Here is a 144,179-nt window from a genome sequence, read left to right as displayed (position 1 = left end):
GGGTTAAGCAAACAAGATTTAATAGGAGAAAGAAGCGGGCAATAAATGAACGTAATTTGTATGCCTAATGTCCTCATGGCTTAATGGTATAAAACAGACTGCAATTAAAGAATACGATTAGAGATCATTATGCCTGTAAAATCATTCTTTTCACAATCTCTATGGAAGTATATCATGGATTGCTTGATTATGAGCACTTATAAAAGAGATTTCTAGAAGTAAAGGTGCTATTTTTTTTACACCTCCTGGACTGTGAAATCCAAATAACCATTTAAAGCATTGGTATACAGCTTCAGTGATTAGGCAGATACTCTGTTTTGTTGAACTGAAGGATGGATGATCTAGAACAGATAATGATATTAACACAGTAATATTGGCTTTTAACCTTTGTTTTAGCGGGAATCTGAACATGTTGGCTAACATGCCTGAAGTGGTTTTTGGGGTGTGGTTGTCCTTTTAGCAAAACGGATAACAAGACAATGAAGAGGTTGGTTGGTGTTTGTGTAGACTCCTTTGAGGCAGGGGGTGTGGAGGATTGTTGTCAAACAATTGTAGGAGGGAAAGGGCTGACATTCCTCTCTGACTGTTAAAAATGGATGTAAACTGTAATCAAAGGTCTATTGTCTGGCCAGTTTTTCCTGCTGAGTGCCGTTCTGCTGGTCATTCAGGCCTGAAACTGCCCTCCAGCTCAAAACAGGGTGGAAGTCCTTTCCACCCCTAATAGCCACATTTCTACATGTTGTTACTAGCAGCATAGTACATTTGCCAGTTGCATAGCTGTCGCTTCAGTCATGCTAATCCCCGCATTGCTAGCAGTTACTTGGAGCCTGACTGTAGTTTGCTTCATCTTCCCCACTGTTTGATATACTCAGAGGAAGTTTTTCCAGTTCTTCTTAAGCACCACAATCCCTCTTCATTGGGCAATTAGACAATTACTTACATCTTTTGTAGGAGTGTAGTGAATCTTATTTTCTATTCCTCGCGTATTCGCAATGCTGTAGTGCCGCATAGCGGAAGAAGCGGAATGAAATTCTGAGCTCTCATACCCCTACTCTTCAGTATTGTTTTTTTCCATAGACCTGCAGTGGCACTATTTATCTATTCGCTTAAACAATCTGGCGACCCTACTTGCTATGCAGCGCCAGCCCAGACACTGCTGCAGATCAGTGGCAAGATTTGCAGGACGTATAAGATTTGCAGCCAGCTACGCAGTACAATAAAAGCCCCCAGGGAAGGGATGCAGCAGGCACCAGCCAGTCCTTAAAGAGTAGTCCAATGATGCCATGCAGTTATCCCTGGGGGGGGGGGTGTTTTATGTATCCTTACATCTAAGCAGAACTACAGATGTACCTAGCAATTAAGGGGATGTGTCTTTAGATTTGTGATCCTATGTTGAGTCACCCACTATATAACTGCCCTCAGGAATTCCAATAGCGTATCTTGCACATCTAGAGATGGGAAACCTTGTTGGGTTGGAGGTCCTGGAAGGGACTGCACTGATGGGTTGCAATGCTGGATGCATAGCTGCTAATGTTTAATTAGGACTTTTTCTGTCTGCAAACTTTTACTCTTCAAGAGTATTTTAGCTTCATGATTACATACACATACTCCAGATAGAAGCAAGTACAGTATTTAATCATGTGCCCTTCTTCAGGGCAGCCCCGCTATTGCCTGTGTGCAGTGCCTCTCTTGCGTATAAAGAAGTACTCATTTAACTAGTTAACTCTCTTTTTGTGTGTTGATGCATTCTGCAGCTTCTCGTCCCTCTCAATGATTGGTCTGGTCTTGTTGCTATGGATACTGTTCTCCTAGTCCGGGAGGGGGTATTTGCTATTCTAAGCACGGAGTGACTGAGCTGAAGCTGGAAAGGGAGGGTGAAAAATGAAGAATCTAGCCATTGAACAGAGGCATCCTGGGTCTCTGAAGAGACCCATTGTCCAAATATGCTGCAATTTTTGTGCTCTCTTTGCAGTCCCTCTAAAATGTCTTTATTTACAAGCCCGTCACACCGTGCGGTGTAATAGGAAGCCACAACAGGGCAAGCTGCTGCTCGCTGGCTCTCTAGTGTACGCTCTTTGTGAGCAGCTGTCAGCTCTCCATTTTCAGGTGCACTTGTAATGTGTCCCTAGCCAATTATGAGAGAGGCAGCTATGCGCATAGAAGCAGTGGCAGGCCATAGAATAAGGGTCCTTTTACCACTACACAGACACTCTGGATACAATTGGCTGACTCGTGCCTTATGTTTCAACACCTTGTCATTTTTAACTCTTTCAAGGGCTTTGGAAAACTGTGCCCTGTATCTGCCCCCTCTTTTAGTAAATAGGCATTATTATATAAAACTGATGATGCACCAAACTGGTGGTTGTTATTCATGGACGGCTGTATTGTATGGTTAAAATGTTGGTATTGGTCACAGGAGAACGACATAATGTTACAGTGTTATGGCCACCTTTACATTCAATGTGCTGCTTGTACTAAATGTATAGATTTTGATTATCTCGCTTATAGTGGAGCATTGATCAGCAAGTATAAATGTATGAATAAACTCTGGTATTTTAATATAGCATAACACTTTAATGTACACGGTTAATTGCTGGTACCATGGCACTTGGCCAACTCTAATCCTCAGGATATAAACAGTAAGCATATTGTACTTGTAAGGGGACTTAAAAGCTTACTTGTCAGGATAGAAAGCAATTAATTGGCTGTACTAAGGAACCACAGGAAGTGTGCCCTAATGACTTCCAGTCTGTGCACAATGCAATATTTAATGCCTTTCAATAAAGATCAATTTGGAGTCTACAGGAATTTTTCTATGACAATGACAGTCCTTGAAATGACTTCACAGGCCGTCAAACTTCTGCATCTAACAACGCTGAATTTCTTTTCAGGGTCTCCTTATTATGATAATGTCCGGCCTCTGTGCTACAGTGACTCTGATGCAGTACTACTCTGTTTTGACATCAGTCGGCCAGAGAGTCTGGATAGTGCTATGAAGAAGGTGAGCCCCTTTTGTTTTCGTTGCAAATGGAAGTAGTAGAACAAAGTGTAGAATAACATTGCAGTGTGTGTGTGTGGCCAAAAAAGGCACATTAAGCCTAGGCCATTTGTAAATATATATATGTCAATTCAAAGGCACTGTATAGGGAAGTTATGCCTTGTCTTCTGACTCAATGTTACTGTTTTCCTTGCAGTGGAAATCAGAGATCACAGACTATTGCCCCAACACAAGAATACTCCTGATTGGATGCAAAACAGACTTACGCACTGACCTCAGCACAATCATGGAACTATCAAACCAGAAACAAGCACCAGTATCTTATGAGCAGGTATGAACCCATATTCTTTTAATCCAATAACGTGACCATGTTTTTTAAAGGAGACTTCAAAAGCTTCAAAAATAATATGGGTGGCAATATACTACATTATGTACTATTCTATCCCAGAGCAAATGTTAGGGGTCATCATAAATTATCAAGACATTAGCAGAACGTGAGGTTACATCTTTCATTGATGCTACAGGGCTGATTATTAACCAGTTCTGCAGCAAAATACAGATATTTCAGTGCTGCCTTGTAATTTGAATCTACGTTCATTACTAAGCAGCCTTATATTGTGTATTATATTGTATACATACTATGAGTAGATTCCTTAACTGACAACAGCCCAGAGCATGTGTCATGAATCAGCAGAAAAGAAGTTAAGGAGCTACTGGAGGCAAAAATATTCAGTACTTAAATGGCAGTTTTGGCCTTGGGCTGACACAGAAGCCTCAAAATATTGGTAGCATTTTTAGCCTAATTATTTGTTGAGCTTTAGTTCTCCTTTAAGCCAGCATGCAAGAAGCATATAGTTATAAACGCTGTAGCATTTGAAATGTTGAAATCTGATTAACTCTTTCTGTTTTCCTTCGAATCCTAGGGCTGTGCTGTTGCAAAGCAGTTGGGTGCAGAAAATTACCTTGAGTGCTCCGCCTTCACATCAGAAAAAAGTGTGCACAGTATATTCCGGGCAGCATCTTCCTTATGTGTGAACAAAGCTTCTCCAGCCAGTCGCAAGAGCCCAGTCCGGAGCCTATCTAAGAGACTGCTAAATTTGCCAAGCCGTTCTGAGATAATTTCTTCCACCTTCAAGAAAGAGAAGGCCAAAAGCTGCTGTTTGATGTAGGGCTCTCGTATATATGAGAAGCACATGGACATTTGTATCAGACTTTGGACATTGTCTTGCACTCTGTTATCACCACTGAAAGAAATGCAGGATGGGCCTGGAGGTGATGATTCTGACACAAGTAGCCTCACCTCCAGGACGATCTAAGCACCTGGGCCAAGAGAGTGACGGAAAAGTCGGATTTGCACAAAGAATGATTGCACAGGAAGACAAAAGTTTAAAGCAGAAAGGTGTGCGGCAAAAAATAGGGATGTTTTTTTTTTCTTTTTAGCAACCACAAAAGAAGCTGCTTTAATACCCCTTCCCATACCTTGGTTAAGTCCCCAGACTTGCTGGGGCAAATCATTACAGTGTTAACCCTGCGGTACTTGTCCCTGTACAATACTGTATAGGATGCAGTTCCAGGAGAAACTAATAAGGCAAGTGGTTCCTTCCTGCGCTGCGAATACTATAAATTATTATATTTTCTAATCAACAGTAAACCTGTATGTGCTTGATCTGTGATACTAAATTTATTTATTGAAAATATATGGTGAAAAACATCTGACCGGTTTCTTTCACAGTCTCTTAATTTGTATTAAGAGTTTTTAAGACTTTGCCAGGGATCCCTGCCCTGCGTGTACACTGATGCACTTTGGCATTGCAGATCTTGGTATCTGTAAGACTCATTCTTCCATACTGTATACTTGATGGCAGTTATCCTGCTGAGTTATGTAAAATGATGTGTGTGTGTATATATCAATCCTTGTTATAGTTTAGTGATGACTGCATCAGGAGGTCAGAATCTCTAGTATGTGGAGCTGATGACATGCCCTAGACCGTAACTGGCAAACTAGTTTTAAGGTTGCTCTGTAGGTGCAATAAACTGAAGCTGAACTTTAATCTTCCCTTTAACCATGTTCTGTCTTTTATTGTCTGAAGGTTGCATACTCAGGAAGTGGCTAACCAGAGCCCATTTACTTTTGGTGTCATATTTACATTTTTATTTGATGTTAAGGCTAAATGAACTTCGTAACTGACTGAACTTTGTGTGCCTCAGAAGTACATGGGCACTGCATTTCTAACATCTAAGGTAACCAGTGGTGTAACTAAAACGCATCAGGCCCACCCTGCAAAAAATATCTTTGGAGGGGCTTAGTGCACCCTGTGCCTCTTGAGGGCACTAAACACCTCGTGGCCCCCCACACACACACAGCTGCTTGTGCCTGCCCACCACTGCTTGATTGTGGTGGGTGGTGAAATTTAAAGTAGGAGGAAGGACTACTATACAGTAGACCCCATGGCCCGCATCCCCCTGCCCCCACCAAGACTACAGGGTCTGTTGTAGTTATCCACTGTAAACAGTGATTTACTATTCTATGGTAACCATTCTGCAACTTAGTTCTAAGGTATTAACAATGGTTGTAATGTATTGCATGGATGTAAACGTACAAACATATTAATTCTTTTAAACAAACTTTTGCAAATTTTGCAACTTTAATTTCATTATTCCCCCCCTAGACTTATTATTTACAGCTGTTGTCAAGGTGACCATATGTATGGTGTTGAGGATGTGCTACTAGGCTCTAATTAGACAGACTGCCATAGCCACCAAAAGGCCACTATATTCTTGAAAAATTGTCAGAATACTTGGGATCTGGGGTTTTCTGAATAATTTCTGTAATCTTCATACCTTAAGTCTTCTAGAAAATCATATAAACATTAAATAAACCAAATAGGTTGGTTCTGCTTCTAATAAGGATTCATTATATCTTAGTTTGGGTCAAGTACAAGCTACTGTTTTATTATTGCAGAGAAAAAGGAAATCCTTTTTTTTTTTTTTAAATGGAGTCTATGGGAGATGGCCTTTCTGTAATTCAGAGGTTTCTGGTGAATGGGTTTCCAGATAATGGATCCCATACCTGTAGGTTCTATAACTTGGTACAGGGAATGAGGCACCTGAACTTGCTTCTGCTATATATTATGCAATTTATAGTCCTGTTTAGCTGGCTGCACCCTTAATGACGTTCCACTACACCACACCTCTAATTAGCTTTTACTAATGCAGAGGTTTCCCAATTCCGGGACAGTGAATGCTTATTTGCATTTCTGGATACTGGAGTGTGATTCACCATCTTTTCAACTGTATCAGTAACTTTCTTGTGAACTAAAGCCCATGTCACAGAAGGTATTTACTCTGCCTGTGTATCTCTGCCAAGGGAGAAAGTGCCACTCCTCCACCTTCTGCCCCTGCACCAGTGTGTATTGATAGACATGGAATTAACCATAGCCCGGACTGATATATTTAAATTTGCACAGAAACATGCTCGGTCTGTGAATTGACAAACTGATGCTGTGCCTTAGTGATGTGCGGGCTGGCCCAAAACCTGCAGCTACCGCAAAAAAATCTTCAGGTCATGGGCAGGTTTGAGTAGAGCACTCCCACTCTCCCTGCCCACATCCTCACACTGCTGGCTTCCATTACCTGAATTTAGGAACGTGTGCCTGGTTCGGGTTGGGAGGGATCGGGTTGGGGTCCGATGCTGGTCGAGGGAAGCTCACTCACAACCACAAATAATTAAAAATTAAAACCTATGGCAATAAGAATATCGCTGTCTACTTAAAGTTAATTTAAAGGTGAACAACCGCTTTAAATCTGTTTGTTATTGATAATTATTGATTATTTTCAGTGCTGGTATTTAAAGGAACAGTTCAGTATAAAAATGGGGTAAATAGGCTGTGCAAAATGGAAAATGTTTCTAATATAGATAGTTAGACAAACTAGCTGGAGTGAATGGATGTGTAACAGAACACTACTTCCTGTTTTTCAGCTCTCCAACTCTGAATTAGTCACATGGGATATAACTGTTCAGTAAATTTGCAATTGATCCTCCGCATTCAGCTCAGATTCAAAGGCAACAGTTATTGCCCATGTGCCCCCCCCTCAAATCACTGATTTGTTACTGCCTGGTAACCAATTAGTGGAAACCAAGAGAGCTGCAAAGCAGGAAGCAGTGTTCTGACTATTGTGTTAGACATCCAGTCACTCCAGCCTTTATACATTACAATATTCGGCTAACTAACTATATTAGAAACATTTTTTATTTTGCACAGCCTATCTATTTATCTTCTATTGTAATTGGGGAGTATAGTTTTCACCAGCATTGGCTGGGGTCTGGTTCAATCTTACAGCTTCTAAGAATTTGCTTCTCTAAATTAAAGGTGCCTATGCACAGGCAGATCTAAGCTGCAATGGGCTCCTTCAGACTGAGGGGACCCACTGACAGGCCTGTCCAGCTTATATATGACTGAAAATTATAAGGGTGGTGGTAGATGGGGCTACTAGGGGAGATGTCGCCCCAAACTATCTGGTAGGCTGTGTAGAACCCCATTGCAAAACATTTTTGGAGGAGCCCAGCTAGCACTTTTACTACCTGCCACCCTCCTTCTCATATCTCTGGCTCTCCACTGCTTGCGGTGTGACCAGAGAGAGGGGAGTTTCTTTAAAGCTATAGAGGAAGAAGAACTTCTGTCTTGGCCTCCTCGACTGAGGGGTCTGCTACCTCTATAGTTGAAGGAATTGTTCAGTGTAAAAATAAAAACTGGGTAATTAAATAGGCTGTGCAAAATAAAAAAATGTTTCTAATATAGTTAGTTAGCCAAAAATGTAATGTATAAAAGCTGGAGTGATTTGATGTATAACAAGTCAGTCAGAACACTACTTCCTGCTTTTCAGCTCTCTTGGTTTACATTGACTGGTTACCCTGGCTACCAGGCAGTAACCAATCAGTGACTTGAGGGGGGGGGGCACATGGGTCATATCTGTTGCTTTTGAATCTGAGCTAAATGCTGAGGATCAATTGCAAACTCGCTGAACAGAAATGTACCATGTGGCCCCCCTTCAAGTCGCTGACTAGCTCAGAGTTATAGAGCTGAAAAGCAGGAAGTTGGATTCTGGCTGTTTTATTAGACATCTGTTCACTCCAGCCTTTATACATTACATTTTTGGCTAACTAACTATATTAGAAACATTTTTTATTTTGCACAGCCTATTTATTTACACCGTTTTTATTTTCACACTGAACTATTCCTTTAAGCTGGCCATAGATGCAAAGATCCGATCGTACGAATCATTGTACGACCGGACATTCCCATCTTGCGACCTGCCACTAACCATTACGATCAAATAAAGTACAAAAGAACAAAAGTTATGTCCGAACAAAGCTGGTGACAGTCTCCCACTGAAAATCGTATGATCGGCAATACACGCAGAGATATTATCGGCAGCCGACAAATCTTTTAACCTGTCCAATCGACAAATGACCGATCTCCGCCTGATGAAAAATGTTGCGACTCTCCACACGTTCCGAAAATCGTACGAATCCTTGATTCAAATGATCAGATCTTTACGTCTATGGCCAGCTTTACGCCTTGAACCAATGTAGAATAGGATGGAGCACACAATCCGCAGACTCTTGAGTGTCACTTGAAAAAGGATCCACGTGATCCAAAACATGTTGCAACTTAATAAAGTCCTTTGCAGCAGAGTCTGCGGATTGTGTGCTCCATCCTATTCTACGTTGGTTCAAGGTGTAACATTGGTCTGCTGGTGTGGCCTAATTGGAGTGAGAGCCCTAAAAACAGGTGAAAGGCAATTGAACAAATTCTTGGATTTATTCACCTCTATAGTTACACCACTGCAGGTGACCGTTATCAGCTCTGCATGCATGGCAGCACTGAATAGTTACAGTGAACAGCCCATTCTGTAAAATTCCTTTTATGTGATGGCTGTGATATGTATAGTGATTAAGTAGAAGAATTGCATCTGCACTGGGGGATAGCACAGGCTCGTCAGCCTTTTTACCTTTGACTTAGTCTAACCAATAAGTCAGTATATATATATATATATATATATATATATATATACTCTTCCAAAGCAGAGACAGCACTCTCAGGGCTTAGAAAGATATAAATAGATATAAAGAATTTCGGCTGTGACACAGTGTTTTTGGAATAAATTATATTTTGGAATATATATATATATATATATATATATATATATATATATATATATATATATATATATAAACCAAGTATTGTACAAAAAACCGCACTCTCAGGTCTTCTCAAGGGTGTAAAAAAAGAAAATATTTATTTCGACGTTTCGGCTTCTATACTGAAGCCTTTCTCAAGTGGAGTGCACAGTGCAAATAACAGTCAGTATTTAAACACAAAATGGCGCCAAGCCCCACAGTGTGACGTCATAGCATCATGTGGGCGTCACCCAGTGAGTATGTATAAGTATTGCATATTAAAACAGCGTTCCCCCTATAAGGCTGTACTCATAATGTCCAGCTTCTAAGGAAAGAATGTTCCCACACTAGGAAGATCCAACACGGAGTTCTGCAGCAAGTGGTGCAAGATATTAAACAAATGTTCATCTGACCTATTACATTTAGTAATTGAATTTGTGGGTACTGAGTTGAAACAAACCCAGAAGGACATTGTAGAATTTGAGACACACCATTTGCTGCAAATCTCCCAGGACAAATCTGTGGATTGGATCAAGAATATAGATACCAACCTCAATAAATACAAACAGGATCTGATTTCGTTTAAGGAGAGAAAACTGTTGACAGTTAAAGAGGATTACAAACACAAAAGAGTGTATAGGTGGCTCTTAGGACTATCTGACGATAAGAGAAAGAGACCTTCACATAGGTACAAACCGATTTCCCTTTCTACTGTTGACAGTTCAGGAGACTCCACTGACTCTGACCCAGGCCTACAGAGGCCCTCTACACAGTCTTTTTTAGGGGACACCCCGACTCAATCCACTACACCCACTGGGATAGAGAGGGGAAGCATAAAAAAAACCAGGAGGGGAGGCAAGAAACACAGAAGGCAAATCACCAAGAAGGGGGAGGAGCAAGACGTAATAGTGAACTTATCCCAACATCAACTAACCATGGGGGAAGCCAGATTATTAAACAGAGGGTTAAAATTTGTCCCCACAAATTACTCCAAACCTTTCGAAGTGTATAAAGACATTCATAAATTCAGGAGACAACTCAAATTACGAGACTTTTTCAAGGACAATGTCGCCGTAGGATCTCCAACATTTAAGGGGAAAAGCACTTTTGAACCCCCCAATACAGCCCCAGCCATCTCTATCTTCTCCCAATTATTGAGTAATGATTCTAAGGAAATACACCAAAAAAAGAAAAAAATTTTCCGAATTTATCCAATGAGGAGAGGGGGGCTTTAATAACTTTGAAAGAAGACAATGAATTGGTCATAAGACAGGCAGATAAGGGGGGAGCGATAGTCCTGTTGGACAAGGAATACTATATGAATGAGTTGAAAGGGCAGTTATCAGACACTAACACCTATATCCCTCTAAAAAGAGACCCCACGATGGGATATAAAAAAAGTTTGGACTCTCTAATTAAGATGGCTTTCGCTGCAGGATGGATTGACACCAATACGAATAATCTTTTGATAACTGAATATCCAAAAATTCCATTCATTTACACTCTACCTAAGATCCACAAATCCTTGTCTACACCCCCAGGTCGTCCCATTATCTCAGCAATAGGCTCCCTTTTCCAACCTGTGGCCCAATACTTGGATTTTTACCTCCAGCCTTTAGTACAGAACATGGGTTCCTATGTGAAAGATACAACACATTTATTAACTTTACTAAGGGAGGTAAGTGTCCCAGTGGATTGCCTTCTAGTGACAATGGATGTCTCAAGCCTGTATACGGTCATTCCACACAGCAACGGCCTGGAGGTATGTAGAGAGGCCTTACAGAACTCACATCAGGGACCACCACCCATTGAATTTTTAATTGCTTTACTGGATCTGCCATTGACACATAACTATTTCTCCTTCAATGACTCGTTTTTCCTACAAGTGTCCGGGACAGCTATGGGCTCAAATGTAGCTCCTTCCTTTGCTAATTTGTTCATGCAAGCATATGAGAACCAACACCTACTACCTTTGGTTGGGGATAAGATTGTGCTATATAAACGCTACATTGACGATTTACTATTACTGTGGCAGGGAACTGAAGTTGAACTTATTGATTTCCATAGGGCTCTTAACAGCTTGGATTCTCCCATAAAGCTGACCATGACGTATGACAGATGTAAGATTGACTATCTTGAGCATTTCCACACAGGACAACAAGTTTTGTACCACTTTGTTTAAAAAACCTACAGATAGGAATAGCCTTATTCAAGCACAGTCCCATCATCCACCACACATGTCCCGGGGGGTTCTCTATTCCCAATTTCTGAGGGTTATCAGAAACAACTCCGACCGGGCGTTGGCAGAACTACAACTCACCACTTTAGCAGGACAGTTTGCTTCCAGAGGTTATCCTGAGGCCCTCATCAACCAAAAGTTAGAGAGAGCTCGCCTTCACAGTCAAGATGATCTATTACAGAAACAGGTTAAGACACCTAAGGAGGGTTTGGATTCCATTTTTCTGACAGAGTGGACAGATGCCAGTCCACAAATCAGGAGGGCTTTGAAGGACCGCTGGGAAGTTATTAACACTGAAGCGGATCTACCCTTTTATGGAAAAGAGGCACCTATGGTAGCCTTCAGAAGAGGACGCAACCTAAGCGATATGCTAGTGGTAAAAAATTTCAGCAGGGGGGACCGTAAAGGAGGCACTTGGCTGAACCGCCCTCTAAAACCTGGTTGTTACAAATGTGTGAACTGCTTGACCTGTGGAGGAATGTCACAGGGCACCTTCTTCACACACCCAAGAACAGGGACAAAGTACAAAATTAAACATAGAGTAACCTGCACATCTGACCATATTGTATATATGGCTTGGTGCCCATGTGGACTCCATTATGTGGGTAAAGCTGCCACAACTTATCGGGAACGAATGAACAACCATCGCAGCGCAATTAGAAGCGCACTAACTACAGGAAAGGCGGAACAACCGGTTCCTAGACATTGGCTCAAAATGAAACACACAGTTCCGCAGTTTAGGCACATGATAATAGATCATGTGCCTATTCCCAAGAGAGGAGGCAACAGGGATCTCCTGTTACTGCAGAGAGAGAGCATGTGGATCTTTACTTTGGACACATTGGCCCCGAGAGGATTGAATGAGACTCTTCCTATGTCCCCTTTTTATTGAGAAAGGGTTAATATGATTGATGGACTTTCCTTGTTGAACACACTGACTGTCTAAACATACTATCTATTGGCGTTGGTACTTCACTTCCTTTGAACACGATGTTGCTGATGACAAATATGTGGACTATCTTTTTGCAACATTATGTCGAAATGAGGAGATGTTGCAGATATAACATATGGAACAATGTATTACTTGAACTATGTGAGCTGTTAATATAAGGTTTCTTTGTTTTTATTTTTTTCACAGAATCTGATCAAATGAGCTACAGTACATAGTTGCTATGTTCTGACCCCAGGGAGACACGGAATGAGTGTCAGTGTTGATTGACAGGCCTTAGGCAGGTAAGACGTATCCCACAGCTGGACACCCCGCAGAACCTTTGCATGTTTAATATACAACAGCCCCACAGAGCCAGCAACGATGGGTAAGGTTGCCGCTCCTCTCCCTGGTCTCATTGCATCTGACTGTCCATTGCCGAAAATAATATGCCACACTATGACTGAGCTAACTTCGCCCACCCAAATGATCATGCGTTAGGGGATAGGCAGAGTGTGATGTATTCCCACCCTAGCTTCAATCCCCAGGCGTGAGAGGGTATGTATAGGCGAGTAACAACAGTGTCTGGAGCAACCTGTATAAACAGGGCTCACAGATGTTGCGTGCAGGCGCTACCCGGCACCGGAAAGGAGGCGGATCGAGACGCGGAGATCCATTGGGAGATCGGCACACACCGAGAGTAGGTGTAAGTCTGGCGGGGTTCAGAGTTGCGGTAGGGGGTGCCCGGCGGTGAGGTGGATCACGCCTCCGTCCGCGAAGGCGATACAGAGCGCACTCCTTCTGTCACTCTCGTTTCTCTAGGGTAAGTGATGATCAGCACGTAGCGCACTTGGGCCACTTAGAGTGAACTCCTTCTGCACTGGGAATATTATGAGCCTTAATGCACTTGGATACTAATGTTTTTAAGCCACTAATTTCTCTCCTTAGAAGCTGGACATTATGAGTACAGCCTTATAGGGGGAATGCTGTTTTAATATGCAATACTTATACATACTCACTGGGTGACGCCCACATGATGCTATGACGTCACACTGTGGGGCTTGGCACCATTTTGTGTTTAAATACTGACTGTTATTTGCACTGTGCACTCCACTTGAGAAAGGCTTCAGTATAGAAGCCGAAACGTCGAAATAAATATTTTCTTTTTTTACACCCTTGAGAAGACCTGAGAGTGCGGTTTTTTGTACAATACTTGGTTTACATAATTTTTGAACACTGCACCCAGGCAGCTGCTTTTGCTTACATGAGTGCGCCAGTTTTGTGAATATATATATATATCTACATACATATATTTATCAGTGACCCGTAGAATACACACCCCATACCTGTCATTCTTCCTCATTGCACAGGATACATTGTCATTCTCCTTCATTGCATAGGATACATTTAATAAGGGAGAGGTTTACTGCTGTGAAACATATTTCTGCGGATCACATCAGGAATAACTGTATAATTAAATCAGCTTGAAAGTGCAACAATGTGTAAAGTTCTATTTAAGTAATGCAGATGCTCCCTTGGATCTGCCAGCACTTTTATCTTTTTATTATTTATTCCATGTAAACCTTTGCTTCTAATACCATTTTCTTTTAGAAGCTTTTAAAAAAAATCTTTATTGTGAATTTATTGTGTAATGAAGGTAAGGGTGGAGTGATGCTGTACATACAAACCCCCTCTTGGGAGACTTTACAGCAGAGTACGTTTTATGGGTTATTAGCTGTCATAACCATATTTTCCCTATATTTAAGCAGAATTGTAGTGAGGTCCAAACCCTGAAAGCTGGGAGCAGTGTTCCTGAACTAATTCAAGAGCTGAATGTAATATTTATTTTTCCTGGAGCTCATATATGAATAAGCTGCACCCACTGATAAAAGCTATATTATGAGGCAGGGGTGTCGGACTTGCAGAATTTCTGCTGTAATGAGCTACAAATGCCAAAATTCTCTGCCACACACGTTAGAAGGGCTGTCATTCGTACTTTAAAAGTGCATTGGGGGAAACACACAGACTGTACACTGAACAATACACAAGGCTGGGTGTTTTTATTAGTATTATACTCAAACATAAATCATCTTAAAAAATATTAATTCAATTTGAAACTTGCAGGAATCATTTTATATCCAAGCCCTTTCAAAAATAGGACATCTAAAACATTTTCAGGAATATTGTCGCCATAGTAACCAAAATAAATAGTTTACCAGAAATGATGTCTAGTTTTCAACATGATAGTTGAACAGAGGATAACAATGATAAAGATGATACATTTAGGGGTTTATTTATCAAAGTCTGAATTTATCTCAATATTTTCTGCTACAAACTCTGATCAAATCCACTCTGTCTTTTTGCGCTTATTTATTATTACATTTTCCAGAAAATTTGCTTAACAGGAAAAATATTATTTTCACGATTTTTCCGGATTTTTCATCCAATCTTAGCGATTTTTTCAGATTTTTCACCCGAAAACTCAGATTTTCTCTCGAAAGCTTGGGGTATTGCAGGAAACCCAGTGAACATCAAAAAAAATCAATGGGACTTCTCCCATTTACTTATATGCAACCTCGATAGGTCTGAGATTCTGGATTTTCAGATTCTGACTTTTCATCCTCGGGGTTTAATAAATTCCGAAAAAATTGGTGATTTTTTAAAAGTCCGATTTTATTTAAAAAAAAATTGGATTTGGAATATAGTAAATAACCCCCTTATTTAATGAGCTAAGATGCTCTTGCCATTCCATCTCTCTGTACTGCCTTCATTTTAAAAAGAAAACTATGAAATTACAGGAGAATGAGGATGTATGTTAAATAATTTATGCATGCACAAACCTGAGGACAAGATTAAAATGGTTTGTCATACCAGATCTGTTTCTAAATAGGCTGTACTAAACAAAACAAATGTAAGATAAATATTTTTCCAGTATTCTTTAGGGATGCTGTTTTTCAGTGGCCCCCACCAATAAATAATGCATAAAACAGTATATTTGCCTGAATTCCCTGACTGAATGCATTATATTGCTGTAACAGCCAAGGGAATGATGGGGGGGGGGGATATTTGAAGCTCTGTGTAAAATAATAAAGTAAATGGACTATCCTCCTACTCACTGAGAAGCACACCACAAGCTATCTATGTGCTCTGTACTTTTATGCACTCTTAATTCATCCTTTATGCTACTATACATACATTATTACTTATCAATAAATTCACATGTTACAACTGACTTTTTTCAGGCTGTGCAAAGAATATTATAAAATGTATCCCAAATTATTTTTTAAATTTGAAAAAAGCAAGTTGTAATTTAAAACAGCCTACATAGTGTCTGTCTGCAGTTTGCATAATGAAATTAATTTAATGTTGGGTAAAGGAAGTGAGCCAAGAGAGATGTAGATTAGGCCAGTCTAGAAGAGAAAATGATTCTGTGGTGTCTGGACAGGTAGAGAATCACTAGGGCACATTGCTTCAAGGGAGTCATTAGACTAGGGCTAAACTGCAGTAATGACTACCCCCAATTTAATTTCCTTCAGAGCTTACTCTTCGTTACTGTAGTGTGTAATTAGGTCAGCAGATGGTTTTGGGAGCTTTTGAGCATCCAACAGGTAAAGCTTCACTGGGACAGCAATTCCATTTGTGACAAATCACATTAGTGAGTGACTGAAATTGTAGTTGTATTATAAGCTAAAGGGCACCTATTACTTAAAAAAATGCCCACTGTTGAGAGCTCTTGCCCCTGCAACGGGTGGGGGCACCTGCAGACGGACATTTTGAGGACATGTATCCTCATAATAAGTGAGTGTACCAACTAGCACATTATATTCATGTGTTTGACGTCAATTGCTTAGTGCATCCACTGATTCAAAGCCATGTTACATGCATTTGCATAATGAGCAAGCTAGAGCTGGAGCGTGGGCCAGAGGGCATAATAGGGGACTTTTCCTAGAAAAATAGGAGTATCCAGAGTAAGGGCTTTGTTAGCAGTGATAGGTGCCCTTTATTTGCCTTGGCCACCATTGATATGCATAAAGATACTGTGTGTTCTTAAACTTCAGACTGAGTTAGATAATTTTTAGTTAAACTACTTTTTTGCAATATTTAGGGCAATGGTGCATTGGGTAGTTATGGGCATGTTGAGTTTTTCAAAGGCCCAAACATGTGCAACAATGCTGATACATGTCAGTCCACCATCTACAACCCCTCCATTCACCCCCTCCCTGCTTCCTCCCCCCATAGTGCATTATTTAAAAAGTGTCCCTGAATGTCACAGTGACCTATCCATACAGAGTTGCACAGTGGCGCTCATGGGCTCCATCTTCGGTATCTTCAGCTCCTCTTCTTTCCTTCCCAATTTATAGAGCTTTCTGGCACATGTGCAGTAGGTGCAAATAACAGACTGGCTTCAACTGCACATGTGTGAAAAAGTTCAGTGTTGGTGGTACCTTAGCGAAGGAATCAAAATATACAGAAGATGTTGCCCATGTAATTTAAGGGTACCTGTGGGGCGACAGGGATGATCACCGATTATTCTTCCTTCGTGCACCAATCTGTAAATGACATGCATTTTGGTTTTGATGCAAGTGATGCGTCTGATGTTATCAGGTTTGGCACGAGATTCAAATATTAAAAGGGGCTGAGGGCAATAATACACTGCCAGATGTAGGTCTATTTTCAATTGTTCCTGGGTGTGATACCTAGTCTGTTCATGACTTAGCTTGTCCCTGATCATTTCTAGTCTGCTGCCTGTCCTTTGCCCATTTACTGACCATTCTGTTGGATCCTGTTCTGTACTGCAATACTGTTGGTTCTGATCCGGCCTGTGACCTCAACTATACTCTTGTCTCCCGATTTTGTACTGCACTGCCTGATATTTATCGACTCGGCCTGTCCCATGACCATGTTGTTCCCTGTTCTTCCTGTAAACATTTGGTTCCCTTGCCTGCCCAGAACTCTCTCCCTGGTCCTCTCACTATAGGACCCGGAGGCATCCGAGTAGCGGAGGGCTCCTCCTGAAGTGAAAGGTGGTTGTTATAGGCGGAAGTGTGAGCCGAGGCCTGGACCTTGGGGTTTGTTCTGGGTTTGGGATACCATTCGTAACAGCTACACTGCATGTATAGGTCAGTGTTACATCCAGGGACACTTTAAATAATGAACTATGTGGGGTGGAAGCAGGGAGGGGAGGGCAATGGAGGGTAGTGGATGGGCGATTTGGCTTTTTGGGGTTTTAGTTCTCCTTTGAGGCAGAGACACTCCAGCCATGGGGCAGGTTGAGAAACTTGATTCAGGTGCAGTGCCCAGAGTGGCAAAAAGCTGCTCCTAACTTTATGGGCAATGACAGACATGGAGATTAGTCACCCCCGTTAGAGGACATTTATTGTGAGTGGGTTTACTCTAGAGGAACCTTCGCAAAACTGAAGCAACAGCAGAGATTTACATTATTGCTGGTGGGAAAGCATTTGAAGGTGATTAGTCATCTGTGCTAGAGGAGATTTATTGATTAGTGATGCAGTCCCTCCTCACCCCTGTTGGGGGCAAAAAAACTCTGGTGATTGAGGTGGGGTAAGGCTGTCCCACGGTTGGGGGGGGGGGTCAGAACCACCCATGGGCACATGTAACATTTCTAAGCAGGCAGAAATACATCTAAGACTTCTCTGCATCACCTAACATTCTGAGGAATGGATAATGCACATCTGGAGGTTTCTAGGTCAAAGTGATTTCCATTCATCTGAATGACAGATGCCACAAATTAGAATGAGACATGTTTGTCTGATTTTATGATACTGCTGGCATGGATAAGGTGATCAATGACAAGTTATTTTCAATCCGTTATTTTCAATACAAAGAAATTTATAGGCATTTTGCCACCATCGCAAAAGGTAAGGCAACAAAACACACAGTAACCGTTACCCTTGAGAGTGTTTTTTGATGATTTTAAGTAACTCTAAATTCACTGTCATCTACACTTAACAAACATGGAGCAGGGCATCGTTTTTCTGTTTGTTTAGGAGGAGAACAAAGCCTTAGTTAAGGACAATTAGACGTTTTATTGTGGGTAGATCAGAGCATGACAGAGCAGATAAATAGACACTATTTAAAACTGAAAGGGAAAACAAAGCAGCCATATTGTGATGGGGAAACTTATTACTGCCATTATAATCCTTGTACAAAGCAAGCAAGCAACAACGAAATTGGGAGAATTGTGTTTGCATGTGTATAAACAAATGAACAACAATCCAATGACCTTGCTCGTTACTTCTAAAACTCTTGATTCACGGTATTTTCCTGGGTTGTGAAAAGTACTAAAGAATCTAAGGGTAGTGTCACAAGGGAGATTTTGGGATAGCTGAACCCATTGCAACTTATAGTATTGCAAACACATAATGCCCAGTATCTACTTAGCTCTTGTGAGAATTACCTTTTTTGTATGTTTTTTTTAAAAATTCTTAGGTTAGTGTAGGGGTTCTTATATATATAAAAAAATGCTTAGGTTAGTGTAGGGATTCTTAACCTGGGCCCAAAATGAGTCCCAATACTGTTTAGAGTGGGTCCCATTGATAATCTACAAATAATATGAATGTCTTGCTTACAATAGAGAAAAGTAGTAAAAATTTTAAATCAGCTATTGGGTGCAAAACACCATTCCCTGGCTTCATTTTGATCTTGATCTTGAGAGAAAGGTTAAAGAATGCTGGTATAGAAACATTTGTTTAGATCTCTCCAAATCAGAACTCTGCAAATGGAAATGGCTACAGTACAGCGGTTGAAGGGGTTGTGATATTCTCAAAACCGGATTTGTGGCGAGGCTACAAAGGCCCTGGTCTAGGGCAGCAGAATATTAGGGGCGGCATGCTGCCCAGCTTAGCTCCCCAGCGTTCCGGTGCTGGCGCACATGCGCGCTCGCACCAGAGGGGGTTAAGGGGCGACCGATAGGACCATGCGGACTCTGGGCACCCGCCCACTAAATCCGGTGCTGGATATTCTGAGACAATTTGCAATTAATTTTCATTTTTTATTATGTGCGTTTTTTGAGTTATTTCATTTTTTATTCAACAGCTCTTCAGTTTGCAGTTTCTGCAATCTGGTTGTTAGCATCCAAATTACCCTGGCAATCATGCATTGATATGCCTAAGAGACTGAAATATGAATAGGAGAGGGTCTAAATAGAAAGATGAGTAATAAAAAGTAATGTTAACTTAAAGGTGAACCACCCCTTTAAAAAGCAGAAGGTGGATTTCATGGGTCAGCCTATCTGTAACCAGTTATTTGGGCTGGTTCACTTTAGTTGATACTTCCCATAATGGAGTGAAACTCCCTGACTTCTTTACAGTCCCTTGTTCCTAAAGCACCGTGAACCCCTCTTATCACAATGAAACTTACTATGTTGTATAATCTATCTAAAGACAATATATACTGTAGATTCATTTATATTATCATGCTGATCATGTGTTGTGTTTGAAAATGCGTCACCAATGTATTTTAGTGATTACACCATATATCTGCTCTGGGCTAATTGTTCTTAATGAGGTGCTCCCTTTCCTTTCTTTGAACAGTCATTATGATGGTATTATTAATCAAATATAAAAAAGGCATTGGTTTAGTGCTAATACTAAACAGGGGGGAGGCATGAATATTGTAGGATATTAAAATAAGTCACTTGGTTAATATATTCATAATTTGAAGGAATTAATACCCAAGCAATAGCTTGCTTTTAATTATTAATAGTGGTAGAATATTGCCAAATTTTACTATTTCTTTGAAACAGAATTGTAGTCTGTTTTTTTGTTTAAAGGTCTGATGAAATGTTCTATAGATGTGAATACACCAGGGATCAGCAACCTTTACTATCAAAAGAGCCATTTTGCCTCCTCTTCCACTAAAGAAAAATAGTCTGGAGTCGCAAAACATAACACAGCTTACTTATAAAAGTTTTAACCTTTTTTTTTATTTTAACTGTTACAACAACAGAATACAACAAACAGAAGTGCAGTGTGTATGTGTAGGCCTACTTTGAAAGAAATTAAACACTGAATAGCCCAATTAAATGCTAGAGTTCTCATCTGTTGCATGTGACTTCTGTTTCGGAAGCTCCATGCTGATCTTCCCTTATGTCTTGTGTGTGATGGCGGTAAGGACCATGATCATCTTGCTGTTGCTCGGTCACTCCTGAGAAGTCTATACAGCCCTTACACCTGCTGGCGGCTTCCTAAGTGTGCGACTGTGGTAACATAACCATTAGCTTACTGAAGTCGCACACTCAAGCAGATGCGAGGGCTGTAGATGACAAGGCAAAGCCGCAAGACAGAGCCGCAGCAAGTAGGATGAAGAGCCGCATGAGGCTCCGGAGCCGCGGGTTGCCTACCCCTGGAATACACCAATTCATATATAGGTATGGGACCTATTATCCAGAATGTTCAAGATCTGGGATCTTTCAGCAATATGGATCTTCGTACGTTAAGTCTACTATAAAATCATGTAAACATTAAATAAACCATTCCCTAACAGAACGGAGAAATGATGCCTAACATCAAGACCTTTTTTCAGTTGCAAAATGTTTTTAACTTGTACATAATTTGTCTTAAGTTATTTAGAACCATTATAGGCAGTGGCGGAACTACTGGGGGTGCAGGAGGTGCGATCGCACCAGGGTCCGCCCCCCCCCTCAGGCCCACCAGTGGTTCGCACTGACACGAATCAGCTGTGGAGGGGGATGGCTGTATGGCCTGCACCGAGGCCCCGGATCCCCTTGTTATGGTACTGATTGTAGGAGCTACAATAAATGTATCAAAGATGGTAGAATTCAGGAAATAACTAGGTACCACATAGAACACAGAAGAGAGCAACTATTCACTTCAGAGTTTTCTCACACTTGATTGAATCTCTCCTGCTGAGCATGCATTCTCTAACAATGAGTGATTTATCCAGCTATTAGGGTAAAGAAAAAGAAGAGCAGGCACATTAGGGGGTCTGTAGTGTGCTAATGCCCTTCTTGTTTCCCAGCTGAATCTGCTTCTGTCTCTGCATATAATCTTTATTAGCACTTGCAACTTCAAATGTCAGTGTGATCTAGCAACATCTGAATGACTAGGAATTCCGTTAACATTGCACAAATACAGTATTAGTTTCTTATTGTAGGCATCACCTGGGACTGGTATCACTTTCAAATTACCATTGTCTGTGCTAGAATCTCAACAAAAGGCCAAATATGGAAGTTGATAATGAATAATCCAAAGAAATGAGTGTCAGCAGAGCTTGTCCGTCTGAATGAAAGCATATCCCAAGAAGCGTTTACCTGTCAAAACTGATCAAATGTGTGAATCGCTTCACAGGCAGCCTAATACGTTGACACTACCCAAGATTTCCTGTGTACTTTAGATTGTTTATTCTTTAACATTTGTCTGTTACAAATAAAGTATTGTATGTTTGTTATACATTTTTGTAAGTACTGCATAACTTGTGGGCACTATGGTGATGATAGCGTGTATGACAGCAAAAAATGCCCAGTGGTTTTTGCATATAGCATGCTACTCATTGGATACTAAAGCTGCATGAGATAGGATTACTGCACAGTGGGTGCATTTGTATAATGCTGCTTATATATGTAGTGCTGTACATTTTAAAATACATTAATAGTACACAGGCCCAGATCGGGGGGGGGGGGTCGGGGGGACAGTGGAGGATGCCAGCCAGAGCGTCCTGTCCCCTTGTGTGCAAGCAATCCTGAAGAGGAGTGATGGGACAATTGATGATACAGAGGGGGCACCCAGACATGAAATCGGGCCTATCAATGAAAATGAGTAGGCAGTCATGCAACAGTGACTGTGAGGCGCACGCACATCTAGCAGGTGTCTGCAAACAAGACTGCCTTCTCGTTTTTCAATGGTAGGCAATCGAGACTAGGAGAAAAGGCAGGGGGGCTAAGCAGAAGAGACGGCCAAGGCCCGTGAAGGTTTTGCGTGCTGCTGAAATGAACAAGGTATGTAGGTGAATTCATTATGCTGAGAGCAACTCAAAACTGGCTCATAAAAAATAATTATTTGCAATTTGAAAAATACTTGTATTCACTCCCCAAAGGCAAAGGGAGATTATAATTTTTGACCACACATCAACTTTAAGGATAGATTTATTAAACATTTCACATCAGTTTTTTTTTGGATACAAAGATACCCAAGAAAAATCCTCAAGTTGAGTGACATTCCAATACGCTTCTATTGAATGAATTTACTAGCCATTGTGAGACAATTTGGGTAAGGGCACATCTGGAGATCCGGGGAGATTTAGTCACCTGGCACTAATTGCCTCATCTTTGGGGTGACTAATCTCCCCGAACGGCTACCCCGTCTTCCACCAGCTATAATGAAAAATCACCTGTGGCATGGCACACATGATGCTTCCTATTCCGAAGTTGCCTGAAGTTTCCTCGTTAGGCAACTTCAGGTGACTTCGGAAAATGAATCGCCGCGTGTGCCATGCCACAGGCGATTTTTCATTATAGCCGGCAGAAGAAAGGGCGAAACCGTTCAGAGAGATTAGTCACCCCCCCAGGGGCTCGGGGCCAACCGAGCCTGCAGCCTTAGGGGCCCCCACACTGTCCCCCAGGCCCCCCAGCCACAAACTACTCTATGCCACCGATACCTCCTCCACCCCCTCTGCATGCGCGCGCACACGCGGTGGTAGGTAGAAGTCGGAGAAAGTGCAGGAGCGGGTCCGGGGCCCCCAGCCAATACCTCCTATACCCCTTTGCATGCACACACGCGCACATGCACGCTGGTGAGTTTCTTTTTCCAGAAAAGGAAGTGCAGCAGCAGGTCTGGGGGCCCCAGCTGCAAACGATCAAGTGCCGAAATACCTCGTGTACCCTCACCGCATGTGCACGCTTGCAAATTTTTTATGCAGAAGAGGGAGTGCAGGAGCGGGACTGGGCTGGCGGGCCCAAAAGTGCCTGGTCCCAGTCCGACCCGGTGTCCTGCCGGCCCAGTCCGACCCTGTAAGCAGCATTAAAAAACACTGATCTGTGTGTATTTCTTCTTCATGATGGTCTGTGTGCTGCCCCAGAGATCACTTGGCCAGAAATACTACAACTGTAACAGGAAAAAGTGTGGAAGCAAAAGACAGAACTCTGTCTGTTAATTGGCTCATGTGACCTAACATGTACCCAAAGATTCATACTACCAAAAATTTTGAAAATTTACATGAAACGGGCTTTTACATATGAACTGGTTTATGCAATATGTTTTTATAGAGGCCTACGTTGTTCAGGGTGTAGTTTTCCTTTAAATTATGATCTGTGACAATGCTAGGGTTGACACTAGTCCGGTGGCACCAGTCTGGTTTTGAAATAAAACAGTCTGTCCAGTTCAAAGCCTCCTAACCATTTTATAAAGTTTTAAAAACTGGGCAAAATCTTGCGAGCCCCTATAACATCATAAACATTCTTCTTTGTATGGATTTTAATGTTGACAAAGGTGGCAGCCCTAGACAGGGTTGAGCTAGGAGCAGGTATTGGGGGCAAAATTTGTGTGTTTGCTTCCATTGTTAGTAATTGCAGGCACTTCAAATGCATCACTCTTTAGTACCAGGAATATAACCACAGTTCAGTGACATACGTTTGCATACAGCTCCCCCTAGTGACAAATATGACAAACACAGCTTTACAGGTAAAATGCCTTGATGCTTGTGCTTGAAGTACATATTTGCTACATAGATTTTCATAGACACGATTAAAGTAATAAAATGCATGAAAGCTTTTGTAATTTTTGTAGAAGCTTACTGAACTTGTGTATCAAGCAAAGAAGTGTGCCAGGCAGGCCTGGACTGGCAATCTGTGGGTTCTGGCAAATGCCAGAGGGGATGCCATTAGGTCCCATAGAAAGTCAGTATTTAGTGGGCTGGTGGGGGCTGTTTGGGCCTCTATGTGGGCTGATTGGGCCTCTGTGTACCTGAAATGCCAGGGCTTATTTTAATTCTCAGTCCGGACCTGGTGCCAGGGGAAAATTCCACTGACCACCAATGAACTGACGATCTAAAATGACTAATGTGCTACTAAGTCAATTACTTATTATAGTAACATCATCATCTCCTACATGAACTTTTCAGCAGAGGAATGTCTGGTTATTGGTCTCCACAGCAACATCATTGGGCCCCTAAACTTTGGAAACAAGAGATTTTCCTTGAATATATATTGCAGTTGTTTATCAGTTCCACAGGGCCCCCTATACTTTATAGTTCCTGGGCTCCCCAAAGTTGCAGGGTCTGTTCCCCTTATAGTTTCATCCCTGCCTTTCAGATAAATTATGTTGATGGTGAGTTTATATCATAGTAGCTGTGGCTGAGAAAATACATCCAACAGAAAAAGCTGGCGACCTGCTAGTGGATCATTTGTGTAGCATACCCAAGGGTGTGGCCAAAAAGGTTGGTACTGTGTGCTTATGTTCATGGGGGGCCCCATATAAATAACTTGTGTGGGACCCAAAAGTTTCTGATGGTGGCCCTGCATAATAAGGCTGGAAGTATAGCCCCATACTAATCACTGCATATGCTTCACACTGTAGCAGACTTTTTTTTTAATATTCATATGACATGGCAGTGTATGAGTTGGCATTAAACTTGTCAAATATATTCAATTTTCAGGTGGCTAGGGTTAGGGCCTGTGTGTGTAAGAGGAAAGCGCACAGAGATAGGATACCATCTTGTATCTGCATTTATAGTAGCATATCTGGAGGAAAACTAACTTCTGCTACATTGTTTCAAGAGTCATACCAACGGTGTAACGTGACTCAGCCAGCCCGACTGAAATTAATATATTTGGTGCACTCACCACCAGCAATGACCTGTTACCCTCAGTCGCCACCTACCACCTAACAGAGTGACTACCTGAATCATTTGATGACAGTTTTCTGAACTGAACTAACGGGTGTGCTTGTGAATCCGGCAATTGTCACTTGAATAAGCGATCATCAACTTTTTTTTAGTGACTGTCACTTGATACGTTGGTCCAGGTAGATGTCATTATAATGAATGATGGATGATTCTAAGTGTTGCCACCTGGCCGGTATTTTACCGTCCTGGCTGGTAAAAATTATGGTTGATCCCAATGTTATTAATAGGGAAAAAAGGTAAATATATAGGAAGGAAACACTATGTTTTCCACCTGCATTTCTGTGAAATTACTCAGCATTAGAGAAAAAAATACCCTGAACTCCCCCCTTTTACCACTGCCCTTAGGATGTGTCAGTAGCAGGTAAAAAAAGCAAAAAGCGGAGCACTGAGGAGAATGTATTTAGTAGACATAAAAACTCCAATTACAGCAGCAAAGTATGGACCCTGGCTGCCCGCCACTTTCGTGGCTCCCTGCCACTTCATCAGAAGCTGTCAGCAGCTCACCTCCACCTTCCTTGAAAACATATAGACACACCCACATTAGTTATTAACCCCATACTGAGTTAATCACGTTATAAACTTACTCACCAAACATTGATAAGGTAAACTGATGGAGTGTATCTCCATAGGAAAGCAAGTACTCCCACCTTAAACAACAATGTAATTGATATCATCTGTAACTCGATGTGTCTTGGAATCTATTAACTGTGTAATCAAAAACCTGACACCTTACCAATCATATATCATTATATATAAATTAATAAATAAAAAACCACTGCAATATGTGTATTCCCTATCAACCCTTATTAACAACACCTCAACTGATTCTCCCAAAGTCCAATTAACACTTGAATTAAAGTGTCAGTAAATAATACAGGAACTTAAGCAACACACAGAGACCCCCCTATACATTCAGGTAACAAACTTTTTATTACAAATTATCCTGAAGAGAATCCACCCAGGGTCAGGCTGGGCTGTTGGGACATTGGGACCAGCCTGCTCCCTGATCAGACTCATCCTTAGAGTTAAGTAGGATTGCCACCTTTTCTGGAAAAAAATACCAAAAATTTCTATATTCTTGCTTTTTTTTTCTATTAATAACATTGGCATCAAGCATAATTTTTACCGGCCAGGTGGCAACCCTAGAGTTAAGAAGGAAGGAGATCGGCGCTGAGAAACATAATGCAGCCCCTTGGTATCACAGCCCCAGTGCATACCTCCCTCCCAACTGTCCCGTTTTTAGAGGGACAGTCCCTCTTTTGACAGCTCAACCCGCAGTCCCTCATTTGTACTGGAAAGGCAGAGAGCCCAGAACAGCCACAGCAGAAGATAAGATACTTTTGTAACAATTTCTAGATAAGCAATTGTAACAATATAAGATAACAGGTCCCTTGGGAAAAGTTAAGCTGGCCATAGACGCAAAGATCTGATTGTACGAATTGAGGATTCGTACGATTTTCGAACCGTGTGTGGAGAGTCCCGTCATTTTTCGTCCGGCGGAGATCGGTCGTTTGGTCGATCGGACAGGTTAGAAAATTTCTGTCGGCTGCCGATACTATCTCTGCGTGTATTGCCGATCGTACGATTTTCAGTGGGAGACTGTCACTAGCTTTGGTTGGACATAGATATCGTACGATTGCTGTCAGGGGCAGAACATTGCTGATCTGTTCTTTTACTAATCTGACTGGTAAGACTTTGATCTGAATGGTTAGTGGCGGGTCGGGAGATGGGAAAGTCCGTTCGTACGATGATTCGTACGATCGGATCTTTGCATCTATGGCCAGTTTAATACTCACAGCTTAAAGGAAAACTATACCCCCCAAACAATGTAGGTCTCTCTGAAAAGATACTGAGTAAAACAGCTCATGTGTAAAACCCTGCTTCATGTAAATGAACCATTATCATAATAATATACTTTATTAGTAGTATGTGCCATTGGGTAATCATAAATAGAAAATTGCCATTTTAAAAAATAAGGGCCGCCCCCTGAGATCGTAAGATTCACTGTGCACACATACCAACCACATGTAAGGTCACACGAGCCAATTAACAGACAGAGTTCTGCCTTTTGCTTCCACACTTCTTCGTTACAGTTAGTGTTCGTTACTGGTCAGGCAGCTTTTTTGTTCTTTTTTTTATTTCCAAAATGTTTGGAGGTATGCCAGTGTGACCCCAATGCCCCAGTCCGATGCTGAATTCAAGGAGATATATACCTAGGGTTTGCACTAGGGTTGCCACCCGGCCGGTATTTTACCAACCTAGCCGGTAAAATACCTGTCAAGGCCGGGACCGGTATTACAAATTTACCGGCATTGTAGTTGCCGGTAAATTTGTAAAACTCTTTAAAAAAGCCCTTGGCCCGCCCTCAATTCATTTAGAACTTACCCTTTTTTTGCCCCTTTTGTGGAATGGAACGCCCCTTTTGTTCCCGCCCCCACTGGCAGGTAAAAACTTTTAGAAAAGGTGGCAACCCTAGTTGCCACCTGGCTGGTAAAAATGATATAGGGAAAAAAGATAAATATATAGGAAGACCATTATTTTAAGGTGGCAACCCTATATATACCCAAGTTCTTGGACAGGCTAACGTTCACTTCTTGTATTGGTTGGTTGTGGTTACTTTGTGTGTAATTCTGTATGTTCAGTGTATAAACTCATTTATTGTAAAACAGCACTATGGAATATGTTGGCATTTTATAAATACATAATAAAAATAACAATATAAAATTGGCCACAGCTAAGAGGCATCCTGCACTGTACACCTCATGGGCCCTTATAATAATAATAGATGAAAGCAGAGTTAGCTAGCGCCATCTTGCGTTACAACACCACAGCATTTCGGGAAATGTAGTTTATTTTCCCCAAGCGCACAGCAGCACTTCCGGGAATGTAGTTTCTGCGTCATGACGCACACTTCTTTTCGTGTTCGTTCCCAGAATGCCAAGGAAATCGCTTAGCAAACATGGCGACGAATAAGTAACGTTGTGGAGTGAGTTGTTGCAGGCTAAGAAGGTGCGGCGCTGCATGTATGGAGTCGGTGTTTGTAGGCTTGTTTGTGTGCGGCTTTATTGTCCATAGGGCTACAGTACCCTGTGTGCTGCTGTGCTACTGCTGACATTGCCTTATACACCAATAAACATAATGACTCCCGTCCCTAGGGAAACACGGCAGGACCTGTATCACGATTCGTCGCTGTGGAAGTGCATTGCATTAAATCTGCAGAATCTGAAATAAAATCTTTTTTTTTTTTTCTATGTGTATTTAAATCCCACTGAAGGCCCTGGGGCTCTCCCCCCCCCCCCCCCCCATGCCTCCATATCATTTGAAGCGACTGATATCTTGCACTTGTAATATATCTTCCATGAAGTTGACTTGCTGAAGTCTTAGGCAGCACATTGGAATAGGCAGTTGAGTTGGTATGTTGATAGACCACAAAGATTCTGGGTTTGTTTCCAGTATTCATCATTTCACTGCTTTGGCAGCATGTCTTTAATGAGTACTTTTGTAGAATGAGAAACATCTTATTAAAAGGTAAAGCTGGGAATGTGGTTTAGAGGAACCTTTCATTTGTGTTGGCTGATCGTATTCTTTTCTGTTCTACAGATCTGCTTACTTAACATATTGAGGCTGTGAAGAAGAGACATTGCCTGTATAAAAGACATTCGCTAAAAGTAAGTGTTTATGTTCTTACCTTATGTATATTGCATAAAATATTCATTAATATGAAGCTGTCTGCTGGTTTATGGGCTGCACTCCATGTACCACAATCTGGTATGACCTGCTCCTCTCTCCAGATTTGTTACTGTTTGTTACCTGCCCTCAACAATTAACTGATGAACTGTACAATCTGTGGCCTCAGATCTTCTTGCAATAACCTTTCCAAACCTTCGACCTTAAAATCTGATGTCACCTATTTGATAAGCACATATTCAAAGAAGTATTCGCTGAAACTGCTTGATAAAAACTCAGTTGCCTTGACACTTACATTAGGCACAATTTTATTTTTATGTTGGTATCACCTTTAAAGCAGATGAAAGTTTGTTACCGGCTTTCCTCTTTGCTGAAAAACACATGGGGCCAGGATTCTATTCCATTGAGCACTCTTAATCTCTGAACTGTTAATGCCCCCCAACCTGTTTCTCACCATTGTTTGTGATTATGTTCAGATGGCAGGAGAACTGACCGATAAAAGAGACCGTGATGGGTCTCCATCTAAGGAGCGTAAGCGTTCCCGTTCTAGATCTGCTGAGAGGGATCGTGAAAGGAAATCGTCACCCTCCAAAGACAGAAAAAGACATCGCTCTCGAGAAAGGAGAAGATCTCGAAGTCGCTCCCGCTCCAAATCAAATGAAAGGTGGGCGACTTTGCAGAAGTTTTGTTTCCATGCGACATCATGCATTTCGGAACTGACTGTTAAAAGTTGGACAGTACAGGTATGGGACCTAATATCCAGAATGCATCAGACCTGGGTTTTTATGGATAACATATCTTTCCGTAATTTGGATCTTCAGGCTTTCAGTCTAGTCTACATTAATAAACCCAATAGGCTGCTTTTGCCACCGATAAAGATTAATTATGTCTTAGTTTGGATCAAGGACAAAGTATTGTTTTATAATTACTGAGAAAAATGAAATCATATTTAAAAAATTGCACTATTTGGATAAAATGCAGTCTATGGGAGACGGCCTTTCTGTAATTCAGAGCTTTCTGGATAACAGGTTTCCAGGTAACAGATACCATACCTGTATTTGAATAAAAAGTATGTTTAAAAAATAAATGCTGCTCAAGGGCAGTAGACAGTACCTCTCATTAGGCTGACCTTGTAATTGGTCTGTATTTGCCAGTGTTAAAGGGGAACTATTGCGAAAATGTAAATGTAATATCAGCTTCCTCATACTGAAGTAAGACAATCTCTAAATACAATCATTTAAAAATTCTGCATTGTTTCTGAAATAATCAAGTTCATATTCACTATTCCTCTCTCAGCATTTGTTTCTCTTCATTCTGTCTTCATGCTGCAGTTGTAATAATCCAATACATTTTATAGGGTGGGGGGCTCCCTTTCCTAGCAGATGAATTAGAGCTTCCTCAAATAACTGATTCAAGTACAAACAAAATCTAACAAAATAACTGCCTTCTGCACAAATTCTGCATTTAGACAGACATGATCTCTGGTGATTTTAATAGAGTGAGCTCTAAAACATCTAGGCAAAAGAAGCCCCCCCTATAAGATATATTGGATCATTCATCTGACACCCAATTTCTGAATGAAGACAGAATGAGGAGAAACAGATGCTGAGAGAGGGATAGTGAAGATAAACTTGATTATTTCAGAAATGGTACAGAATTTTTAAATGATTGTTTTTAGAAAGTTTCTTATTTCAGTATGCTGAAGCTAATATTACATTTTCATTTTTGCGATAGTTCCCCTTTAAAGTTATATCCATTGAAAATGCTCACTGATGTATTTTCAGAGATTACATTGAGGTCAGAGCTATCAAAAGGTTAGCCTATGAAGAGTTATTTGCAGGGCACTTTGTCCATCCTCGAAAAATTGCACATGCAACTAAACGTTAATGGGCACCCACATCTAAAAATGTTTTCCCCCCACTGGAGGTGCTGGCTAACAGAACTCGCCCATTATGTTGATGTGTGTGTTGTAGTTCGGTTGGTGTGCCCTAATTCTATTTACATGCATGTTAACATTGCTTGTTTTATTATGCCACTGATAGGGACAGAAGACAGAAAGATCGAAAGAAGGATCGGGAAAGGGAGAAAGATACCCACAGAAGAGACAAAGAAAGAAAGCGTTCAAGGTAAAGTCAAAATGTTTTTCATAGTTTTTTATTTTTCTTTGATCTTTACCATTGTCCAACCTACTGCATTTTCCATTTCAGGAGTGTGTCCCCTAACAGAGGGAAAGAAAGCAAAGTGAAAACGGAGATAAAAAAAGAAGTGGAGGAAGAAGACCAAACAGACAAGAAGCCAAAGGCAAGATATTATTATAGTTTGTGGTGAAATAGCATCTGTGTATGTTTGTTTATAAGATAATAAACCTAGTGCAAATTGTGTTCCAATATACTTTATATGTTCCATTTCCTGGGCATGAATTGCAATGTATCCCACATGTATGTGGGATGTTAATTGTAGAATAACAGTATAAATGCATTTTGCTTTGCACCACTAAATGATGTGTGACAATATTGGAACATCCTATATACTAACCGAAGGCCTATCTATGTCCCGAGTGGAGGGGAGGCAGATGCGCACGCAACTTCGGTTAGGATCTATGAGATGCGCGCGCAACTTCAGCCGAAAGACATAGATGCGGCCTTCGATTAGCAGATGTGCTGGAAGGTTAGGATCAGAACAGGTTAGGATCGGGGAGGCAGATGCGCTGGAAGGTTAGGATCTAGGGAGGCAGATGCGCTCACCGTCTCCTTCTGCCTCCCGCCGCCTCTTCTTTCCTGCTCACTCAGGCGGCGACCGCTGGAAGGTTAGGATCTAGGGAGGCAGATGCGCTCACCGTCACACTAGGGGAACCGGTTGCGTACCTGCACGAAAGTCTGTATAAGCGTCGGCCATCTTGCTACTCCTCTGCGACTTTGTCATCCGCCCACTGCCAAATCCGCCCACTAAAGTCTGTATAAGCGTCGGCCATCTTGCTACTCCTCTGCGCGTTTGTCATCCGCCCACTAAAGTCTGTATAAGCATCGGCCATCTTGCTACTCCTTTGCAAGTTTGTCTAATGGCGGCGCTAGCGTCACTCTAGGAGGGGAACCGGTTGCGTACCTGCACGAAAGTCTGTATAAGCGTCGGCCATCTTGCTACTCCTCTGCGACTTTGTCATCCGCCCACTGCCAAATCCGCCCACTAAAGTCTGTATAAGCGTCGGCCATCTTGCTACTCCTCTGCGAGTTTGTCATCCGCCCACTAAAGTCTGTATAAGCGTCGGCCATCTTGCTACTCCTTTGCAAGTTTGTCTAATGGCGGCGCTAGCGTCACTCTAGGAGGGGAACCGGTTGCGTACCTGCGTGGGTGGCCATTTTTAGCAAAACGGGCTATATTATCTCCAAAAAATATTGATGTTGACATGATAAACAACCAAGTGATTGCATTACTTCCTGGACAAAGCTGTGTCTTTCTGAGTACTGACTGTATTGATTCTGAAGACGAAAGTGAGAAACTTAACTTCCCATTAGAATATTTAAACACTATCAACAATGCTGGATTACCACAACACAATCTTATACTCAAAGTAGGAACAATAGTCATGCTGTTAAGAAACCTTAAGGGTAGGGGCACACGGCGCGATTTCGCCGCGATTCTGCGCTAAGCGAGTTGTCGCTGCGTTTTTTAAGCCGAAATAGCTTTGCTAACTTTGGCGCTGGCGTCAATGCAAATCGCGGCAAAATCGCTGCGCTAATTCACACGCGGCGATTCGTTTTCTATTGTCGTCCGAAGTTGCCTCGCTGAGCGTTTCCGGGCGACAGTAGAAAAAGAATCGCCGCGTGTGAATTAGCGCAGCGATTTCGCCGCGATTTGCATTGACGCCAGCGCCAAAGTTAGCAAAGCTATTTCGGCTTAAAAAACGCAGCGACAACTCGCCCAGCGCAGAATCGCGGCGAAATCGCGCCGTGTGCCCCTACCCTAACACTAAGCAAGGTTTATGTAACGGTACACGGTTGGTTGTGAAGAGCATGAGACAAAATGTTATCAAGGCAGAAGTGCTTACAGGATCCCATAGCGGTGATACTGTTTTGATTCCCAGAATTGACCTTACCAGTTCTGACCAGGAATTACCTTTTAAACTTAAACGACGACAATTCCCCATTAAGGCTGCATTTGCCATGACAATCAACAAATCACAAGGACAAACATTGGATAAAGTCGGCATTTACCTATCTGAGCCTGTGTTTGGTCATGGTCAACTTTATGTTGCATTTTCAAGAGTGCAGCGTTCATCTGATGTTAAAGTCAAGATTTTAAGTACAGCTCACCAGGGAGAACTCATTCAAGGACAGGAGAACATTTTCACAAAAAATGTTGTTTATAAAGAAATTTTTCAGTAACACTTTACTACCAATAAACTCAAAATTTAAGAATTCTAATAGCAGATAGGTAATAACAAGCAATAGGCACAGATTCACTCTACATCCCCACAAATTAGCGTCGCCAGTTGCTGCCTGGGGATGCAGAGTGAATCAGCACCCATCGCATTTTGCTGCCTCACTGTTGTTACCATTCTTTCATTAACGATTCTTTAGAGAATCGGGGGTTTACTGGTTGTTAATAACATATGGCTACTTATGATAAGATCAGGTAATTTAAAGGTACAGTAACACCAAAAAATTTAACGTACTGCATTGGTAACATGTGTGTTTGCTTTTTGAAATTCTACAACAGTTTATATAAACAAGCTGTTGTGTAACCATGGGGGCAGCCAGTCAAAGCTAAAAAAGGAGAAAAGGCACAGGATACACAGCAGATAACAGATAATTTATTTAGTATACAATGGGGTTCTGTAAAACTTATCTTTTATCTACTATGTATCCTAGGTTTCTATGGCTTCCCACATGGCTACACAGCAGCTTGTTTATATAAATTATAGTTGTGTTTCTGAAGCAAACACACCAGTTTTACCAGTGCAGGGTAGCAGTACATTATATTGTCATTCCTTTAAATGGCTTCCATTTGTTGGTGTTACTGTTCCTTTAACGTTTATGAAAAAATATGAAGAGATGTAAAAAAAAAAGTTGGATCAAAATTTATAGACAAATTGATTTGCCTTGAGGAAATGCTTTGTCCTAGTGGCCTTCAGTCAATTTTGATATCTAAAGACTTCATTCCTGTGCTGCTAGGCTTTTCAATCAAAAAGTTTTAATGCATAATAGCCAGTGTAGTGTTTTCTTGACCAAAAGATAAGGTGCACACTGGGAACTTTTGCTTAATTTAAAAAATCTATTTTATTAAATACATCTTAAAACAGGTCAACGTTTCGGTCTGTTCTGAGACCTTTATCAGTACAATTAACACTCACCCAACCCTGTATCGCCCCTTGGGAGATGTTATGCGCAGTTCCACCCATCCCAGGGGTTAAACCAGACACCACCTGAACCACATAAAAAGAAAAGGAAGAAACCTGCTCAATACAAAATTGTCATTATATACATTGTAGCTAAATCATATGATAGATATTACACACAGAAAAATGTTACAATTCGAACAAAAAAAATTAACAATGTAACCTTTATCTTTGCTTCAAAAAACATAGAAAAGAGCAGTGCTCATTAAGCCCTGCTGGTGCTAAGGTGTTCAGCTTTTTGATCCAGAATACTTCTCGCTGCAGCAGCATTTTAGATCTATCTCCCCCTCTCCTAGGAGGGGGGATACGGTCAATTGCAATATATAGTAGAGTGGGTAATCTATGACCAATTAAAAAAAAATGGTTAGCCATCGGTTTATTCGTGAGGCCATCACGGAATGCTGTGCTTATTGCGGACAGATGTCCATCCATTCACAAACGTAAAGGTAGACCGGTTTTGCCAACATATGATAACATCCTTGATCATCCTTGAAAAAGGTCCAAATGTGGACCGAAACGTTGGTTTGATACCATGACAATAAAAAGAATTTTATATATATATATATATATATATATATATATATATATATATATATATATATATATATATATATATATATTAGTGTCATATATTGGATGGCACACTGCTTCCAAATTACCCCCGGTTGCACGGTTAAACATTAGTATATGTCCATAGAAAAGAACCAGCAACTACAGGGTATTGTTGAAAGATCAAAAAAGTGTATTAAAGAAAAGCATGTACAGCCAACGTCCGAAACGTTGGATACACGAGTGATGCTTAATAAAATTTTTCAATTTTGTGGAGTGTGGGTCCATTCAGAAGGCTTTATATTATACTTGACCACCCAATATTAACAAACTCTTGTTATAGTCTGCATTTTGTTCATCTATATGTTGTAATGGTTTCATAGGTTTGTACATATTTCTGTATATATAAAACTGATGAACTGGTCAGCTGGAAAATGTGTGGTGCTTTATTATCTTATCTTTACAGACACGTTCTGACTGGAAAATGCTGTAATGCAAGTGTAATTGCTTTTTATTTACCAATTAGAAAATATAACAGTAGTAATAGTTTGACTCTGTTTTGCAGGTGAATCCTTTGTCACTGGAGGAACTGCTAGCAAAGAAGAAAAAGGAGGAGGAGGCAGAGTCCAAGGTATGAATTTCAGGGATACTTTTCAAGAATCAAATTATTTGATGTCTGCTCCTGAATACCAGGTTGCTTAAAAAAAAAAAACAATTTTTGAAAGCTATTTTAGGGGAGATAGATATTATGGGACAATGATGCAATGTCGCCCTACAATTTTTTTTCCTTTTTTATAGTTACATAGTTAAATTGGGTTGAAAAAAGACAAAGTCCATCAAGTTCAACCCCTCCAATTGAAAACCCAGCATCCATACACACACCCCTCCCTACTTTTAATTAAATTCTATATACCCATACCTATACTAACTATAGAGATTAGTATCACAAAAGTCTTTGATATTATGTCTGTCCAAAAAATCATCCAAGCCATTCTTAAAGGCATTAACTGAATCAGCCATCACAACATCACCCGGCAGTGCATTCCACAACCTCACTGTCCTGACTGTGAAGAACCCCCTACGTTGCTTCAAATGAAAGTTCTTTTCTTCTAGTCTAAAAGGATGGCCTCTGGTACGGTGATGTATTGTATACTTATTGCTATTCTTGCTGATCTCTGACTGGTATTGTAAGTGATCTCCCAACAATGCCCCAATTTATGTTGCTGTCTTGGATAAAGTTGTATATAAATTAGCGCCTTATGGGGCCCCTATACCTGCTCCTCCCCCTTCAGCAGCAGTAGTTACTCCCCTGTTCTCTAGAAGAAAAGCATACTTAAATTCTGTTTAATTTGATCTTTTTCCAGCAATAACAAGTCTATCACAAAAATCATTGGAGCTGTAGCGTAGCAATTTATTGGATGCAAATCCTTCTCTAGTTCAAGTAGTGTTTACCAGTGTTACGTTTCCCTTATATAACACATTTCAGGGTCCCTCAGTAAACATTTAGGACCCACACAACCCACACAAATCTAACTTGGAAGATTATTTTTCTTTTACAATATATTAAAATGATGCACAGCTCAACGCATCTGCCGTGTCATCTATACTTCCAGGCTTGCAGTATCTGTAATTATAACTTGGTTAAATAAGAAGGAAAGCTACGGGGGCATTTTATTGCCAATAGATTAGCTGCAATAGTGCAAGCTAGAATGCTATATTTATTCTGTAGATGTTTTACCATACCTGAGTTAAAAGCTCTAGAAGCTCTCTCTGTTTTTTGTTTAGGATAGCAGTTGCAGTATTGGCTTGGTGTGACATCACTTCCTGCCTGAGTCTCTCCCTGCTCACTTATAGCTCTGGGCTCAAATTACAGCAGAGAAGGGAGGGGGGAGGAGCAAACTGAGCATGCTCACGCCCGGGGCAAGGAGGTTTAAGCTGAAGGCAGGAAGTCTGATACAGAAGCCCATGTGTACACAATAGAATTAAAGAAATCCTGTGTTTCTTTTGACAGCGGACTCAGAGCAGCATTACTGAGGGTTTACTGGTATATTTATATAGACCTTTCTGATAAGGCTTACTTAGTTTTAACCTTTCCTTCTCCTTTAAAACACTGTAGAAAACCTAAGCTAGTCACACACGATAGTCAACTTGCACTGTGTATATTTTCCCTTGTATTTAGACCTAATATGAAAGATTTGAAGCTTAAACTGTGTGTGAAGGTAGATGAAGATCAAAATCACACCCAAGATCCCCTTGTTGGCTATACAGATTTTATCCTAATGATTAAGACAGAGGTCTGACCTCAATCAGTACTTAATGAACTTAATCCATCATCTTTCTCCTTTTCTTCATCCTTTTGAAATCAAGGTAGATGAAGATGTCAAATATTTTATAGCATCGGGCAGCCACGTATGAGACGCTCCATTATATGCCATAAAAAAAGATATTGCATGTTTTACTACTTTTTATACTTTAATTTTATACACTATTATTCTGTTCCTATATTATACTATTAAATTTTGTTAACTTAAATGTCTTTTTTTGTGTTTCATCATTTTTATTGGGTTTTCCAAAACATAAAAGATTTACATTTTAACAGAGAATGTTAAGTACGATAAAATTACATTAATGCATATACCATGCAGTTTATAACACACGAGTATATTATAATTTTATAAATATAGGCACGAAAACTACATTATAAGGCTAATGAGCCAATAAACCCCTAAAGTAATGATAAATAACCAGACCAACATAAAACTAAACCTCGCATGGTGGATTTACAACATCAAAAAGTTTTATAATGACACCAAGTCATTAATGTTGTCAAAAATATATATATATATTTTTTTTTTGCTCAAGTCAAGTATATTGATAAACAATGTACAAACAGTGATACATCATAAAGTACACAGGTATTACATAATACAGGAGACATATCAATAAGTACATGTCTTGTAATACATTGAGGATCATTGGTAGCAGACTAAAGGTGGCCATACACGGACCGATAAAAGCGGCCGACAGACCAAGTCGGCAGCTTATTGGCCCGTGTATGGGGCCCCCCGATGGGTTTCCCCGATCGAGATCTGGCCGCAAGTCGGCCAGATCTCGATCGGATGGGACAAAAAATCCCGTCGGATCGCGGCCGCATCTGTTCGTTGTACACAGTACAGTATTACACCCTGTTGTGCTGAACTGTACATTTACTGTATTTAACATACTGTAGTGCACACTTACATCTTTGCAATGTCAAAGTGGTATATCCTGGTACCGTACTTTTACAGCACGTTAACTGTACATACACTGTACATCACAAGTACCGGACAAAAAAATCTGATATTTTGCATTGCTTTGTCATTTTTTTTGCCTGCTAAACTGCTCAATTTGTTTTTGCCACTTGTACAAATTGTCAAAAAGAGATTCATTACTTTCTACAGTGGAGAGGTAATTTCAGAGTGTAACAATTGCTGACAGCGCTTCAGAACTAGTGGGAATATGGATTTCCTCATCTTCTACTGGCTCAGTGGTCTCATCATCATCTTGATCTGTTTCATTAATGGGATCATTCAGGATTTCATCAGTTTTACAGACATCAAAAGATGGAATGTCGTTGTCAACTGCAACAAAGTTGCTGAATGTTGTTCCTGTTTGCAATTGCTCCCAGGCATCATTCAATTCATCATTCTCTTCTTCCAGGTTGTCTTCATCCGTCTCTTCAGTTTCACCATGAAAGCCAGCTTTCTGGAAGCAGTTAACAATGGTAGATTGCTTAATCTGATTCCACGCTTGTGCAGTGTAGTGCAAAGCATCAAGCACATTTATTTTCAGTTGTTTGGGATCTTGGCCACTCTCAAGCTCACTCAAGGCCCTATTCACAAGACTTCTGTAGTAGGATTTAAAAGCATGGATTATGCCTAAATCTAGTGGTTGTAGCTGACTAGTACCGTTAGTGGGGAAGAATACCAATTTGACATTGCGAAGACAAACATTAAAGGAACAGTAACGTCAAAAAATAAGTGTTTTAAAGTAATTAAAATATAATGCAGTATTGCCCTGCACTGGTGAAACTGCTGTGTTAACTTCAGAAACAATACTATTGTTTATATAAATAAGCTGCTGTGTAGCACTGGGTGCAGCCTTTTAAAGGAGAAAAGGCTCCGGTTACACATCAGATAGCAAATAAGCTCTGTTTGTCTAATGGTGTTATCTGTTATCCATTAGTTAACCTGTGCCATATAGCCGTTTTTCAATTTCCACCATTGCTCCACAGCAGCTTGTTTATATGAACTATAGTAGTGTTTCTGAAGCAAACAGATCAGTTTTATCAGTGCAGGGCAACACTACATGATATTTTCATTACTTTAAAGCACTTTCCTTCACAAATGCTGCATGACACTGGCAACATTAGATCTCCACCCCAAGAGCATACATTGCACATACTGTACTGTTCAGCAGTGACACAGAGGCACCCCATAAAATTGACTTAAAAACATGATTGTCACACCCTGCCACCCCTACACCCAAGAGCATGTACTCTAAAACACAACTTTATGTGTGAGATCTGAAGAGGATGTTGAGATGTGGCAGAGCCAATGAGCAATCTTTGGCCACCTCCGGCCCGACCCCCCCTAGACCACTTGCATGGGCCTCTGACCACCTGCAGGTTTCCTGTCCCCCAGACTCCCCCTCTGCCATCTGCAGGCCCCCGCCACAATTTCCCCTGAGCTCTCTTCCCCCCGCCAGCGTGTATCTTCTTCAATGTGCGTTACTTCCTCATGTGGTGCCGGCGAGGGGGGTCAGGAAGGAGCAAGACTTTTTCAACAGCGAGTGGTTCCGGGTCGGCGGGGCCCACAAGGGATCCCAATTCCCCCCCCCCGTCACACGCACGCTTCCAGACCCCACTCCTACAATCCACAAGATAGTAACCCTTTTTGATTTCCCCTCTGGAGAATTCCCACCATCAGAGAGACATCTAGTCTGATAGGATGTAGTTTGTTTTGCCTGACCAAGGCTGACCTTAGTTGCTGGTATACTAGGCATTGTGCATTGGGTAATTTGTGCTGGGCTTTTAGTTCCACAAAGGAGTTAGGTGATTCATCCACCCATACGTCTGCAATAGTTTGTACCCCATTTTTGAGCCAGCATTTAGGAGGTATTATGTGGGCCATGTAGGGAAACCTTGCATTGTTCCACAGTGGCATTTGAGGATCATGGTGAGTATAGGCAATTAACACATGGACCTTGTCCAAGGCCCGCCTATGCATTAGAAGGATAGGATTTAGGGGTTTTTCAGTTGTCCCAAATATAACATCCCAAGGAAAGTTAGATGAAGGCGTCAATGCCTTCCAAAGCTTATATATAGGGGTGGGTAGTGATTCTGATGAATTAGAGTGAATAAGGGCATAAGCTGGGCAGCTAAATAGTAGTGAAGCATATTGGGGAGGGCAAGCCCCCTCTCCTATTGGTCTCATAAGTGTATCCTGGCTCAACCTAGGTCTGGATTTACCCCATATAAAGTTTCGAAGTAAACTGTTCATGGTGTCAAAGGTTTTCTTGGGAACCCAGGTGGCAGAGTGCCATAATTGGTATAGAAGTTTGGGCATAGCGAGCATTTTAATGAGCTATATCCTACCCAGGGGTAAGCGCTCCCAAGTTCTGTTTTTCTCTCTTAAACATTTATCTGCTTCTCTACGTTACATTTGCTATACTGCTGTAGGTTCTTGGTTATTTCTATTCCCAAATATGTCAATTTCTCAACTATGGGCATAGCTCATGTTACCTCCTGATGGTCAAAACTGATTTAGAGAGAGAGAATGTCCCCTGTCCCCTAAATACACAAGTGTATCGTCAGCATAGAGCTGTAGCTTTTCCTCCAAACTGTTGATTTTAAACCACTTGATTTTATTAGACTGCAGCACTGCTTGTGCAGAGGGTTCAATTACCAGGGCAAATAACAAAGGGGACAGAGGACAGCCCTGCCGTGTACTACATGCCAAAGGGAATGAGCTTGTTACTGTAGAATTGATCCTCAGTGAAGTCCTGGGGGAGTGATATTACAGCTTGACCAGATTTTGGAACATTGGGCCTATACCAAAGTGGGTAAATGTTTTCCACAAGAAGTGCCATTCAACAGTATCGAAGACCTTAGCAATGTCTAATGCGGAGTGAGATGGGCCTATACGACTCACATAATAATTGGTATTTGCTGGCTTTGATAGTAAAGCTATCGCTGATTCATAAATCAAGTCAGGTAAGGCCTTGTTGAAGGTTTGTAGGAGTTGTGGGGACAGCATGGTGACATGCCTTTTATAAACCTCAATTGGTATCCCATCTGCACCTGGGGCCTTCCCATTGGGAAAGGACTCGATTGCCTCAGTGATTTCCTCTATGGTGATGTAACTGTCTAGGAACTCCCTATATTGGAGAGGCAGCTTGGGGGTAACTAGTCCTGCTAGGAAAGTATCTATTTCTGCTGTGGGCTTTAATAGTTTTTAAGAGTACAAATCGGTGTAAAATTGGAACAAGATATTTTCAACTCCCTCAGCTTCAGTAATAATGTTAAAACTTTGTTCCTTTAGTGCAGCTATTGTTGGTGGGGTATTAAATCGCTTAGCATTTTGCCCGCTCTTTCCCCCTGTCGTACACCTGCGCTTTAGAGAACAGATGTTTGTTTTGAACCATTTGTGCCATATATGAGTTGTCTCCCATGCGGTTCCTCCTGGGCGCAGCTCTGTGAGATCACGCCAGCGTCAGACGCGTTGCCGGTGTCGAATTGGTCGTCAGCCCCTCAGTGTCGTATTGGATGCCAGTGTGAGGACGCCGACGTCACTGCGTCCGTTTTTGGCGCCAAAGGAGGCCTATAAAAGACGCTGGAGCACTGCTGACTTTGCCCTACAATAGGTTCCACTTAGTGAGTTCCTGGGTGCGCTATATTACTTCTGCTATTGATCCTGATCTTGACCTTGCCTGTTTAACCTTTTTGCCTGGACCTGACTTCGCCTGGACTGGTACTGTTTTGTGTATGAGAAGCGCAACAGAGGAATAATTTGTGTATGCTGCGTGGTATGCCCACCCAGGGCTTTTTGAGAGCAATGACTTTTCCCCCAGTTAGGTGGGTTTCCCACATTTTTTCTTTTAAGATAATCAAGTACCAGTTGCCTCTTTATCGGGCAATTGAGGCCTCTTACGTTCCAACTGATAAGTCTCGTAGCCATTTTACAGCTTTTGTGGTATAGCGTTTTTGGTATAGCATTTATGTACAATGGGCACATTACCAATTTGCAACTTTCTCTTGAGCAGTGTTATAGGTAGAACATTAACCTTAAACAGTCCCGTCAAAACATTGCCTCCCTTTCCACCCTTCCCCAACTTGGGGTAGAATTCATCCCTTAATTAAACTTGAAGTGTCTGGTGGTGGCTGTTAGGTCAGGCCCAAACCAGGCTGTGAACAAATAAGTCTGTGCTGGAACCTTTTACTTTGACCCCCCTCTCTGGCCCATAATGTGCTGGGATATTTTAAGAGTCAAGCCATCTTGATGCGTCTTGTGGCACTGTTAAGAACTGCGTTGCCCCGTTCAGGGTGATCCTCAGGCGTGCAGGATACAACATGGCATAGACCATCTTGGCTGCTCTCAGACGTTTCTTAACCTCCACGAATTTGGCGTGCTGTCACTGCACTTCCGCAGAATAATCCGCATTGATGGAGAGCACAGCCGCCTGGTGTTGTAGTGTGTCCCGGGTGCGTGCAGAATGGAATACCTGTCTTGTGCATTCAGCAGCCTGGCAATGAAAGGTCTCGGCTGAGCTCCAGGAGGTGCAGGCCTGGTCGGAATCCTATGGGCCCTTTCCATTGCAAAGATAGAGGAGAGCTTTGCACAATCAAACATTTCTGCCAGCCACTGCTCAATAAATTGCTCGGGCTTATCCCCTTCAGCTTTTTCAGGCAATCCGACAAAGCGCAGGTTGTTGTGTCGGAGGCGATTCTCCAGGGCATCCATCTTCGCAGTGTTACTGGTTACCAGACGCTGCATCTCCTGCAACCGTCCAGGCAGCAGTGCACATGTGTCCTCCAAGCCACTGACCCGTTGCTCGACTGCAGCGGTCCGCTCCCTCAGTCTTTGCAGGTCGTGCTTGATAATAGAGAGGTCAATCTTAATTTCGTCCATCTTGGCACTGATGAGGCTTGTGCAGGTATCTTTAAAGGGATCCTGTCATAGGAAAACTTGTTTTTTTCAAAATGCACCAGTTAATAGTGCTACTCCAGCAGACTTCTGCACTGAAATCCATTTCTCAAAAGAGCAAACAGATTTTTTTTATATTCAATTTTAAAATCTGAAATGGGGCTAGACATTTTGTCAATTTCCCAGCTGTCCCTGTCATGTGACTTGTGCCTGCACTTTAGGAGAGAAATTCTTTCTGGCAGGCTGCTGTTTTTCCTTCTCAATGTAACTTATGTAATGTGTCTCAGTGAGACATGGGTTTTTACTATTGAGTGTTGTTCTTAGATCTACCAGGCAGCTGTTATCTTGTGTTAGGGAGCTGCTATCTGGTTACCTTCCCATTGTTCTTTTGTTTGGCTGCTGGGGGGGAAAGGGAGGGGGTGATATCACTCCAAATTGCAGTACAGCAGTAAAGAGTGATTGAAGTTTATCAGAGCACAAGTCACATGACTTGGGGGCAGCTGGGAAATTGACAATATGTCTAGCCCCATGTCAGATTTCAAAATAGAATATAAAAAAATCGGTTTGCTCTTTTGAGAAATGGATTTCAGTGCAGAATTCTGCTGGATCAGCACTATTAACGGATTCATTGTCGAAAGTTTTTTTTTCCCATGACAGTATCCCTTTAATCTCTCTGATTTCTTTAAGGATTTCTTGCAGTGTCAGCTTGGGTGCTCCACGGATGGCGAGGGAGGGCTGCTGGATGAGGCCCATGAGTCATCTTGCTTGTCTTTGCGGGCATATTTTTCTAGCCTGTTGGCCGTCATCGTGGTTCTCTTTTGAGCTTTTAGCTGCCCCATTAGTCCCCCATTAGTCCCCCATTAGTCCCCACTGAGGTAGTTGCTGCCAATCCAGTGCTTCTGAGGCCGTTTTGATCGACTGTAATCGATCTAGAATCAGAATTATCTCGGCCCAAAGAGAGGAGCTCCTGACTACATGTCTGTTCGCATTGAGCTATAGGCCACGCCAAAAATAAAATATTTAAATCTGTAACAGCTCAAAAATTTTAGATTTATACCTAGAGGCTACCCTATCAAAATAAAGAGACCAATTGTCCATAAACCTGAGTTTAGGATATGGTTCTTCAGATTTAATTTTCATTGTGCTAGAGGGGGAAACTCTAAAATCCAGAATATAAATCGGGCCTTTTTAGTAGACGCCATAAAGTGTAAAATGAAGTTGAATTGGGGTTAGATTTGCAATATTTACACAATGAAAAAAAGGGGGGGCAATGTTTAAAAGGGCGTAAACTGGAGATAAAACTATATTTTTTTTCAACTTTGAGCTGATAAAGTCTCTTATTTTTTAACTTAAATGTCTTGACTTGCAGCCAAAATTCCTTTCCAAAGCAGAGAGGGAGGCTGAGGCCCTGAAGCGCAGACAGATGCAGGTGGAAGAGAAGCAGAACATATTAGAAGAGGAACGGAAGAAGAGGAAACAGTTCCAAGAAACTGGGAGGAGAATGCTTGGTATGAATATATTTTCACTTTCTCTTGCCTAGATTGGGGTACAAAGGTACCATGGGAATAAATATCCTGTTGTAGAGAAATGGACACTACAAGTTTCTTCTCCTTTTATAGTATATATATCTTTTACTGACTTCCTTCACAACTCCAGTTTATATAGAAAAAGGTTGGATTCTTGGTTCTTGGGAAGCAAGAATTTAACTGGTAGCTTTATAACCCCGCATTTTTAATGTGGTGAAGGTACTTCTTTATGAGTGCTGTCCAAAATTTTTCATGTAGTGGACCTTTTGTCATACTTCATCAATGGAAGGCTTAAGTATTATCGCTACAGAAAGCCAGTGAGATAATACAGTAAATTCAACCTTGTTGTTTGTACTGCATAAATATCAACGTCTTATGAAAAAAACCTATATAGGGTTAAAAAAAATATATATATGGATTTAATGTTTTTTTAATGATCTCTGCTGAATAACCTAATTTATTATTTGGCAGAGGATCCACAGGAGAGGGAACGTCGAGAGCGCAGAGAAAGGATAGAGAGAGAGAACAATGGTAATGAAGACAATGAGGGTAGAGTAAAAGTTCGTGAGGAAAAAGATAAAACCAAGGAACTGCAAGCGATAAAGGTAATGTTTGAAATAGTGACTAAAGCAAAAGCGTTTAAAATCTTCATCTAACTGATCACTGCTACTGTTGCCAGATCTCTGAGGTTGCGTTATATAGGTCACAGTGGAATATATTAGTGCTGTGTAGTTCAGAGCTTTGCATTGGGGTCTTGGGGAGATTCCCTGAGGCTAAGACCAGATGGAGCAGAAATCAGCCTGCTGAAATCTGCAGGCTGATTTCAGCCCCCTGACCACTAGCTGAATCTTCTTGTCTGCCCGTGTCTGGAAGCCTTGTGTCCGCTCCGGTGCAAAGAGACTCTACAGATTTCAGCTTGAAATGCAAAGTCTAGCATTTCTTCATCGGAGCCGACACATCTTATATGTTTCAGACAAATTTGAGTAACATTTAACATCATGCTATCAGCAAACTTATCGGCAAACTTAATTTATCTGTTTTTACAGGAGCGGTATCTGGGAGGTTTAAAAAAGCGACGGCGAACTCGCCATCTAAATGACAGAAAATTTGTGTTTGAATGGGATGCCTCAGAAGATACTTCCATTGATTATAATCCACTGTAAGTAACAGAGCAATGTTTTATTACACACTGAATCCTTTTCTATTTACATATATATATTTTTTAAATAATTACATGGATTTTGTTGAACTGCAGGAAATCCTACCCCACTTGCATCATCCTCAAGGTTTTTTTTCTCATGACTTTTCTTTTCTACAACAAATCGCAAACTCCTGCATCTACTGAAAGGTCTACTGATACTCTTATCAGTCAATGAGTTTATGAAGGCACCTTAAGCCGAATTATCATACCTCTGGGCGAATTAATTAAATGATCAGATGTCCTGTTGCGTCAAGCAGTCACATTTTATTTGACTGCTTATTACTGAAAGTGATGAAGTCTACTGCATTTTTTGCTTGGCTTGATCAGCCTCTCTGAAACTGCATACCAATATATCTTTAAGGAGTTCTTGCATAGTGGAAAGATAATTTTCAGAAGCCTAGGAAAAAACTTAAGCTGCTTCCCAAGGTCTAGTGATTATATGTTACGCATGCAGCTAATCTTGCAACTGTGGTGTATTATTGAAAGATTGTGGGTTAATGGTGGGTTTTCCTTATATCCTTTTCTTTTGCTAAGCATAACAATTACCAACATACTTGGTTATTTGGCATCCTAATTGAATAATATCCAGACACATTTACATGACATTTGAATGTGTTGATGTAAAACAGTCTTTCAAAAAAAATGTTATTAGTATTAACTACATCTGTCCAAATGAAACATATGTCAGTCAGTAACTGTATTGACAAAGGTTTAACCAGAATTACTGGCTGGCTATGGGTCAATGTAGTTGAATTGTTAGATTCAGAGGTAAGATGACAAAAATTAATGTAATTGCAATTTATGCCTTATGTATATCTCTTAAATATCATTAATCTCTTGTAGTGCTGCTCATTTGGGACTGTATACTAACCAGAGCTAGCACCAGTGTAATTGCCACTTTTCCTTGGAGTGCTCTATTAGACACTGCTGAAGTTATATCATAGTTGATCATAGAGCTGTTAGTTGGGTTCATTTATAAACAGTGGGCAAATTTGCGCCTGGGCCCATAAAAAAGGTTTTTGCAGCTGGATGGCCTCAAATCTTGAACTATATCTTGTCTCAGGTACAAAGAACGACACCACGTCCAGCTTCTTGGACGCGGCTTCATTGCTGGCATAGATCTTAAGCAACAGAAGCGTGAACAGTCCCAATTCTATGGAGACCTCATGGAGAAAAGACGGACATTGGAAGAAAAGGAACAGGAAGAGTAAGTGACGTTGATAATTAAGTTGGTCACAAGATGCTGATTCATTTGCCTTTAGGGGGGCTCTTAGTGAGATCTGGCAAAAGATTAAATATATATATGAGACATTGTGACGTTGGTCATAATATGCTGATTCAGTTTCCTTAAAGGAAAACTATACCCCCAAAATGAATAATTAAGCAACAGATAGTTTATATCAAATTAAGTGGCATATTAAAGAATCTTAGCAAACTGGTATGTATATACCCGAGTATAAGCCGAGTTTTTCAGCATCCAAAATGTGCTGAAAAAGTCTACCTCGGCTTATACTCGGGTCAGCGGTACCCGACCGGAGTAGCTGAGATTCCAGTCACTTTTAGTCATTCCTATACCAACAGTACACTTGGGGAGAGACTGCAATATCCCACAATGCCCTCTGTTGGTTATATGAAAGAATAACAGTGCGCCCTCTGTTGGTTATATGAAAGAATAACAGTGACTGCAATATCACACAGCGCCATCTGTTGGTTATATGAAAGAATAACAGTGACTGCAATATCACACAGCGCCATCTGTTGGTTGTATGAAAGAATAACAGTGCGCCCTCTGTTGGTTATATGAAAGATTAACAGTGACTGCAATATCACACAGCGCCATCTGTTGGTTGTATGAAAGAATAACAGTGCGCCCTCTGTTGGTTATATTAAAGAATAACAGTGACTGCAATATCACACAGCACCCTCTGTTGGTTATATGAAAGAATAACAGTGCGCCCTCTGTTGGTTATATGGAAGAATAACAGTGACTGCAATATCACACAGTGCCCTCTGTTGGTTATATGAAAGATTAACAGTGACTGCAATATCACACAGCGCCCTCTGTTGGTTATATGAAAGAATAACAGTGACTGCAATATTACAAAGCGCCCTCTGTTGGTTATACGAAAGAATAACAGTGACTGCAATATCACACAGCGCCCTCTGTTGGTTATACGAAAGATTAACATTGATGGCAATATCAAACAGCACCCTCTGCACATGGTAGTGGGACAGTGGGACAATGCACACAGTAATCCGTAATGCACACAGTAATCTCTGTCACCATCAACTTTGCAAAGAAGTCCGGTTGATCACTGGGGCGGTTGCTTTGGCAGAATGTGCGCTGCTGGGAGACAGGGCTGTAGTTGTGTCTAGGCTTATACTAGAGTTAATAAGTTTTCCCAGTTTTCGTAGGTAAAATTAGGTACCTCGGCTTATACTCGGGTCGGCTTATTCTCGAGTATATACGGTATGTTAATAAAAATCGCCTTTTTACAACTCTTGCCTTGAACCACCATTTCGTGATGGTCTGTGTGCTGCCTCAGAGATCACCTCACCAGAAATACTACAACTCTAACTGTAACATGAAGAAGTGTGGAAGCAAAAGAAACAACTGTCTGTTTATTGGCTCTTGTGACCTGACATGTATAGTTTGCTTGGTTTGTTTGTGTGCTCCATAGGGGTGTGCCTTATATTTTAAAATGTATGATTACCCAATGGCACGTACAACTTAAAAAGTATATTATTACGAAAATGGTTTATTTTCATGAAGCAAGGTTTTACACATGAGCTGTTTTATGCAGTGTATTTTTATAGAGACTTACATTGTTCATTGGATATAGTTTTCCTTTTAGGGGGGGTATTAGTGATTTCTCACTCAGCTGCATTCACTTAGCTATAGCTGAATGAGTGCAGTGTCACCCAGGTAACAACCATTTCAGCAATTAAATGGTAAGGGGGTAGAAATAACTGATTCTGTCTTTATTCAGGATATAGTTATAAATAAACAGACGGCTAATGTAGAATCTTTTCTGCTGTTTGAGTTTTATTGTCCCTTCATACCCGACATGTTTCATGGTTTCCCCCTCAAGTTCGTATACTTGAGAAAGGGGGAAACTCCACAACATGTCATGTATGAAGGCACAATAAAACTTAAACAGCAGAGAAGATTCTTCATTAGCCGTCTGTTTATTTACTACTATATCCCGACACTGATTTTAGATGGGGTGGTGGTACCATTTTTAAATTTAACAGACGATAAGCAAGGTTTTTTTTTATTCTCATGGCAATATCTTCAGATGCCAGACGGCTACACAAAATTACCCTAATTTGGTATCTGTGTTTAAATTGCATCTCTATTGCTTCAGTTGTTCAAGGCGCAGTTTTTTAAATCTCATTTGACCTCTCACACTTTGGCCCAATAGGTTTGTCCTTGTTTATTTTGACACACTTTGCCCTGTACTGAATTCTACTTTCCTGTACTACTTTCCTAGGCATTTGATCATTTATAGCTGGATCCTTCATGTCATGCTATAACCTAAAATGGAGTTTAATTTGTTGTACTGAATGATGTCCTATCTGGGTTTTACCCACATACTCTTGGGGTACCTGGTCTCAAGAACATAATGCAAAAACCACAACAACAAATAAGACCACTTGCAACTTACCTTCTGATATCTACACCTTAGTAAAAGTTAATTTTTTCAGGTGATCAGCACCTTTAATAAAAAAAAGTGTAATGTAAGCAGCTTTTCAGTGTGTATTATATCACATTTAAAGCAATAGAATAAGTGTAAATGTAATTGCTTTTGAAGCAGTATCTATATGGTTGATCATATTAACTGGAGTGCTGCTGACTCCTGAGACCGTGATTAAAAACCTGGATGAAAACTGACTATATTTTATCAAGAATCCAAACCAGAGAACAGAAAGAGATAAACAAATATTGCTTTCAGTGGCAATTACATGTACACATAGCGTTAAAACCATAGAAAATGTTAATTACTTTATAATGGAATTTTTCTTTAAGGTTGTTTTCGTTCAGTTAAGGAGATCCCCTTTAATTTCATTATTAAGTTCACAATCTGAGTGAGTGTTATTGTTTGTTTTTACAAGAGTGTAATCATGTTTTTTTTTTTTAAGCTATAATTAGGTTCCGTTGATTGTAGGCTTTGGAACACAGTGCCAGCATCGTAGTTCGAGTTCCTTGTCAGAAAGCTGCAGGCGATTGAAGAGTTAAATATCCCATGTGTTTTTATAATACAAACGTGCTTTCTTCCTTCGGTGTGAGCTTGACTGTGTGGAGGAGAACTTGCCTGGCCTATGAGCGAGATTGAATGCATTTTTTTGCATTGCTAACTACGCTTTTCACAGCAGCTCCATCTGCACTCTGTTTTCAAACTCTCCCTCTTCCCACTCATTACTGGCGTGCAAAGCACAATTCCTTTGTAATTCATAGATTTATAGACATCTCAACCAGGGCAGCAGCAAAAGTAGAATGTGTGTTGGTTACTTGCAATTTAATGAGGCTGAGCTGATGTTCTTCCCTAGGCATATACTTTCATCTTTATCTAGGTTCTTCCTCTATCTCTCTCTACTATGCACGCAGCATATTGTTGTTACCAAGCAGCAGTGATATTTGCTCTGCTCAGGAGACAGTGGGCTTCTTCAAATGATATTAACTCCTCAGTGACCAGTTAGCTCATTGCCTTCAACAAACAGCTTCAATAATATGTTTAGGTTGTATCATCACTGCATCGGGCTATAACATTTGTTTCTACACATTTATTTTAATTCCGCAAGAAACGGTTCCTGTATATGTTCCCAGTGACTAGGTTCTACTGACTTTCATTTTAACAGGCTAGATATATATTTGTGTGATTAAGAATTTACCCCACTGGTAGCTTTAGTGGCAAACTGGTTGTTGACACCCAGCAGCAACATGAATTCGATGTTTTAGAAAGATGTGTATTGCTTATACATTGAGTTAATTTTGCCAAAATGGAATAAACCATTTTGACTTATCTCAGGGTAAGGCTTCGCAAGGTAAGAAAAAAAGAAGCCAAGCAGCGCTGGGATGATAGGCACTGGTCTCAGAAGAAGCTTGATGAAATGACGGACAGGGACTGGCGTATATTCAGAGAAGATTACAGCATCACCACAAAAGGTGGCAAGATCCCCAATCCAATCCGCTCTTGGGTTGACTCAATTCTTCCTCCACATATACTGGAAGTAATTGACAAATGTGGCTATAAGGTGAGTACTGTAGGTGCTGGCGTGTGAGGAACTGGTTATATAGCTCTTCCATGCTGCAGCATTTAATAACATATATACAAAGAAGGCGTATGAATTCGATAAATAAAACTGTTAAGAAAATAATGTCAGTATTCGAATGCAAGAAAATGGAAAAACACACTCTTATTGGCTTCTTGTGCAGTATGAATGGTCAATAAACAATATAATCCTACACAGGGTACATTGGGGTTGTTTGTTGTGAGTATTACCCGCTAACCTGAGCATACCTTGTTATTCCCATTTATAGGAGCCAACTCCTATCCAGAGACAAGCCATCCCAATTGGTTTGCAGAACCGGGATATTATCGGTGTGGCCGAAACCGGTAGTGGTAAAACTGCTGCCTTCCTAATTCCTCTGTTGGTCTGGATTACAACTCTCCCCAAAATAGACAGGTAAATTATCTTGCTTTGAAAATGTTTTCCTTGGTGAAAGAAGGGACATTGAATATTTATAGCGAGTGCCCTGCATGTTATACTACAGTGGTTTGAAAAACTATTTGCCCCCTTCCTGATTTCTTATTCTTTTGCATGTTTGTCACACTTAAATGTTTCTGCTCATCAAAAACCATTAACTATTAGTCAAAGATAACATAATTGAACACAAAATGCAGTTTTTAAATGAAGGTTTACGTTATTAAGGGAGAAAAAAAACTCCAAATCTACATGGGCCTGTGTGAAAAAGTGATTGCCCCCCTTGTTAAAAAATAACTTAACTGTGGTTTATCACACCTGAGTTCAATTTGAAAGGTTATAAAGCCATTTCTAAAGCTTTGGGACTCCAGCGAACCACAGTGAGAGCCATTATCCACAAATGGCAAAAACATGGAACAGTGGTGAACCTTCCCAGGAGTGGCCGGCCGACCAAAATTACCCCAAGAGCGCAGAGACAACTCATCCGAGAGGCCACAAAAGACCCCAGGACAACATCTAAAGAACTGCAGGCCTCACTTGCCTCAATTAAGGTCAGTGTTCACGACTCCACCATAAGAAAGAGACTGGGCAAAAACGGCCTGCATGGCAGATTTCCAAGGTGCAAACCACTTTTAAGCAAAAAGAACATTAAGGCTCGTCTCAATTTTGCTAAAAAACATCTCAATGGTTGCCAAGACTTTTGGGAAAATACCTTGTGGACCGACGAGACAAAAGTTGAACTTTTTGGAAGGTGCGCGTCCCGTTACATCTGGCGTAAAAGTAACACAGCATTTCAGAAAAAGAACATCATACCAACAGTAAAATATGGTGGTGGTAGTGTGATGGTCTGGGGTTGTTTTGCTGCTTCAGGACCTGGAAGACTTGCTGTGATAGATGGAACCATGAATTCTACTGTCTACCAAAAAATCCTGAAGGAGAATGTCCGGCCATCTGTTTGTCAACTCAAGCTGAAGCGATCTTGGGTGCTGCAGCAGGACAATGACCCAAAACACACCAGCAAATCCACCTCTGAATGGCTGAAGAAAAACAAAATGAAGACTTTGGAGTGGCCTAGTCAAAGTCCTGACCTGAATCCTATTGAGATGTTGTGGCATGACCTTAAAAAGGCGGTTCATGATAGAAACCCCTCAAATAAAGCTGAATTACAACAATTCTGCAAAGATGAGTGGGCCAAAATTCCTCCAGAGCGCTGTAAAAGACTCGTTGCAAGTTATCGCAAACGCTTGATTGCAGTTATTGCTGCTAAGGGTGGCCCAACCAGTTATTAGGTTCAGGGGGCAATTACTTTTTCACACAGGTTTGGATTTCTTTTCTCCCTAAATAATAAAAACCCTCATTTAAAAACTGCATTTTGTGTTTACTTGTGTTATCTTTGACTAATAGTTAAATGTGTTTGATGATCAGAAACATTTTGTGTGACAAACATGCAAAAGAATAAGAAATCAGGAAGGGGGAATAACAATACTGCCATAGTTTTATGGACTCCTCTTTGAGGGCTTTTTAAACTGTATGTATGCATCATTTTATTAAGCAATATGAGGATAATGAAACGTTTTCACTTTACAACTTCCTATTCTGCAGAGTCGTTGTTTGTAGACGAGAATGGGATATTATATGTGACTACACATAAGCCTTCTTCCAGCATGGGGGCACTATAACATGGAAGAATTTTGTCACCATTCGTACTTTTGACATGTTCTGTAATTCATGAATGTGCCAGTATCACTTTAATAATGGAGCAACAACCCAAAATGTGACTGTGGATTCTATTTTAGTTGAAACCCTAGGCATACTGCTTGTGTGAGTCACATACTGCAACCCATCGAGCACATTTTTAGGGCAATTCCACTAAATCTGGACAAACTGTCTGACCAGCACACTCTGCGTGCTCAGTTTTACAATGGGAGTGCCTTATTATTGTTATTATTTATTTTTATCTCTAACACCCATTCTTCAGTATTGTTCTTGTGTGGTAGGCTATAGAATAGTGAGATCAGTGTCTGTGCTTCCAGGATTGAAGAATCCGACCAAGGACCTTATGCCATTATTCTGGCTCCAACAAGAGAGTTGGCTCAACAGATTGAGGAGGAGACCATCAAGTTTGGAAAACCACTTGGAATCCGGACAGTCGCTGTTATTGGTGGTATCTCTCGTGAGGATCAGGGATTCCGCCTGAGAATGGGCTGTGAGGTATGGCTCATATCTTTAACATTTACCCGGGATGTTTTTATTACAGTGATATTCCATTAAAATGACAGAATTACAGAATAAATTATATGGGCCAGTTTGCACAAGTTTACAATCTAAATGGTAATTTGCTTGTCCTATTTCATTCTGGAATCCCTTGTTGTTTGTTGGGTGCTTATATCTGGGCTTTTAGTCTGTGTATTGGTCTATGTACATATAGTAAGTTTAGCTGTCGAGTGGACTTGTGCACGGTGCTCTTGTCCATGTTCTTCTCTCTCTGTACTATGTATAGTGCTAGCCACTAACACATGATTATTTATTCCTCTGAAAGATTGTAATTGCCACTCCTGGGCGCCTCATAGATGTACTCGAAAATCGCTACTTGGTTCTTAGTCGCTGTACTTATGTGGTACTCGACGAGGCTGACCGTATGATTGACATGGGTTTTGAGCCTGATGTCCAGAAGATTCTAGAATACATGCCAGTGACAAACCAGAAGCCCGATACTGATGAGGCCGAAGATCCAGAGAAAATGACTGCCAACTTTGAATCTGGAAAACACAAATACAGACAGGTATTGTAGAAGAGTGTAAAGCTGGCCATAGACTCAAAGATCCGCACGTTTGGCAACATCGCCAAACGAGCGGATCTTTCCCCGATATGCCACTAACGGCATGGCTATATCGGGGGTAATTCGAACGTTCGGCCGTATGGTTGAATGATCGAATTACGATACGCCAAGGGGCTCCGACGGGTCGGTCGGGTAAAAATCAAACCTTCCCGATCGATATCGTGGCCAGATATCAATCGGGAAGACCCATCGGAAGCCCCCATACACAGGCAGACAAAACGACTGATATCGGCAGCTTTATCTGCCCGTGTATGGCCACCTTAAGGCAGTAAGAGAAATTTTGGATTTGTATATCTTTAAAGGGGACCCCTCACCCAAAAAAAAATTCCAAATTCTATTTTATCATGTTAGTCAAGCAAAATTAACTTTAATTACACTATAAATTTTTTTAACTTGTTTCCTTCGGTCTGGGAATTCATTATTATGTGGGGAGAGCAGTGACATCTAGGAAGTGCTGAATGGAAAGTGAAAGCAATTGCCTGCCCTGTTTCTATGCCTAAGCCCTAAGGCATAGAGGAGGGGCAGGCAATATTTGATTGACAGCTGAGATTTTACTACAGCTATGAACGCTTTAATACATTTCATGTTTAATTTGAAAAGGACTTTTATTATACAGCTTTTTATGTCTGGGTGATAGGTCCCCTTGAACCAAAAAAAAAAATTTATTTACATCAAAAATGTAAAATAGATTTGTTTTTGGGAATAAATGTGATTTTTAATAGAGACACACTAAAAAGATTACAGTAGTGTTTATACGCCTATAAAAGAATCCTTTAGTATAAATCTGTAACAAACTCTGAATGTGCCATGAAACGATGATTAAATGGAAATGGTATGTTGATTAGAACATAACCTGTCACTGCATTCATTTGAATTTTCAATTGGCTTTCTTTCTGCCTTAGACTGTCATGTTTACAGCGACAATGCCACCGGCTGTAGAGCGTTTGGCAAGAAGTTATCTACGTAGACCTGCAGTGGTGTATATTGGCTCTGCTGGTAAACCTCATGAGAGAGTAGAACAGAAGGTGTTCCTCACATCAGAAGCAGAGAAGAGGTAAGCAGATGTGTTACGAAGTTGTGTTGGTAAATTTGTGAGTAATGTATAAAATAGCTAATAAATGATTACAAATGACTATACATTGTGTGTATGACAGTGGCTTTTGCTTTACTAAGAGTAAATTGTATGCAGCTGTCCTCATTCAAAGTTATGTACCAGCTTGTTATATTGGATTTTTGTTTTTTCCTTTTTAGGAAGAAATTGCTGGCCATCCTGGAGAAAGGATTTGATCCACCAATCATTATCTTTGTCAACCAGAAGAAGGGATGTGATGTACTGGCAAAGTCTCTGGAGAAAATGGGGGTATGTAAAATGCAACAGTCTCCCATATGTTGTGCAGTCTTTCAGTCAAGGTATTTGCTTGCCAGAATGAGGGTGAAACCAGGTCTAACTCTTTGCTTGTAGTGAGCAATTTTTTTTTTTTTTTGAAGTGGTGGTTCACCTTGAAACAACTAGTTGGTTTCAGATTGTTCACCAGAAATAATGACTTTTTCCAATGACTTTCTATTTTCTATGTGTGACCGTTTTTCTAATATTGAAGTGTCATTTCTCATCTTCTGAAAGCAGCTCTGGGAGGGGGGTCGCCGACCCTGTAAACTGTTCTAAATTGATACATTTAGTTAATACATTTCTTATCTTTGTCCCTGCTGAGCAGAATCCCTGGTTTTCATTAAAGGCAGTTGTTAGAATTAATACAATAGTTGCTAATACTCCAGAGATGCTGCTGAGAAATGGATCCACTAAATGTTTCAAAATTGTAACAATTTAGAGTCTGCACCTGAATTACTGAGCTCTCAGACTGAAACACCAGAGACACAAACATTCAACTTTAAACTTAGATTTTGGAAAAACAGTAAAAAATAAATAATGGAAAGTAATTGAAAAAAGTCTTTATCTCTGGGGAACAATCTGAAAACAACTTAATTGAAAATAATGTTGGAAGGTGAACAACCCCTTGAAATGAATGAAATAAGTACTACTAGGATTGTTTGTTAACTCTATTGTTTATTTATTACAGTACAATGCTTGTACCTTGCATGGTGGCAAAGGCCAAGAACAAAGAGAGTTTGCATTGTCCAACCTTAAAGCTGGAGCCAAGGATATACTGGTTGCCACTGACGTTGCTGGGCGTGGTATTGATATTCAGGATGTGTCTATGGTTGTGAATTATGACATGGCCAAGAATATTGAAGGTAAGCCTCATACCAACCTGTTTCTGTTTTATTTTAAGACTTTATACATATGATACATATGCAATTTTTATAGGATACAGAATTAGGTCTTCTTTTTTATTCAGAGCGCTGTGTTTTGATATTCATTTGATGCCTTGCCATTCTCTAGAGCAGGGGTAGGCAACCCGCGGCTCCGGAGCCTCATGCGGCTCTTCATCCTACTTGCTGCGGCTCTGTCTTGCGGCTTTGCCTTGTCATCTATAGCCCTCACATCTGCTTGAGTGTGCGACTTCGGTAAGCTAACGGTTATGTTACCACAGTCGCACACTTAGGAAGCCGCCAGCAGGTGTAAGGGCTGTATAGACTTCTCAGGAGTGACCGAGCCACAGCAAGATGATCATGGTCCTTACCGCCATCACACACAAGACATAAGGGAAGATCAGCATGGAGCTTCAGAAACAGAAGTCAAATGCAACAGATGAGAACTTTAGCATTTAATTGGGCTATTCAGTGTTTAATTTCTTTCAAAGTAGGCCTACACATACACACTGCACTTCTGTTTGTTGTATTCTGTTGTTGTAACAGTTAAAATAAAAAAAAGGTTAAAACTTTTATAAGTTTTATAAGATGTGTTATGTTTTGGGGCTCCAGACTATTTTTCTTTAGTGGAAGAGGAGGCAAAATGGCTCTTTTGATAGTAAAGGTTGCTGACCCCTGCTCTAGAGCTTCTGACAAAAATACAGATACTGCTAAGCCAAAATTACGTTGTTATGCTATCTGTATTCCTCACATGTCCGGTATGTGGTTAGAACTTTCTTAATGACTTACCATAAGTTTTGCCAAAGATATGAGCCAGTGACTATAATCCGGAGCAATGCTTGTCAAGCTACCAGAATAGATATTGGGTTGAAAGCCATACCAGAAATGCTAAATGTATCAGTGTCCCTTTATCTAGGAATGTTGTTTATCCCTTGCATATGAGTTTTTTAAACTTATCTTGATCGTTGCTGATTCCTGACTGCGTTTGTATGACATGTTTTTAGTTCTGATCTTAACCGCAATCATCTTCTTTGCAGATTATATCCATCGTATAGGAAGAACCGGAAGAGCGGGTAAGAGTGGTGTTGCCATCACTTTCCTGACCAAAGAAGATTCCTCCGTGTTCTATGACCTCAAGCAGGCCATTCTTGAAAGCCCAGTGTCATCCTGTCCACCTGAACTGGCCAACCACCCTGATGCTCAACATAAGCCTGGCACAATTCTCACTAAGAAGAGGAGAGAGGAGACTATCTTTGCTTAACTCTGCCCCCTGGGTCTTTCTGATTAAAGTCTGAGTGATTAAGAATCTGCTGCAGTTTCTAATATTGCCCCCTGGTAGCAATTTAGAAAAAACAGTGTATCCATCTAGATGACTTGATGATCACAGACTTCAGAGTTCTGTGGGTATTTAATTCTGGTATCAGAATACAAATGTTTTTTCGGGATACAGGGATCTTCCTACATTCAGAATGTGACTTGTGTTTTGAAATATGGAAATTTACAAGATCCACTAAGCAGATTGTTTGGTGTTTAGAATAGCCACTAAGCAAATGTCCCTGACAACAGTCTAGCCTTTGATTTCTTTGTGCACACTGTTATACTGCTTTATTGGGAGCCTTCCTTTGCTTCTTCAGAACGGTCATTACATGTAGTATAGGAACACCTCATAGCACTGCTACTGTGATGTGCCTCACTGTTTTATAATGTGTGTTCTGCTTTCCAGTCATGGGGCAGGGCATAAGTGGTTTACCCTGAGGGTTAAACTCGTTATTTTTGTTTCTTTTTACCTGTTTTGGAGAAGTCTTAATCCCTGGGAATTTGTCCTTGGTTTAAACTTGTTTTCAGGTGTAAAAATGTAGAGAAGTTGCACTTGCAATTGTGCAGGCTGTGGGTTGTAATTTGCAAGAAACACTTGTCTTGCCTCACTTTAGTAACTTTAACCGTAGAGTGAAACGTGAACATTGTTCTGATGACATTCACCCAGTACATACACTGCAGATGGAAAAGCCCCCCTGCATTATCCATGCTCCCACCTTGTTTTTTATAAGGTGATTGCATTGCATTGAACTGTTATGAAGATGCTACTTGATGACATGACTATGGTTTTGGTATCAGAACTGGTAAGATACTTGCAAAGCAGTATGTCCAGATCTACTGAAATGTTGATGCCTAAGCCTTCCCATCTGTGTGCCTGTGTGCTGTAAGTGTGCCACAAATGGGCAGTTATTTAAAGGGATACTGTCATGGGAAAAAATTTTTTTTTCAAAATGAATCAGTTAATAGTGCTGCTCCAGCAGAATTCTGCACTGAAATCCATTTCTCAAAAGAGCAAACAGATTTTTTTATATTCAATTTTGAAATCTGACACGGGGCTAGACATTTTGTCAATTTCCCAGCTGCCCCATGTCATGTGACTTGTGCCTGCACTTCAGGAGAGTAATGCTTTTTGGCAGGCTGCTGTTTCTCCTTCTCAATGTAACTGAAGGAGTCTCAGTGGGACATGGGTTTTTACGATTGAGTGTTGTTCTTAGATCTACCAGGCAGCTGTTATCTTGTGTTAGGGAGCTGTTATCTGGTTACCTTCCCATTGTTCTTTTGTTTGGCTGCTGGGGGGAAAAGGGAGGGGGTGATAATCACTCCAACTTGCAGTACAGCAGTAAAGAGTGATTGAAGTTTATCAGAGCACAAGTCACATGACATGGGGCAGCTGGGAAATTGACAAAATGTCTAGCCCCATGTCAGATTTCAAAATTGAATATAAAAAAATCTGTTTGCTCTTTTGAGAAATGGATTTCAGTGCAGAATTCTGCTGGAGCAGCACTATTAACTGATTCATTTTGAAAAAAATTTTTTTTCCCATGACAGTATCCCTTTAAGGGGAACTTATACACCCACATTTTACAAATACAAATATGTAGGATGTAACAGTCAATTAGAATGTTGATGATTTTGAAGTTATTTGCAAATATAATGGGTATTGAAAGAATGATCTAACTTTATTTCCCCCTCCTCTGCTTGCCCTTCTTTCATTGAAACATTATAAAACATTATATCAGGAGTCGACTCTCCTTCAGACATGACTTCAGAGCCCACAGTGCATGTAAAGTTACAGACTCCTGAGAAAGAGGAGAAATGTGAAAGAGTTCGGTCTTTGTTAGAGCAGATTTCAAATGCATTAGATCTGCAGTGTGGCAAACAGAGAAGTGAATAGGAAAGGGCATTTTTCTCATTATGCAAAACAAACACCTGCTTTTTGGGTGGAGATCCCATTGTTTTTTTTGTTTTGTTTTTTAATAATTGCCCATTTCCCTCCCCTGGCAGCAATGAGTAGATAGCTGTACAGATGTTCAGTTTTCAGTTGGTCTTCATTATTTATTTTTGATATTGTTTGCTTTCCATTTCTGCCTCTTTCCAGCTTTCAAATGGGGTTACTGACAAGGGCAGCCATGATACTATTGCTCTGCGAGGCTTCAATGTTATTGTTACTTTTTAATGCTTCTGTTTGTATTCGGACCCTCTCTAATTCATCTTTCTCATGTCCTTCCTCAGTCTCTCATTTAAACCATCCTCGTTTAGAGCCTATGAGTAAGTACCCACGTTAGACCGTTTTCTACTATGTCCTAATAAATAATTTAGCATTTTTTAATAAACTTGTCTGTTTTTGGAGGGACTCACAACTATTGTTGCAATTTCATCCTCGTTTAGACCCTGCAATCAGATAGCTGCTGAAAATACCAAACCACAGAGCCGATGCTAAATAACTGGGGGGAAAAAACGTCAAAAAAGTGAAGGCAAATTGCAGACTTTTAATTGCTGGTCAGTCTCATAATATCAATGTCTACATCAGGCTAAAATGTAATTTAAAGGTGAACTACCCCTTTAATATTTGCTTTCTAACCAGCAGCCTTCTTGCTAAACTACAATTTCACAAATTCTGCAGGGGCTCCATAGTTGTTAAGTACATTTAGTAATGTACCCCCATTGTAAATTACTGTATATAGTTAGAAGTTGCCATATAAAGGCGAGTGCCACTAGCTAGCTTATTATGATATTATTTATAGGTTATTTATTATTATTTATTACTTTAACTTTACCCTTGCAGTAGCTATGGTATTGTATAGCAGCAGTTTATTTTCAGAGAAGTGTGTGGAACGTACTTGCACGTGCCCAACTGAAACTTGAAAATCGGACAAGTTGAAAAAAATCTGATTGGCTGATGAATCATATCTGCCAGTGCAGCTCTCTTTCACTTCTTGCTGCTCTGATCATTACAAAGATGACCATGCTGTGTCCCTGAGAGCCGAACTGGTGGAGACCATACAGGGTCACTGTGTATGACCATTTTTAAAGGGGTTGTTCGCCTTAGTTAACTTTTAGTATGATGTAGAGAGGGATATTCTGAGACAATTTGCAATTTTTTTTTATAGCTTTTTTTCAGCAGCTCTCCGTTTGCATTTTCAGCAATATGATTGCTAGGGTTCAAATTCCCCTAGCAAACATACATTGATTTGAATAGAAGACTGGAATATGAATAGGTGAGGCCCTGAATAGAAAGATGAGCAATAAAAAGTAGCAATAATAATCAACGTGTAGCCTTACAGAGCATTTGTTTTTTAGATGGGGTCAGTGACCCCCATTTGAAAGCTGAAAAGAGTCAGAAGGCAGATAACCAACCCTTAAGGAATATCACTATCCTGAAATTGGTGTATATTCACACTTACAACTGTGCTGATTAGCTTGAGGTGTGCAGGTTTTGTGCCTCAACCAGTTATAGCGCAATAACTCTACATTAAAGGCCCAGTAATGTCAATAGTTTTTTCTTTTTTATATTTAATAGTTGTGTCTGTTTGATCACCTATAAATAATGTATTTTTGGCAACAAACGTCCTGTCTTATATGAGAGGCTGTTATTCTATAACAGTCCTGTATAGAGCCATGGCATTTAACCCCTGTCTAATTTCCAGTGCAAGAACAAAACCCATTTCATTATATATAACTTCTCTGCTGTGTTAACATGAGCTTTCGCCCAGTTCAGATTAAAAGACTATCCCCAAGGCCTCACAGCAGTGTATTTATATAAACTATAGTTTGATACAAAAACACGTTTGCCCATGCCGCGTAACAGCACAATATATTTATATGCAAATAATACACTTTTTTTGGTGTTCTGGTCCTTTAACATGAGTCAGTCCTTACAGTATTAGTGCTCTTCGTGCTTAAACACCCTGTTCCTAGAAACAAGAAAACCACCATATTCCATGTTTATTCTCTGGGATTGGTGCTTCTAAACAGTGTAAAAAAACAGAAGGCAAATGGCGTGTGCTAGAAAGGGGCAATTTGTGTGTAAGTGCTGAATAACAGATGATTTTGTATCTCACTGTGCAAGTATTCTGCATTATTATTGCTATCAAACTCCTGGCTCAGCTTTAACTACTCATACACTAACAGTGCTCTTCATTTTGCAGGTATAGAGTTGCTTTTGCTTGGCCTTTATTGATCTTTGTGCAGTCGGAATCAGCAGTGGATAGAAAGTGGCATTTATACTGTGAGTTCTACCTGGTTGTAAATACTTTTATTTTTTTTAACAAATGTATTTGTGTGTTTTCTTCCTTTCCATTGCAAAGTGCTGCTGATTAGAAATAAACCAGATGGGAGTGAGTGGAACTTGTGGTTATTTCCGGCGACTGATATATTTTCCCTTTTATTCACCAGTTACACCTTCATCACTGTGTCACACGCTAGAAACAAACACCACAATGAGTCTTTAAGTAACAGGCAAACATGAAAACATCTTTATTAGTTAGAAATCACATACAAGTAACCTGTATTCCCTGTAAACTAGGCGCAAGCTTGTTATAATACTGAGCAACAAGGCCGCACAGATGGTTTGTATCAGGACAACAGCCTTTTCTTTGTAATAAATCCAAAAATCAGCCCCCCACCGGATCAAACACTTCAAACCCCCCGTCTGTGCCAGCGTTCTTGTAACAAGTTATCTACTGGACCATGTGAACCCCAAAGGGACCACCATTTTCAAGTACTAAATGATAATCCTTCTGACAGTTGCTTTTTTTTAATAATTTTTCTAATGTTTAAAATTCCAAAATGAATTCAGTTTGGTTTTTTTTGTCTTTTTTTCCAATGGCAGCTCAGTACACCGAATCAGTTTGATTCATTAGTTGATACATTGCACAGCAGCTTGTGACTGTACCCAGCATGCTCCCAGAGCAACTGTTAACTGATATCTTGTTTCATTCAGTTGGTTGGAAAGCACCAGTGATTGGATCTGCAGGGAGTAAAGAGAAGCTCACATCTTTCGCTTCCGAAGTAGAATGGGCCCACTCACATGGTGCAGATGAAATATATAGTTTGAGTTGATCAACTTTCAACCCCCCCCCTTGTCACATACATGACTTGATGGCTGGGCAGCATGGCAACATTTGGTAAACTCCCTGACACATCTGGGTACACATGACCAGCTTAAAGGGATATTGTCATGGGAAAACATGTTGTTTTTTTTTTCAAAACGCATCAGTTAATAGTGCTGCTCCAGCAGAATTCTTCACTGAAATCCATTTATCAAAAGAGCAAACAGATTTTTTTACATTTCATTTTGAAATCTGTAATGGGGCTAAACATATGGTCAGTTTCCCAGCTGCCTCCAGTCATGTGACTTGTGCTCTGATAAACTTCAGTCACTCTTTACTGCTGTATTGCAAATTGGAGTGATATCACCCCCCTTCCACCCCAGCAGCCTAACAACGGAACAATGGGGAGGTAACCAGATAACAGCTCCCTAACACAACATAACAGCTGCCTGGTAGATCTAAGAAAAGCACTCAGTACTAATATCCAAGTTCCACTGCGACACATTGTTACATTGAGTAGGAGAAACAACAGCCTGCCAGAAAGCAGTTCCATCCTAAAGTTCTGGCTCTTTCTGAAACCATGTAATTTTAGAATCGTAAAAATCAAGAACAGGTGGTGTAGGAGAAGGAAGCAGTTTAGTGGGAGGCATAGTGTGCTAATCAGCATGGTCACTCCAACCCATTCCCTAAGGACAGAGACACAGGCAGATATGGGTAGATAGTCGGCTGGCGACAAATCTCCTCTTCTTCAAGGGTGACTAATCTCCCCAAACTGCATTCCTGACGGCTAGATTGAAAAATGATGGCACTAGGAGCGCTTTGTTTTCTGAAGTCGTCCGGAATTTCCTCGTGAGGCAACTTTTGGTGACTTCGAAAAAGGAAGCGATCCGAATGCCATCCTGCCGGCAATTTTCATTCTAGCCGGCGGGAAGGAAGTTCAGGGATATTAGTCGCCCTGAAGAAGAGGAGATTTGTCGCCTGGCGACTAGTCTCCACAATTGCCGTGTGTGTCTGCCCTAAAGGGTAGATTATACTCATTAAAGGAACAGTAACGTCAAAAAATAAGTGTTTCAAAGTAATGAAAATATAATGTAGTGTAGCCCTGCACTGGTAAAACTGCTGTATTTGCTAAAGAAACACTACTATTGTTTATATAAACAAGCTGCTGTGTAGCAATGGGGGCAGCCATTCAAAGGAGAAAAGGCTCAGGTTACATAGCAAATAAGCTCTGTCTGTCTAATGGTGTTATCTGTTATCCATTAGTTATCCTGTGCCATATAGCCCTTTTTCAATTTCCACCATTGCTTCCCAGCAGCTCGTTTATATAAACTATAGTAGTGTTTCTGAAGCAAACAGATCCGTTTTACCAGTGCAGGGCAACACTACATGATATTTTCATTACTTTAAAACACTTTAGTTTTTTGGTGTTACTGTTCCTTTAATATTATGAGTCCAGTTATCAGTTACATATAATTGCCTATAGCATGTGCCAAAGGATTAAGCAGAACATGAGGGCCCAGATGAGGTTGTATATAAACTGTATATTTAATGAGAACTAAGGTACATAGCAAGGGAACCGGGAGGTCAGACAGAATGATTTGGCATAATCGTGTGCCAATGTTCTTCAGTTAATCTTAATGGCACACATCTCATAGGAAAACTAATCAAGCTTATTTTATTTTTGGAACTCAACCAGGTGCCAAAGTATTCTTCCAAAAATCTCTTGGCATAATGATGACTATAAAAAAAATTAAACTGGCTGTTTTTTTTTTTTGTTATGTATATTTTTTTGTACAGAATTAACCACAAATGTCAAAATCTGCTGCACTAACCATAAAGTGTCACAGTTCCCATAGACTCTATGATTGCACTTTGATCTGTGCCATGCAGTGTGATTACTGATATATGGGACTATGAACAAAAACAAAGTGCTGGCACTGCAAGGGTTAACATGCACACCTGTCAGTATTGAATTGTCGACTAAAGCTGTTATTTATGGCAAATATAGTAAAAGAGTAAATAAAGGGTTTTGGGTGATCTATATAAACATTGATGGACTGAATATTGGACTGTGGAGCTCCACTGGGGTTATGGGAAAGGCTGTTGCCGTAGAGGTGGTTTTTCAGCTGGCCTTATTCCTGAGTCGCATGATAAAGTGCAGTGAGGTTACAGGCAGATTTCTGAGGTAAGGGCCTCACATCTGGATTTATAATTAAGTGATTCCTTATGAGACACTTGCCTAGCTCTCTGATTGAGACAAGTAGCAGCCATTTATGATTGTGTCTTGTTCAAAGTTTAACCCTGCCAGTAGGTTATGGGCTCTTTGTAACACTTGCACACGACAACGCACCTACAGTAGCAGCCACGATTAAATAGTTCAGCCAGCTGAAACACAGCACTGGAGAACAGCGGTCTAGACACATGCTCTTGCATTTGTAGGCAACATGGTTTTTCAAACAAGATGCCTATCTGCACCACTTCTTACCCCTGAAATAAAGGAGAAAGAAATATGGCATCTTTATGAGTAACCTTTTCCCAGATTGGGTTAAATATGCCAAATCACATAGTTAGCTGGCCAGTGTATGGCAAGTTGGCAAATGAGAAAGTGAAGATGAACTGCAGCGCCTCCACTTTCTTTCTGCTGTTCCAACTGTTATGACATTTGGCCCAAATGAGTGGAAGAATAGAAAGGCATCCATACTACATATTGCCACTCATACAGTATCTGTGCATTCGACTTATGCCCTGGATTGACTGGATACCATGTTGGCTCAGCCTGTGCATGTACAGAACGGGATTTGATTAACTTGTTTGCGGAGCTTTCCATGTTCATTTGTATACTGAAGTGACTGTATGTTGGATTAAGGTGGGAGTTGAGGTTCAAGGGTAGCTGGTAAGACATTCCTGTAGGACATATTTATTTACATAGTCCCTGCCTTCCTGCAATCCCCAGGGGGTTCCGAACATCTTTATAACTCGTGCTTGCCACCGTGGGAGCCTCGGGGCTAAAGGGCACACATATGAGTTTAGTTGCTGCTCATTACTAATGGCAAGGAAAAGTGCAGTGGGTAGACCTTAGCAGACCAGTGCCCACATCCTGTGTTTCCAAGGCTCTACCCTCTTTATTTTACAAACATGGTTTCTCCCAAAATCTCTGCAAACCCAGGACTGATTTTGCCCTTTTTTATCCACCATCTTTTTTCTCCTACCCCAAGCAGTTACCGCAGCTTATCTGACCATATGTGGGGGCTCCCGACGGTTCCTCCCGATCGATATCAGGCCGAAAATGGGCCAGATATCGATCGGTCAAGTTTCATTTTTTGTACGATCCAGGACTTCATCGGCTAGTTGATGTGGTCCTGCGACCCGTCAGAGCCCATTCGTGGTATTGTAATCCGATTGTTTGGCCCCAGGGCCGAACGTTCGGATTCATCCGATATTGCCCAGCCGTTAGTGGGCACATCAGGTTAAGATCCGCTCGTTTGGCGACCTTGCCAAGTGAGCGGATCTTATAGTGTATGGCCACCCTAAGGAGACTGTGCATTACAAAGTAAAGCTTCCCATTGTACACAGACAACGAGGAAGGTCACATCTCCAAAGAGCCATCATTTATACTTAACTAGTTGATCAAGTCAAAGACGGATCATCCCATCAAATATCTCATTGCACTTGTGCATATTAATTAGCTGCTGCTGGAGCATCTAACAGCAAGAAACCGCTTGATGGCAATGACAGATCAAAGCCAGGGATTGTCTGCCAAATGACAGCAAATGAAAGGCCGACGTCTCATCTCCTCACTGGCACCAATGATCAGACTTGTTACAAGACTATGTGGCACAGAAGGGGTTAACCATAAAACCCTGAATCTCCCTTTACATTAATTAGCTTTTTCCTTCTCTAAAAATAAAAAAATTGATAAAGAATTGCAATAGTTTTGTTTTAAACATTGTTCTTTTTTAACTAATGATACACATATAAAAATGGGGAAGGTTTCCAAAAGGGGAGAATGTAAACTCCAGACTAGTGTTTCTAGATATAAGAGCAAGAGGGAAGGGGAGAGGAGATAGTTGCTGTCAGTACGTGCAGGCTCTGATACACAAGTGCAGTGTTTATTTTCCACTATCTCATAGTGTGCAAACTCCTCAAAAACATTCAAACATGCTGTACAAAAGGGAGATTTGTACAATGGTGGCAGACAAAGTGGCAGCCCAATATATCTTTGTACATACAGGTTCTTACAGGAAAATCAGGTGCTTGCGCTTCTTCTCCTCAGGCACCGGAGAAGCTTTTGTGGCACAAAACTAAGGTGCTGTGTTCTGCCGGCAGCACATACAGAACAAAACACTGGGCTCAGTACAAAGAACACACTGTGTTTAGCCATAAGTTCCAGTTTTCTGAGTAAGAAAACCAGAGAAAGGGCATTGGTATAAAAGCGTTAACTGAGCAAGTATTAGCCGTAGTGCATAACTGCTTGGGGCTCCTCCTCATTTTCCTTGGCAGAATTTCACTGCACCCCAAGTTTAACTGACGTTCATATTCCAGTTCCACAATATCTCTACTCACAGCACTCGCTCAGCCCCCAGACCGTGGTTATACCTGACCATTGCACCTGAACCCATACTGGGGTCCCCTCTCTTTACTTGTACAACATTGGGTCACTGGACATGATTTAGTAACCAAAAATAGAACATGTACCATGAGTTGAGCCCTTAATGTTCATGAATTATTACCCTGGGACAATACCACAGATCAATAAGTACTAGTGTTACTATATATACTGTATATATATATATATATATATATCTAGTACAGATGCATTTAAACACACAATATTTAAGTCTGACAGTTGTTCTTTTGTTTAAAAAAAAGGGAAAAAACTGTGACGCTCTCTTCTATCTGCTAAATACTCCTCGAGGGTTGTGACATCATTAGGAAGACTATTCTATTCTCTAGGATCCCTTCTTTGCTGATTGTATCACACCATACTATGACCCCGCTATGCCTGACAAATTCTACTATGAAACAATCACTATATTATACCCAGCTTTCCTGCTTCAAGAATTGAGAGACTTATGATTAAAGGTTTGGTGAAATGTTGTCTATCAGACAATGGCCTCTGACTTCAGTTTCTGTTTTAATGCAGAGGTGTAGAATGCACCATCTCCCGCAACGTCGGAGCTCATTAGCTGACACAAGTGACTGCTATGTGATTCGATTTTCCAGGCCAATTTTGTGATGTTTCAGTAACTGCAAGTACCAGACATTCAGGAGTTAGTCTCCCATTCCCTGGCTCAGAGATGTCAGCTTTAACCCAATGCCATTTACATAATGGCACTCCCGGGATTTTTAAAGAGAGTGAATACGAATTGGGTTTTTATAAAATCCAGCATCACCCTAATGGCATTGGGTTAGTTAATATCTTTTATTTTCAAAATCCCTCTGTACTGCCCTTGTTATTGCTAGCAGTACAGGTATGGGATCTGTTATCTGGAAACTAGTGACCCGAACCTAACCCGCCCTACCTTAGCCCGCGCCACTCCGCTGATGATGACACAAAAGGGGCTGGAGAGCAGACGCAGGAGAAGAGCTCAACCTACACCACCCACGAAGAATAGTGTGAGGTCCCGCGGTATTGGGCCAGCCCGCACATCACTACCGCAAACCTATTATCCAGAAAGCTCTAAATTATGCAAAGACCATCTCCCATAGACTCCATTATATACTCCTCCACAAAATAGCTTTTAAATAACAAACAAACATTTGTTGCCCTTTTCTGTTCAGTGCGATGCAGCAGAAAGAGTTGCATACAAAGCCTTATAGGAGGGTTAACACTGAGTGAGGGATGATCCCTATCCATTCTCTGTATGAATTTCATTTGACTTATGACCACATGCACTTCCTCTGCAAACACGTTTAACTTGTATCTGATACTTGTGCTTCTTATTTAGTTATCTCCCTTAGATCTAGCAGCTCTACTTTCTCTCATTGCCTGAGCCATACTTGTGTTCCATGCTTTAGCATACAACTGTATGCAATAATTGTGTATCTATTTGTTTAGTTAACCCTAAGAAAAATACAGGTTGACCTTCATAAAGTGATTTGTGAGTGTTATTACTATTGAAAGCAGCAAATTTAAAAACTTGGGAACGTACTTCAGGATTTCCAGTTGGTACTTGGCCAAAACAATGATTTTTTTCAAAAGATTCAGTTGATATTTGTTTTCACATAACATAAATGTCTGAATTTAGCACACAGGAAAAAAAATGTTGATGCATGTGCCTGAGCCTGGAAGTGTAAGAAGTTAGGGTTTAGCTCAGTTTGGTATTTGGAAATTCAATTTGATTCAAAAGAATTATGGATCTGATTCAACCCCCTTTAAACTAGCTTTATTCTGTGAATGATCACCAGCCTGTCATTGCCAACAGTTCTATTGATAAGACAGAGTAGATTATCCTCTCCAATACTAATTAGGCTGGTTATAGGGCAAGGTCTAAGGACAGACTGGAAGTTTTGTAACCTGCACTAAATCTTCCATAGTACAGTGGTATTTCAGATGTTTTGCTGCCAGCCCTGGAGGAGTTGGGCACCTACTTTCACTTGTTCTGTGTTCACCTGATTTCTGTTAATTAAAGGGGCATCTTATGTGCCATAGCCCTTATCCAAATATATCCTATTCAAGTGCCATAGCCCTTATCGCAATATATCCTAAACCAGGCAAGCTTGTGTCTTCCAAATATTGCCAAACTAGAAGTCCCAGCATGTCAGCTTCATATAAACTACTCAAGGAATTCTGGGTTGTATTTCTGCTATTCTAGAGCACAGCTCAATGCATTTTTCAATGTACAAGACTGTGTATTAAAACTGCATTATACAAATACACATTTTATTTTTGTGTGCTAAAAAAGATATCGGGCCAAAGTTGCTAGCATAGGTCATAAATGACACTAGTGCAGTTACCAATTCCACTTACCAGCTTGGTTGGTATAATACAAGTTAGAAAATTATATTGGGGAGAATGATTTAGATAAAAATGCACAGGATAAAATATGTTTTATAACACATATTCAATGATTTCTGTATCATTCTAACCTGCAGCCCTCTAGCAATAACCAGGAAGCTTGAGCATCTCATGTACTGTATTTAACCCCCTACCATGGGGCCCTAAGGTTGTCTATCTCTGGCCCTATCTAAATAATCACCTTAGATAGTGACAAGTGACATGAGATGACTATTTTACTATTCTACACACACACACACACACACACACACACACACACACACACACACACACACACCTTATCGGTCGTCAGCTACAAATGAAATATACATCAAAGCGATTTCTAGAGAGGAATGGCAGATTATGCATTAATGCATTCTGTTTGAAGAATACCTTCCGTCTAAAGAATCTGCATTTATTACAGAATTAGGCACAGAAAACAGCAGGTCTTATCATTAGCCATTGGGATAGACTGGCATTCTGGGAAGCTGTAGTGAATGAGTCAGAATGATCGTCTTGATATTTTGCAATGAGGAAACGACCGACTCCTGATATCCATTAACCAACTGCTCAACTGGATTGTAATTGAAGCTACTCTTTTGAAGACACTTTAAGGGCGCGTGTAGGCGCCGAACGCAGGAAAAATGCAGCATGTTGCGTCTCAACCTGCGTTCGGCGCCTACACGCGCCTGTGTGAGTACAGCCCCATTTGAAATAATTAAATGTGTCTATTCCTGCGCTCCCCTGCGGCTGAACGCCAAAAAACGGAACGCAGGGGAGCGCAGGTAAAAACGCTCATGTGTAAGAGCCCTTACCCAACAATCTAGTGAAAGACAATACCAAGTAAGTGGCAAATGACCAGCTGATCACTAGCCTGGATGCCTTGCCACTATAGCCAAGAGGTTTCTGAGTAATGTCTGTTATAAAGAACATACACAAAGTTATGAATTAAAGTGCAGGCAATATGATGTTCTTCGCTGCCATTTTGCACATTTTTAGAGCTGTCACGTCACTCAAAGAAGAATTAATAGCCCCTCAATAAAATGTCTGACAGATCAAAACATCACTCAGTCCTCAGTAAACCCACTTGCCCCTCTCATCTGCAGGGACAGTGTTGGGGGAACAAGCAAGACACAGAGGCAGTAAATTGTGCCATTCCTGGTCCCTGCTGATGTCTACAAGAGACCTAGATACCATCTGATTTTCTTCCTTCTCCACATGATATTTGGAAGATGCTTTTTGCCAAATGATAGGATTTGCTACTTGCAGCTAATATCATAGCCAACAAGTGATCTGGCATATATATAGTGACGGGCGAATTTGCGCCGTTTTGCTTCGCCGAAAAATTCGCGAATTTCGCGTGAAATTCGCGAAATGGCGAAGAATTCGCGAAACGGCGCCAGCGTCTCGTTTTTGACACCGGCGCCTGTTTTTCCGACGCCGGCGCCCGTTTTTGACGCTGGCGAATTTTTGCCGCGAATTTTCGCGGGCGTTTCGCGAATTTATTCGCTTGCGGCGAAACGCGCAAATTCGCCGCGAATTCGCGCCTGGCGAATAAATTCGCCCATCACTATATATATATATATATATATATATATATATATATATATATATATATATATATATATATATATATTCAAAACTGGAGCACTCTTGTAATCAAAATATACATATATGTATTTTGTGGTCACAGCCTCATTGCACAACTTTCCCTTGTTTGTTATAGTTATACAGGAGCAGTGACCAGCTCTATGTTGTAGCTCCCACCCCCTCCAACTATAGTCAGGTGATCCCACTGGTGTCTAATAAAAGGGCAGCCAAGTTTGGGAGTTTTACTTTGAAAGCAGCTAGTAAGTTGCAGGTAAAACGTATTCGTCCCTTTTATAAAATGTATAATTAAACCATAGAATTCTTAATGAATCAGATGAAAATTGAGCATAGGACTGGCCAGATATGGGATGACTTTGACGTAGTTGGCCAGCTTAAATATATTGCAATATATGGACAAACAATCCCTGTTTTGTTTAAAGGGTAAGGCATTTTTCAGTAGCAGTATGCACAAATGTCTCTGTCTTAAATATATTGATAATGGGTTGAGTGCAGAGGAATCTTGTATTTGTCTATATGTATTTTGTAGTCCAGCCTCATTGCACCCCCGCCTAATGTTTTAAAAATTAGTGGTGAGCACAACTTTCCCTTGTTTGTTACATATATATATATATATATATTGAATAAAGTACCCCCTATTGTAAAATATAAGGATATTATAGGTCACCGAGGAGTTCCATGACCATATAAACAGGTCATGGAACTCCGAGGTTACTTCTAATATCCTCATATGTTCCAACAAGGGGTACTTTATTAGAATACATTTTTTTTTTGGACGGCGGCGAATTTTCGTGGCAGTTTCGCTATTTATTCGCCGGCGGCGAAACGCGGGAATTCGCCCATCACTAGAAATGACACATCAGAACTCACAGTTTATAAGGATATAATTTACAAGATATTCATGGCTTTTGTTTATTACATACACACACACACACAAGTCCTGAAAAGTAGGAGAGTCACTCAAGCTCATACTCCACTCAAACCTCACTCTTACCTTGATTGACACACTTCTGTCCCTGTAGGAAAGATATCTGTCACTCTTTTGTAAACCTATCACTGTGTATAGCGGAAGTGCTAGAAGGTATCTGTAGAGATTTCCCAATGAGTTTACCATAAGAGGCCTTTCAATACTACCAGCTTCAGTGTTGAAATGATTTTGTGTGTTAAGCACCATGCTGCCTTGCATTGTAAAGCACAGAAATACCTTGTCTTAATATGATCCATTTTGGCAGCAGTCACTGCATATGTGCATCTACTTTTCTGTGTTTTACCCTCTTACCTTTGTTTTGCAGCCAACAACTGCCTGGCACCCGGTATATGTCAAAGGGCTGATTTTCACCTGTACACTTTTGCCTCTTGGAGCTACCCTGGAATTTGCACTCGGGGGTTTGTCCCTCCTGACATGCACTGCCATGCAGGAGGAGTGTGTATGTGTATAGGACGGGTGTGTGCAGTGAGATCACTTTCAGTAACTGTCCTTAGGCCATGGACGGTTACGCTGCCAGTTCCTGTCATTATGGTTCTGCTCAGAATCCCGCTCCAGGAGTCGGTCCTGAGAGTCGTGCCCATTGGTGCTGTTCAGTCCACTGTTGTGGTGCCTGTGGGGCTGGTACAGGTCAGTGTAGGTGTCAGAGTACTCCTCCTCAAGGTGATGAGAGCTTCTTTGTGATGAAGCCGTCCATGTTTTTCGGGATGTCTCACTAGCCTCATCTGATTGCATCAAACTGTCACGCTCCAAGGGTGAGTGCTCATTGGCTCGATCCGAGAGAAGCTCCTGGTTCTAAATGAACAGAAACACTTAAGACATTCCACATTATGCACAATAGCAGTATAGGCAAGTCTAGTCTTCTACAGTACATGGTGCAGGAGGAAGGCTATATAGGATTCACAAAGGTTCTGAACAAGAACAAGAATAGTACATAAGATCAGAACAAGTCAAACTCAAAAGACATAATATAATTAGTTCTATAAATAATTAGTAAAGGCAAATAGTGTTTCTATAAATGAAGGTCTTGTTGGGTAAGTCTTGTGTATTGTTGTCACTGCTCTCCAGACCCTCAGCGATGTATTGATGCATAAACCAGTGCTGCCACGGAGGTCTCAGGTCACAACACTGGCAATCATACAAGACTTATCTGTTGAAATGTTTCTCGGATTGCTTCAGGACCAGTAGCAACACAAAATGATTTTATCACCCCTTATGGCTAGGGCCAGACACTACAGATTCTCTGCAGGTGGAGAATCTGCTGCCCGACTGTTCCTCGTCTCTTCCTGTAGGAAGAGCGAATTTCTGTGTGAAATGGAAAATGTTGCCTTTTGGCACTAAAATCCACCGCTTCTGCCTGCACCCGAGCGGAGACAATGCTTCCAGGTAGGTGGGAACAGAGGAGCAGCAGTGGAGCAGATTCGTTTGGCCATAGCCTAAATAAATCTAAAAATTATTTTTACCAAATGAAAGAAAACACATTTATTGGAGACAATCCCGTTGGGATTATTTAATGTTTAAATGATTTTTGTAGGAGACTGGTATGGAGATCCAAATTATGGAAAGACCCCTTATCTGGAAAACCCCAGGTAACAAAACATGTGAAGAAGCATTATGAGAAATAAAGCCTTGGCTTCCGCTACATTGTTTCAAGAATCAGAGCCTGCAGTGTAGTAAGGTCCAGATAAATACGAACTTCAACTGCAATTACATTTACAAGTAGCTTTCATTACACATTTTCAGTTCTACTGAGACATATTTTAGAATTACATTTTCTTTCATTGGGTTAAAAATAACAAGACATTTTTTCCTCTATTTTCAGCACTTCATTCTAAGAGGTTATATACCTGTAAACCAGGAATGGCAGTTGGGGGTGTGATGAGATTCTGACTATTTTGGGGGTGCAGCGGGTGGTGTGTGGCTTTCCAATAAACCTCCATGTACTCCGCAAGGTGCTCACAGGCATCTTCCAACTGGTTCTCATCCAATATCACATCAAACATTTCCTAGAGAAGAGCAAAAAAAAAAAATCATTCATGCACAGAGCAGCTGTCAGATTTCATTCAGTAAGCCAGTGTCCACTGAGAGGGGCCTGATGTGAGAGACAGATATAGACAGTAACAGATATATAAAGGCTGCTGGTACTATAGCCAAGCTATTTATGCCCGCTTTCAGTTTTGCTACACATCCTCAATTCAACATTCCTCACTGCTTGTTTTTAAGGTCAGAAGATTTCCGTCAGCCACTTGACTTCTTGGAACTTTATGGGGCCTGCCCAACATTCATGTAAGAGATTATTAGACTTGGATGACATCTAATGTGCCTTTACATCTATTGCTTCTACTGTATATGTTTCACGAGTCATCATTTAAAATGGCTTGTACTGCTGACAGTAAATATTATCATTAGATTTCATCTTCCAATAACTAAACAATCATCTCTGATTCATTATTCTACTGTGACACAGAGGAACTGTACTTTGGTGCGTTTGTCTCATCACATGTTATAAAGAGGATGTTTGTGTTAGCAAGGATGAGGCCATCAGATTTTGGAGTCATGGTCAAAGGAATTTTCCATTCAGATTTAGCATTAAAATAAATTAAAAAATAAAATAACTGTCTATACCAGGGATCCCAAACCTTTTTTTACCAGAAAGCCACATTCTTATATAAATAAAAGTTGAAGAGCAACACAATTATGGCCTATGATTGATTATTAGTAAGTATTAGTTTTTTTACCCCTGAGCCAGATTTAAATGTAAATGGGGGTGCAAAATATTGCATGTGAGTGGCTATTTCGTAGCCCCTACTGTATGTGGACTGACAGTCTACAGGAGGCTTAGTTTGGTAGTACACCTGGGTTTTATGACTTTGCCCCAATTCAGAAATAAGCACCTGCTTTGAGGCCACTGGGGGCAACATGTTGCTCACGAGCCACTGTTTGGGGGATCACTGGTTCATACAGATGAAATGTAATTATTCCACTTTACACCTGCAATGCATTTTCACTGCACTGGTGGTGCTGGCCCTCCGTTGACCCGGCTGGGTCCCTTAGCAACAGCAATCGTTTGTAAATGGAACCGCACACACACAATGTTATGCAGTCGGGGAGTTGACCCCTTTTATTATGGTACCAAAAGTATCAATATTTCGGGGGGGGGGGTGTGTTATCTAAAGTCATATAAACTAATTTAACCTTTCCAAGAGCATACAATACCCCCAATTTTCACATGAGGCCTCAGAAAGAATTCCTTAAAGGACATGTAAAGACTACATTTTCCCACCATGTATATAAATTGGGCATATCTTCCTCGCCCAAGCCACATTATTTGTACTGCATGTACCCCCTCCATTTGCCAGCGCCATCACATGTTCATAAAACCAATAGCAGTTTTTCCCAGCAGCCATTTTCCCTCTGACATATCATCAGTAACATTGAGACATGTGTGCTGTAAAGTTCATGCAATGCAGAATGCAGGTTACACAGGCACAACATACTTTGATAAACAGTTCTGCTGGGGTTGAGCACTGTAATGGTTACGCTGAGCTCAGGAGAGGAGCTTAGGAGAGAAAAAAGGACCAGACAGCTAGAGTTTCTATGGGAACCAGTAATGCTAGCTCTTCATTGGCTGTTACCGACTGGAGGGTGTGTTTAGTAATCTAAGCTGAGAAGAACTGAGCATGCTCATGAGCCAACAGCCAAAGTAAATTCCTGAGGGAGGGGGCAGAGTGGGTTTGAGGAGGAGAAAGATTTCTAAGTGATTAAGGAGGTGCTGCAGCTTTACTGTTAACCTTTAACAACCAGAGTGGAAGTTATTCAAAGAGGCTGTTCACTGATTTAACATTTTGTGGGGGGAGGTTTACATGTTCTTTAGGGGCAATGATACATGAGTATATTAGTCACTCCGAGTCATCTCCTCTGAATGCTTCCCCAGTAGCTAACATGCAAATCAGTACTGGGGCAGCAGGGCTCTGTACTAGGTCCCTTGCTTTTCAACTTGTTTATTAATGACCTGGAGGTGGGCATTGAAAGTACTGTTTCTATTTTGGCAGATGATACTAAATTGTGCAGAACTATAGGTTCCATGCAGGATGCTGCCACTTTGCAGAGTGATTTGTCTAAACTGGAAAACTGGGCAGCAAACTGGAAAATGAGGTTCAACGTTGATAAATGCAAGGTTATGCACTTTGGCAAAAATAATATAAATGCAAGTTATACACTAAATGGCAATGTGTTGGGAGTTTCCTTAAATGAAAAGGATCTAGGGGTCTTTGTAGATAACACGTTGTCTAATTCTGGGCAGTGTCATTCTGTGGCTACTAAAGCAAATAAAGTTCTGTCTTGCATAAAAAAGGGCATTAACTCAAGGGATGAAAACATAATTATGCCTCTTTATAGGTCCCTGGTAAGGCCTCATCTGGAGTATGCAGTGCAGTTTTGGACTCCAGTCCTTAAGAGGGATATAAATGAGCTGGAGAGAGTGCAGAGACGTGCAACTAAATTGGTTAGAGGGACGGAAGACTTAAATTATGAGGGTAGACTGTCAAGGTTGGGGTTATTTTCTCTGGAAAAAAGGCACTTGCGAGGGGACATGATTACACTTTACATTAGAGGACATTATAGACAAATAGCAGGGGACCTTTTTACCCATAAAGAGGATCACTGTACCAGAGGCCACCCCTTTAGACTAGAAGAAAAGAACTTTAATTTGAAGCAACGTAGGGGGTTCTTCACAGTCAGGACAGTGAGGTTGTGGAATGCACTGCCGGGTGATGTTGTGATGGCTGATTCAGTTAATGCCTTTAAGAATGGCTTGGATGATTTTTTGGACAGACATAATATCAAAGGCTATTGTGATACTAAGCTCTATAGTTAGTATAGGTATGGGTATATAGAATTTAATTAAAAGTAGGGAGGGGTGTGTGTATGGATGCTGGGTTTTCATTTGGAGGGGTTGAACTTGATGGACTTTGTCTTTTTTCAACCCAATTTAACTATGTAACTATGGGGAAACATATGCAGTCCAAAGTTGCCTGATGTTTTCTCTGAAAGTATTGGAATGCACATGTTGGCTGCTGGGGAAGCATTTAGAGGAGTAGTTGTTAGTTGTGTATAGGGGAATCATAGCAGGGCAACTAATCTGCTCATATAAAATTGCTCAAATTAGATGCTGTGCTAAATGGTATAAGTGGGTTAAATGAGTTTAGCTATTCTTCTGTATGTAAGCATGAAGGCACACAAACAGGACTGGCTGCCAAAGAAAAGTGACACCCAATTACAGCTTGATACAGTAAAGATAAATTCCTGACAAGGTCACAATGATATAAGACTGGGTCTTGCATTAAACCCCTGCAGCTCCCAGTATTCTACCAAGAGATGAAGTAGCCCCTTATCTCAAAGCCCAACCTGTACCAGCAAGAAAGTGTCCCTGGGACACTAAGTAAAAAAGCCCATTCTATAGTCTGTGCATTTGTATTTGACATTATTTCTACTGAAATAAATAGCAGCAGTCCTGTCAACAGAGCAGGTAACAAACATACTGCAAAGAAACCAGGCTTTTCTGATTCAAAGAACCAGAAAGCTATTGCAGAAAAAAAAGAAAAGAAACCAAAATTAAGACCCTTTGTTAAATATAATGTGTGATACTAATAAAAATAAAATGAAACACATTCATTTAATTTAACCAGATAATAATATTCTACATATATAAAATGATTGTTGTCCTGGTTTTTATCATAAAAAAAGCACTAGAGTCATGGCCCAATTGGCATATTCTCTGGTGGTGTTTTTCACCCTGCAATTAGCCACGTGTGCCATGAGCCTTACATTTATTTTCCATCCACTTTCCCACGGGTGCAATCACATAAAAATAAAGGCAGAGTTTGCCTCCCGGTCTGGAAACTAAATCAGCAAATCCAAAGGTTGCTGCTATTAATATTCATTGAGTCCTTTAGGGATCCTCTTTTCACTTACTGGAGGGCACTGGATCAGTTTGTCGGCTGCCAGCATCTGGACGTTGAGATGTTTCACTTGGGATTTCCCCCTGGATTTTATTAGTCTCTGCAGTACCTAGAAAGAAAGTATGTACATGGTAAAATATGTGTGGCAATTAATAGTAATAGATAGATCGGTATCAGTACAAATATTACCCCTATATTTACCTCAAGTACACTACACAATATTCACATATTATTAAACTGCATTAAACTATCTTTAAACGGTTAAGACCTAGAATGGGAATGTTTAGGCATTGAAATCTTACCGCTGATCATTTCTACTATACAATCAATCAAGGGAATCCTACAAGTCAAGTTGTAGGATATCGGACTCACCTTTGGAGAAGACACTTTCACAAATACGATAATGGGGGCCAGTGATGTTTTACTCAGCTGAGTGGGATGGTTGATTGTATCAGCATCTAATATAACCAGCTGGAGAGTCTTGGACAGCTCAAAGATTCTTTCAATCTCACTCTGGACCTCCACTGAAAAGTGGGAAAGAATGCAACATAGTTCCAGTATGTAAAGTTAAGAGAAAGAGAGAAATACAGAACCTACATCAAGAGAAACTCATGGGACTTGCAAAAATTGCCAATGATTACACTTAGAGAGTTATTAAAGTCTGAATGCTAAAAAACTAGAAAAATCTGAGTTTTTCTTACCAAATGTTTAGTGGAACAAAAATCAGATTTTTCGAGTCCGAATCCGAAAATCCACCATCTCAGACCTGCCGAGGTTATATATAATTCAATGGGAGAGGTCCCTATCTTATTTGGAAGTTTCTGTGGTCTGTGCCAGAATCAGCCCGAAAATCAGACTATGATTTGGGTGTACGCTTGATTTTATTGAGTTTGACCACCGATCCGATTAAATTGTGTTTTTTTAATAATAAACAAGACCAAATCGTGGATTCTAGTTTGGTCGGACTTTTTTATTTAAAAAATTTGATAATTAACCCCCTAAATGTGTACATTTAGCCTCAAAACAAAGAAATCATCAAAGCTACAATCCTGTGACTTATCTAAAAAATGACTGTATATACAGGATCCAAAATACAACAAAACTGGCCTGTACATTGGCAAACTAGGCTATTATCCATCTCATCAGCCTATTGACCGGACATGCATTTATTGCCACTTGGCACATGTACGACTTTATGATCAAAGAAATTGATGCACATGTACTTCAGGTCTTACCGATGCTTGAGCGGGTGCTAGAGCGCTCAATGATAGCTCTCTTGCCTGGGTTGTTCAGCACAGAACGTTTAGCCAATGACAAATCAGCAGTCACCCGAGTTATGGAGATTCTGCAAATAGAAAGTGGTAGGCATACATTCTTCCAGACAAATGTGCAGGGTTTATATTCTTATAATTATTTTAGAACCAAAGCACTTTTTGTGCTACCAGTGCCTTTTCAGCCTTTTCCAAAATTTAATTTTGTAATTAGTCATGAGCCTGTGCCATGGCTGAGGTTGATAGCAGATTGGACTGCTTGGATGCTATTGTACTTTTAAAATAGTCATCATACAATAATTTTCTTCAAGGGAGCTACATAAGATGCAATACATTTATAGGGTGAATGAGGTTGGGATATGGAGTGCCATTGTGTTATGGAGATACCTTGGTGAGATGAAAAGGGTTTATGTAGCACCAAAGGGTGCAAAGACAGGGGTCATGGAGCACAATATGATTCAAAGAAATTACCATCAGCACACAATCAAGATAAAGGGCCTGGTAGGCCCAAAACATTGACCTTTTTGTATGCTATGGGCTGAATCAATTCTGCATTTGAGCACTATTGCAAGTTTAACAGTGTGCTGCTGGTCATTTCTTCAATGCATTGATGTGACCCTAGGACAGGATTGGGTTTTCCGGTTTAGCACCTGACACAACAGAAGTGTTTTTTTGGAGGTGAGCGCTCCATATTTGTGACCGTGGAGCACAATATGATGTGAAGGGAGGGGGTTATAGGCCATACCATATTTTGAGATGAGAGGATGTTATGATGCAGTAAGTTTATGGATCCTTAAAGGGTGTACCATTGTGTATGACAAGCTAGTGTTGCATAATAGGATGTGAGGGGGGTATTCAGAGACTTTAGAGAAATATGTTGTTTTTGATAAGGGGGTACACCAAAAGCCAAACAACATGGCTTTATCCTGCAGGAAAAACTTCATTTTTAATTAGGTGTGCAACAGGTGACCAAAAAAAGACTTTAAAAGCGGGTTATAGGTAGTTGTATACATGCACTCTCACCTGCCATCAAATCTGTGCTTTAGGAAGTCAAATAGAGCTTTCTGCATCATGTCAGTGACCTGGGGTTGCAGATAGAAGAAATATAAACACACATAAAGAATACTGTATGGTTCATACAAGCACAGTGCAGTCAGTGTCACTAATGTAGATTCACAATAAACTGAAAAGTAAGGAATTTCACCTTCAGTTTACTGAAATTATAGCAGTAATAATTAAGCCAGGCTCCATACGATTTTTGGATAGTTGTCAGGAGCAGTACTTTATTACTTCCTGTGCTGCCTGCAGCAAACTGCAGCTTGGCTCTGAATATGTCTGTCATGTCCAAGTGTGGGAAATGAAACCTTTCCAGAAAGTGTAATAAAACAAGATTCCTGTTGTGAAAGAGATCAGCACCATTAATAAGGGCTCATTTAAAGGGCTTTTACATTATTTAGAATGAACACATATAAAGAATTAGGCCCTGGAAACACATATAGATATTTGCAGCATTTTTTGTCGCGATTTGCAGCGTGAGCTGACCGCCGCGTAAATACGCTAGTGTAGCGTGCTATAGTCGAAGGTTCTATTACCTTCATTATGTACTGCCGTAATGAATGTTGTGACTACAAAATTAATTTATTACAAAATAATATATGTGATATTAAACCAGTACATTTTGTGATTGCAAAATCCATGTATATAAAATTCATTTGTCAGCACAAAAATATAATATAGCAATATGTTTATTTACTACCAGGGCCTGGTAGGCAGAAGAGACACATGCCTAGGGTGCAACGGCGAGATGGGGGGTGCTAGGCACCTACGTCTTTCATCTGCTTACCCCTAGTTAAGGGTCAGTGGCAGTTTTCGGAACTATTTACTCTCTCACTCAACTTCGTCCTTCCCTAACCTCTGCACACCTGCTCATTTGGTTGGGTGAAATTTACAACCACAGAACCTGTAATGTTCTTATCGGTTTGTTTGTCATGTTTAAAAAGTCCATTTGTTTAATAAGAGGTAAAGTTCTCCATGATCATTTGGTGCAGCTCATAAAGCCTAGATGTCAACTGCAATTCGTTAATACTACAGACTTTCAGGAAAACTTTCACTGACATAAACATGTGGGGTAATATTTAATTGAGTTTTTTCTTATTTTTCTTAATTTTTGCCTTTTTTAATTTAAGAGCTGTACAAGTTTAGAAAAGCACACACAATCATAATAATAAATACTAAATAAATAAAAAGAAAAGTAATAAATATGAATAAATATACAGGGATTAAGTGTCATGTGCTAAAAGACAGAGATGTTCTTGGAGTTTACACTCTAAGAAGGGGGATTATCTGTGAACTGGCACTACCTTCTTGCAAGGACCAAACATGGAAAAGCTTCAGTTTCCCTGTTTAGCTCAAAAAACAAAAAAACTTAGATATTTCATGATAAATATAATAGGCAAAAAGTATGTTAAAGGAGAACTAAAGCTTAACTAAAAAATTATGGTTGGAATGCTGTACATTATGTTTTGGCTTTTGTACCGTTCAAGGCAACCACAGCCCTTTAGCAGTAAAGATCTGTGTCTCAAAAGATGCCCCAGTAGCTCCCCATCTTCTTTTCTGCTGATTCACTGCACATGCTCTGTGCTGCTGTCACTTACTGAGCTTAGGGACCCACTCACAATATACAGTACACATAGAATAGAAATGTCACAATATAAGGCTGATTAGTAATTAGTACAGATAATTACTACATGGGAGCACAGAAACCAGTGCAACTAGCATCAGAATGTAATAATCTTCCCTGTAATGTGTTATATCTACCGTTCACCCACCACTTCACTTTTCTGCAGTGGTGGTGCTGGTCCTCCGTAGATGCCGGCAAGGTCCCTCAGTAAAAGCAGTAAATTCATGGGTCCGCACACACGCTATATATCTGCAGTCGGGGAACGTGGCCCCTCTTTGGTCATCATATTACTTAACACATGAAATGGGGCATTTAGGAGTAAGCACATGGCTGCTTTGCATAATCGTCTGTTTTACTAAAGTCCTTAATGGGCTCATTGTGATCACAGATTATTACTTTTCTTACAGTCAGGATATAGGAAGCAAATCAGAGTCAGCACAGGCCATTAATATCCAATGGCTTATTGAACTTTAGAGATAGATGGAGCTGAGCAAGTGACATATTATAGATAGCCTGCAATTAAAGAAATAAGCAACACAATGACAGTACAATTTTTGGACTCCTCTAGATAATTCCTATTTTTTAACAGATCCAGTTATATTTGTATATCATCTATATAAAAGAAAGTGCACTAAATTCGTAACAGGAGGCAGGACTGCAACTATACAGAAGTACAAGGTGTGGCTTTAGATACAAGTACCTTTAATAAATTACATTTTTGCACATCTGCAGCAAACTTTGCATTTCCGCAACTGCGGTAGCGCTTTGCCCTCGGCATTTCAAATACATTTACCAAATCTCTCTCATTTAAAGGAGAACTAAATCCAAAAATGTCATATTTTATAATTTTATATACTGAACTTCTTGAACCAACCTAAAGATTCAGCTTCTCTACAGTAGGAATGATCTAGGCCTTCAAAGTTCACATGAGTTTCCCATCTTGGATTTTGTTGGCAGTGCATGTGACACTCACATGCTCAGTGGGCTCTGAGCAGCTGTTGAGAAGCTAAGCTTAGGAGTCATTGCAAATTACCAAGCAGGAAATGAGGACATTTATATTCAGTATCTTGTGTGTTGGTCCCTAAGGTCAGATAAGTGAGAGCAGCCCAATATGTGCAGTGAATCAGCAGAAAAAAAGATGGGGAGCTACTGGGGCATCTTTGGAGACACAGATCTTTACTGCTAAAAGGCTGTGGTTGCCTTGGACTGGCACAGAAGCCCAAAACATAATGTACAACAGTTATGCCCTACCTGCTTTAGTTCTCCTTTAAATCCATTTGTTTCAGCATTTCTGTATCTAAATAACAAATAGAATTAAGACAAGCAATGCATAATTAATTTTACATTATACTGAATGCATTCGATTTTAAAATGCATTTCTACTTTTACATAATTATTAAACGCTCCATAAATCAATATCCTTGTTTAAATCTAATGACTATAAACTGCATAGCTTATGTATCCATTTTGCTTTTTATTTTGGGTTCTGTTTGATTGATGATATCCAGTGATAGTGTTCCAATAAAACGCTATCCCCTTGATTGTGTGAAAATAAAAAGATGGGGTTTGCCAATATTATTCAGTAGAAGGTTTTTGGTAAAGCATGGTTTGCTATATAAGCAATCAAGATTAGGTGGTAGAATACCCAAGGCGTGCAGGTGACTGGGACAAACTCCTTTCGTTAACAAAATGAATGTGGATTGATGTATCGAAATGCCAAAGCCTAATTGTGTCTCAGGGAAAACATTAATTATGGTTGCTTTTATTAAAGGGGACTACCATATTATACACAGAAAGCAGGTTAGTAAATTAAAATATTGTGTTATTTGCCCTTTTTTTTATTATGGTTTAATTTCCATTTAAATTTGTAATCTATGCTTTTCAATTGTGAAATATTGTACACATTATAAGCTGCAAATTATATTTATATGTATGTTGCTTTGTATTACACAACTTACGAAGGAACCATATAATATATATAAATCGTTTCTGTATTCATGGTGAATGGTGGGCATGGGATATTCTGTATACAAGAGGTTACAAGGGTTTTCACATGGGTAGTGGTCTCACATCTGCTGCTGATGTCACCTTTAAATTGTACCAACTTTATTTTATATGTACCTGAGGAAGGGGGTGGGTGTCCCCTATACTAGGCACTATGGTTTTGATCCAGCCATGTGGAGCAGCAGGGTTGGCAGCACTAGATCACAAATGAGCAAATGACAGGGGAAGAGAGAGAGACAGTGTAGGTGTAGCTCTACATTGTATTATATGGAGCAGAATATAACGGTCATTGTGTATGTTTAAAAGAAGGGCTTCTTGTTAGGAAACATGAGGTCCTGTATCTGTGTGCAGCATTTACATATACTGTGTTTGTGCCTGTTCAGGCATTAATCATGCTCACACCCCCCATATTCCTGCAATAGACACTGCAGAGAGAGAGGGAGATCAACCTACCAAATTGCAAGGGTTGCACTTTAATGCCATTTAATGAACAGAATAATAGAGCTAGTACTGATACAAATAAACAGATATCGATCACTGCCTTGTAGCCACTAAAAAGTAAAATGCTCATGACCGGTAGGTATAATATCAGTGGTTCCAATAAACAGACAGACACACTAATAATTAAAATACCTATGCAAAAAACGCGCAGGAGTCCCCTTAAAAAAATCTTCAGAGGGGCCGGTGCACATAGCAACCCCTACCCAGCCCTTCCTCTGCCAACTTTTATTTTTCCTTTTAAATGTATGCTGTGTATATTTATGTCTTCATAAAATGGATCAGTTTATACACATATGTCTACTCCCAGTTGGCCCCCTCTAGGGAATGGTGAACACACTGCAGTGGCATCAATCAGACACAATATATACAAATACCGTAGGGAATGTTATGAATTGACCAACTGGATATTTGGCACCAGTAGAATAAGGAATGAGAGCAATATATTTTCATACAAAGAGTTTGGCAATTGGAGAGAAGTCACTGATATGGCATCATGTACTTTCGTGGTTTTGTGAGGATAGAATATATGGCACTAGCATGTTGCCATATTTTAGCTGTACTTTATTACATACATAAGGATTTCTTTCTCAATACATCCTTTTGTTACATTGAGGTTTATACTGTATATTGAACACAAAGCATAATTATTTTGATTATAGTGGCTTTAAGGGGATAACAGAGTATACATATCAGCCAGGTTTGGACTGAGAATTAAAATAGGCCCTGGCATTTCAGGTACACAGAGGCCCAATCAGCCCACATAGAGGCCCAAATTGCCCCCACCAGCCCACTAAATATTGACTTTCTACAGGACCTTATAGCAGCCCCTCTGGCATTTGCCAGAACCCACAGATTGCCAGTCTGGGCCTGATATCAGCTGTTGCTACATTTACATGTATAGCCCCCACACTAGCAACCATCTAGTACAATTTACATTCGCATAAGGTTAGGGCTTAGCATGTACATGCTAAATCTATCAATACTGGCACTGACAAGGTTTTTTCACTTATGTGCTATCTAGGTCAGCTTCCTGTATCACAACGTATAACATCAAATTAGCAAGCAGACCAAGAGTGTGAATATAGATGTAAATACAGTGAGGTCCCCAGAGCAAAACAATGCGGTTCTATGCTTCAGTGAATAGCAATGTCCAATACAACTGGGCCTACAGATTGTCATTATGCTTCCATTTCTGCCAGCTAATGTAATTTCCTGCAATAATCAGCGCCAGTCGATTTGCGGACTTCTCATCTAAATGTCTGATAATAAAAAGCCAAGAATGTGAATAAAACAGAATCGGTAATTCTTTTTTCTGGCTTGGAGAATATCATGTTTAAGTGCTTAATTTTAATTACCTCTGTTTAAATTTCAAATCTGCATATTCTGCTTAAATAAACGAAATAATAATTAAGCTTACAGACGTGTAAAATAATATTGCTACATTTTTACATTACCCAGGATAAATAAGTGTAAATCTATCAGATTGAATGCACTGTTCTTTAAGAGGTAGAAGGAGAACCTTCTGAACTCTCATTTCCGAGCAGGAGGAAAGGATATTAAGTCCTTTAACCTGTCACCTACACATAAAAAAAAGTTGTTTGCAAATTAAACATGTGATGGAACCCAACCTGTTATAAAGGTTGTTACATGCCACTCGCCTGCACATGTACTTTTAGGGGGAAATTAGCGTTTGGTAGGCAGATAGCAAAGGATTTTGAGCTAAGAGACAGGGACACCAAGGCTTCAGACAAAAAAACACAGGTTTATTGTGCACTGGGCATTCCCAATGAAAAGGCAACAAAACCCAGTTCAGCAACTTCAGGGTACAGTCCAACAACGTCACCGTAAAACATTCAGGGTTTCCCCCCCCCCTCTGGTCGCTCACCATCAAGGGAAACTCTCACCCTCTTGCACTTTGAAGTATTTGGGCTTCACACTCAGCCCTGCTGGCTTACCCTCCTGGGACTTAGACTCACCAGCGTGGGTATTAAGGCTCCAACCTCTGGAACTCTCTTGCTGGCAGCAAAGCTTCTGCCAGGCAGTGTCTCTCACAGCACCACACTTCCCTCCACTCTAGGAGGTGTTTGGAGAGCCCTGAGCTATGGGAACACAGCCCTTTGCATTTTCAGGTAGCTCCTCTCTCAGCTGCCACTTAATTACATTGCTAAGAGGGAATATTAACCCTACCTGAGCTGAGCATTCCTTTGCAACTCATACAATGCAGTTTAAACGCACTCTTTTATGTGCATTTTCCTCTAAAACAGTGGTGTTTCCCAAACACCCTGTCACAAGGTGTTTAAATATCTGAGCTGTCAATCATATATTACATGCCCCGCCTCTATGCCTGAGGCATAGGGGAGGGCCAGTCAATTACTTTCACTTTCCATTCAGCACTTCCTAGATGTCACTGCTCTCCCTACATCCCCCCTCTTTCCTCACACTCTATAGTTGTGTAGGGCAATGTGTATGGGCATTAGGTCCCCCATTTGGGCACATACAAAAGATTTTGGGGTGATACGCAAACTGCCTTAATAATAGGGTCTGCAAAATGGCTCCGCCTGCGTGTTGTGATTATGTAATTCCAAGACTGAAGGAAACAATAAAACCCTTCTATTTGTAATGGTTTCATCATGTGCACATTTAGTTTTGCTTACCAGGGCAACAAAGTCTGCAGCATATACAGGATATATTTTAAGCAGATTTCAAAAAAGCTGAAATGAAAGTGCCTTATTCTCTCCAAGAAAAATGCTTAGAAAGCCAGCCTTTAAACACTGAATATGGAAGGCATTTCCACCATATTAATCTAAGGCTACTTTTTGACTTCAATAAGATTTCAAAATGAAATTACGTTGTTAAAGTTTTTTTTTAAGGAAACACACTTCCCCAATATAGTGTGCAGACCAACCCCACTTAAAACACTGAATCTGTACCTCATATCCCTTCAAGGATGGGCCGACAAGAACCACGGGTCTCATAGATGGAACCACATCATATGGAGCAGTGTGCTCTGCCTAAAAAGAAATGAAAATATTACTGTAAGAACACTGTAATAACATGGACAATATTTTATTCAAATGAATAATGAAGGTTACCTGTACAGGCTAACATTTTATTATTGTGGCTTTTTCTTCCTCCCTCATTATAATAAAATATACCAAACCAGATATATGGCATATTTGGGGAAAAAAGTCCACCAATAGAAAGACATGCATTTGAAGCCTCTATTCATACCCCGATGATATCAGTGTACAGTTTAATGTAATACATTTCCCCACTCAGCAGTACTTATAACTTAATACTACTGTTCTGCCGCAGTCTATGTAGAATGCCTTTGCTGGTGCAAGCAATATAACAGCTGCCCTATACACATATAGAAATACAAAAAAATGCACTCAATGAATAACACCATCATAAGTTACTATCACGTTATACACAAATAAATTGGCGCATAATAACCAGAACCCATGAGTCAAAGTGAGAAAGTGCTTTTATGTTGATTTAGCCATTAGATAGCTTAGCATATTTACTGTAGAGGTTTAAAGCAAAGTATTTAATGGCCTTAAAGGAACAGTAACATCAAAACACTGTAAAGAAACAGAAGGCAAATGGCTTGTGCTAGAGAAGGGCAATTTCTCTTTAAATGCTGAATAACAAAGGATTCTTCTTTGCTACTGCTTATACCACAATACAGTATATTACCAGTTAATAGCAGGATATGAAACAGCTTTGCGTTACAAATGCAAAAAGGCATAATAACATAGAGCATGTAAAATGCTATAATCTCTTTCAGCATCAAATATATTTAAAACACGTATGTTCCACAAATTGGGGCATCCCCTTATATCAACATTTTAAATGTCTTGGTTCGTAAGGATCTGAACTTTTAGTTACACACCAGATATTAACTCCAGTTATATATGTACATATGTACCTTGAGCTAAAACTGACTTCATGTAGTTCTTGAACTATTTTCTCCCTCTTTTGGCTCATTTGTCTATGAGATACACATACTGATTAAAGGGGTGGTTCACCTTTAAGTTAACTTTTAGTATGTTATAGGTCAATTCTAAGCAACTTTTCAATTGGTATTCATTATTTATTTATTTTTATAGTTTTTTAATCATTTGTCTTGTTCTTCTGACTCTTTCCAGCTTTTAAATGGTGGCCACTGACCCCATCTACAAAGCAGATGATATGTAAGGCTACAGATGTATAGTTATTGCTACTTTCTATTTCTCATCTTTCTATTCAGGTCTCCTTCGGGTCCTTCCAGTCTCTTATTCAAATCAATGCATGGTTGGTAGGGTTATTTGAACCATAGCAACAAGTTTGCAAACTGGAGAGCTGCGCAATAAAAAGCTAAATAGCTCAAAAAACACAAATAATAAAAAAAAGAACCAATTGCAAATTGTCTCAGAATATCACTCTCTACATCATACTAAAAGTTAATTTAAAGTTGAAAAAGCACTTTAATGATAGAAACACCCCTTTTATTTTCAACCTTGTGCAGCAAGACAGAAGCCCAACATAATCTTGCTGTGAGTTCATACTGCCCTATCATCTGCTGCTCTCCTTGGCTTTGAATCGATCCATGTATGTTTCCCCAAAAGAAAAAGTGCATAACAAGAAAATATAACGCGCAATCTTGATAAAGTAATACATTCTGGTCAAAAAAAAGAGTGGCATGAGTTTTGACCAGCAATTCTTGAGATGCTCTTATACAAGAAAGCTATTACAGAGCATAGAATCGGTCCTAATCTCCAATCAGCCACCAGTTTAATTTTGTTAATTTTGTCAGATTAATGACATGCTTCAATAAACATGATTAAAACTATACATGTGACCTTTGATGAGAAAAATAGTTCCCGCTAGCAGCCCAGTTGTCAAAATTCCCTCTGATACTGTTCTCTATTTGTTTAATATGTTTTTCTCTAGAATAGGTTAGCTGTAAACTTGCAAACATATCAACTGCAGATTACATAAAACATTTATAAAATAAGTCATTTTTTGAAAAAATGCTTCAGTTACATACTTGCCAAAGAAATACCTCATCTGGGGACCTTCTTAATTGTAAGTTTGCCTGGGAGGGAGAATTGCTCCAGGGAGATTATAAACAAACCATGCTCCAATTGCCTTTCATACAGGAAATAACAACCAAACATAGTCGGGGGCATTTCTGGCCCAAAGCTTACTTATTGGGTCTTTGTCGGCCACAGGTGTATATTGGGACTTTAAAGTGTGGCCCATTGTTTACACAGCACTACACTGATTGTTCCTGGGCAATATAAGGTCACAAGACGCCAGGGTGCATTTTCTTTCTTTACTCACATAGATTTGCTATTTAGATTTAATTTGCCCTGCCTTATAGGTTTCGAATCGCAAATGGAAAAATTCTAAAATGCAATAACGTACCTGTTTTTGCTTCTGTTTAGCTTTGATGGAAGAAATAAGAATATGGATTGATATTGGGTAATAATTTACAGTGTAAAAGGCATGAAATAATATTCATAGCAGAACAGATCCGTTGTCTGCATCTATGTCTATCCATGGTTATGGTATTTGTATAGAATTCTGGAACCCAGCAGCACAGGACACAGAAAGACAAGTCATACAAGTACTCCATGTGCTCCTCTGATTAATCCGAGCAAAACATTTGTCCCTGAATCATTTGGCATTTGTTTTCCTTCAGGTCAAAATATATAGCAACATATATAGTGTCATATCTATAACGTTCCATATAGCAGTGCTAAGTGCAGTAACTAGCTAAATGTTGGATGGCCATGTGTCCCAGGGAAATATACTATTTATAATATCTTACATTCAGCAAACCATACAGTTTTTTGGATTTCCCTCAGTGTATATAAACCCCCCTTTTTGCATATTTATAACTAAATGTAGGAGCTTAGCCTTAACTAAAGAACAGCAACTATTTTTTTTTTCATTGTCGTTGCTTCTATTCTATTCTAAGAATAACTTTCATTCTCAGCTCCCACTTATATATATATATTTATTTACAAGTTTTCAAATTCAAAAAAATATAAGGAAGATTAATAGATAGTACATAATACATATATCATAGTCTACAAATTGCTCACCATTTTTATAAAAGTCTGTGCATCCCAAACTCTGATCCGGCATATGAACATATTTACTGATACCAGAGACCAGTGATCCCCAACCAGTGGCTTGTGAGTGACATGTTGCTCACCAACCCCTTGAATGTTTCTCTCAGTGGCCTCAAAGCAGGTGCTTATTTTGGAGGCAAGTTTCGGTTGCATAAAAACTAGGGATGCACCGAATCCAGGATTCAGTTCGGGATTCGGCCAGGATTTGGCCTTTTTCAGCCAAACCGAATCCTAATTTGCATACGTAAATCAGGGGCGTGTAGGGAAATCACATGACTTTTCGTCACAAAAGAAGATTTTTTTTCACTTTTTCCTTTCCTGAACCTAATTTGCATATGCAAATTAGGATTCGGATTCGGTTCGGTATTCGCCCGAATCTTTCACCAAGGATTCGGCCGAATCCCAAATAGTGGATACGGTGCATCCCTAATAAAAACCAGATGTACTGCCAATCCGAGTCTCCTGGGATACCAAATAACCAATCATAGCCCTTATTTGGCATTCCCAGAGACTTTTTCATGTTTGAGTTGCTCCTCAACTCATTTTATATTTGAATGTGACTCACAGGTGAAAAAAAGGTTGGGGACCCCTGCTAGAGACCATGTGCAGGGCCCATGGAAGTTAGGATGGTCAAAATATAGGAGCATATGAAAAAAAAAAAAACATTAGAAGAGTTACAAAGATGGATATCTTTGAGGAATGTTGGCCAGACAGTCCAACTTTATATAAACAATGGGGCCCCTACCACTGGAAATAGAGAAGAAGTTACGCTCGCACACCCTGGCCTTCCCGATCTGTACGAGTCCCAGGTGCTCAATGAAGGAGGCGTTGGCAACCTCAAATTGAGCGTGAAAAGCAGAGAAAGCACTGGCACAACTTGGGTTATTTCTAGCAGGGAAAACCCTTGCTCATTTATTGCGGATGCAATGTTTCGGGGCGTAACCCCTTTGTTAAGACCCTACCACTGTCCAGTAAACACAAGCCAATAAATTTGCAGAAAAGCTTTAGCATTAGATGGAATTTATTATCACTCACATTTCAATTTTAAATATAGACACATTAAAAAAAGAAAAAGTATTGGAGCAAGAAGTAATAAAGCAAAAGACAGGCCCAACAACATCCGTGTCGGCTTATGCAGAACAAATATCCTGGCATGTGCACAAACAATAGCAGGCAGATATATCTCAGTGCAGGCTGTTATTGTTAGTTCTACAGTTATTTCATCTTAACAATGGCTCGTAATTACTCATTCAGTTGTGCTATGATAGCTTGGCAACAGGGAATAACTTTTTTTTTAGCATAAAACTAATATCTGGACTGGTTTCCAAATTTCTAACAGAAAGAAATTTATTAAGTTGTAAGTTTTATGCTTACAGTTCAGAACAACCCTCCTGCAAAGATTTGTAGCCAGTGATTTACAAATGACACCATATCTATTATAAAATATCAGCATACTCCCTAGGATTTCTTCATAATAGTGTGATGCTATGGGATTCAATTACATTGTACACTATTTTACGTAGGTGAGACTCTCTGACTTAAGCATATAAAGTAAATATTTGAAGAGAGACATATTATTGTCATACCTATGAAACACATTGGCCATTGTCCATGAAATCAGTGCTGCCATATAAGAGCTATACTGTGTTTTAAAAGGATTAAAGGATTAATTAAATTAAAGTTGTTCACCTTTGAGATAACTGTAAGTATGATGTAGAGAGGGATATACTGAGACAATTTGTAATTGGTTTTCATTTTTTATCATTTAAGGTTTTTGAGTTATTTAGCTTTTTATTCAGCAGCTCTTCAATTTGCATTTTAAGCATTCTGGTAGCTAGGGACCAAATTACCCTAGCAACCATGCTAAAAAATAGAAATAACAATACATTTGTAGCCTTATAAAGCATTTGTTCTTTAGAAGGGGTCAGTGACCCATTTGAAAGCTGCAAAGAGTCAGAAGAAAAAGGCAAATAACTACGTAACTATAAAAAATATATAATGAAGACCAAATGAAAAGTTGCTTAGAAATGGCCATTCTATAACATACTAAAAGTTACCTTAAAGGTGAACCACCCCTTTAAATCAGCTTTATATGAAATGCACATGGCGTACAGCAAATGAAAAAGAGGCAGTGGCTTGTTACAGACTGTGCTGTCTTTTGTGCAGCCATGCAACATGACTCATTTTTATGTATCCAGTAGTGAAAATTTGCAAAACGGAAAAAAAAAAAAAAGATTTGCGAAACGCATTAAAGTCAATGGGCGTCAAAATAATTTTGATGCGCGACAATTTTGACACAAGCGACAATTTTTATAAGCACGACTATTTTATCCAAATGCATCAAAGTCAATGGGTATCTGAATAATTTTGATCCACCACAATTTTGACGCGCTACTAATTTATTTGGACGCAGTGGATTTTTCGCCGGTGGAGAAATGCTGAAATTCGCTGCAAATCCGTGCCTGGTGAATTTATTCACCCATCACTAGTATCCAGTTTTAAAGGAATGGGTTAGCAGTTTTGTTATAAGAGAACAATTATAAACACATTATGCTGCAGGGCTGAAAAGTAATTAGTTCAGATATATATTTTCTGGCAGCAGTCAGCAGTTTGCATCAAGACTAAGGTTGAGGGCACACAGAGCATTGGCTCAGTAGTTCTGAGCATGAATACATTTCAAGCGTTGCTTTAAAGAAAAACAGTAAATCCATTAAAAAGCACAAAAAACAATATTACTAATTAAGACTAACTGTAAAACGTCTTCAATAAACTGAATCATTTTAATGTGAACTACCCCTTTAATGTCAATTGAGCTTGAGCATCCCAGAGCAGACCAAAATGCTCATGCCTGAGAAATAAGAAGCTTGAGTATTCAGTTGAGGTTAGCAGTACCTCTGGGCTGGTAACATTATGTAAAAGCATATGTTAAAATAGTCATACATTTCCAATGCTGTAATTCTGTTTGGGTAATCTTTTCACGTTAACAGTACATAGAGCTTTTCTGCAAACACAATGAGGCATTCATATTCATGTGTGTTTGAATGTCATAATACAATATGTAATGATTTAAAATGTAGTCTTTACCTATAGATGGGGGAGGCGAACGACGATTTCCGGAGACCATGTCTCCACCAGACCTCCTACAAATGCACACACACAAAGGAAAAACAAAAAGTGATGAAACTGGAACCAAATAACAGTAAGTAAATGAATGAAAGCATAAAGATTATAAGCTTTACCTTGCCTTCTGCTCCTGTTTCAGTCGAATGGCCTCAAGCCTTTGGGGGCTTGGGATAAAGGTGATGTCTGCCCCTTCTTTTACTAGCCGCCCGATCCACCAGTCATTGTTGTATTTCTAAAAAATAATACGGACATCTGTATTCCAAAACATTATGTGGACGTCCGTATTCTAAGAGCACAATCTATTAATTATGAAGCAAGCAAAAATGTTACTGACTTAATCCTGAACTAGTGCAAAGACTAGGTTTTAGGTGGCTCAAAGTTTTTTTTTAAAGAGACAGTACTTCGACTATCAAATGGTCGAATAGTCTAACGATTTTTAGTTCAAAGTCGTAGTCGAAGTAGCCAATTCGATGGTCGAAATACCCAAAAAAAAAACATTCGAAATTCGAAGTTTTTTTTTTATTCTATTCCTTCACTCGAGCTAAGTAAATGGGCCCCTAAGTGCCTATTGTTCTATGATGCGGCATGATAATACCAGAACAGGCACATCAATATCAGCCTCATCAGGTGCTGCACTAAAGACCATAATGGGGGCTCACTGGGGCTGGCTGTTTATTAAGTAAAGCAAGGGTAACTTGCATTCAGAATGGCCGATAAAAGGTTCTGATAGATGAAGCAACCTATTAGTGGCATTAACAGTTTATGATTGGGTCTGGATCAATCAATATTAATAGGTTCACTGTTGTTAAAATAATGAAAGTTGCTCCCAATCTAACCCCTATCATACTATGACAAACTTTCACATCCCCAGGACTGATGGAAACATATGATCAGCACCTTGGAGAGCGGACCAGTCAACTTCTTCAAGATAACATAATCTTCCATAAAAAGGCTTTTCAGATCCAGGTGCTTGTTCCTATCAATTGAGCTCTTTAAATAAGCTGATTAATCGATAAGGAGAATAGTCAAAACCAAAAATGCTTATGTAATAACATGGGTAGTCAAAGTTGTTTGGCATCTTATCTTCCAAAGCATACAATTTCTAGCAAGCCTCCATGCAAGTCCTTAATAACCTTGAGCAGAGCATTCCCAACAGGGAAAATTACAATTACTGCAAGAAAGGAAACATATAGGATATGTAAAAAAAAATATCTAATTTTGTAGTCAATAATGAATAATACATAGTGCTAGTTTTACTTGGGGCTAAAAATGTATATAATCATCAAAAATGCCCCTTTTATTGGAGCTCCCCCCTGTGTTTCAAATGAGGGGTGTGTGCATCCTAACAGTCCCTGCCAGAAACACAGTAGGAGGAGATAGCTAATCACAGCCCAACATTCAAACAAACAAAGACAAGTTTCAGTCCCCTATCAGGTCAGTCTAGCCTAGCCTACAGTGCAGTGTATGGAGTGCCAACAGCTCCCCTGGACAGTCAGAGAATTCAGTGGCAAGAAGTGGAAAAGATGGGCAGGGCTAGTTGTACTGGCAGATACTTGTTTTTATACAATAAATCTCCTTCAAGGGTTGGTAAGAAGAAAAGAAGAGGGCTGACACAAGGAGATGTAATTACATGCCATTTTCCTTTTGCATTATTGTTAACACTCCCTCTATAATGATCTTTGAGTAATCTTAACCTTTCTGTATATTAATCTATATTCTTGCTCTAGAGAGAACTGAAGCCATGGATCAGTTAATTCCAGTAACAATGAAATGCAGTTTTGATGTCTAAATATAATGGTGAATACTGAGTTGAGAAAACTGGTGTTTGATTGATTTTTATAATCCTAAAGCTCCTGAAGTTGTTTTTTACCTCCTTGATATGTAGGAAATCTTTGGCTTCAAAGTTAATGGCAGCTCCTTGAACTGGGCACTCCTCATCCAGCGCTCCACAGTAACTGACATTGGTTCTTACAGCAAATGCTACCGGCTTAAGCTGCAAAGGAAAAAAGTTAAACTATTGTAGAATAAATATTTGAATTTCAATTGAAGTCTTCCATGTGCGGTTGGCTCTGAAGACCAATAAGAGTAAGATATGGGATAGGATGTGTATTTAATGTTTGCAAAACACTCATAAATTCCAAGAGGTGCCCAAGTATTCAGATGCAGTCTATTTATTATGCATTGATCTCTGTCATATAACAATATGTATTGACCATCTACTATGAGTGAAAAACTATTTAAAGCCTATTTACTGTATGTACTGTACATCCACCCGCAAACATGAAAACTGTGGGAAAAATGGTCCACAGTATAGAAAACCTTGGGCAGTACTGGTTCTGATATTTAGTGCTTTTGCCTGAAGCCCATGGTATAGGCTGATAGCACACATTGAGCTTTGCAGACAACTGACAGATCTGTGGCTATCCCCCTGTGTTCAGAAGTACTGTATTTGTTAAGGGTGGAAGGAGGGGTGCACATTGGCATTATTTAGAACAAGTTAGGGAGAGCAAGAGGATGCAAGTCAAAACAGAGCAGGCTGGGATGTGATTTGCACTTCTGCTAGGATAATAGGCTTATGACACACACACAGGTGGTTATTTAGTAAGATGTTGTACAAATCGCCATTTCTCTCCAGTAGCATGTGCCACCTTTCATTGCTCACCTGAAATCAGCTAGACTGCAGGTGCAAGAGACATGCGTTCTTGAGCAGGCAGACAATAGGTATACATATAGGATCGTTTATCCAGAAAGCTTCAAATTATGGGAAGTTCATCACAGAATCAATTTTAATCAGTGTTGGACTGGCCCACTGGGATACCAGGAAATCTCCCGGTGGGCCCAGGTGTCAGTGGGCCCTCATGCTGCTAAACATTTGGCCTATTTCATGGCCATTCCTTATTTCTATGAGAACAAAGAGGCTTAATAGATGGAATAATTGATTATAGTATGTAAAGAAAAGAGACTAGGAGAATAGAGGTTGAGTGAGGAGAGGAAGAAAATAGTACTGAGAGTGGACCTCTAGTCTGAAGTTTTTTGGTGGGCCCTTGGTCTAATGTTTTTTGGTGTGCCCCTGGTGTCCCAGTCCGACACTGCTTTTAATCAATTCATATCAAAATTTTATACCTCCAATAAACTCACAACTCAAATGGTTTCTAATTTAAGAAAAAACTCGAATCAGCGAGTTTGGGGTTAAGAACTTGAAAACTCAAATTAATAGAGTTTACGGTGGGAAAAAAACCTTCAAATCGATTGAATTTTCAGGGCAAAATCCTCTGAAAAAACTGGAACATCATGAAGGCTATTAACATCTTCAAAATGGTTCAAGGGACCTCTGCTGTTGACTCCTACATGACCTAGACAAGTTTTAGATGGTGGATTTTCGGATTTAAGCTATTTTCATGGTTGAAGTATAATAAATCTCAAAAATCAGAGTTTTTTTTAATCCAAAAAATTGATTTGTGACAAAAAAAACCACGAAAACTCAAATTTTCATGGAAAACACAACTTGAACCTTAATAAATCTGCCCCTAAGTTTGCCCAGGAGCAGTAAACCATAGCAACCAATCAGCAAGTACAATTTACTGGTCACCTGTTTAAAAGCAAACCTTTTATTGGTTGCTATGGGTAACTGCTCCTGGGCAAATGTAGTGCCTTTTATTACGTATGGGGGGTAGCTGTCTATTGTTATACAGTAATCTGCTGATGCTTTATAAATATACGATGAAGATGATGGATGACTGAGAAATGGCTTACCCTAGCTCTTTCAAGCTGCTGTTGAGCCTGCCTCTCCACCTCGCGGCGGGCAGTCTCCCGATCCTCCTCCAGGGACACGTCGGAGTCTAACGATGGTCGGCTTGTGTATGAATCAGCTGAACCCTATAACAGAAATGCAATACTGCACTTTGGCTCCGATTTTTTCTTTATACGACATGTTTTATAAAAGACACAGTAATAATTTAGTAAGGAAACTAATGGTAATGTCTTCATACTGTGATGATGGTAATGCTTTTATACTAACATGATCCAGTTGTGTATATTACACTGAAAACCTTCACGGAATATATATCTACAGGGACAAGAAATGGCTCAGTGGTGAAGTCACTGGACATGATTCCCAGTGTAGACCATGATGTCCCATCCTTTTGGCCTCAGCTGATGCTTTCAGTTTAACGATTGTATGCAGTAAATGCTACATTACGGTGCTTCAGTAACTCTGATAATTCTGCTCATGTTTTCTTTGATAGCCTAGGAATACAGATTATGGAGAGAAACATCTAAAATCTAAAAGGAGTGAAAGTATAAGGATGAAGACTTAAAGAGACACTAAGATACTACGTGTGTTTTAGCAGAGGCAATTCTCAGTATTGTCTATGGCAGGGTATTTTTTAACCACAAAATAGCTGCTACTGGTAGCTCTGGATTTTGACATGTGGTCCTGGAAGCTGCGCATCCCCAGTGCTCTTCAGCAAGTGGCTGGGCGGCATTCCGCCCCTAATATTATGCAGCCTTAGGCCCGGGCCTAGCTATTAGTAGCAGCTACTTGTTGTGGCAGCAAAATGCCAAAAAAAATACCCTGCCATAGTCAATACTGAGAATTGCCTCTGCTAAAACACATGTGGAGTCTTAGCAAAGCCTGTGATAAACTGCTTGGCTAGCAGTAGGCTAAATGATTCTGCTGTGTTAGTTCAGGTAAAGCAGTCTTTGGTACATTTATTATTATTATTAAAATGGCAGATAAGACAGCGCTGTGCCACATTTGCTCTCAGCTTTGACAGGAACAGGGAACAACAGGAAATGAATCATAAGGCAATGGCAAAACATCTGGAATGCCCTTAACCAAAATGCCCACAAAAGTTACTACAAAGCCAATTATCACTATTGTCTATTTTGTAGCTGTGACAAGTAGCTGCTGCTAGCTCTGTGTGTCTTCACCCAAATACTAACTAAAGGAAAAGGAGAAGAAATGATTATTCATGGGCTACAAAAGACCAGACAATTCTATTTGTTTATCAGTCATTAATGTCAAAACACTGACTTGCAGCAGTAATATATGGTCATTCTAGCAACAGTGCCCTTTCAGCATTGCCAGATTTAAAAACAGCAGCATTCGGTTAACCTACTTGCTCCACATGTACTTCCATGGAGGTTTAAACCAAACCACAGTGATCTCACAGTAATGTGAACAAAGTAAAAAACAATAAAATGCCAGTATAAGGAAGGCATATAGAGAATAAAGGTGGGAAAAACGTCCATTGATTTTAATGCATTTGGACAAAAAAGTTGTCAAGACAAAATAAAGTCACCACAATAAAAAAATGCCCATTGATTTTAATGCATATGGAGCAAGAAAATTTGTTGCGCGTAAAAAAAAATATTGATCGACTTAAATGCGTTTTGCAAACTTTTCTCCATTTTACGAATATATTTTGCAGTTTCGCAAATTCTTCAGGGAAAAAAGGACAGATTCACTAAATTAAAAAGCTGTTACCTCTTTTCAAAATTAAATGAAATGGGGAAGAGTTCCATACCAGGTGTATAGCTCTGAGAATAACTCTGCATAAAAATTATAATAACAATACTCTTTTACCATCTGCTAGTTCTAAGAGGGCCATTGTGCTCTTTGTTCTCTGTTCACAACATCAGAAGATGAGTAAATCCTACAACAAAGCTTCTAGTTTAGGCTCTCCGGCTATTGTGAAACAACCCAATTCACGTTCCATAGACAGTTACTGCCCAAGGATTAGAGGAACTGTACTTAAACAACAGCTATGGGGCTGTTCATGCTCACACTTAATCAAAATAAAGGCCCATAGTATTCTGACATGCTTTGTATTTGTCACGTTACAAAGCTAATGTTATGAAACTATCCTACAATCAAGCCATTTCCCCCATCGCCAACATTTACATGAATGTAATATGGAGAAGACACGGGGTTGGCAAGGGAGTGGACACCATCATTCAGGGCAGTATGGTATCCATTCAACTCAAGTCACTCTCACTGCGCTTCCCTAAAAGATATCTCTCTAATGTGCGGAGTAAGTCATATGATCAGTACAAAAGTTCTCCCCATTGTATCATTGCCCCTAGGTGTCATTAAGTTACCAGGATTTATGTATATCATTTGTAGACATTTAATGAACACCACATAGTTGTAACAATAAAGTTGGCTAGCAACAGGCAATATAGATAGAAATGTAATTGGGAGATGATGAAGGGGTAAGATAACAAGGACCCCTGGTAAAAAATTATTAAAATCATAGACATCCAAACCACTGTGGCTGCTGAACTAAAATCCTGACTGTATATGATGCAGGGCTAGTGTCTGACGTCTCTGGTAAATATATTGAACAAATGAAAAACAATATGTCTTTCCCAACACACTCTCTCTCTCTTTATATCTGCTCCACCTTAAACCCAGCATATAAATTCTTCAACAGTTGCTTGTTAGTAAATGAGTCACAGAGGTCACACCAATAGTATGGATTTAAATTATAGCAGCAAATAAGTGTAATGAGCTCTGTATTTCATTCTTATTGCCATAAAATACAAAGAACTGTTTGTTCTAACCCAAGTGCTCGCTAAAACCTTGCCAACAAGTATCACCTAACAAGGGAAAGCACTCAGAATCCAGCAGTTATTGCTTTGTCCAGTTCTGCCAGGGAATTATTTAATTTAACCACTGCTTCCTGTGTGAGGCTGTACATTAGTAGATCACATTGTACAGGGATGCTAAAATGGTGTCCCTCCAGCTGATGTGGACAACTTTAAGCTGCCAGGGGATGCAGGAGATGTATTCAGGCTTATTTATCAAGCGGTTCCATAGTTATTTAAAGGAGAATCCTAAAAATGAATATGGGCAAAAATGCCATATAATATATACTGCACGTATTGCACCAGCCTAAAGTTTCAGCTTGTCAATAGCAGCAATGATCCAGGACTTCAAACTTGTCACAGGAAATTGGAAAGTGTCTGTGACACTCACATGCTCAGTGGGCTCTGAGCAGCTGTTGAGAAGCTAAACTTAGGGTCCGTCACAAATTATCAAGCAGAAAATGAGGTTGGCCTGTAATATAAGATGATGCTACAGGGATGATTATTAAATTCTAGTTGCACTGGTTTCTGTGCTACCATGTAGTAATTATCTGTATTAATTACTAATCAGCCTTATATTGTGACATTTCTATTCTATGTGTACTGTATATTGTAAGTTGGTCCCTAACCTCAGTAAGTGACAGCAGCACAGAGCATGTGCAGTGAATCAGCAAAAAAGAAGATGGGGAGCTACTGGGGCATATTTGGAATCACAGATCTTTAATGCTAAAGGGCTGTGGTTGATTTGGGCTGGTACAGAATCTCAAAACATAATGCACAACATTTCTAGCTATTTCTTTAGTTAAGCTTTACTTTTACCTGGATGGGATGGTTCACCTTTAAGTTAACTTTTAGTATGTTATAGAATGGCCAATCCTAAGCAACTTTACAATTGGTCTTTATTTATTTATTTTTTATATAGTTGTTTGAATTATTTGCCTTCTTCTTAATCTTTTCAGCTTTCAAATGGGGGTCACTGACCCCATATAAAAAACAAATGCTCTGTAAGGCCACACATGTATTGTTATTGCTACTTTTTATAACTCATCTTTCTATTCAGACCCTCCCCTATTCACATTCCAGTATCTTATTCAAATCAATGCATGGTTGCTAGGGTAATTTGGAACGTAGTAATCAGATTGCTAAAATGGCAAACTGGAGAGCTGTTGAATATAAACAGAATATCACTCTCTGCACCATACTAAAAGTTAACTTCAAGGAGAATGAAAAGGTTTGTGCACTTGGGGTTTCCAAATGTTAGGCACCCCCAAGTGATTGTATTGACTTACCAGAAACCCCGGGCCGGTGCTCCTATCAGCAGAAAACTGCACTGGCCCGGAGTTATACCAGTGAGCATCACATGCAAATAAAACGTTGGCTATTTTGTTCAACTGCAGATGCATTTCCCCGGGTAATTTAAAGAAAGAAGAAGAAGCTGGAAAAGGATCGCTCCGTGGTGCTCACTGGTAAAACCCCGGGCCAGTGCAGTTTTTGGGTGATAGGAGCACTGGCCCGGGGGTTTCAGGTAAGTCAATACAATCACTTGGAGGTGCCTAACATTTGGCACCCCAAGTGCACCAAGCCTTTCCTTCTCCTTTCTGAGGTGAACAACCCAGTTGTGCAATCAGTGCAAGGTTGCTAGGGTACCTGGAATCTGGAATCATTTAGTAAAAGGGGTATAAGTCCAGTCTGTTACTTTGGATAGTTGCAGCAGAAAGATGCTGGGTGCCCCACTGCTATTCCACATACCGATACCTCCTTAAAGGTCACTGAGCCCCAATTGTACATTGTACCCAAGGTTTATTGAATTGCCATTAACAAAGACTGTCATATAGTACAATAGAATGACGCTTTTAGTAATGGTCTAAGTGCTGCATGTGCTGCTATTCCCATGAGTTATCTTGTCTTTACACTGACCGAGTCTCATATCCACTTTGGGAGGCAGATGGCAATCTCTATGGCAGTAGGTTCAATTCAGGGAAGTCACAAGGGACACGGAGTCAGAAACTTGGAGTCTAATGGGAGTCTAATAAAAGTTGTTAACGGAAAAATATGTCTAATGTGAAGAATTTTTCCTTTGTGAAAAATAAATTCTGCTCTGCATATTGGCCTTTATGTAATATCAATAAGTAGCTCCTCCAACAGCAGGAAAACGATTGTCTATTTGTAGATATAGCACTATACAGGTATATAGTGATTTTATTTTGTTCTGATTGTAGGAGCACATTCTCAACCCAGTAGGGTTTTATATTTCCTTGAAAGGTGTTCATTGGTTAGGGAAAGAAAACAATCAATTATCTGGGGATATACATGGGTTTTCCTTGCACTGTACCATCTGTCTGGTTACCAGTAACTAGTCTACTAGTTGCTAAGGTTGCATAACTAAAACCCATATATATCATATGATATAAGCGTGAGTACTAATTAATACAGACTCTCGTTGCATGGCAGCATAAAAATGTATGCATTCTGCAACAGTAGGTAGTATGTATGTTGCTCTGTAGATCTTCTAATCTAATTATATATATATATATATATATATATATATATATATATATATATATATATATATATATATATATATATATATATATATATAAATGTCCCACAGTGCCCGCACTCGTATAGAAGCAAAGCCAGAGGTGCGCAATCAAATCTAGATTATGTATAGAAAAGCAGGATCAGCACTCTCTATTATTCACAAAAAATGGCATTTTATCCGAAGTTTCTGTCTCCGAAACGTCAGATAAAATGCCATTTTGTGCGAAATAAATCACAGTTTCACAAATAACAGAGTGCTGATCCTGCTTTTCTATAACATGGTGTATATATATATATATATATATATATATATATATATATATATATATATACTTTACTTTAATTATCCATATTACATTGGTAGAACTCTGCGTCTTCAGCACAGATTAAATGTACGTAATCATTTATTATCGTGGAGCTTTTTGCAGTATCCATAGCAGTGTAATTTGTCTGAAAATCTATAATGTGTATTGAATAAATGCAACGCTGGCTCTGCCCCTCCCGTGCTGCCCTCAACCACTCCACCTTAGGTAATAGGCTCCCTGGGGGATTGCAGGCCAGCCTCCGCAGCACAGCTTGTGAATGATACACAAACACTTCTGCAACCATTAAATTGCAGTGAGGCAGTAACAGGGGGGGGGGGTATATACTATGGGACAGCCACCTCATTAAGGCTTTTGCCTATGAACATGATGAAAGACGCACACATTCTAACACTTTATATAACAAACATATCAGTTGTAGCTATGTTATATAACCTTTGCATTAATAGAAAATGTAAATAAAATGTGCCAATCTTGCTTTTATATGTTCTTTAAAAAAAAAAAAAAACATCATATACATGCATTTACTGTTGCTTCCTGCAGCGAGAGACTTATCTACTGTATATATCCTTTGTGCCCAGTAGGGACATTAAAAAAAGATATTCTTTTAAAACAGATATAGGTGAAAAGCAGCACATGATGTACTACCCTGCGCTACTAAGATACGACAATATACATTCAATAGTCTAATTAGCTGGAGTTATTTTCTTATAGCAGAGAAAAGAATCATCTTGTAGTAACATGATGACTGTGTCAGTGCAGGGGCAATATGACTGTATGCTCCCCAGCCTGCCCACTACCATTTCACAGATTACATCATCATCTTCACAGGCTCTGCACTGACTGCAACTGTTGCCCATCATGAAAGAATTTGGACAGCTCTGGACTTTTTTTTAAGGAGGGGGGGAATTGGGAAACCTATTTTTTTTTTACAATACTTGGACTATCCTACATTGCCCGGCTGCTACAAATGAGATACAGCAGCAGCCCCCAGCCTTCTATGGCCAGGGACCGCTGTAAAAGAAAACATTTTTGCAAGGAAGGGGGCAACTGTGCGTCCAATTCGGCGAGTCTGCGTTAATTGCTGGCTAGGCTTAGCGGCCCAGTTCAGGACTGTCCGCGGCCCGGCGGTTGGGGACCCCTGCTATACAGCCTTTTTTTGCATACACAAATAGAAAGTATTAAATTGCCAGTATTCAGATTCCGCTTGTGTGAATCCCTTTAAATGGGTTGTTCGACTTCCAATACAGTTGTTTTCAGATACATCCAGGAAAATGTAAAATCAGGTAAAATCATGTATTATGCATAATATATAGGTGGGACCAAAAAACAACAATGTAAAATGAGGGAAAACAAAATCAGGGGATGTAAAATGGGGATTCCACTGTAGTTCACTTTTTCAATTCCTTTGCTTTCTATTTGTGAGCATTTTACTAATACTGAAGTTTAAAATGTTATTTTCTTATGTCTTTCTCAAGCAGCTCTGGGAAGGGAGTCATCGACTCTGTAAACTCTTCTAAACCAGCAGACCCCTATCTTTTTTGGCCCAGGGACTGGTGTAAAGGAAAACATTTTTGCAAGGCCTGGGGGGGGGGTCAGGAGGGGGTCAGGGGGGCCAGCGGTAACCACGCATCTCATTGGGGCACTGGCGTCCAATTCAGTGCACCAGCATTAATTGAGGGCTAGGCTTGGTGGCCCAGTTCAGGACTGGCCGTGGCCTGCCGGTTGGGGACCCCTGTTCTAAGATAAGGAAGCAGAGCTGACCGGCACTCAAACGGATCCACAGGACCAGAGACATTCAGTTAAAAAATATTTTTATAAGTAGAAAAATTTAAAATATAGCTGCCTCTCCATCCATCCTACGCGTTTCGCACCTTTTAGGGTGCTTAGTCATGGGATCCATTTGAGTGCCGGTCAGCTCTGCTTCCTTATCTTCTGCTGTACCGCTCCCTAAAGCTGGGGGTCTGGTGCACCCGGACCACTTTCACTGTATGGTGAGTTACTTTACACTTAATTCTGGAGCACCTTGTCCTCCTTTGACCCCTGTTCTAAACTGATACATTAGTTGATACATTTCTTTTATTTGACCCTGCTGAGCACAATCCCCAAATTTCATCAATGGCAGCTGTTACAATTGATACAATAGTTGCTAATGTTCCCAAGGTGCTGCTGAGAAATGTATCAACTAATGTAACAAATGTAACAGAATCTGCACCTGGATCACTGACCTGCCAGACAGAAACACCAGAGACACGAACATTAAACTTTAAACTAATTTTGGAAAAACAGTCAAAACTAAAAAATCAAAAGCATTTGAAAAAATGTGAACAACCTGAAAACAACTGAACTGAAAAAAAGTGTTTGGAAGGTGAACAACCCATTTAAATGGTGATATGTGGGTACCACATTTTGGCCAAAATATGTAAGCTCCCGTGCATGTAACATGAGCCCTACACTACCTACCGTTTGATAAATATTAAACTGCATTTTTTTAAAAAATAAATAAATAAATAAAAAACAAGTAGGACACAGTTTTCACAGGAGCAGTAACCCATAGCAACCAATCAGCAGGTAGTAGTTACTGGTCACCGGTTTTAAAGCGCACATCTTAATGGTTGCTATGGGTTACTGCTCCTGGCAAACTTAGTGCTTTTTATTACATATGGAGGATCGGGTTTTAATTATTTTTTTAAATTTTTTGGGTTTCGGGTCGGCCTGCACATTACTAATGCCAAATGCCTGCCATTTTTGTGGGTACCAACATATTCCAGATCCCCTGCAGGATTGCAGACTTATTAAGGGACTGTGACCCTACAGTGTTTCTGGTGCAGTGATATGCCTCCTGGGATGTTCTAAATTAACTGGTTTCTAACATTTTCTCTAATGCCCGCTTCCTAGTCTTCGGCTACATGAAACATTCTCCTCATGTTAACATGCTTTTTGTTGTTGTAACAATTCTGCTTGGTAAGGCTGGGGAAACTGCACCATAAAATCAATAAAATGAATAACATTGCAATTTGTGATGTCTTTTCTTGTTTTTTGCCCACGGTCAAAATGAAAGCTTACAGAAGCACCTGAACTGAAAGTGCATGCTATTAGAATAATGCCATATATTTACACAGCTTTTCAGTGCAGAGAAAGGTGCAACAATCAATATACTACATCATCCTGGTAATTTCATTGTTGCCGGAGCACTCATTTCAAAAGGAGCCCCTTCAACACCCATCTTGCTATTCGATGGCAGCGATGCATGTTCCTGTCACTCTCCAGGAAAGCCTCGCAATTACTTCCTTCATTTGCTGATGAAAATTAAATTACTTCCACTACGAGTGATATTTTCTCATTACAGCATATATAGTTCTAAAGACATGAAGAAAGCAGCGCACGTATTTATGTGTGAAATATTATAAGCAGGACTTTTAAAGCAGATGTCGAGGGTCAGTCTGAAGGAGTTGTGCTACATATGGTGCTAGTACAAATGCATTACTTTAGCAAATGTGCGCTAATACATGCGTTGGTTGCTAGGATGTAGCCATACTGACATTATGTTCATAAAGCTGAAGTTGTAGAATAGGTAATTGCATGTATGGCAAGGTAGTAGTTGCTTATGGAACAGCCCTGGACTGGGAATCAAAAAAGGCCCTGGCATTTCAGCTACACAGAGGCCCAAACAGCCCCCCACCAGCACAATAAATAGTGATTGTCTATGGCTTCTTACAGCAGCTCCTCTGGCATGTGCCACAGATAGTCAGTCTGGGCAAGTTATGGAATAATCAGAATTGGATGGGAAACAGGAGTTGCCCTAGTGGGGTTTGTATATGAAGGTGAAATAACCCATATATAAAAACAGTTATACATTTTACAGGGGTGTGATAACAGGAAAAGCGAGGGGAGTCCAATCAAGTTTATGAATACAATGACTCAGGGCATGGCTTGGGGATAATCAGAGACATGGACCTATTTTAATTAGCTGACAGGGTCCATTATCCTTTAGACCCAGGGGATCAGTGGACTAATTGAAGGGTTACTTTTCTTGCAGTAGCTGGTTACCCCAACACTAATAATCTGGGTTTCCTGGGGCAGCCTTCTAACCAACTAGTATGGCCCGGTGATTTATGTAGACAGCTGTGGTTACATGAGTTGTGTCTACACTCTTGCGTTGGTCCTAAGGGAACCCTGTGGGCACATATTATTTGATGAAGTTAAATCTGTGTTCTGTAAGGACCAATACCTAATACACATGCAACTGATGATGAATATGGGTGGATGGAAACTCATGGTCATTGGGAAAATAGGGTTCTGGGGGTAATAAAGATCATCCTTAAGTTTTGAACAAGGGTCAGTAGGGCCAATATCAAATGGGGTGATTTTTTCACCAGCAGAGAAATGCCTGAACCTATAACTGCAGTGTCAGGCACTTTCCAGTGAATGGGAGCTGGCACAGGTTATTTCAGGCATTTCTTTGCCAGTGGGTTGTATACATGCATAGGAGGAAAGTGATTTTTGGGTTTGGGGGCATTAAAAAGACTAGAAGATAAATGTAGAGGGGAGACGTTTCGTGGCCCCTTCCCCCACACTTTCTAGCAAACCAGTTCAGGCACAAACCACCAAGTATGAGTAAATATTTTAACAAAAAAATCCTTAAAATTTCACCTTTAATTTAACCAGTAAAAAGAATACATACACCGGGCCATACCCACTCCACACTAAGTAAATACACAAACACACTGCTGTAAACTTGTGTAAGCAGTCCAGGACTGTAGCCTTAAAAACACACAATTAAAACAAGCGAATAGGTGGACAGTGAGGCTATTAAGGTAACCGCTACTTGTTGCGGGTGTTCAAAGTGAACGTGCAAACTTGCATTTGTTTAGATAGTCAGCTCCCCCTCCCTTCCTTAATTCCATTGCCCAGTGACCCCAATTCTACCTGTCTACGTGGGGAACGGATGGGAGCTAGGTCCCAGGTGGTTTGAGCCTGAACTGGTTTGCTAGTAAGTGGGGGGGTTGGAGGAATGGGCCACGATATATCAGATATATAGCTCTTCAAACCTGCGGGCGCTCTCCTACTCTTTTTTCACTTGTATAGCTCTACCTTACATGGGCCTTAAAGACTCCATCAAAGTATCCCAGGACCAGTTCCACATATACCCCATTACAAACGGCAGGATAAATACACTGGCAAGTTCCAGTATATATTCCTATAACAAATCCATCCTGTTAGTTGTAGGAAATTCATTAGTATTGGTTTTGGGAAACTTTGCCTTCCAAAGCCTTCATTAAACTATACGTGTAGAAATAAGTCAGATCAACTGGACTTGCTATGGTTTTTTTTCCCTTGAAGACGTTTCACCAGTAATCCAACTGGCTTTCTCATTTCAGAATAACCTGTACATAGGATCTTTCTTCGTTATATATCCTCTGGAATGTTTCTCCAATCAGCATAATCTGTTTATCATAATCCACAATGATGTCATTAAATTAGGTGTTGATTGTATCAGCAAGATAGGAGCTTTGATGTGTTATTAAACCTTCCAGGGAAAGTTGCCAAAACAGCATTGTATGTGGCAGACAATAGATGTCGCACCCCCCGCCTCTATTCAAACCTGGTATTTTACTTTTAACATATATGGCTTCTTTAACACCTCTTTTGAACCAGTTGCTCTCCCTGACTAGCATCAGGACTTGGCAGTCTTCAAACGTGTGTCCTTTTTATTTTAGATGTAGGTACACGGCCTGACCAGAGGAGCTGGCTCTTCTGTGCTGGGCCATACGCTGGAGTAACTGTTGTTTGGTTACCCTCACATACAAATCAGAGCACTCCTCACTGCCCTGCACTACCTACACAATGTTATTTTTGTGCTTTGGGTTGGTTCTTTTGGGTGAACTAGTTGCTGCCTCAGTGTGTTGCTGGGTTTAAAGCAGATAGGGATGTGATGCCTTCTAAAGCTGGCCATAGATGTTGAGATTTTTAAAAGATCCGATCCTCATCGTGAGACCACGATTTTCTCAGAACGATCGTACGAATTGACCATCAACTAAAAGACCAATTTGCCAGGAAAACAAAGGGGAGCTGCCTGCTTGGCCCTGCAAACATAGATAGATTGCACTGGGACCGACAAAGATTTTTTGACCTGGCCGATCAATTTCCTGACAGATGTCGGCCGAAAAATCGTAAAAAGTAAGATTTTCGAATCCCAATAACCGCACAATAGTTTCAAAGGATTGGTCGGACTTCCCTAAAATCGTTTGTTCGGCAAGAAGAATCGTCGCGTCTATGGGGAGCTTAAGTTTTACCGAAGAAAGATCCTATGTACAGGTTATTCTGAATTGAGAAAGCCAGTTGGATGACTGGTGAAACGTCTTCAAGGGAAAAAAAACACAGCAAGTCCAGATAATTTGACTTATTTCGACAGATATACCATGACCTGGATGAATGAGAATCTTCACAAACCTTCATTAAACGAATTAACATTTAGGAGCATATTTACCAAAGGATGATAATAAATCTTGCCAGCGCTACATTCACTCCTCTCCCTTCACTTTTATAGTATTTTAAAGGTAGTGGGGGGGGGAGAATAGTTTTTTACACTTGATACATTTTCCCTAAAGCATTCTATACAGGTGAATTATGTGTATTGTGTGCAGTTCTTTGTGGAACAGAAATTGGCATTACATTACAAGCACAGGGTGCTCTCATCTATTATTTAATATTTGCTTTGGGACTTGATGGGGACTGAATCTGCTCAGAACGAGAAAGAAAATGCATTTTTGTTTTTCTGTCAGATGAAATCCTAATTTGCAAGGACTGAAAAAAAATTTTTTTACTGCTTCTCGTCAAAATAAAAGGTTTCTTAAAACAAGGCTCCCATTCTGCCTTCTGCCATTCTTCTGGGATATAGACACATTAAGGATTTGCAGAGGTTGTGGATGTAAATATATACATTGTACTATTTTTCTTAAACCCTACTTGCAGTGATTAATTATATATGTTGCATCTCCTGTTCATCTCCACCACATTACTTTACAGTTATGTATAGTGATTCTCTTCTCCCTGACAGCTTGTCAGACCAACTGAAATGGGGCAGCACCTTGTATGTCAACATTATGTTTCCATAGCGAGCCATATGCCCCACTGTCATTAGACAGTCGCCTTGTACCATTGCCTATAGGCTGATGGCACACAGGAGATATTCTCTACTGGCCTTTTTCAGCAGAGAAGCACCCAAATCTATCCATGGATTTTGTTTGCCAAAAACATTTCCATTATAGCTAATAGCAAACAGAGTGTGCAGATTTAGGCATTTCTCTGCTTGCTGTGTTTTTTTGGCCCCTGCCCTACACCCAAGAACTCTCCAGGCAGATGCTGTCAGTATTTGCCTCTTCTCAACAAAGCTTTCCTGCTCCTGTTGAGTACCCACAGTCTCCCATGCCAGTTACCTGTATCAGTTGAGAAGAACTATGTACTGAAGACAAAAGAACATGAAAAATTTATAGCAGGGAAATTGCCACTTTCCACACCATAAAGCCTAATATGCAGCCATGGGGTGTACCATTTAAGCTCCAGTGGGATTGATATGAGAGAGCAGTATCAATAAATGTATATAAAATATCTTTACTTTGTGGTGTCATAGATTTCCCTGTGAAAAACCCTCCTCCTCTAGAAAAGTAATGTCTAGGTGATGGTGGCTTGGCACTATATTTTGGCACGGGGCAGGCTGACCAAATGAAAGATATTTTGGTAAACCTTACTTTACCCATTTTTTATCCTCAGACATGACAGTATTAATGCAAAATAGGGGGAAAGCTCAGTGTCAGCTTGCTAATTATTAGCAGTAGGAGGAAACCCAGCAAAGATACATGATTATCTCTCTGCCACTAAAGCATAACAGATTGTTACAGTCCTGGAATTTATTCTGCCCATATGCAGCATCTCAGCCTACAGTAATCGGAGTAATTCAATGTTTGTATTAATGCAGAGCCTAAGGCAGTCTCTGAGACACTGGTAATTGGCACCACACAGTGTCGACTACGCTATCCACCAAATGCGTGGGAAGCCAGAGAGAAAGAGACAGAGCAAACTGAATCAGTAACTGGATAATTGGAATTTTAGTTTTAGGTATAAAAACAGCTGCTATTTTAACAGTATATACAGTATATTTATATAGAAAAATGCATCCACGTAATGCAATGCCCACAGCATTATATATGAAGATGCATGTTGGCTTAGTGCATTCTGGAAATCTATGGGTTTTGTTATTCCTTGAGTTTAACAGGACAAACAGGGAAACTCAAGCTACTCCATGTTTGGTCCATTGCTAGGCAGATAATTAGACTACCAGTATATAACTACTTCCTTTCCCCATTTGTTGTGACCGTTTTGTTAGCAGTAGCCTATTATGCAGGGGATGATGTGAGCACTGGTATCTAACTAGGAGTAGCTAGTTTCCCTGTGTGGCTCAAGAAATAACAAAAAACATAGATTTTCTGTAGGCAAAAAGTATGTTCAGCCCAAGCCCTGTTGATTGCATTTATGTTTTAACAAGCGGATACACTGCCCATTTAATGGACTGTCAGCAATAGTGATTTGTTGATTGAATGAGAAAAGATCCAGCATGTCCGTGATGGCGGAATCAGATTGTATTTACTACTGGGTCAAGGGACTGATATGGAGCATTATCTGTAAATTAGTGGGGAATATGTTAGTGCTTTATAAATAAAAGATATTAATACATTTTCTTTGTGATAGGGATATGACTCTCTTCTACTGTTAAACCTTTTATACTGTGCCATGCTTTGTAACCTATAATACTTATTATATTCTTCCTTTCCCAGCATACCAGGCATCCAAAGTCAGACAAGGGCTGCGGGATGTTGTAGTTCAACAGCCCAAAGAAGGTCACAGGTCCCAAAGCTATCCATATTTCCCATATACTTTTAAAACCTATTACTGCCATGCAAATGGATATACAACAGATCAGCCAAGGCCATTACTACACAAAAAAAACTACAATGCATGTAGCAAAAGTTAAGACTGTTTACCCACTGGGTCCCTGATAACATGGGAAGCCCATGCAGACCCACCAGGAGAGGACCTTACCCCTGCTCAAGTGGGTACATTGGGTGTTAGCCTGTGTATGGTCAACTCTTAGGGCTTTAAAATTCAAATTATCAAAGGAAGAAGCACAAAATTAGATTGTATGCAGTGTAAAAAGCAGAAGGTGATTTCTGGGGCCAACTAGAGAAAATAGGCTTCATAGGCTCCCATTTTTAGGGCACAACCTTCACAAGTCAAGAGCCTTAAAATCAAGTGAAGACACACTTTAAGAGAAAACCTTACAGCATAAACAAACACCACAACAACCAGATATTCACATAATGATAGCTACCATGTGCGGGTTATTAGACCTGAAGCAAACTCTTACTACATACCCAACATCAGGACAAAGCCCTTTCATAATGGGGATCCAGTATGATGTGGTGGTCCTAAATAATGGACAGCAAATAGCTTAGGGCTTAGACAAGAATAAACAGGGCTTGGGATGGCTGCTACAGGTCAGGTTGGCATAGGGCATGGCAGTATCTTCCTCATGGGGTCTGTGCACTCACCCAACCACAAGCCATAGTTTTGAGGCTGTTTTGTAGCCAGAAAGACTGATGCTTACATGCAAATCACAATTCAAGAAATATTTTATTGGTAATGATTATCTGGTGGCTTCAGGCCATGAGATACACTATAGCAAATGTTATAATCTGCCACCATATTTAAGGCACAAATGCGGTGTATTGAAGTGTATGGAAGCATGCCTTTAATACTCCTGGGACAACACAACTACACCCAAACAGTTTATATCAATTATGCTGCTGTGTACCCATGGGGTTGGCCATTCAAGCTGAAGTAGGTAAGATCTGTAGAATACAATGGGTTTAGGTCTTACACATTAATCTAAACTCTTTGTATTCTACGGAGTTTATCTGATATGTAATCTGTGCCTTTTCATTTCTTGAATGGCTGTTCCCATGTCTACACAGCCATGTAGTAGAGTTTCTAAACCAAACACACCAGTTTTACCAGTGCAGGGCAACAGTACATTATATTTTAATTCATTTAAATCATTTAAAAAATTTTTATGTGACTGTTCCTTTAACTGTGCATACATATTACTCAATACAGTATTGTTATTCTCACCCACTATACAGTGCTAATACCATGGCTCAATACAAAGAATCATATAAGCACATTACTACTATGGCGGTCGTGTGACTAATACTTCCATTGTCCCATGCTCAAGCTGCTGGTCATCTTTCCTAGCCAGCTATTGACAATCACTAGATTATAGGATGTTCTAACCAATCCTTCAGAAGTTTGTTATCCAAGCAATTAGCACAAAGTAAAAAAGAAATAAAAGAAGCAAAAAAAACGGGTACATTGATGCACCAGCGCCTTGAGAATTTATTTAGCGTTATGTTAGAAACTATAAAGAGTCAACATATTCTATGGGGCTGCATGGTATAAAATGACTGTCAGCTGGGATTAGACTTGCACCAGAAATCTTATCTGAGGCCATTATGACTTTTTTTTTTATGCCAGGGTGTAATTAGGAAGGTCCTGCCTGTGGGATGGGAAAAGCATTAAGACTGAGAGCTATTTATTATTCATGTGCTCCTGCTGAAAACTGCCAACATTAGTGCGCACCACATCCTCATCTCCCAGCAAGCCCCCTGCCTTCCACTGTTGCCATGCTCAGTCCTCACCTAAAAGGGAACAGGCTGACAGTTAAATGTCTTCACCGCTTTCATCTCACTTGTTTCCTTATTAGGAGGGATAATTGAATTAACGACTTGTAGCCCAGTTACCAAGCTGCTTAGCCAATGGCAGGAAGCAAAAGATGCACATTGATATCTCGTTTTTAGAATAGCAGAATAAAAACTGAAAAGTGCATTCTGCTAACAAATAGATATGTCACTAATCACTTTTTGTCTCCAGAAATTTCATATCCCAAGAATTTGCCTGCTCAACCCACAGCGGCCCAATAAATCAAGAAAATACTTAGAAGCCATAAGGCACCTTGTAACTGACACTTCTTCAACCAGAAGAGGCTTGATTTAAATTAATCCAATAATACGTTTTTACTTAATGAATAGAAATAAAGAAATTATAATTCCGAGCAACTTTTCTTAAATTGTCACAAATGTATCTAAGTGCAGGTGCTGAGTGTTCTGGGCTCTCTGCCAAAACCCTCTTATTTCATTACGTTTCAGAAACTTAGTATCTTTTTCTGGCTGTTTAGTGCAGGAGATCAAACAGAAACTCGGGACAACTAACAATCCGGGACTGTGGGTTGAGCTGTCAAAATTGGGATTGTCAGAATTTTTAATTTATTATATTTAAGAATTTCCTGTTTGTTTATTTTCGCAATAATTCCCCTTTAATCTTATCTTAAGTCTTAATATATTGTAAATCACATAATTTTCGATGTTTGTTTGTGACTCAGGAAACTGTTCTATCTTGTGCTGCAGTCAAATCTCTGCATCTGTTATTTATTAATAAAAAAACAGCTTTTATTGTGGGCACAGCTGATGGCTTATGAATTGCGAGACCAGCACCACTTATTTCCCAGAAGTGCTATTGGAAAATATGTACAAAGTCTAAAGAGCTCAAGCTCAGGTGGATACAACCTTATTAGATGCGCCTAATTTCATTTTTGGTAGCTTGTGAATATGAGATTTCTTAAAGAAGGGGAAAGTTATGTTTTTGTTTTGATTACTTTTCACCCCTTCTGCTGTGCTGGCAATTCAAAAGACTTGGGAAGCTACTCCCTACTTCAATCCTTGATAGAGCTCCAACTGCTCTTACTATCTGTCCTCTCTACCTTACTCTCCTAGAGAGTCTATGACAGAACTAACCCTGTTTAGCTAACCTTATTCACGGGGTTCCCTGCTCCCCGACTTAGAAACTAGAGGACCCGGTCCCTCTAGGCACATGGCTTTTCTGGGCCTTGCTGTACCCACACATACTTAAGTACATTTAATTATAAAAAAAAAAACTATACTTTCAGCAAATGACAAAAATTATAGTAACTTGGTCATTTTTAAAGTGAAAATAAGTATTATTTGTAATAAAATGGTGAAATCTAATTTTCCTAAGGAGATTCTTCTGTAATAGTGTTGCCATCACACACAGAGGTACAATGCATTCCAGTAAAAAGGAAGTCTGACCATATAATTAGGTTTTTTTCTTTTATAGTGAAAGAAAATACCATTCTAAGAGACTTTCCATTATACATTTATTAAAAGTTTCAATGATTTGTAAGGTTACTTGTAAATGAAACTGCAACTGAAAGCAGAGAACTAGGGGTAGGCACAAGAGGCATGTGCCTAGGAGGGTACTTCCCCTAGTTTGGACCCTTGTGCTCCCCCAACTGCAGCTGCACATGCGCTCTTCCGTAAATATGCATGCATTCATGCCCTCTTCCGCTCATGCAGACGTGCACTTGGGCACCCGGCCGGCTTGGCCCAGCACTGGTTGAAACTAGTATTACTTTCTGAGTTTGCCTGACTACAGAAACACTAGGGCTCATTTTCAGCCACAAGAGCAGTTGTATTTGTGCATTTTCCCTGCAGTCATTTGCCTCCTTTAGTTAAAAGTACTTGAATCAAAATGTTCTTCCATATAGCAGTACTGCTGCACCTATTGACACAGAGGAACACTGGAAATTAAGCCATGCAGATTTTAAAAATATTCTGTGCAGCGTCAGACTGTGGGTCCCAGGGCCCACCAAGGCTGCGGTCTCTGGGCATCCCTCGCAAAAGCCAGAAAGCCACCCTCATACCTACGGCCACGCTGGGGGCCAGGTGTGGAGGGCGGAAGGCATTGTGCAGGGAGTGGGCCTTGGCCTACCGGGTTTTTTACCAGTGTCCCGCTGGCCCAGTTCAACCCTGATGCTGTGCAATTGTGCCTTATTTGCAACAAAGCGTAAGTACAAGTGTACTCATTCTGACACATCTGCAACTCCTGCTTGCAACTGCAAAGATACTCTGGGAAAAAACCATGGTGGTTGCACTTGATATTGCACTTTGCTTACTGCACTTGCAGATGTTAATGAGCCCTAATTGGCTCTCCACCAGCTAACTAAACTTCCCACAATGCCCTGTACACTTCTGTTATTCTCCCTCTTCTCTAATGAAAAAATTAAAATGTAATACAAACAATCTCATGGAAATTAGAAGCTTACTATATATATATAATCATTAAATAATTATGTACTATTTTGAAAAAACCAAGTTACTTCTCCCTCTTTCAGCAGTCTATATCTCTTCATACAGCTTTGTGTTGGTCATTTTGAGACAATTCTAATACATTTTCTAGGCAATGGGAGAATACACCAATGTATTTGCCCTAACTGTCAATGAAATGCTGACTCCTGCATGTAGAAGATAGCTCGGAGTAGAATACTGAAGAATAACTAGATTATTTCAGAAATGGTCAGAACTGTAATAAAATATAGAAGATTTTGAAATGAATGCATATTGGGGTTTTTTGATACTGTGATTTCCACAATGCCTTAGCTGCTGTGTGTTTAAAGGGGAAATATGATGAAAATTACTATTGTCATATAAGCTGCATCTCTGTTTATGATATTAGTATGGAACCTGTTATCCAGAATGCTCATGACTTAGGGTATTCCGGTAATTAATTCCAGTAATTAAGGGGTCTTTCTATATTTTGGATTTACATACGTTAGAACTACTAAAAAAATAATTAAAACATGCTTTAAACCAAATAGGATTGTTTTGCCTTCAATAAGGATTAATTATATCTTATCTGGAAACAAGCATAAGGTACTGTTTTATCATTACAGAGAAAAAGAGAAATATATTTTAAAATTTAAATAATTTTTATTAAAATGGAGTCCATGGGGGGGGGGCTTCCCGTAATTTAGTTTTCTTGTTAACAGGATTTGTGCCAGTCAGTTATTTTGCTACAATTTAGTTTTTTCAAGTTGGCTACTTGAGTGAGTTTAAAGGGATCCTGTCATCAGAAAACATGTTTTTTTCAAAACGCATCAGTTAATAGTGCTGCTCCAGCAGAATTCTGCACTGAAATCCATTTCTCAAAAGAGTAAACACATTTTTTTATATTCAATTTTGAAATCTGACATGGGGCTAGACATTTTGTCAATTTCCCAGCTGCCCCTGGTCATGTGACTTGTGCCTGCTTTATAGGAGAGAAATGCTTTCTGGCAGGCTGCTGTTTTTCCTTCTCAATGTAACTGAATGTGTCTCAGTGGGACATGTGTTTTTACTATTAAGTGCTGTTCTTAGATCTACCAGGCAGCTGTTATCTTGTGTTAAGGAGCTTCTATTTGGTTACCTTCCCATTGTTCTTTTGTTTTGCTGCTGGGGGGGGAAAAGGGAGGGGGGTGATATCACTCCAACTTGCAGTACAGCAGTAAAGAGTGACTGAAGTTTATCAGAGCACAAGTCACATGACTTGGGGCAGCTGGGAAATTGACAAAATGTCTAGCCCCATGTCAGATTTCAAAATTGAATATAAAAAAATCTGTTTGCTCTTTTGAGAAATGGATTTCAGCGCAAAATTCTGCTGGAGCAGCACTATTAACTGATTCATTTTGAAAAAAAATGTTTTTCCCATGACAGTATCCCTTTAATACATCAACTAGGAAATTCCCCCCCCCCCCCCATTAAAAGCTGAATTAGACCTACAGTATGTGTCAATGAAAATCTGACCCTGACTTCTGCAAGAGGAGAGAATGAAGAAAGACAGATGTATGTAGGGGGGTAGTGAAGTGAAACTTGACTAATGTAGAAAGGGACAAAATTAAAAATTGATTATATTTGGAAAGATTTTTATATTCATAAGATGGAGCTTGCATTTAGGGGTTTATTTACTAAGCTCCAGTCAGGCATTTTGCGGCAAAACTCCAATTTTTCATTTTTTTTTTTTTTAAACTCAAATTTTTTGAGATTTATTAAAGTCTTGATGCAGCAAAAAGCCAGAATCTGAAAATCCACCATCTCAGACCTGCCGAGGTTGTGTATAAGTCAATGGCACAGGTCCCTATGTTATTTTGAAGTTTCTGTGGTCTGGAAATAACCCATAAATCTGACCATTACGGACTTTTCGGGCAAAATTCCAAAAAGATTATACACTTTTCAGGAAGAAGCCATGAAAAAAATCAAGTGATTCGGGAAACAAAACTCGTATGGTCTGGGTTTTAACTTGCTTTTATTGAGTTTTAACCCAAACTGATTAAATCAAGCTTTTTTTATGTGTTTGGTCATGGTTTTTTTTTAATTTAAACAATGAGATAAATCGGGATTTTAGTAAATAACCCTCTTAATGTTCATTTTCACAATAGTTCCCCTTTAACAGACATGCAAAGAAATAAAATTGCAGTAATGTGCAAAGGCATCGTTGGACTGAAAAATGCACCAGCCAAGCTTACTATTGTAGAGAGTACATCCCCTCCCTCTTGCTTCCAGTCTGTGTGTTGTATGCATGCACTATACATTTGGATACAGTGTTGGACTGGGGGGTCTGGACCCAACATCAGGGCCCCCGCCTCAATCACAAACCCCTCTATGTCCCCCTCCCTACCACCAGCCCAGCCTGATCCTGTATGGATATTATATGCGGAAGCCATAAGATATATGAGCAGCACCACGGCTCAGTGGGTATGTCTTCTAAATTTGCAGCATTGGGGTCCTGAGTTCAATTCCTGTTTTGGCACTGCAAGGACTGTATGTTCTTCTCATGTCTATGAAGGTTTCCACCCACATGCCAAAAGCTTAAAGGCAAGTTAGTTGACTCCTGAGAAAATGAGCTCTGGTATGTGTGAATGTGATAGGGACGTTAGATTGTAAGTTTTGCTGAGGCAAGCAATAATGTATCATATGTTTTATGCGTTGGTGCTATATAAATTATAGATAATAATAGTTCTACATTTCGTCGAAAGAGCAAGGAAACAAGACTAAAAAATACAGGCATATTTTTCCACATAGATTACACAATAAAAAGAAGGATTCAACATTTCTTGCAATTTTTTACTTTTTGTGTGTTTTATTGCCTAAATAACTCAGAGATGGGAGAACGAACCATGAGCAAAGCAGCAGAAGTGCAGTCATAGGACTGCCTCAAGAACTTCAGAAGATATGTAGAAGTCTATGGGGAACTGGTACGATTTGAGAACTATTTTCTTAGGTGTTTTTTTGCTAGGAATCTTGAAACAAGAAATAATAAATGTGAATAATTATCACACTTGTGAAAAAAACACGCACCATTACCTCTCATCAACACGTGATTCCCTTGTCTTATTTTAATTCCCTTTTTCTTTTTTACCTGCGTTTTAACCTTTGTCTCTCTGTTTCGAATGTCCCACCCCTCATAACTCTTCTTTCCTTACTTCATGAACATTCCGATTCACCCCCTCCCCGTATGTCCATGTGTTCTCTCTGTGCCACAACTCAGCTGATGGTATGTCCCACCAATTAATTCCCTCACTTTTATTCATTTTCTAATGAAGGAGAGGAACAACTTAGTGGGTGCCCATGGGCTACAACCCCCCGGGACTGGGAGAGGTTGTTTGCAAGTGAGGGAAGAAGAAGAAATGTATAAAGAGTATAAAGGATTGTTTATTAGCTGCTGTTATCCGGGATCTGGTAATGATGCATATAACTCCCATACACCTTTGGGGATGTAATGGAGAGAACTTGTTATAATGTATAATGTTGCAACAGTGATGGGGTGCAAGTGTTTTTGAGTGGCTTCTACTAGAGCAGTGATCCCCAACCAGTAACTCGTTAGCAACATGTTGCTCTCCAACCCCTTTGATGTTGCTCCCGATAGCCTTGAATTCCAGGCTTGGAGGCAAGTTTTGGTTGCATAAAAACCAGGTGTACTGCCAAACAGAGCTCAGGTTCAGATCTAGGTTGACAATCCACATAGGAGCTACCAAATAACCAATCACAGCATTTATATGGCACCCCAAGAACATTTTTTATGCTAGTGTTGCTCCCCAACTCCTTTTACTTCTGAATGTTGCTCACGGGTTTGAAAGGTTGGGGATCCCTGTACTAGAGGATGACCAAGTGTCCCCCACCTTACAAATCTCTGTAAACATCATGCCAGTATAGCTACTGTCTCCTTTAGTAAGAGTTTTAGTTGTACTTTTAAAGAAGAAGAATATGAAGAGTTTACATGTGTAGAGACTGTTAACTACATTGATGTGAATCACAAAGAGCAAACATAGGACACTTGTGTTTAAAAGACATGATACACAGAGGTGAAGCCCCAATGGGGTAATCCAAACTTGCCTCTCATGCCCCCATTCCTCAAGAAAATGTATTGTGGGTGGCATTTAAGGAGTGGACAATCCCTAAACTTACTGTAGCACAAGGAGCAACTCATTGTTTATGCACCTTACAGTTTCTTGCATCAACTTTTTGCATTTGTTGCGAGTTATTCAGCCCCTAGGCCGCGCGGTCCGACCAGGCGGCCGTTTGGTCCTAGCGCCCGCCTACACTTCCCCTTCCCAGCGCGCCGGCAAAAAAACGCCGGCGCAGCTGGTGTAATTGAATGGGGACGCACACGTCCCCATAATGCGGCTGTGCGGCATGCCGCCCCTATTTTTTGCCGCCCTAGGCCCGGGCCTATGTGGCCTTGCCACAAATCTGGGCCTGGACTTATTTTAACCACAAAGAATACAGCAGAACAGGCACTGCTATAATGCCCATTTGTTTTTTTTTTGAAAATTTAGTGACTTTGCTAAAACAGTGTAGTAGTGGCTAAACTGGTAAAATGGGGTGTAGATGTGTTTGTGATTCACTGAATGTTTTACAATTAGGGGCCTATTTCACTGATTCAAAGCAGATTTCAAAAGGATATAGACATACATATTTAAAAAAAAAAACAATATATATTCAAATAGTAAGGGAGGAACTCCACGATGTTGGATGTTGTGAAGAAACAGGAAGTGAAGGAGAATCACATGTAAGAACTACATTTATCCGACATGCGCTTTCATCCGACAGTCAGATAAATGTGTTACGTCGCATGGCGACGTATCGGCACCAGATGCATTGTGGAGTTCCTCCCTAAGGGGTAAATGTATCAAAATTTTAATTTCCCCAGATCTGTCCATATCAGCACTCACTGGAACACCCTCCCAATTCACCTGCCAGAGAGTAAAAGCTCTCCAATGCCATTCATAGCAATGCATAATGAGTTATACAGGACTATGCGTTCTTTCCGTGATTTCCAGCAAGCTCTGCTGCGAGCATAATTACACACTGAGCAGTGGCGTAGCCGCGTAACTAAATGTTACTGGGCCCCACAGAAAATTCAATTTGGGACCATTGGTAAATTGATACATTCTACCAAGATATAGTAAAATTGCTCATTAATTTGGACCTTACACTCCCTCTACACTCCTGCCCCACCCCCCAAGTGCAGGGTCTGCTTCCTCTTTAGCTCTACCCCTGGTCAGGGGGCAGGCAACTCACTTCTTAAACACTGTAGCACAGTGGGTACATTCCTACTCCTCATATTGTATCTCTGCATCTGTGAACTTGTACCTGGGCCACCACCTCCAACCCCAAGCCCCCAGTAGTTCTGCAACTGGATTACTAAATGGATGGATGAAGAACACTTTAGTAGTCTCCAGGTTCAACACGAAGAGTTAAAATCTATGGGGCTGTTCACACTTGCAGTTTTATCTGTCATAATTGCATGGTGTTGCTGTCTTATTGGTTGCTATTGTGTTGCAGGTAAATCAATTGAACAGACACAATTTCTCAAGATTAATTTGCAAAGCCTTGGACATTTTCCTTCACTTGTTGTTTCTGCTTAGACAACTGAAACGCAGATGCACTAAACTGGATTCATTTGCACAAACCTGAGCTGAGCTGAGCCGGGGTCCCCGGCACACAAGCAGGCTAAAAATAGATTGTGTTGCTTCCTGTGAGCTCAGTGCGCACTACAATCTGTAGTTAGTGCAGTGAGGCCTCAGCAAGCAATGTAACCTACTTAATTACACAATAGCTACAAGATGAACATGTAACCCTAGTACATCCTCTAGTAGGAAAATAATGGGGACAAGGTGCAGGCAAAAAATCCACATGAAGTTTCAACCTTTTTAAATAAGTAGAAAATTGCCCCCATTGCACTCCCAAGAAGGGTAGAGAGCATCTAAGGCAGAATAAAAACCCCTCACCACTTTTTTTTGTTAACCCTCCTTCACAGGCCCCTCTACCTCCTCCTCAACTATATAGCTCCCACTGTGTAAGGGCCACATCAGGAAGCATACAGCCGGCGCATAAATTGGGAAGTACAGCCGGCGCACGAATGGGGAAGTACAGCCTGTGCATGAAAGGGAAAGAGTACAATCTGCACTTGAATTGGGATGTACAGTCTGGACACGAATGGGGAAGTACAAACTGTGCACAAATGGGGAAGTAAATAAAAGTAGATTTTTATAAAAAAAATTTCCTGGTGTGCACTTATTTGATCTGGATTTTTATACTGTATTTTGTCCTAGTGAATGGCATTATGAGCAGCAATCAGCATGGCTTTATGAAGGATAGGTCATGTCAGGCAAATTTGATTGCTTTTTATGATGAGGTAAGTAAGATGCTGGACAGTGGGGGGGGCAGTAGATGTGATCTATTTGGATTTTGCCAAAGCGTTTGATACTGTGCCCCACAAACGACTGCTTTCTAAACTAATGTCTGTTGGGCTTAATGAAGTCGTTTGCACATGGATAGGAAACTGGCTACAGGATCGGGTACAGAGGGTGGTAATTAATGGTACATTCTCTACTTGGAGTAAGGTTTTTAGTGGGGTCCCTCGGGCTCAGTATTGGGTTCACTTTTATTTAACTTGTTCATTAATGACTTAGGGGAGGGTAATGTAAGTAATGTATCAGTGTTTGCAGATCACACAAAATTATCCTGCCCAATTAATTCCATCCAGGATGTGGCATCCTTGCAACATGATTTTGACAAACTGGCAATCTGGGCAGCTAAGTGGCAAATGAGATTCAATGTTGATAAATGTAAAGTAATGCATCTGGGATGTAAAAATATCCAAGCAACTTATACCCTTAATGGGACTGCACTAGGCAAATCCATTATGGAAAAGGGTCTTGGAGTCCTTGTAGATGATAAACTTGGCTGTAGCAAGCAATGCCAGTCGGCAGCATCAAGGGCAAATAAGGTCTTGAGCTGTATTAAAAGGGACATAGAGTCAAGGGAAGAGGGGGTCAATCTTCCACTTTATAGAGCACTGGTAAGACCCCATCTAGAATATGCCGTACAGTTTTGGTCTCCATCACTCAAACAGGACATTATTGTATTAGAGAGGGTACAGAGAAGGGCAACTAAGCTGGTGAAAGGTATTGAAAATCTTAGCTATGAGTAAAGACTGGCCAAATTGGGGATGTTCATGCTGGAGAAGAGGCGCTTAAGGGGCGATATGATAACTATGTATAAATATATAAGGGGATCATATAATAATCTCTCTAATGCTTTATTTACCAGTAGGTCTTTCCAGCTGACACGAGGTCACCCATTTCAATTAGAAGAAAAGAGGTTCCGCCTAAATATTTGGAAGGGTTTTTTTACAGTGAGAGCTGTGAAGATGTGGAATTCTCTCAGTTGTACAGGCTGATACATTAGATATCTTTAAGAAGGGGGTTGGATTGCTTTTTAGCAAGTGAGGGAATACAGGGTTATGAAAGATAGCTCATAGTTCAAGTTGATCCAGGGACTAGTCCGATTGCCATTTTGGAATCAGGAAGGAATTTTTCCCCCTCTGAGGCAGATTGGAGAGGTTTTTTTTGCCTTCCTCTGGATCAACTGGCAGTTAGGCAGATTAAAAAATAAAAGGTTGAACTTGATGGACATGTGTGTCTTTTTTCAACCTTACTCACTATGTTACTATGTTATACACACGCATAGATATAGATAGATAGATAGATAGATAGATAGATAGATAGATAGATAGATAGATAGATAGATAGATAGATATACTGATTCAGCCTAGGACACAAGGCCAATGCAGACATGTCCACTGCACAGCAAACCTACTGGATGAGCCATTACCCTGTGCAAGTGCAGCCAAGAAACCAGATGCAAATAAATAGAGCTAATGACAGTGGTACAGAATTACAGCCAACTTCATCTGCCAGTGCCAGTAGAAGCAAAGTCACTTGCACTTCCATAATCATAGGGTGTAACCATTCCTCTGCTGTGTGATCAGTTCTGCTACTGAGTCGCATTAGGAACTCTCACATAAGATGCACTTACTTACCCCAGATCTTAAAAAGACAGAGCACCCTGCCCTGACCCCATTACATGCCTCTGCTTGACCTCATCATCATTTTCATTGACACATCCAGACATGTGGGGCATGTTAGCTCCCTGTTAATTGCTTGATTTCATCAGCGGCTATAAATACAGGTCTGATTCCAGCAAATAAACAGCAATAAACATTTTATTGCTTTTGTTAAATCATTGCTATTGTCAATGTATTAAGATTGTGAGCCATTTTGCTGTGCTTTTTATAAACACTACATACTGAGACAGAGGGCCCCATAGGGGATAGTACTTCTCCATTGTCAATACACAGGGGACAGGGGAACCTGAAATGCTCCTGATAGTGTTGAACTATAACTCTTATAGTTGTAATGCAACGACTGGAGCAGAAAGTAGCCACAATAGGACACATATGAAATCAAGAAGATAAATAGTTAACTATTGGAGTGAAGGCTGTACTGAAACCTAGTGCAGGCAGCAGGAATCATCTAAATTAAGGGCTAATGAACCATTTAGCACATTGATTCCATTTGTCAGATTTTAAGGGGTGAGGTGGCAATGATAGCAGGGCTGCATAAACAAAACAAGTTATTGCTGGCGTAAACAGCACATTATCATTAGCACCATGAGAAAGTAATACTTCAGCACTGCTCAGCCGCAGAACAGCAGCTAATTAGCACAGAAAACGTATTCGTAGTCACACAACATATGCACAATCTGGCTGTTCTCCCTCCTCCAACATCTGTACCTGCCAGATATGAACAGGGTGCCGGCTCCTATTTCTTATACATACAATGCCGCATTTAAAGGGACAGTGCAGAATATTTTCAGTACTGTATGTGCAGACATATTTACATATATTTGTATGTAGGGCAACATAACGTTATACAAAGAACTGAATGTTCAGTGGTGGCACTGAAATAAAACGAATACTTTAAAAAGCCATGCATGTCATTCATCTGGAATGATGATACTAATTGGATAAACCAGGATGTTTATGATGGTGGGTAACAACACTTCTGTTTGATTGTTAGGGCCATAAAAGTGATGATAAAATATACATTGCCTGTCTGGGGCACTCGGGTTCTCTCATCAGTCTCTCAAACTGCTAAAAAGTGCCACCGAGCAGCAGCAGTTATGGAAAGACTAGAGAGAGGCTTGTTATGCACTCGCATTGGTACAGCATGGAAGAGTCTTCCTCTGGAACTCCCTCACTTACCACTTCTGAGTCTTCAAATCCATGGAGATACAGGTCGTCGTACATAAGGATTCCAGTGTGTGGGGAGAAGGAAAGGCAAAGGTGCAATTAGATCCAATGGTGATGTATTATCCCTCCTATCCAACCCAGGTGCTGATACAGAGGGAGGGCAGAGAAGCAGGAGCTCACAGTGTTGCCTGGATCTGGTCCCACCCTGGATGCTGAAATAAGGAAACCAGGAGGTTTCTCTCAGCCTAACAATCAGGCAGGGGAACAATAGCTCCCACCCACATACATGAATGCCTCCTCTGATTGGCTGAGCATCTCTTCCCTGGGGATTGAGGCTTCACAGCTGGGAGGCTGATGAAGGCGGGAGAGAAGCACCTGCCCACAAATGCTGCTGGAGCTGTTAGCACATTAGCTCTGCTCTTCCTTATCCCTCTGTACATATGCTTATACCAGTGCAACTAGTGCAGCTCCCCAGGGATCTTACACACAAGCGTTTGCTCATGCGTTTCTCTGCTATGGAGCTTTCATGCGTTCCACCACGAGGGACTCATAGCATAGCCCTGTGATTTGTTATCAGATTGTACTCACTGTGCCACAGGTAAGCATCCGATCTTACAGGTTTTAATCCAACATAAGGGCTTTAAATGGATATTCCCCATCTAGTTGTAGTTTTCAACAGTCAGTATCAGATTGGGGTGTCTGGAGACCACTGCGGCTGCCACCATAGGGCCCCCACACCAGTTGTGAACTGTTCCACCACCAACCACTCATTGTTCCACCGCTAACAGCCTCCCCCATCCAACCATGAATTGTTCCACCATCAACAGCCTCCTCCATCCATCCCATCCCCCATCTAGCTACTGTTTCCAACAGTCAGTATCAGACTGGGGTGTCTGGGGACCACTGCAGCTGCCACCACAGGGCCCCCCACACGGCCCCCCACACCAGTTGTGAACTGTTCAACCCCCAACAGCTTTCCCCATCTAACCATAAATTGTTCCACCACCAACAGCCTCCACCATCCAACCATGAATTGTTCCATCATGCACACTGCGTACATTTTACCTCCTTGCAACGGATGTGGGGGTGGAACTCTAAAAGTTACTGCCAGGCATTGGGCCTGGATTGGCGGGGATTGCCTGGCAGACCCACTGAACCAGTCCAACCTATCAGTCATTCTAGCTACAAGATTAAGTGAGATATGGTGATTCTATTGGTTTGCACCACTTTAGTCTAATATTGCTCTGGCCAATAATAGATTAACAGGACTATTCTTATAGGGGCACTTTGTTACATTTTAGGTAACTTATTTCTGTATTTCATTGGAAAGGCCCCTCAATCTAAGGCAGTGATCCCCAACCAGTAGCTCGCGAGTAACATGTTGCTCCCCAACCCCTTGCATGTTGCTCTCAGTGTCCTAAAACAGGTACTTATTTTTGAATTCCAGGCTTGAAAGCAAGTTTTAATTGCATAAAAACTAAGTATGGTGCCAAGTAGAGTCTCCTGTAGGCTGCCAGTCCACATAGGAGCTACCGAAATAACCAATCACAGCCCTTATTTTTCATCCCAAGGGATTTTTTCATGCTTGTGTTGCTCCCCAACTTTTTTACATTTGAATGTGGCTCACGGGTAAAAAAGGTTGGGGACCCCTGATCTAAGGAATGGGTTTGTGCTCCGTGTATCACAGCACTTACATGTGTACCAGAGCACTTTGAGAAGCTTAGTTTCTAATGAGATGCACAATGAGCATGTGCAATAACTAACTCTCAAAATATGGTCTAATTGGGGCCAAAATGGGACGCTATTGGGACAACATTTAATTGTGTAAGGAGGATTACCAACTGTCTATCCCCTCACAAACACAATCCAGAGTTTTCTTGGTGCAATCATTACAACTTTTATTTCTTCCAATTTCTCACAGCCAGGCAAATTTACATACAATCAGGCATTCCACTCTGTCACAGTATAGGCCCACTTACATAACAGGTTTCCTTCTACCCAAAGGGATCCACACGGAATACTGGAGAAGGGCATTCACAAACAGCTCCAGCCTACCTGCTTCGACAATCCGGTGCTTGCACAGCACCCCTTTGCCACTCTCACAGGCTCACCCACTTCAGCAATCCGGTACCCCGTCAGCACCCCTTTGCTATTCCAGTTGGGCTTCTTTGCTGGCAGCTTTCTGGCCCAAGGCCCTCATACCCTCTCTTCTACTATTCTAACTTCTAGAATCCCTAACTAAAGGGGTATCCACGGGGGCACTATCCCCCTCTAACCTCCTCGTTGGGGCATTGATCGGCCCTTACTAAATTTCCTGTCTCACACACCTAGTGCCTGCTCAACTAAAATCTTACTACCTTAGCCTGTCACTACTGTCTGTCTTTTGTTCTTACCGGGCCTCTCTATCTGGACCTTCTTTCTTGACAGTTCTTTCCCATCACAAGACACTTAACCCTGGGTGTGGCTCCCTTTTATACCCCTAGGAAGAAACCAACTCCCACTAGTGGCAGGGGAAATAATTACACGTGTACTTTTGTTACACTTGCTGCCTGCCATCTAGTGGCCATGTACCCACATTACACTTATCATTCTGCACACATTTTGTTCACCTCCTTACAAAGGCATGAATCATTTTTGTAATAGGGCTGCTAAACCTCACGGCTGGTACAGTTAGTTCAGTATGTAAAATACAACATTTCTAACCATATTTATTTTAGGCTTTATTTCTCCTTTGACAAAATATAGTATTTACAGATTATGAAGTCACCACTAACATAAGCAGTTATCTCCAGGATAAAAGCAAATATCTTATGATAAAAGAAACCTCAGATAAAGTTACTAAAAACATAATATTTTCAAGAGATATGTCTAAACATCAGTTGCTATATTATATGCTGAATATCTTTTTGTATATATACTTTTAAAACCCATGAGAATCATTTTATAAGCATGGGGTTTAGCTATTGCCCATAACATGCCATAGGTTACACAAGATAAGCTAATACATAGTGCTGGAACTTTACAACATGAACTTTTACTGGTATATTTAGAACCTGTGCCATATACAGCAGGAATTGTGTCAGACTGCATCAAAAGACAATGCTCTCAGTATAAAATGAGGGTACTGTAAAGACTCCAAAAGTAAACAAGGGTCATGCAAAGACATCAGTGGGTAAAAAAAGCAGAGAGAGAGATGCTCATTACATATAAAGCCTGGCAACTTTAATTAATGTGCGAAAGAGATAAACCCTTTATCTCTTTTAAACCATTAACCCCCCTGCATTGGTCCATTCCAAACTACATCAAGACACATCCCAAAAACTGACCCCCCCTTGTATCTGGTGGGTGAATGAGGAATTGTATAGCTGGTTTGGCAGCCACCATGTATAGGCACACCACAACCATCAATGCTACAGACTTCTCCATTTGTTCACTGAGTATGAGGAAAGAGAGTCAGTTTGATGTTGCTGCGGAGGGGGCAGGGGGACCTGTACAGCCGGTGGGTTATATGTTAAAAAATTGTGTGGGGTGAGTTTTTCTTTAGCCTTCTGGAAATTATGTATACATCTTTCATGTTTGGTAAAGGGGTGTCCTAGTCCTAGATCACTGAATGCCTAATTCTTTTACAGCTCATAACACCTACAGACCAGTTACAGTAAATAAATGATTCTCCCTGTTACTAACCTTTATTTATATCACACTGCTGATGTGCCATTAACCTGCTGACATGGATATGAATAGTACATACATATCAGTCAGGATGGGGGGGCACTGAGCATGTATTAACAATTGTATGAAGCTTCGTATATTGGTTCATGTATGGCAGGCTTTAGTCAAGGCTGCAAACTACCACTATGCTTATCAGGCTTGTACAACTAAGATTTACAAGGCTTGGTAACTATGATTTAGAAGCATCAACAACCCTTTGACCCATTACACTCAGCACCTTATAAGGAAAGTATAAGACCTGAGATAAAAACCAATTCAACAAATGTACATAAGAAAAAGACAACAATTATAAGAAGATAAATGACAGCTAACTAGAGTTGATGATCATAATAAGCTTTTGCCTCCTTGGACCAAGCATTAATTACAAAGCATTCAGCAACCAAGAACAGAGTCATACTGGGGCATTGGAGGCCAGCAGGGGTGCAACACCAAAGGCCCTCCTCCCCAACCTCCACCCCCGTGCCAGGGCCTACTGGGTTTTTTCTCAGTGTCCCGTCAGCCTAGTCCAACCCTGGCCAAGGAATACCCAGCAGACTGACACTTGGAAGAACCAGGAGAAGGACCTGGTCAGGTCCAGACTGAGAATTAAAATAGGCCCTGGCATTTCAGGTACACAGAGGCCCAATAAGCCCACACAGAGGCCCAAACAGCTCCCACCAGCCCACTTAATACTGACTTTCTATGGCACCTTATAGCAGCCCCTCTGGCATTTTCCAGAACCCACAGATTGCCAGTCCGGGCCTGGACCTGGTAGCAATCTTTAAAAGTTCTGACATACATCCAAGAATAAATATATGAACCTTCCAGTCTGTGTATTTTTTTAAGACTGTGATAGATGGACAATAAAGAAGCAAAGCAGGAAATTATGTCTTTGAATTTAGATATAGGCAAAAACTTGAGGAAACTGTGGATGACGAGGAAAACACCAAGCAGATCCCTGAAGAAATCAAGGTTCACCTTCCACTTAATGTGCAAATGACTGGACTGTATCTGTCAGTTACACCATTGATAATATACATATTGGGTTTTGATTTACAGATTAAGAACCTATGACTAATTTCTAGGTCGAGAAAAAAAATGCGAGAGCCGTCAAAATACAACAAAACTCACCAAAGAACGCTATCTTATTTAAGAAAAAAACACAAAAGAATATTCCAGCAGCATTTTTTCTCAGAAAAAAAGTTGCGTGCCAGCAGGAATCACATTGTTCCATTCAAATAAATAAAGTTGTTAGTGACTATTCCCATTGACTTCTATGGAACCTCTCCAGTTTTTACTTGTTGACTTTTTTCTGGTGACTTCGCAGATTTTATCTTTCATAAATACCGACTGTCTGAGTTTTCGAAGAATATTCTCTAGTATATTTGCATTCGCTTTTTTTTTGGCAAGTTTTTTTTTTTCTCAAATTGCTTAAAGGGTTTGTTCACCTTTAAGTTAACTTTTCGTATGATCTAGAGAATGATAGGGTCCAAATCACCCTTCCCTTCCCCCTTTGCTCATATTTGCCTTAAAACAATCTTGGTATAAAATACTAATAAGAAAGTCAGTTGTCTTGAGTATATTGTTCCTTTTATGATCTTTGAACAATGTGAATGCTGTAACCCATGTTGCTTTTTTATGTTTTGTTTTGTCTTGCTTTATAACTGCAAAATTCAATAAATACAACTGTTAAAAAAAAAGACAATTGTAGGTTATATTTTGTTCATTACTAGAATTATAACAAAAAATGCAGTTTGAAAGGCAGATTTCATGGTGTGTGGCACCATCTGCTGGCCAAATATGTATTTATGTACATTGCAACATTGCTGTGTTTGTTACATTGTTGCTATTTATTTATAACGTTCAACCAAAATTTCCTGCACTGAAAAATGCAGCTAATATTCCAACTGCATAAATGAAACATGTTTGCGCAAATTATCAATAGGGATGGTATTAGAAAGGGGGATATGAAGAAAGAATTTGGCCCTTGTTTGAATAGGGCACTGATAAATCAGGGCTGTTTAAACTGCAGCCCTCCAGCTTTTGGGTTATTGCAGCTCCCAGTATCCTCTGATGGTATCTGTTGGAGTCCAACATCAGCTGGAGGGATGCAGGTTGGATATTCCTAATGTATATAATGAATATATCTCATATATGTCTTCTTTATGGGCAGAGCACAAGTTTGTATGGAAGAGAATAAGGCAACAGAATACAAATATGCATTTATTTATGCCTGAATGCTGGGAATTGGACCCCCCCCCCAATGGATATATGTGTTATTGTGAATAAGTGTTCAAGCTCTTGACTAATGCACCAGAAGTTATCCATGTACTGTATTTGTGATTTCTAGACTGTCAGGGGCAGATTTATCAAGGGTCGAATTTCGAAGTTAAAAATACTTAGAAATTCGACCATCGAATTGAAATACTTCGACTTCGAATATCGAAGTCAAAGTTTTTTTCAGCAAATTTGGGTATCCTGTCGAAGTAAAAATCATTCGATTCGAAGGATATCGGCGATCGATCGAATGATTTTACTTCGACTTCCAAAAACGTAGAAAAATGCTCTTGAAGGTCCCCATAGGCTAACATAGCACTTTGGCAGGTTTAATTTGGTGAAGTATTGAAATCGAAGTTTATTTTTAAAGAGACAGTACTTTGATTATCGAATGGATGAATATTCGAACGATTTTACTTCGACACGAATTCGAATTTGAAGTCGTAGTATCCTATTCGATGGTCGAAGTATCCAAACAATTACTTTGAATTTCTCATTTTTTTACTTTACCCTCGAATTCACTTCGACCCTTGAAAAAGGGACCGAAATGTTGGAATTGATACTATGCAACAATAAAAATTACATATTCAGTACATTTCACTAAAGGGAGTGCTGGTCTGGAAACTATTGGTATATATATATATATATATATATATATATATATATATATACACACACACACACACCAGGTACTTTTTCTCAAAAGTTTTAAAAACTTTTTAAACTTTTGAAAAAAAGTACCTGGCGTGCACCCAATTTATTTTTATTTTCTATATACAGCATATATGGGTAGCACCTGGGCCAATTGACCTATTTTGCTGGTAAGATATTTGGATTATATATATATATATATATACACACACACACACACACACACACATATAAAGACCTATCTATACTATCACATGCTGTATATAAACTATATATACCAATAAATATACAAAACGAATTGTTGATCTTAATCACATTGTAGATAGTCTTGGAGGTGCCTTTCTTTAGAGAAAACAACCCCAACCTTGATAGTCTTTCCATATAGTTTAAATCTGCATTTTTTTTACCAGTTCAGTTGCACGTCTCTGCATTCTCTCTAGCTCATTAATATATATGCATTTGCTTCAGTATGTGTGTAATAATGATTGTGCAAGAGTACAAAACAAGGTAATTGTAAAAGGCTGTATAGAAATATTAAAGGGGTTGTTCACCTTTAAATTTGAGACAATTAACAGAAGCAGATCAAATATCAAAAACAAACAAATGCTGTACAAGTATTGTACAGCTTCATTTACTATGGAGGGGGTTATTATTTCCAACCTATACACAGTTAAGTGTGCCATTTTGCAATTAAAAGTACAGGAATGGTAACTGTTATCAGGTAACCCATTATCTAGAAAGCTCCCAATTACGGGCGTGACATCTCCCTTAGACTCCATTTTAATAAAATAATTATACATTTTTAAAATAACAATTTCCTTCTTCTCTGTAATAATAAAACAGTGCTTTGTACCTAATCACAACTAAGATATAAATATTACATATTGGAGGAAAAACAAGGTTATTGGCTTTATGTAATGCTTTAATGAATTTTTAGTAGTCTTAAGGTAGGCCAAATTACAGAGAGATCGATTTTTTACAAAAGATCCCATGCCTTTAGTATCTGTTAATAATGTTTCTACACTTATTCCTGGTTCTGCCTTTTGAAATGTTGCAGAAGTCAGTTCTCTCTCAGAAATGTTAATCAGCTGACGCTTGCTACATTGGTTCAGGAGTCATGCAGTGCAGATTGGATCAGTCCAATTTGGCCCAGAGCATGAGTAGCAGTGTCAAGTCGAGAATCTCTCATTTGTCAAGGTTGCCAAGCAACCAGACCTTGCTATGTATGGGCAGCTTTAGGGGTAATGTCATTTTAGTAGAGTTTAGTAGAGTGGGCCCTATGCGATGCTTGATCAGAAGGCAAAAGACCAGTTATCTAACATTTGTGTGAGGTCTTACACCTAAAAATTGCAGTAGTTTCTGTGGAACAGTGCCACAGCTACTACAATAAGACATATAGATATATATAATTCACAGTGCTGTATAATAAACAGATTTATACAGTGAACATACAGATTATAATATAAATTATAAATTATACCGTAATCATATGTCTAAGGTGATAATCTATTCTACATAAACAGTAATTCTAGTCTAGCAGCTAAACCATAAGATAGGGTTGTAGAAGGTGTTTATTTCTCCAAACATAGAACTCCTCCCATCAACCCACAGAAAAGTTGCTTTCGGAAGGGGCAAACGCCACCCCCTGTAATTGTTCCACTTCTTTGGAGATAGATAATGATTAGGAATCCATGAAGGCACCACAATGGTTAACAAAATAATTTTGCAGATCCTGAAAAAAAAAAAAAAGCCATAATGCGTTGTTGAGTTGCAATGGTGAATCCCAGAATCCACTAGATGTATAGGGACAGGTGTCCTGGGGAGCCTTATATGGCAATATCAATCCCAATATTTTAGAATGGAAGGGAGAGCAAGCAATAGAAGGGAAAATCAAAACAGTTATTTGGATATTTTGGGAGGTAGAGAGGAAAATCATTACTGTTGACCCACAACAGCAAGGATTTATAAAGTGGAAAGAATTTTTTTGGGGGGAAAAAATCTCCTCAGCCACACCAGAGAATTAAAGATTTGGGGGGTTATTTACCAAAGGTCAAATGTTAGCGTTTTTTTATACCTCGAATGAACTCACAACTCTCTTGTTTTCCTATTCAAAGGAACAGTTCAGTTTAAAAGTAAAAAACTGGCTAAATAGATAGGCTGTGCAAAATAAATAAAGTTTCTAACTTTTAAAAATTGAATCTATAAAGGCTGGAGTGACTGGATGTCTAACATAACATACCATTGATGCCTGGAAACTAGTGGAAACCAAGTTGCAAAGCAGGAAGTAGTGTTCTGGCTATTATGTTAGGCATCCAGTCACTCCAGCCTTTATACATTACGTTTTTGCCTAACTTACTATGTTAGCAACATTTTTAATTACAGCCTATCTATTTACCCAGTTTTTATTTCTATACTAAACTGTTCCTTTAAGAAAAAACTTGAATGGAAAAAACTCAATTCAACAAGTTGGAGTTGCGAAACCCAAAAACTCAAATGAATCGAGTTTTCGGTGAAAAAAAGTTTTTTTGGGCAAAGCCTTCTAAAATAAATTTTGAACAATATCTTCAAATGGTTCAAGGGACCTCTGCCCTTTAGATGGTGTATTTCTGGATTCAAGCTATTTCCAGGATCGGGGTATAATAAATCATAAAAAATTAAATTTTTGGCTCTTAAAAGTTATCCGAGTAAAGGGCCATATGAGGCATGGCTTTCACTCAAGGCAGAAGTGGCACTGGGTCCAGGCTGCCATTAAAACCACTGTGAGGACAGCATAGGTCTAATTATGATCTGACCGTTGGCCTCGATAAATGATTGGATCATCCTGCAACTGACCAGTGCGTTTGTGGTCAAATCAGATACAGATCCACTTATTCTATGACCTTGCCAAATAAGCAGATATATTATAAGCCCAGTCTTACTCAGCAAACAGACAACAAGCTCAGCATTAAGCAGCACAGCTGCAGAACAAAAAGTGAAATAATTAAAAGATTGCAAAGAAATATTAAAGACCAACTGAGCATTTTCTGGCACTGTAAAAAATTATGATGATATTGACTAAGAACAGCATTTCAGTGCTAGAAGTTCATTTTAAGTGAATATCCACTTTACTGGTTCTGGTCATACTGGTACTTTTTTTTCTAATATAAAAATGCCAAGGATTCTTGGGTCAGTTAGGCCCGACTGATTATAGAATATGTAGTTGTGCAAATCAATGTTATTAGTCACAGAGAAAACAACACTATGGCATATATGTAGGATAATGGAGGCAAGTGTAACAGCTGATATCATTACAGTGTTGGATTATGGGCAGTTTGGGAAAGAAGGCAATGATGATTTAGTTAACAGTCAATTAAAATCAGGGATGAGCAGATTAGGAGCCATCTCTTGCAGTACAGCTGAGCCAGAACCTGTCATGCCTGATCCTTTTTCCTCCCTCGTAGCCTCCCTCCCCGGCTAAATCAGGTTCATTTGTTGCTTGTCAGTGGCTGTCAGTGATCGCCTGTCAGTTTTGTTCTATTCGTGCATTTCAATATAAGAAAAGATCATTCTACCTGGCAATACTCACTCTCTGCTCTTCAATGTTTCCTTTTCCTAATCATATGGTTCCTAAATGCTATTTGTTTTTAACCTTTATATTTGGTTTCATATGGTAACCTTTTAATACAATAAAGTACGGTTACGTTAACATCGTTGTTGCTCATAATCCCATATAAAACAATCTAGTAGTATTCCTATTCTCCTGCTTTTCCACCCTCACAATAATTATACATGTCCTTTCCCATTTCTCTTTCTGTTTGTGGTCAGTCTTGCTTCCCATACCTTCCCCTGTGTCTTTATTATCCCCAGACCTATTGCTTCATCTTTCCCTCATTCTTCTGCATTTCAGTAAAAAGCAAGAGGTTTTATAATAAAAGCACTAAGCACAACATGGCTCATTGCACATCTCCAAAAAGGTGCTCTGTTCTTTAGATAAAATAGCCCTCAATACAACAACACTAACCTTCCCTTTAAGGCAGTGAAGAAAGGCAAATGTTTACCTCATTCAGAAGAAATGTTGCACTGGAGTCAGAGAAAGACATAGAAGGGGCAAAAATAGCCCAAAGCCGCACTCTTAGAATCTTTTTTATAGGCAAGGCAGACTTTGCATTCTCTGTTTATCTGCTTCGCTGTGCTCATAGCTTTTCTCTCCATCAAACACACACAAAACACACAATTTCTCCCCTTCCCTGCCTCTCTTACTCCTCCTTCTGTTTCTCTCATTTCATTTCCACCTCTCAGTGCCTAAGCCTGGCTGAAACAATGGATTTACAGACATTTAAGTGCCAAATAATTGTATTAATGGCTTACGGCAATATAATGAGGGGGGGGGCAATCTTTGAAATTCACAAATGGATTTTTTTTTTCAAGGAACAGCCCATGGCACATAGCTCACCATTCCCTGTCCTGTAATGCCACTTACAATGAGCAATAATTCCAATGACCTTTAATGGCAGGGCTATTAGTTCAAGTTCACTGATAGATATACATCAGAAGCAAATATGAGTTGTGATGGAAGCCTTGATCAATTATATTCAGCATATTGAATGGGAAAAGATATACATTTGAATTTCTAGAATCTGCTTTTTTTGTAAGTTATACACTGCCTTCCATTTTTTTATCCTAATAATTCTTAATAATAAAAGTTTATTTGTCCTTGAGTTCATATACAGTACATAAAAAGGGAGAACATTTAATTTCTTTGCAAACAATTTGTATTTAAAATTTGTATTTGTACAAATGTATGTGTATTTGCACCCATAATTGCTACTGAATGATCTCTTACAATTCCCTCCTCTTCTTCCCTTAACTACACCATTGCAACATTGTGTCTTTGGGCAGCTTTCCTCAATTTGAAATTCCATTTCTCAAAATGTACATGCCATTTGCAAAACAAATATAGAAGAATTTACTAAGGTATCTATATTGGTGCACTGCACGAAGATGCAGTGGTTGCAGTTTTGCAGTGGCATTCTAGAATTTCAGTGGGACAAAAAATTGATTACCGTACATATAAAACATAATAATATATTGCCAAAAACTGCTCTTTGCACCATGCACTGTGTTTCTACATAACATACATAAATTAGATTCCTAGCTATGCCCAAATTGCCCCTGCGGTTACCCCTAAAATATTACATACCAAACTGTTGAAGAATGTATCAAAAAGGCAGATTTTTGTTAGGGCAATAGAATAACTTAAAAACATGAAACATGACAAATGTAATACATGGCAGCTGCCAGTGGTGTAACTACAGAGGAAACAAATACTGCAGCTGCAGGGGGCCCAGGAGGCATAATGGTCCCATGAGGCACTAATTCATAAATTCATATACAATTTCAATAAAAAATGGTAAAACAGGTCAATCTCTAGACATTTTGGCAGCCTGAAAAATTATTTGCTATGAGGTCCAGTAATATCTATTTATGCCACTGGCAGTTGCTATATGGCAGTTTGTACCAAACACGTAAGTTTTGCTGATCAGTTCGACCCTTTCTGTGGGCCCCAACTGGCAGGTGATGTTCTTAACGAATTATCAGAGTGTTTCCTACTCTGGCTGGACTTGGTGGACCTCATTCCAGTCTAGGTGTTCCCTAGAAACCTGAAACAGAACATTATGAAAGTACTGGTCTAAGAAACAGAGATAGACATAATAGGTGAACTCAGAAGATGCAGAAGATGTATATTTACAGTGCTCTCACCCTCTTATGCTTGGACCTTTGCAAGGCTGTAGAACAAGAGGTCATGTCTATTAAAATGTGAAGTCCCTTGCGCAGAATGTCTTGGTGACACTAATATGTGTCATATATGTAAATATGTTTTAAGAAGGCTTTAATGCACCGAAATGTAATTTCATAACTTTGCATCCAAGGCCCATATCAGCTCAAGAAAAACTGGCATGCAGCATACTGTTGCATGCAGTATTAAGCTAATATGTACTCAGGTGTCTATTGGGGGACCAAATGGCATGCGCAGGAATATGAGACACATGCATTACACACAACCTGCATGGAAGTTACATAATTCTTACACATTACTGAATAAAATACTGTTGCTGACAACCCTGAAGAAATGCACCAATGAAATTAATGTAGCACAACCTAATCTAGAAATGGTGGTAATTAAACATACTACCTTCCAAAATATCCAGAAGTGATAAGCAACTGGACTTGCCGAGTAATTTTGTAAACAATTTCCTATTCATCTGAGCGGCTTCTACAGCTTATCATTACTAGATACTGTATAGCATGACCTGGATAAATGGAAACTTTTACAAAGAGATATATTAACGATGTTTCTCAGTATTTTAAATGAGTTTTATCAATAGCAGAGCTGAAAAACTGAAGCCCTATGAGCCAGATGGCACCCACCAAAGGGTTTTTATAGCCCCCAGTCTACTCGAAGGCTCAGTTGACTTCATTGTATGGCATCAGTGTCGGACTGGCCCACCAGGATACCAGGAAAACTCCCGGTGGGCCCAGGTGTCAGTGGGCCCTTCTGCTTCTAGACATTTGGCCTATTTCATGGCTATTCCCTATTTGTATGAGAACAAAGACTCTAAAATGGAATAATAGATTATGGTATGTCAAGAAAAGGGACTAGGAGAATAGAGGTTGAATGAGGAGAGGAAGAATAATAGTACTGAGAGTGGGCCCCTGGTCTAAGGTTTTTGGGTGGGCCCATGGTGTCCCAGTCCGACACTGTCTGGCATTATTTTAATATAATCCAACCCATGGTTTTATAAATAACCATTATTACCCATGTTCTATGTTTGTGCTGCCTCATTTTTAGAGTAATTTATAGCTCAGTAAAATCACAAAAAGTACAAATAAAAAAAGAACAAATAACTAGGCTAAAGGCTTACCCACTAGCCTTTGTGATTAGGGAAGAGGTAAGGCAAAATGCTCCCATACATCAGGTTAGAGGCACCAAGCAGAAGGCAAGACTTGAGAATTTCTTACAGAGTGGGCTACATGGCACCAGTGCCACCATCACAAGAGTACACGATACACTACTGGATAGAATCCCGGGCAGTTTTGCAATTGGTCACTTCTAGCTTCTGACAAGGACAACCTGAGGCACTGTTTACTGAGGGCATGGGAAGTTTGCTTAGAAGTGTCCTCTGTTTCTAGTTAGATCCAAAGCCTACAGTTTAAAACCAGCTCCTAAACTTACATTCACTATGTTGGACTATAAATTAGGGGCAGATTTATCAAAGTATGACATTAGATCTTACTACACAAAAACTTCCCACTTTCTATTCATTACTATGTGATTTTTATTTATCAAACAGTGAACTTTAACTTTCACCCATTGATAAATATGCTTCTAAAAATCCCATAGGAATTAAAAGAAAGTGGGGATTTGTTTTCTGTAGGAACAAAACCAAGGGTGTGAGTTCCTCCAAAAAGTGATCAGGCTGATCACTTTTTGGAGGAACTCACACTCTTGATTTTGTTCCTATGTACATGCACCCTTGCACTGGGGTGAACTGTGAGTATGTACTCCTCACTCATATTCTATTTTTTGAAATTGCATTGACTTGAATAGTGCTTATATAGGTTGGATGCACTATCTCTTTTTGTAGTTGATGTGTTTTCTGTGGTGAGCTCTAACCTCACACTTTGGTAAATCTGCCCCTAAATTGGAACTAACTGTAAATTAGTTAGAATTTGCTGACATTGTGCCTGCACCATCTGTAAGCCCATTTTAAGGTAGGAACATCAGTGTCATTAGGATATTCCATCTATCATTTGCAGGCCTGGACTGGGGTTCAAAGTAGCCCCTGGTATTTCAAGTACACAGAGGGACAAACAGCTCTCCACCAGCCCAATAAATAGTGACTGTCCGTGGCATTTTACAACATACCCTCTTGCATTTGCCAAATTGCCAGGCCGGGCCAGATCTCAAGCTTCTGTGACATGTCTTAAGCTGGCCATAGACGCAAAGATCCGATCGTACGAATCGTGGATTCGTACGATTTTCGGACCGTGTGTGGAGAGTCCCGACATTTTTCGTCCGTCGGAGATCGGTCGTTTGGTCGATCGGACAGGTTAGAAAATTTCTGTCGCCTGCCGATAATATCTCTGCGTGTATTGCCGATCGTACGATTTTCAGAGGGAGACTGTCACTAGTGTTGTCAGACATAAGTATCGTACGATTGCTGTCAGGGGCAGAACATTGGGTGATCTGTTCTTATTTGATCGGAATGGTAAAGACTTTGATCTGAATGGTTAGTGGAGGGTCGGGAGATGGGAAAGTCCGATCGTACGTTGATTCGTACGATCGGATCTTTGCGTCTATGGCCAGCTTTATAGAAAATAATTTATGAGATAAAGAGTGTTTGTTATTTTATTAGATAAAGAGTGACTTTTAAGGACTGCTTTCAGATTATTGGCTTGAAGATAGTGACTTCTATAGCTGCAAACACAATTTTCTCAGAGGATGCCATAGCATACAAATGTTATCTGTATAATCTGTCTTCTGTCTTTCATATGTACTGTGCTCTTACCTGGGGGATCAAACAATCCAGCTGGTCTTAATCACTACGGAAACAGAAAAATAAAATATGTCTTCCTAGATCTGAAGGCCACTGTTCAGCCAGTTACTGTTGATTATAGTCTTTGTTGGTTTTCACAAGAAAGCTTCATAGTTAAATTTTAATCACGTTAGAGCAAAAAGCAGTCCAGTCCAGTCCAATTCCACATGCAGCTCAATAAATCCAGCTCAATAAGTTTACAAGGGTATGCACTTGCATCTAACAGTCTCTTCCTCACCCGTCTGCATAGCACCAATGGCAATTCTGATGATCATTTTTTTTTTATGATCATTCAACTTGTTAGAGGCCATTTTGTTAAAAGTAGCAAAAGGGGCAATTGCCATGGGTCTCTTCATCTGCAATCATTTTTCATTGAAGCATCTGCTTAAAATGGCAGAGCTCTCATGATAAAAACCATTACAATTACTAATATCCTGTTGTTTTCTTCCACTCACTTTCCACTGAAGTAAAAAAAAAAAAAAAAGAAAACCCAAAGATCTATGTATGGAGATCTGGAAGCTACTTTGTCACATTTACTCTAGTGTACAAGCCACACATTCAAATCTGTGGCATATTTACCCATTTGTACTTGTATTTCAATAGGAAGGGCTGATCGAGCTACAGCCCCCTGCCTTACTTCTCTTGAGCTCTTAACACCTGCAGACCAAGTCGAGTTAATAATAGATTCTCATTCCTAAGATGGCCATAGACGCACAGATCCTATCGTACGAATCGAGGATTCGTACGATTTTCGAATCGTGTGTGGAGAGTGCCGACATCTTTCGTCCGGCGGAGATCGGTCGTTTGGTCAGGTTTTATTTTGACCCGACCGATCCCGCTGGAGCCCATTGCGCATCGTAATTCAGATTACACCCAATATAGCCATGCTCGTTAATGGCATATCGGGGAAAGATCTGCTTGTTTGGCGATGTCACCAAACAAGCGGATCTTTGTGTCTATGGCCACCTTTAGACTATACACATACCCACGTCAATGAACAGATGGATCATTCGGAGTATGTGTTAATTTTTCCTCTTCACAAGTGTTTCCTGTTCCTTCCATCACAAACATATAAGAGCAAGTTGGTTGGGGTCTGGGAAGGGAATACTAGTTATTCATTAAAAAATAATAAATTATTTACATTTAGACTCACTGATATTCCTCCTGGGAGTTCCGTTCCCAAAGCTTAAGAACCATGCCCAGAGATTGCTTAACCTGATACTGACTGCGGCTAAATGCTTAATAGCCCACAACTAGAAATAGTTGCAGCCACCAACCCTGATGTAATTTAAAGCTGCATTTCAGGAAATTCACCACATGGAATATTTAACAGCACTTCACTGCTTTCAACCCAATGATCATTTCCTTAAGGCCCTTCACTCTACATAGAGAACTCTTCCACCCCAATAAAGCCATAAAGGAATATGGTTTCTTTCCCCAGATCGATATTCTACATAACATGTATCATATATACAATTTTATTGTAATACAGATACACGTGTTATTGCACAGGTTAGGAACCCTGGGCTCCTGTTCCCATTCTTTGATTAGGCATTCTCATCATTCTTTTCCTTTCTTAGTTCATTAATTTACTCTTCTAAAATGACCTCTAACAAGTAGAACCCATTTGAAGTCAATTGGTGGACTTCAACTTCAAAAAAATTTTTGGAAAAACTTTGAAGCAAATTGCGATGTTACAATTTAAATTTGATCATACTGAATCTATTACATCAAAAATTGACCTATTTGGTGAAAAAAACCAACATTTTTTGATAAATTTAGTTTGGTCTTTTTTGGTCATGTTAAATGAACTCCGTCTATGGGGAAAATTCTCCGTAAAATAAATTTACTATATTTAATGTAAGAAAACTGTTTGGCAAAAAAAACTAAAAACAAATTGAAGTACAGGGATTGGTTTCACAGAATGTAATACAATTCATACCCCAACACTCGGCACTTTATCTTTGTGACAGTATTTATTTATTTTGTATACATTGCAATGTTTGTTCCACTTGTCTGTACTACTAATGTGCTATGTAAATATAATAGGAGTGTAGCAAGTTTGAGGAAATTACTTGGAATGTTAGTAAACAAGTGCAAATGCCCTTTCTATTCGATCATGTTAGTATTCCTGTGTCACTCCATTTACTCAAGGTTTTGACATAGAGCCTATGTTTAAAATAAGTCTCATTTTAGTTGAAACTAACCTATACATCACAATAATTTTCATCCTGTGCTCCGGGCATTGGTGATTAGCCCTAAAACAGCATTAAAAAGCCTAGCTTACCTCGTTCAGCAGGAACACACTGGAATTGGACTGCGACATGCAAAAAGGCTGCTTCTGTTGGAGGCAGGGAGCAGGAGGCTGGGAATCCTGTACATGGGCTGCATTTACTTGCTGCTCTCACATCACAGCACACACTGGGAACCCAACCCACAGATTTTTTGTTTTTCTACCAGGATTTGGATAAGACCCAGCCCACTAGACATCAGCATCATCACAGCACATTTTTTTCTAGCGTTATTTGAAGGACTCTCCCCCCCCCTATAACTTCTAAAAGATTCATATTTTTCTTAAACTCTTTAAATATTGATGTGTATCCAATATGTGTTTGAGTGGCAGACTGCTGCACACTGAACTGTTTTCAGTTAACCAGTAATACAGTAATACAGTGCTACGCAATATGTTGGCGCTATATAAATACATGTTAATAATAATAATACCAGGTATACAATTCTATTAAGGGCTGAGTTACTATTAATTTGAAA

General features: G+C 40.0%; 3 protein-coding genes across 7 annotated transcripts in view; 2 read left to right on the top strand and 1 right to left on the bottom strand.

Moving 5' to 3' along the window:
* rnd1.L (Rho family GTPase 1 L homeolog) overlaps positions 1-5,061 on the top strand; it is a gene marked incomplete at its 3' end in the record, with an annotated part of 9,202 nt that extends 4,141 nt beyond the window's left edge. Inside the window, 3 exon segments of the mRNA NM_001086916.1 lie at positions 2,892-3,001; positions 3,195-3,329; positions 3,922-5,061. Of these exon segments, the coding sequence (NP_001080385.1) occupies positions 2,892-3,001; positions 3,195-3,329; positions 3,922-4,167 (491 nt within the window).
* Positions 5,062-28,084: 23,023 nt separating this feature from the next.
* ddx23.L (DEAD-box helicase 23 L homeolog) lies at positions 28,085-58,477 on the top strand. 3 transcript variants are annotated; one of them, XM_018247359.2, is made up of 18 exons: positions 28,085-28,234; positions 28,826-28,893; positions 29,389-29,576; positions 30,955-31,038; positions 31,120-31,213; positions 35,422-35,487; positions 44,409-44,547; positions 45,037-45,170; positions 45,612-45,724; positions 46,830-46,973; positions 50,797-51,022; positions 51,309-51,454; positions 53,506-53,683; positions 54,012-54,254; positions 55,214-55,365; positions 55,563-55,671; positions 56,387-56,561; positions 57,617-58,477. In XM_018247359.2, the coding sequence occupies exons 3-18, from the start codon at positions 29,389-29,391 to the stop codon at positions 57,838-57,840; spliced, it is 2,415 nt and encodes an 804-aa protein (XP_018102848.1). In that variant the 5' UTR covers positions 28,085-28,234; positions 28,826-28,893; the 3' UTR covers positions 57,841-58,477. The 3 variants fall into 3 exon arrangements, with proteins under 3 accessions (XP_018102848.1, XP_018102851.1, XP_018102850.1); XM_018247362.2 differs by having other exon boundaries at positions 28,135-28,211; XM_018247361.2 differs by lacking the exon at positions 28,085-28,234 and adding an exon at positions 28,241-28,638.
* Positions 58,478-72,394: 13,917 nt separating this feature from the next.
* On the bottom strand, positions 72,395-143,864 carry cacnb3.L (calcium channel, voltage-dependent, beta 3 subunit L homeolog). Of its 3 annotated transcripts, none has more exons than XM_041580824.1 (13): positions 143,698-143,864; positions 97,955-98,077; positions 96,072-96,194; positions 94,318-94,433; positions 94,163-94,218; positions 90,366-90,385; positions 87,884-87,964; positions 80,792-80,850; positions 79,733-79,842; positions 78,870-79,021; positions 78,511-78,606; positions 74,385-74,543; positions 72,395-73,332 (listed from the first exon to the last, which is right to left on the bottom strand). In XM_041580824.1, exons 1-13 carry the CDS (start codon positions 143,734-143,736, stop codon positions 73,018-73,020), a joined length of 1,449 nt encoding a protein of 482 aa, XP_041436758.1. In that variant the 5' UTR covers positions 143,737-143,864; the 3' UTR covers positions 72,395-73,017.
* Between the last annotated feature and the right edge of the window lie 315 nt (positions 143,865-144,179).

Source organism: Xenopus laevis, chromosome 2L, assembly GCF_017654675.1.
Source record: "Xenopus laevis strain J_2021 chromosome 2L, Xenopus_laevis_v10.1, whole genome shotgun sequence".
NCBI lineage: Eukaryota > Metazoa > Chordata > Amphibia > Anura > Pipidae > Xenopus > Xenopus laevis.
This window is presented reverse-complemented; position numbering and strand designations above follow the sequence as displayed.

Bases quoted from the DNA above. Each gene is read 5' to 3' on its own strand.
- ddx23.L (XM_018247359.2), top strand. From the start codon at position 29,389: ATGGCAGGAGAACTGACCGATAAAAGAGACCGTGATGGGTCTCCATCT. The intron at 35,488-44,408 runs GTATGAATTTCA...CTTGACTTGCAG, and splicing joins AGGAGGAGGCAGAGTCCAAG to CCAAAATTCCTTTCCAAAGC. The intron at 51,455-53,505 runs GTAAATTATCTT...CTGTGCTTCCAG, and splicing joins ACTCTCCCCAAAATAGACAG to GATTGAAGAATCCGACCAAG.
- cacnb3.L (XM_041580824.1), bottom strand. From the start codon at position 143,736: ATGTCGCAGTCCAATTCCAGTGTGTTCCTGCTGAACGAG. The intron at 98,078-143,697 runs GTAAGCTAGGCT...TTTCTGTTATAG, and splicing joins GTGTGTTCCTGCTGAACGAG to GGTTCAGCTGATTCATACAC. The intron at 78,607-78,869 runs GTGAGTCCGATA...CTTTCTTTCTAG, and splicing joins TGAAAGTGTCTTCTCCAAAG to GTACTGCAGAGACTAATAAA.